The 141,638-nt window shown below is 38.4% G+C and overlaps 3 protein-coding genes and 1 long non-coding RNA gene across 9 annotated transcripts; 1 reads left to right on the plus strand and 3 right to left on the minus strand.

Annotated features, from left to right (window-relative positions):
- Positions 1-444: 444 nt before the first annotated feature.
- LOC134224442 (hexokinase type 2) lies at positions 445-106,229 on the minus strand. Of its 6 annotated transcripts, none has more exons than XM_062703792.1 (9): positions 73,068-73,559; positions 72,746-72,973; positions 19,252-19,414; positions 18,997-19,181; positions 16,101-16,274; positions 3,673-3,772; positions 3,077-3,272; positions 1,900-2,239; positions 445-1,836 (listed from the first exon to the last, which is right to left on the minus strand). In XM_062703792.1, exons 2-9 carry the CDS (start codon positions 72,797-72,799, stop codon positions 1,663-1,665), a joined length of 1,386 nt encoding a protein of 461 aa, XP_062559776.1. In that variant the 5' UTR covers positions 72,800-72,973; positions 73,068-73,559; the 3' UTR covers positions 445-1,662. The 6 variants fall into 6 exon arrangements, with proteins under 6 accessions (XP_062559776.1, XP_062559775.1, XP_062559778.1 ...); XM_062703791.1 differs by having other exon boundaries at positions 72,746-72,988; XM_062703794.1 differs by lacking the exons at positions 72,746-72,973; positions 73,068-73,559 and adding an exon at positions 105,524-106,229.
- A 5,489-nt stretch (positions 106,230-111,718) lies between these two features.
- On the minus strand, positions 111,719-139,811 carry LOC134224447 (BLOC-3 complex member HPS1). The gene is made up of 8 exons (XM_062703800.1): positions 139,376-139,811; positions 139,168-139,311; positions 136,690-136,802; positions 135,703-136,620; positions 135,277-135,391; positions 113,043-113,251; positions 112,828-112,974; positions 111,719-112,187 (listed from the first exon to the last, which is right to left on the minus strand). Exons 1-8 carry the CDS (start codon positions 139,496-139,498, stop codon positions 112,043-112,045), a joined length of 1,914 nt encoding a protein of 637 aa, XP_062559784.1. The 5' UTR covers positions 139,499-139,811; the 3' UTR covers positions 111,719-112,042.
- LOC134219856 (uncharacterized) lies at positions 119,404-120,422 on the minus strand. The gene is made up of 3 exons (XM_062698743.1): positions 119,957-120,422; positions 119,617-119,897; positions 119,404-119,557 (listed from the first exon to the last, which is right to left on the minus strand). The coding sequence occupies exons 1-3, from the start codon at positions 120,305-120,307 to the stop codon at positions 119,461-119,463; spliced, it is 729 nt and encodes a 242-aa protein (XP_062554727.1). The 5' UTR covers positions 120,308-120,422; the 3' UTR covers positions 119,404-119,460.
- LOC134220984 (uncharacterized) lies at positions 128,370-128,977 on the plus strand. Its single transcript, XR_009982153.1, has 3 exons — positions 128,370-128,404; positions 128,466-128,538; positions 128,617-128,977. It is a non-coding gene; the product is annotated as an uncharacterized LOC134220984 (long non-coding RNA).
- Positions 139,812-141,638: the final 1,827 nt, after the last annotated feature.

Genomic DNA, 141,638 nt, shown 5'->3' on the forward strand with positions numbered 1-141,638 from the left:
TTATGGACCTTTATAGTAGTATCCCGTTTTTCCCTCCACTATGATTTTCTTTGTCGAAATTCGGTAATGATTTCTGATCTCGACTCTTGGATTTTCGGCAGTCGTATAATTTTAAATTTGAAGGTTGAAAATTTCTCAAAAACTTTTCGTTAAAGACCCGGAAATCCAAAATGCCATGTACCAAGCGAATTAGCTCGTCGAATTAAGGCGATGTCTGTGTGTTTATGTATATTTTTTATTTATCGGTACTTTTCTTGCAACAAATTGCTTCCTTTTGAAACAGGGCCTGAACGCAATTGCGTGTGAAAGTTATGACCGCCAATAAAAATTTTAAGAAATGTAGAGGAAACATCACTTTTATGGCATTTATATTCCTCCTGATTTGCTCGCAACAAAATGCATCCGTCGAGTATTTTTATTATGAGAAAACGCAATAAAAACACGTTATAGTCTATCAATAGAATTTCTTTATTTTTATTTTTTCACTGTCAACAGTATTATAATTATTTTCATTTAAATTACTTTTTTTTCTAATGTAAATTACAATCAGCTTTTGTTATGTTCTTTTTTTACTTTTATAATGTACACTTTGCTATTGTTTCGTTTTTCTTGCTTTGTTTGTAGTTGATCTACATAGCTTAAATATTATTACATTCTTTTTTTTACCTTTCAGTGAAGATCATATGGTTTTCTCCTTCAAAAGCACATTAGCAGCTTTTGTTATTCGCTATGGCTGCTTACCTTTGATTGACGCGTTTGGCAAAACTGAATAAAACTAAACATAGATTTTCAACTATCAGGGTATTATTCCCGAAGCCGTACCCTGAAACAGAGCGTATAAAAATAGATGATACCTTTCATGCATACTTCAGTACAGTGGATAATATTTGAACTATACGAATTGTTAGCGGGGTTTAGGTATAAGGTGGACACGTATCCTCCTTTTGACTAAATAAGTCTGAGCACAATAGTTTTCCAGCATTAGAAATGAATGTATGTTGCGGATCTGTTTATCTCTTAATGAGATTAACATACTTTTTGTGTCTCATGTGTAATAAACCATTTCTATTCATATGTGCAACTAATACCAAAAAACTTTTCAATTTTGCTGCAGTTTTCTGTGCCGAATTAAAAAAAATAAGAAAATTCGCATTCTTTGTAATATTCCAAAATTCAAACGCCGCGTTGAATAAATATTGTCTTTGAAAGGTATAATTGTTTATTAATTTATAATAGTTTAAAAACTAATTAATGTACAGCTAAACTCAGTTGTCAAGGTAAACTTTTTTTGCATTCACATTTGTTGATTTTTTTTTCTTGAAGTTTCAGTTTATTTATTTTTGATTTGTAATAAATAAATAACAATATCCTCATTTCTCTTTCCACTAATCGTGTCTGCAACACACTCAACGTGAATTGGATTCATGTTTTTGCCTGTTTTATATTTTAAAACTTTTGTTTGTCTATTACGCATATTAATTTTATATTAGCATTCAATCTTTTAATTTCTTTTGCTCCATACTTTCTCTTCCTATATATCTTTTATTCTCAGTGTGGGGTGTGGGCTTTGCTCTACTAATTATTTTCTAAATCACTAGTTTAGTAGTTGTGTACCTGGTATTGTTGAGGGAGGGGCTGGGCATTAAGAAACTGCAGTACTGCTTATTGGGCTTCTCTACACGCCACGGCGGCCACCAGGGCCGCACCACGGCCGGAACCATCTTCTGACAGCATAAGGTCGAAGCTAATGTCCGGTTTCACAAACTGCCTGATCTTGGCCTTCATCAGATCGTGGAACTTCGGGTGGAAACGATACACCGAACCGTCAACGCCGACCTATCGGAAGATACAAAGTTTTAGTTATTTCCGTCACTGTATTGAACCGTGAAATGTGCTTACGGTTACGCTTTTCTCGTCCATCTTGTTGATGAGGCCGGCTATACCGGCGGACACCAGATGGGCCGCCCGACTCGATACACACTCACAGATGTAGCGCACATTCGCACAGTCTTCGTCGGTTGCGTGCTCCAGACCCAATTCGTCCAGCACGTCGCGGCAGTACATGTAGGTGCCGGGTTTGTCCGATTCAATTTCTGACACGTATTTGGTGAAGAACTGGCCCCGCTTGAACAGGATGTCGGAACCGACGCCTCCGAACAGGAGCCCGGCGCGGGTGAATTTGACGATGGCCAGGCGAGCCAGCTCGCCCATGTACATACCGGAGATCATCTTTTCTTGTCTGAAAATAGAGATAAGGATTCGTTAAAATTTAATTCAAATTTTTCTAGGTCTACCATTTTTTATTCCATCCTTGGAAAACAAAAACTATTGCCTAATTTTAAAAATAGCAAACAAAATGTATTGTAAAAATTTGTGGGTTTTGGGAATAATTTTCAGCCAATATTTTGAAATGAATAAAAAATCAATTTCTTATACATAGGTATAATCAGATTTTACAAATATTACTCTTATTTTAATTTCAGGATTCACCGAGGGTAAACAAATTTAATCCGTAAGTTACTTAACTTAGTTACTTTTTCTTCTTCTTCTTCTTCTTCTTCTTCTTCTTCTTCTTCTTCTTCTTCTTCTATGGCTCTACATTTCAACAGGAATTCGGCCTGCTTTTCAATTTCAACGGGACAGGCATTTCCCTCAAGAAAGGCACTTTAGGCCATTCTCACCTACACCAAAATATTTGCATGGTTATGGCCTTTGAAACCTTTAGCACCAAACTCCTTTCGGCCAAATGGTCCTTTCAGAAAGTCATTCGCCGAAAATCATCTAAACAAATTTCGTGTGGCCGAACTGAACGCTTGTTCAAAACGGTTTTTAGATCGAAAATGGTTTGACCGTATAAATGTCATTTGGTCGAAAGTGACATACAGCCGAAAATCGCATTAAGCCGAATAGATAGTTTGACCGAAAAAGTTGTTTGCCCTAACAGATCATTTGGCTAAAAATGCCGTTTAACCGAATAAGTCGTTCGACCGAATAGATCATTTGGTCAAAAATGCTGTTCAGTAGAAATGATCGTTTGGCAGAAAGAATTATCTGAATTATTTTTATAGCTACTTACGTCTGCCTTCCTGGGTTTATACTGAAGTGATCAATCTCCCGGTCGTATTCTGTCCGCACGAAATCCAGTGCTCCATTGTCGCCGAAAGCACCCCATTCGGTGTTGATTAGGACGTGCTTCTTTTTCGGATCATTCGGACCGTCAAACATCTCGCAGTTCTCGACCGTTTCCACGTAGCATGCATTGCTACCGGTACCTGTGTTGTTACCATTTTGTCGCGATGAGGGAAGCATAGCACAAAATAGATTTTTATTAATGATTTCACGATTTGAATGTTTCGGATTTAAGGACTGGAGGGTAAATGTGAGGTTATGAATGATGAAATGGGTTAGAACTCAAAGTAACCAATAGAAAACATACTATGGAAGCAAGCAAATTTTAGTTGTATTTTTTTAGTGATAAACCCACCACCAATTTAAACCAGTTCCAATTTTAAGTGTTATCGAAATATTCTAATCGCGTACAGGTACAGCACACAAGTTTTGTTAGCACATTTTTGGGGACGAACACACAAGACTAGTCGCCTCGCGAAGAGTTTATCACACCGCAAGATTCAGTTAAACTCTCGGAAGCGACTTTGCCCGAATCCTACATACCGACGATCAATCCGATTCTACAGTTGTGATTTTTCCAGGCACAGGACATCAGCGTGCCGGTGGTGTCGTTGAGAATGGCACAGATTTCGATTTGAACATCCTGCGGTCGTTTGGACGGTATTGGGGTTTGTTCATTCAAAGTGCGTGTAGAAAATGGCGAACGGGCATTCGCAGATTATATAGAGTTACAATGTCGTGCAAGATATATTCACAGATTGAAGATCATCATCAGGATAGGAAAGAGAATGGAAAAAAAGATAAGAAACAAGATTCGTAAATAAATCGTGCATTGCAGAATGGTGTGCATATTTGCCGTACTGAATTTGCTGATTGCTGATGTTCGAGCCACTAAGCAAGGTACTTTCAGAGGAAGCTTAAGACCAAATTCAATTTTTGAATGATTGTCATATAATATGGATACTGATCATGCGAGAATTTTATGTTTAACTTTCAAGTATTATCTTCTTCTTCTTATCGGCATTACATCTCCACACTGGGACAAAATGTTCATTAAGCACTTCCACAGTTATTAACTGCGAGGTTTCTAAGCCAAGTTACCATTTTTGCATTTGTATATCATGAGGCTAACACGATGATACTTTTATGCCCATGGAAGTCGAGACAATTTCCAAACCGAAAATTGTCTAGACCGGCACCGGGAATATAACCCAGCATGGTCTTGCTTTGTAGCCGCGCATCTTACCCCACGGCTAAGGAGGGCCCCAAGTATTATAATAATTATTTTTATTCGTACTATTGTTTTGACTCAAATCCGGAGCGTGACACAACAGAAACTATCTTGTGAATAGATGATTCCAACTTTATTAGCGTAATTCTGCTCACAAGATTCATTATTAATTTTAATCTGATCCTATGGAAAATTCAGTTTTAGAGCTCTAAAACGCCATTATTTGGATTATAAGCCTTGTTCAGAATTTAAGTCGAATAGGTATAAAGTAGGTAAACGTTGTTTCTCCTTAGGGGCCCTCCTTAGCCTAGCGGTAAGATGCGCGGCTATGAAGCAAGACCATGCTGAGGATGGCTGGGTTCGATTCTCGGTGCCGGTTACGGTCACACTCACCACGGTGGCGAAGAATACGACCGCAGTTTACATTGAGATCTACGTTTTTAACTGCATTGACTGTGAAATATTTCCACCCTGGTAGGTACCTTTATAGAAATCCTCACTATTTCGTTTGCTGCGCCGAGTACAAACAGCTGGCTAAATGTGTTCACATCTGATCCATTGAAGTCCCAGGATTACCCAATCGCTAATGCAAATCATGGTATGTATGCAACGCACCATAAATGGCACACTATACATCTTTATCACTCATTATATTTTAAAAGTTCTAGAAGTCTTCGGAACAAAGTTTTTGCGAGAAACGAATGTATAAAAAGTTATAAGAAAAAAACCGATTTTTAACGTATTATTTATATTTATACAATTGATCCGGTGATGAATTCCAAATTCACCACACGCTTACATGCTCTCAAATTCAATAGCCAAAATCTGCCGAACTAATTTTTGTACTACGCAGAAACTTATGTCAATTGTACAGCTATGTTTGTTATGTTTTTCCCAATTCGTGCTCATGGAAAAATGCTGGAAAAAGTACTTGGTTTCCAAGATGGCGGATTTGTGGCTTTTTTGTATAATCACGTTAACCATAAATGTTGAAAATATGTGTTTTTCAGCAAAGTTGCTCAAAATTAATTATTCTAAAACTTCAGCGTAAGGGATTACAACTATAACTGTCTACCTTAAGGCGCTTACACACAGATAAATGATTGATCGAAGTTACCCCGAATTGAAAAATAAAAGAACTCTACAAAAAAGATGTTTTACCCTTTCAGGACGGGTGGGTCATATATGCCCAGCGTTTTAGATTGGAAGAGAGATAGGTCACCAATTTCTTCAGTAAGACTGTTCACAAGAATGTATATAAATTATATAAAATAAGTTGTTTGATAGTTGTGAATACTCAGACAAGTTGAGCCGTTATGCCTGTGATTAATTTTCAGGAATACGAGATGCTCAAAGTACTCCAAAACGTTCTCGAGCTCAGCCCACGGTACCTACCGGAGCAATCAAGACTTTGGTAATGTCCCCATCGTCGGTATACACCCAATCTGGTTCAATAAGCATATACGCATCATGGAAAATAAATTCTTCTGAATACGAGATGCTCATGGTACTCCAAAACGTTCTGGAGTTCAGCCCACGGTATCTATCAGATCAATCAAGGCTTTTACAATGTCCTCATCGTCGGTATTCACCCAATTTGGTTTACTGGGCATATAAGCGTCAGGCAAATCCAATTTTCTTGAATACGAGATGCTCATGGTACTCCAAAACGTTCTGGAGTTCAGCCCACGGTATCTATCAGATCAATCAAGGCTTTTGCAATGTCCTCATCGTCGGTATTCACCCAATCTGGTTCAATAAGCATATACGCATCATGCAAACCCTATTTTCTTGAATACGAGATGCTCATGGTACTCCAAAACGTTCTGGAGTTCAGCCCACGGTATCTATCAGATCAATCAAGGCTTTTGCAGTGTCCTCATCATCGGTATTCATTCAATTTGGTTTAATAGGCATATACGCGTCATGCAAATCCAATTTTCTTGAATACAGGATGCTCATGGTACTTCAAAACGTTCTCGAGTTCAGCCTACGGTATCTATCAGATCAATCAAGGCTTTTGCAATGTCCTTATCGTCGGTATTCACCCAATCTGGTTCAATAAGCATATGCGCGTCATGGAAAACCAATTTTCTTGAATACGGGATGCTCAAGGTACTCCAAAACGTTCTGGAGTTCAGCCCAGGGTATCTATTAGATCAATCAAGGCTTTTTCAATGTCCTTACACTGAATCTGGTTCAATAGGCATATACGCATCATGCAAAGCCTATTTTCCAGGATACGAGAAGCTCATGGTACTCCAAAACGTTCTAAAGTTCAACTAACGGTATCTATCGGATTAATCATGGCTTTTGCAATGTCCTCATCGTCGGTATACCCCCAATCCTATTCAATAGGTATATACGCATAAATACGGGATCTTCAAGGTACTCCAAAATATTCTTGAGTTTAGTTCATAGTATCTTCCAGATCGATCATGACTTTCGCAATATCCTCATCATCGGTATGTACCCAATCCGGCATATGATCCTAATTTCCATGAACATGAGATCCAATGTCCAGGGAGGTCCAAATTAATCTTGAGTGCACAATGAATATGAGGTTAACCTGCGATTTGTACTGCGTACATAGACTTGGGTGATCAAGTAGTTCAATCGTTACGGTTTCCAGGAAGTTTTGGTGAACCTAAAAGGTCTGTAGTAGCTTGTATGAATCATGATTGAAGTCAACTCAATGAACTGGGATATCATATTATACACCATTCATAAGTTGGTTCATTGGATAGATCACATGATCCGAGCTCGAAAAAGGGTCTATAATACAGCCGATCCTCTCTGAGTTGCTAATAGAAGTAGGTGTTGAGCGGAAAGGATGCAAAAAAAATATCCGTCATTTTTTTTATAAATTTTTTGGCTCTCCACCTAAATTTAAACTTAAATATAAGTCGTGTTTGTGAAAAGTGAAATCTCGAAAGAAAACTGCAACGTCCACAATTCGATACATGAAGATGTGGTCCTCGAGCTCACCGCATCCGAAAGGCCAGCGTGTATATATTTGTTTGCCTTCTGCCTACTGTCGGATCTATACCACCGAAATCGGACATTGAGAAAGCTGCTGCCATCCCAATTCAGCACGGATCTGATGAAGCGTTGCTGACTGATGATCAAGGTGGAATGTGTTCAAAATTGAATTGTAGTCATCAAAACCGCTGCCTTCAAACCAAGCGATGGCGCTCGCTTAATCAGCCGTTTGTTTCGAAAGATGTCGGAAGTCGGTTTGCTTTTGGTGAGATTAATCCAATATTATTTTAAATTCTTTGTTGCTATCTTTTTAACTGTGCCTTTAACTGTCTAATCTTTGGTTCTCAATTGCTCCTTTTTCTCCAATTTTTTTTACTGAATGGCTACGATACCTCATACTCAAGCCGACTATCGCAGTCATTTTTTCTACTGATCTTTGTTATTAATTGCTTTCATATTCAATACGTCAGGCCTTTATGTTTAATAACATTTTAGTCCAAATCTATTTTTTAGATTTTATTTGTTTTTTTTAAATGCCCAATTCTATTATAGTTTTCTCCTTATTGATACTTTGTAATTAATGCTATTAACAGCTAAGCGTACTTGAGTTCTGTCCAAAACTAAAGCAATCTTGACTCAACTATTGAGCAATCTTCATGTTTTTCCTTCCTTTCTTTCGTTGCTATATAAAATTAAACATTTGAAATTAAACACTAAATACGTACAGGGCATCGTTTGCTGCTATTGCCGCGGATATTGTGGGAGTCCCAGGTATCCGGTTTACGCTCTAGTTAGCAACGGTGGCTCTTCTCGACCTTCTATTCCCTGAGTAATTAGTACGAATAAGGGCGTCCTTGTGAAGTTTTGCTGTGCCTGTTATGAACACCTAGTACATCCCATTCCCTACACATTCTGAAAATAATTTCTTTTTTCAGAAGTGAATCCTTTTTGTAGTACTAGTCTTCATAACAATAAGGGCACCATTACGGAGCATGAGATATGATCAAATTATTCGTAGTACTACTTGATCAACACCCCCGGCTGGGTGAGGGATAGAGGATGACACTCACACTCACACACAGATCCTCTCTGAGTTGCTAATGAAAGGACCATTGACTCAAGCATACATCGAGATGTGGATTAGAATGTCCTTAGAAAATTGTTCGAAAGAACAGTCAGAGTAACCGAGAAAATAATTTTAGTATGGCATCATTTGCTTCCACGAGTTGATATCGAGTCGAAGAACATCGAATCATGGAGGCCCTATTGTAGCTTGTGAAAATAATGAATGAAATCGGCTCAATGAACCTGCTGTGATGTTTAGCGCTAAACGGATACATCGTTCAGGATTTGGTTGATCGCATCTTTTGAACTCCCGGGCGTTTTGGAGAACCTAAAAGGTCTGTAGTAGCTAGTAAACATAATAAGTGAAACTCTTTTGGCTCAATGGACCTGCTGGAATGTTTATCGTTGCACGTATACATCGTTCAGGACTTGGTTGATCGGGTAGATCGCATGTTTTGAACTCCTGGATGTTTTGGAGGACCAGAAAGGCCTGTAGTAGCTTGTAAAAGTAATGAGTGAAATCCTATCAGCTCAATGGACCTGCTGGGATCTTCAGCAATGCTCGGATAGATTATTCGGGACTTGGTTGATCGGGAAGATCGCATGTATTGAACTCCAGGACGTTTTGGAGAACCAGGAAGGCCTGTAGTAGTTTGTGAAAGAAATGAGTGAAATTCTATCGGCTCATTGGACCTGCTGGGATGTTTAGCGATGCACAGATACATCGTTCAAGACTTGGTTGATCGGATAGATCGCATGTTTCGAACTCCATGACATTTTGGAGAACCAGAAAAACCTGTAGTATTTTGTAAAAGTAATGAGTGAAATCCTATCGGCCCCATGGACCTGCTGCGATGTTTAGCGATACACGAATATATCGTTCAGGGCTTGGTTGATCGGGCAGATCATGTTCTGAACTCCAGGCCGTTTTGGAGACCCTGAAATAGGTTACGTTTATTTAAAACTCGATAATTTCACGTCTTATGATCACATAGATTTGTTTGGACATATTTTTATCAACTTTGGACATTCTGTTTCTAGAAGTATTTTCTGATGCATTCGAGGATATGTACTCCAGAACAGTTTGGACGGCCACCCGAAAAATATATTTCAACATCTTTTTAGATCTTTCTATACTAGATTTGGCAGGATCGAGTGGAAAAACTCAAATCTGTACGTTAAATCATTGTAAAAATAAGTCGTCCTGAAAAAAGTAATGATTTCACTTACGAAGGAAATATTTACAAAATAATTAAAAAAATTATCAATGTTCCCCCGGATTAGGATTATTAAAATTGTATCTTGGCTATTATTTTATGTTATGCTGTCTTGTAACGTCGCGACGAGTCACGTCATTTAGCAATTGACCATGCGACGATATCATAATGTGACTAACAATTGTTCTGAAAACTGAATAGCAATTGACTGACCGGAATGTGTCAGCGAATGTTGCGAATAATGAGGTTACTCAATCTATCAATCATTACTGACATTCCGTTGGAACAGTTTTGGTCGGAAGTTTTTTTTACAGTTATAATCTTCTCCCTTCATTAAAATCAATTACACAGCCGACTATAAATATGAATGAAAGTGGTTTGCTCAACGAGACTGAATTGATTCGAACACCTCGTAATAGATGCTACGGTCATTCCACGTGCTCTCTTCGTTGATGAGTTTGAGTGGGTCATGCAAATGAGGAGATAGAATGCATTCCCATTCTCATTCGGTCGTATGCATTTGCGCGGAAACCTTAGATAAGTGCTATCAAGATAAGTGTTGGTGTTGGTGTTAGTTCATGGTGGTTGATGCTTGCTTTGCCTAAAAGTTTTTATAAAATTTATTGAGTGATAAATTCACAATAAATGTATTATTTGTGTTGTACTTCATTGTTCTACAATCATACAATCTGTGATATCAAATGTTTACATAAGTTGTAACCTAGAGTGTTAAAAAAATGCAAATATCCCAAAATATTTCTATAAATGTGACATAATAGGTGTCTATAGTATAGGTGGTGCCAAGTTGCTGCTGTTGTTGTTGTTGCTGTTGGTGGTGCGTCGTTCTACACACTTGCGTTTGGTTCCGTGTTGTAAAAGCGAAGGAAGTTTGATTGATGCTGGCCTTACCCCAGTACATCGCATGTACTAAATACAGTATCGTCAATAACGATAACTGTCTTTTGGAAGGTTCTGGCTCGAAAACAAGTAATACTGTTGTGTTATTTAGGGTAGATTTGATATTGTCACGGAAAAGATTCACTCCTAGTACGTCGCATATACATACGTTAAGTTGTGTTATAAATTAACATACTTCGCATGGTTCTGGCTCACATTAAACACTCAGATGCTGTGTCTGTAGAGTAGATTTGACAGTGTCATGGAAAAGGTAAGCCTAGCTATATATTAAAGCTTTTAGTAGTGAGTATCTTCGTGGGATCCGAGTGAGTACTACGAACCTGTCCACAGCAAATACACCATAGAGAAAGCTCTGATGAAATGCACTAATACATTCTTTAGTACTGTACTTGTAGTATAACATACTAGGTTTTGCAAACGTGTGTGCAATTGATACTACAGTTGTGTTGATATTTTTGTAAACGAATGTAATCTATATGTTCCTTATTTTTGTTTAGTATACGTTTCTGTCTTATAAAACGTCCACATAGTTAAATTTGTTTACACCTAATACTCTCTCTTCCGTAATAAGAATCTGGCTTTAAAAATGAAAAACAACAAAAAATGCAACATTTGTCATAAAACAGAATCAGATAATAATGATTTGCTAACTTGTAAATACTGCTTTGCAATGGCTCATTTTGAGTGTCGTAAAAGTGTTGACAAAAACAGGAAAATGCCAGGACACATAACAAATTTCTGTTCTCCCAAATGCTCTAGTCTGTATGATCGTATTACCACAACAGAAGTAAAAAATGATCCGACTAACAATAAATTTATTGATGATCTGAAAAATGTTATGCATGAAAATACGCGAACTATCAGAAGTCAGGTGCAATCAGTAACATCTGCAATTGAAGCATCTCAGCAATTTCTCTCATCTAAGTTCGAAACTATCTTGGCAGACTTTCGAAGCTTGAAAGATGAAAATAATCGTCTCAAGCGAGAAATCGAAGACTTAAAAGTGCTTCAAACTTCGTTATCTGCTGTGGTATACAAACAGGAATCCGAAATCGATAGACAGAAACAATCATCTGTTGCTAATAACGCTGTAATGTTTGGTGTTCCATTTGAGAAAAACGAAAACCTATCCCAGATAAGTGCTAAGATATTTGATAGTATTGATGCTAAGTCATGTTGCGATTCGATAGTTTCGGTTTCAAGAATGTTTTCCAGCGATAAACATCCAAATGCACCGATTAGGATAGTGTTCAAAGATAGAAAGACAAAAGATGTAGTAATCAAGAAGCAAAAAGAGTCAGGTAGAATAGCTTCATCAAAAGTGGGTTCTTATAAAACTGGGAAAAAAAGCTTCATTAACATTCGCGATGAACTAACTCCATTAACTGTCGAGCTATTGAATGCACTGCGCCAGTTTCAGCATAAACTAAATCTTAAGTATGTTTGGCCTGGGAGAGATGGTATAGTTTTAGTTAAAAGGGATGCCAATTCAAAGCCCCTTGAAATTCGAAACAGAATGGACGTGGACCGACTGCTGAAGGGTCAACATTAATTACTTAATGTGCTCCAGATTTGGGTTAATTTTGCAATTTGTAATCACTGATGGCTAATGTTTTGCAGAACTTCTTTCATTACTCTTTAGATGAGTTTAATGAAAAACTGGAACATAAGAGGAATTAATGACTTGAGCGAATTTGATTCGAATAAAGAATTTCTAGATCTCTGTGAAGTACCACTGGACATTCTAATAATTGGAGAAACATGGTTGAAAGTTGAAAACACATCGTTATATGCTATACCAGGATATCAGCATGTTTTCTCATGCAGGGGTTCATCAAGTGAGGGCTTGGCAATGTACATTTCGAATAAAATAAACTATCGCTTGATATCATCTGAAGTTTCGGATGGATTGCACCATATTCACATTGAACTCAAAATACTTCAACACCACTACGATATACACGGAGTTTATAGACCTCCTTCATTTGATGTTAATAGTTTTCTGGACATACTTGAAGATTGGATCAGTATTTCTTCCTTGAGTCACTCTTGTTTTATCCTAGGAGATGTTAATATCCCAATGAACTTGATTCATAACAATGTTGTTAATAAATATAGGTCACTCATAGAGTCATATGGAATGGTTTGTGGTAACACCTATGTGACAAGACCTGCTAGTAATAATTTGTTAGATCATATTGTTTGTCGATTGGAAGATTTAGATCGTCTTTGTAATGATACCATATTTTCGGATATAAGTGATCACACGCAAATTGTTTCAACTTTTAAATTGTTCATTAATAAGAAGCCAACGGTCATAACCAAAATAATAATAAATCATCAACTACTAGAAACTGAGTTTGAACATTTCTCAGACACTATTATAATTGAAGATGATGTATCGAAAGTTTTGACCGAAATACAGAACGCGTATAATAGCATATTATCCCGTTGTACAAAAATCGTATCAAAACAAATCGTAGTGAAAAATCAATGTTGTCCTCGGATGACCTTTGATCTTTGTGCATTGATGAAAATTAAAGATAACTATTAAAACGAGTTAAACGTTATCCAAATGATATTAATTTGAAAACTATGCTGAACCATATAAGTAGGAAAGTTCAATGTACCAAACAGCTATGCAAAAACGATACTACGAAATTTTATAGAGAAATTTACAGAGCCAGTGATAAATACCGAATTATGATTAATGGGGAAAGCAACCTCACAGCAAATAGCATTCAGGAATCTTGCGAAAATCTTTACAAATATTTCACAACAGTTGGACAAAAGTTAGCTGATGAAATTCTCAATCATCGCACTGGTACAAATCCGTGTGACAATATTCAAACTGTAGGTAACTCAATATTCCCAACGAATCTCAATGAAGTACTATCACTAATTAAAGACCTAGATGGTAGCAAAGTCCAGGACCAGATAATTTACCTTCCTCGGTTCTAAAAAAACACACTCGGTGAAATTTTCGAGACTACTATCCGAAATGTTTAATAACATTATTTCCAGCGGCGAATATCCTGATTGCTTACAAACGGCCAAAGTGATACCAATCTTTAAATCTGGCGATACACATATGGCGTGTAACTATCGTCCGATTTCCACGTTATCAGTATTCAACAAAATTTTCGAAAAACTGCTTGTGAACAGATTATATAACTTTTTTGAGCAACACAATATTTTGTATCCGTTGCAATATGGTTTTCGACGTGGATGTACGATGTAGCACCACCACAGCAGTTGTAGAACTCGTTGATTATGTTACCAGACAAATTGAAGCGAAAAATGTTGTCGGAGGACTGTTCATAGATTTAAAAAGGCTTTGATACGCTGAATCATAACATTCTTTTAGCGAAGCTTGAGCGTTATGGTGTCAGAGGAATTGCAAATCGGCTAGTTGGCAGCTATTTATTGAATCGAAAGCAATATGTAACAATTGATGGCGAAATAAGTAGGACACTTGGTATAAACGTAGGTGTCCCTCAGGGAAGCAATATTGGGCCACTTCTTTTCCTTATTTATGTTAACGATATTGGTACATTAAATCTAAAAGGTGTGCCTAGACTCTTTGCAGATGACTCAGCTATATTTTTTCCTGGATCGTGCTCTGATGTCATCGTCCTAAATATTGAGCATGACCTTGCCATCCTTCATGATTATTTTTGTACGAATCTCCTCTCACTTAATTTGTCCAAAACCAAATTTATGTTGTTTCATTCACCACGAAAAAAACCAACTCTTAGAAACTATCCAAAATTACATAATATAACTATCGAACAAGTCAATGCATTCAAATACCTTGGTATTATCCTAGACCCTACTTTTTCATGGAATAACCACATCGCGAATGTTGAGCAGAAAGTATCAGTATTATGTGGTGTCATCAGGAAAGTTAAGTCCTTTGTATCGCAGTCCGCTCTGTTGAATTATTATTATGCTTGCATTCACTCCATATTACAGTATCTGAACATAGTATGGGGAAATGCATGTAAATCCAAACTCAAACGGCTTCAGACATTGCAGAATCGTTGTTTGAAACATATTTTCAATCTTCCTCGTTTGTATCCCACAATCAGCTTATATAATAATGAAAGTCATAAAATTCTTCCTATTCGTGGTCTTTGTGAGCTTCAAACATGTACTTATGTGCATGATATAATATATAACACAGGCATCCATAATAACTTACCAATTACATTGAATAATCAACTCCAGAATACACGACAAGCACATCACTTAGTCCGAACCCAGGCTAAAACTAATCTTGGACAGAGAAGAATCACTTTTATAGGTCCCTCAAAAGTATAACACATTACCTAACGAGTTGAAACAAGTCTCGAATAGAAACATATTTAAAGCCAGATTGAAACTGTATCTAAAACATAAAATATGTGAATATCTTTGAACTGATCATTTAACCATGAACTATCCTTAAAGTACTTTTATTATAATTCTTCGTCATATTTCCAACCATATATGTTTACTTTTAGTGTTTATAGGGATCCCTTAAAAGGAATTTAGTTTCCACTGGGTACACCCTGCTTATCTTATTGTTGTAATTGTTCATCACACATACCTAAGCATTTAAATTTATTTTTGTATTTCCATGTTAGTCTTTCTTGTTTAAAAATTAGATGCGTCCATTGCCAGGAAGCTCTCTGTGCGAGTTTCTTGGTGTGGGGGAAGTGGTGGGCCATTTTAAAAAAAAAAAAAAAAAAAAAAAAAGATCATCGGTGGTGCTACAATGCTTTGCGATTAGATAAGGTTGACATACTAGCTGAAAATATATCGTATAATACAAGAGGAACGCAAAATAAAACCATAAAATAATCACCAGTACTTATTCCACTACTAAAAGAAGAGATAGTGTTCGCAAATGAAGAAGTGCTACAGTTGGGATGACGAATTTGGAATTTGTGTAGCGGTCGGCCGTTCACATTCAGTCGATTTTATTGGACGGCGGCTCTTCAATCGCAATTTCTAGAGGCCTTAATAAAAGCGCCTCCTTCAACAACGGGGGAAGAATCGACCAAAGGTGGTGCCGGCTACCATAAAATGTATCCTCAGCCGAGGAAAGGCTTACCAATTATCACTCCAATTCTACAATTGCGATTGCTATGCGCACACGACATTAGCGTTCCGGTCGAGTCGTTCAAGATGGCCATCACAAATAGCGTTACGTCCTGTACGTTTGCAAAGAGATATTGGTCGGTGTGTGTGTGTGCGCGTCGTGACATTCATCACAGATGGTAATGATCGTCAGTGCGAAATTGTTTGTTGTTTTATAGGAAGCACGCGAATCAATTTAGTTGGGTTGATGAGTTGTTTGAAATTTTTTATGATTTCAATTGCACCATATCCGATTGTCGCCAAATTGGTGATAGCACGAGGAAAAAGATGAAAAGACAAAATTTCGATTTATGATTTAATAAATGCCTTATTCGGAGGCGGCCTACTACTGGTATAGCTCTGTTTGTGGCATTAGATCAGCACAAATTTAGTTGTTGTTTGCAACGAAACGGTTTATGAACTTTTTAACTCACCCCTCGTCTGGCGATGGCATCTTTAAGCAACTGCACAACGTCCTCGCCGACGACTCCGGAACAGTTGAAACCTTTGGTCCACCGCGCTAGAATACCTTTGGTTAGTCCGAGCTGTGTCAGCGGGAATGAGAATGTGAAGCCTAGAGGTAGTTTTTCTTCGTAGACAGAATGTTCCTGAGGAGTAAAAAAACATAAATTAGTTCAAAATTCAGTTAATCAATTCTAAAATTTCATTGGAAGGCAAAAAATAATCATTAATAGAGGGAATGGTTTCCGCATCCCGATCTCCCGGTCCTTCTCATAGATAGTGCTGTAAGATTCTTTTGAGTGGGATGAGAACGTACAAGCTTGCTTCTAAATTGTATTTTTTGCCTTTTTGTAGTTTCGTAAAAGTATATTTTACGCAACATTTAACCAACAAAACAGTTTAGTACCCCACTGTAAAATATCATATATTACGGACTTTTCTGTCGTTTTGGGCGAAATTTATTCTGCGGAAAGCTAGTTGTTCAAATGCCACTTAGCCGAATAATACATTAAGCTGAAAGTCATCTAGCCGAAATCTATTTGGCAGGTTATGACCGGTAGGCCTACATAACCTGTTCGGTTAATGACATTTTTGGCCAAAAGCCCCTTTCTGCCAAACGACTTTTTCGCCCAAACTTTTTTGGCCAAAAAACTTGTTCGGCAAAAAGGCCATTTCTGCCATGTGTTATTTATCATGTATTACACTTTTCAACTCTTAGGCCCTGGAAACCACGAATAAAATTATGCCCAAATCCACCACTTTGCGAGATACAGGAATTTGATTTTATTTTTTCATTTTTCGGAAAAATACATCTTTTTTATCAAATTTCATATAAATTATTTTCTAATAATGAGATGTTCAGTACCACGTTACACACAAATGATATCACATCAATTGGATTTGTGTTTCCAAATCAGCCCTCCAAATGGCAGAACTCATAATGGTGCGAAAAATGATTTTTTGGCTATGTTTCGTGGTGTATTTTGTAGCTAAGACATATCTGTACATTTCCTTGCATGTGGCTGTGAAAAGTTAAAAGATACACAGGCCGAAAATAACGTTTGGCCGAACAAGTTATTTGCCCGTTAGATTATTCGGCCGAATAAACGTTCGTTTGGCAGAAAGGCCGGCGTCCATTTGGCTGAAAATGTCATGTAATCGATCGAGTCGACATTCTTGGTTCCATATGACCCGTTCAACAAATTTCATTTCAACAGAATGACTTTTTCTGTCAAGTGGTCCTTTCTGCCAAACGACCATGTCAGACAAAAGTAATTTTCGGCCGAATGACCTATTCGGCCAAATGACACATGGCTGAAATGGCCGTTTTGTCGAACAGGTCTTTTGGCCAAAAAAGTTTGGCTGAAATGTTCGTTTGGCGGAAAGGGGCTTTTGGTCGAAAATGTCATTAGCCGAACAGGTCATGTAGGCTAACCGGTCATAACCTGCCAAATAGATTGCGGCTAGATGACTTTCAGCATAATGTATCATTCGGCTAAGTGGCATTCGAACAACTAGCTTTCCGTCGAATAAATTTCGCCCAACGACAGAAAGGGCCGTTTTTCCGAGGATTACAATACGGCCGAAAATGTTGTTTATCCAAACTGGTTATTTGGTCGAAAAAGTCGTTTGGCAGAAGGATGATTTTACTGAAAATGTAATTTAGCCGAAATGACCGTATACGAAAATGTCGTTCGGACGAACCGGTCCTTTTGCCGTAAAAGTCGTTTGACCGAAATTATTGTTTAGAAGAAAGGTATACTTATAAGAAATGATATTTCAAACGACTGTATTCTCTATTTGGTCATTTCGGCCAAATGACCGAGTAGGGTTAAGGTTTTTTTTTTGGTAATTTTACCATTTCGGCCGAATGTCGCTTTTGGTCGATATACAAAGAACTTCTCTTAAAAATCCAATGAAATTTATTAAAATTTCCCGATGGAATTCCGACCAGTTTTCCGCGACTACTTGAAAATTTTACTTAGAAATTCTGAAGAATTTTCTGTGGAACTTCCGTAAAAATCAAAGGATTTCCCGTTAAAACTCCTACTAAATTTTCACGGGAATTCCCATGAATTTCCTGTGCAATTTTTCGAAGAATATATTATATAGTATACTCATTGGAAATACCGGCTTCCTAATGAAATTCTTAACTATTTTCTTTAGAAATTTGGAACAATTTCCCGGGAATATTCCGAAAAAATTTTAGTGAATATTTTGGGAAAACTTAGAAGAATTTCATGAGCACTACAATGCGTAGTTGCCACTCCGTGATTGACTAGAACTTGAGAAATTGCGCAGAACCAAATCAATGGAGTTTGGTGATGGCTTTCCATTCTCAATGTACACGTTTTGGATGCTCATATATTTCCAGTCAATAACGGCGCCGGCCACGTCCTTACGGTCATATAGGAAACAAAGGATTATTAGTCTAACTCTCGTTGCTAGTGACCGAGTATACCTCTGCATCTCCACAATTGTCTTGGGATTGGATACTGTGTTAGTTATAAAAGATATTTTATCTGGATTCACTTCGGTAAGTTATACGTTTGGGAAAACTAGGAAGTAATTCATTACATTTTCTCGGCGAAATGCAAAAGATTCTCCGGTTTATGTCTAGAAAATATCACTAAAGAGTCTAGACAAAAATCTATAACAAACGCCCGTAATAAGAAAATCGCTAGTTCCGGCAACGTTCCACTAACAATATGAGCATATTCGCCTACAGCACCATCTATGAGTAAAAGGGGGGGCTGGGGGGTGTTGGTATGGCACCAACGGTCGGTTTGAGAACCATTTCCCTCACTATACAATACTTCAAAAGCAGATTTTTTTCGTGTAGAAAAAATGAACTGCCCCTGAACTTACCTTCATAAAATTAGCTAAACATTCCGCAATGTGGTCAAACAGTTGTGTCCCACTGCCAAGCATAATACTCTGTGGAATGGCGTAGATTTTCGACAACATCTCGAAGTCGTTCTCATCTTTGAGGTGAATTAGCAGCACTCGGAAGTTGGTACCGCCCAGATCCAGTGCGAGAAATTTGCCCTTTTCTGCAATGAAGATTATTCAATTGTCAGGTACCAGTTATGGCTTTCCGTTACACAGTCAAGCGATACTCACCTTTTCCATTTGGCAGATCCTGTACGTAGGTGATGAAACATTTGATGTCTGCTTCGGGCTGTGTGGCTTTTCCTAGACCTCGGTTGATTTCCTTCAGCAACCGCCGCATGATCTCCTCGATCTGTTTGTCTGACAGTATCAGTTCCTGACATTGTTCACGGATCTGAAGCAAGAGGAGAAGAACAGATAAACTTTTTAGCGTGGTGTTTTTTTCTGGATTATGGTCTAGAAAATAAAGAAGTAATGCCTTAACTGTAGATACAAATTTATTTTAAGCTTTTCCATTTTAATACGTTTAATTATGGCTTTTTAAGTCGTAAAATGAGCTAACAAAGTGATGTGTTTTTGGGGTAAAATAAAACAAATGTAGATCTCGGATGGTGAAATTGAATAATTTGTCACCCGCACGTAATAGACAAACATCAAAATAAATCCCATTTCAGTTGTTTCAACCTAATCGAATTTGAATTGTGCTACAAGTGTCGTAATATTAAAACAACACGAAAACAGTCTTTACTGCTCAATCCAATATGTCAATTGTCAAGCATTTCAGTGGCTATAGCAGTCGTGTTTGAATAAAACTTTTAATCAACTGTAAAAACGGTAATGGAACACAAGTTGAAAAGAGCAGGCCAAGTTCCAGTTGGAATGGAAGGATTGATTTTTTTTTTCATTATTCATCGCTAATTCGAATTCATATTCATATTTTACCGCAAAATAGGGTTCCTGTTTTTCAACATAGAACAATTTTTAAAAAATTGAAATTTGATATTTTTAGTATAGTTTATCACGATTGTTACTTGAAGGCGAGTAATGAAAAAAGTGAAGCATCTGCGCCATGTGGTTCGTTTCCTGGATTAAGTTTCAGCTCAAGTTTACATAAGCATTGAGACAGCTGATAGTGGTGTACTTCTGGTTTAGCTGGGCGGCGCAGGTCAAGCACTATAACCGTACGGAAGGTCACGTCGTAATACCCACTTGACTTGACTGATTAGCTGAATTATTAGCACATTTATGTATTCAAAAGATCGATTTTGATAGCCTGATTGGCTGATAGGCACGTTCTTTTGTTTGGGTTGGCGTCTCGAACGGTTTCCGTTACTGTTTTGACAGGATGGCACCCGCCGACCGACGGCCAGACTAGGACCCAGTTCCAGTATGGATGTTTTGATTGGCATTTCTAAATTGACTTAGTAAGTTTGTTGAATGAAACTTGTTTTGGCTTCCTTATCACGCCATGCCTTCTTATTGAATATTTGTTTTTGGTTCGATCTTTGTAAATATTGACTGTGTGCTCAATAAAATATTCCAATGTGGAGTCAAAATAAATAGGAATGTTATTTCAAAATGTATACAAAAAGGTTATTATAATAGTGTCTTTCAATTAACTAAAGATTGTGGATTTCATCTCTTTTTGGTAGACAGAAAACTTGCAATCCTGACATGGCTAAGTCGATTCTCGGTCGACTGTCGGCACTTTTTGTGTTTCCACGGCTATGCCTATCATTCCACGGACGTTCCGAATATATTTTATTATGATTAACAATTGAAACTCAATGAATCATATAAATTTGATGAATTCCCAAAATATCCGAAGTTTACCTGAGTAGTTTTTGATTTTAATTCGAAAAGCTCATGAAGATATTCACATTTTGAATGCAGCCATAAGAGGAAGATTAAAATCACATTGCTTGCTTTTTTTTATATTAATATGTCGAACAGGGAAGAATGTATTATATAGGGGAACTGTCCCGTTTTCAATCTCACTGTACATATATTCATCTCATCGCGAAACAAAGAAATACGGCACCAATTTCGTCGCTTCTTTTTGCTAACATGCATGCTCACTGTTGAAAAAAATCACAAAAACAATAAACAAATCAAATACCTTTTCATTGCTTTGTTTTTCGTAGGACCAATATCGGAGCTATGAGATGAAGTCCAGGAGCAGTAACCCTATTATATTCCTGTTGAAACTGAATTAGTGCTTTTTGTTTTTATTTCCTTCTGTTATTAAAAGTATGCCATAAAAACTTGTTAAGTGTTTTCAAAACAGGAGGCTAAAATAAGGGTGTCTTGCTACTTCTCTTTCTACCATTTTTTTATGCCAAGGATTCCGCAGAAATCTATTTTTAAATGACTCCCTTGACGAGGATTTTGTCTCGCCTAATAGTACCGCTCTGGATGTCTCAACGTTTTAATTTATGCGGCATAATAGTATCGATGGAAAGCCGTATAATGTAGTCGACGGGATATTGTAAGGTTTCTACTGTTTTTCCTCCATAACTAATCTTTCTTAGCCTTCGTGATGATGACGATGTAAAAACCCAATGACAGGGAACGGTCTCATTATCAAATGGCAATCATAAATTGATTCTGTTTGGGAATAGACAATGCACGTTTTGACTTCCTTGTACTATAAGGTGCACTGAAAGGCTGTGGGATTATTTCCATCTAACTCTTGATAGGAATCCCAGGGATTATTAATAAAAATCAGGATTATAAAAACATCGTTAATTATTGAACATGGCAGAATAAGCCCTTGTAAAACTACGACGAATCGTCTGGCGGGATAGATTGAAATCAAAACCTGGTGCAACCTCATTAAATGCCCGTTGTATACCCACCAATGCTTCACGTTGTCCGTAATATTTATACCTTCGAAAAGGTATCCTCAGTTGTACGCTGTACTTCGAACGTACAAGTTTACTGATTTCAGAATCAGGGCAGTCAATTCCGCCTTAAAGCGTATCAACAAAGGCCATGGTCGGTCCTATGCGCTTCCGCGATTTTAGGCTTTCAAGATTAATTAATTGACAACGGTTGCTGTATTCGGGTAACCGGAATGGTTCCGTCATGGAAGCAACCGAAGAGCAAAACGTATGTGCCGGTCTTGAACAGATTCAATTCTTGCTGATCCGTTCTGGTAATCCGGATGCCAAACAGCGGAACAATATTCCAGCGTCGATGAAACCTGCGATCAATACCTACAGTAACTTCAAGCAATTAAGGCATAGCCATAAGCTACACGAAAGAGGGCTTCTCGATCACGTAAGAGACATCATGCTTGAATTTAAGCTGCGTATTCTCAATAACATCAAGTTGTGTATCACAGTACCGTTGAGTTCGTAGTTGTAAACTGTAGGCTGACGTGCACGAGTTGAAAAGATCACTTAACATTTGCTAGAATTGGCAGAAATTTTTATACGTACAGGTTAAATCACTTTGTCATTAAGCGCATTTTACACCTCCCGTGAACGTGAACGTGAACAAACTGTTTTTCGATAATAACTTCTTGATACATACTCAAATCGTGAGGGAATCATGTTCAAATGAAAGGCAGATGCTGCATTTAGTAGTGAGATGCATAAAAACATGAAAAACATCAATAATATCAGATTTATGAGCATTCCACGGTCATGCCTGTGAAATCATCGTGAAATCGTATCTGCGGTGAACTCATCGCAAGTGTAAACGCGACGGTGAACATGAACGTGAAGCTGTGGTGAATTCAAAAATACAAGGAGAATAGATTGATTTGGATTGGTAGTTCACACCGACACCGAGAGTGTTTACTGTTCTTGTTGAATCGGTTTCGGTGGGTTCCTGCTTTGTGTGTCGCTGTCGCTCATTTTAATACTCGTATCGGTTTGGTCGGAAGGAAACTAACTCAGTAGTTTCTCATAAATGAATTGTGTTTCTTTTTTATTATTTGGTAATATATTTTTTTTCTTTTTGATGATGATGAAGTTGATGATGATACTACCATCTATTGTAGCAAGGCACCTGCCGATAGCACTGGCCATATCTGACAAACGATTTGATCATGTTTATATTATTGTTTGCATTTCATCAAACTCCTGTATGAAGGGCCAAAAATGGGTGGGGTGGTTCCATAAGCAAAGACACTTATGCGAAATCCACGGGATGAATAGAGAATCTCCTTCCAGAAGAAAGTTCGTACAAATAATAATACAAACACGCCCTCGTTTCTCAGATTGACCCAATAGATGGGGAGAAGAGCCCGCCCTTTATCCACGAAATGTTAACGATTTGGCGATTCCACTCTTCCTATCCAAATCGCTTCAATCGGGTGCTCTGATGGTTGTTTCATATGCAGTTAATAAGATAGTTTTAATTCAATTATTTGTATATAAAATGGAATTCTCTCACCAAATTTTCATTTGTTTTTCCGAGATGCACGGGATCCATTCTTCAACACCAGTATGAATATAATTTTTTTTCTTTTTAAATATTTATTTTAATACTTCAATCATTCGTATATTCAATCGAAAAATTTATATTTTCATGGATAGATTACTTCATTCATAAAAAAATTAATTCATTCTTCTTCCTGTTCAATGGCTCTATATTACCACTGAATCTTGGCCTGCTTCTTTACTCAATATTCCATTAACATTTCCACAGTTATTATTTGATGTTTCTATTCTGTACCCGTCCATTGCATGGATATGTGTCTTTTGTTGCAAGTACAAAAATACGCTATGCCCAGTGAGTCGAGATTGCCGAAAACCCGAAAAAAATCTTTTAGACCGCAACGAAAATCGAGAATACTCCGCCTTTGCTGGCAAGGCTAACTAGAAACCATTGTATTTATTCATAATTTTATTTTTTTTATTTTATGATTTATATTTGATGTAATAGTTAATTTATGTACAAAAGAAATACGACTGGAAGATTTGGTTTTTTTTTGGTGTTGTATTTTTATTAAATTATATTAATTTATACGGGTCTCCAGTTAGCCTTTGCGAGCAAAAGGCGTAGGATTCTAACACAAATTCCAACGAGTTTTCACATTTTTTTTCTATATTTTATCTTTAGGAAATTTCTCTAAAATTGTGTTCATCTCTTCACTGTGGATCCATAGAGGTGCACTAAATATGACAATAGTTAGAAATTTAAGGGATTTAGGGGTCAAATAGGCATCAAAGTGCGTTTTATGTGAATTTTTCATGTCTTCTTCTTCTTCTTCTTTGATTCGAGGGGTTTTTGAGGTCAACAAGCTCAGAAGCTTATTTTATATTAAAAATAAATTCACAAAAATGCGCTTTGATGATTATTTTACCCCAAAAACACTTTAATTTTCAACTTTTGGCAACAAAATATGTATAGTGCTTTTTGAGGATCCACAATGAAGAGGAAACACAATTTTAGTACAATATAAAAGGACGAAAAATATGAAAAAAAAATGATTTATGGGACATTGGAGTAAAACGTGCTCAATAACTACATACAGTACACTGCCAAAAATATCTATATAAGATATATGTGTCGCCGTTATACATTTTTGCAATAGCACCACCCTAATATAATCGATATAGAACCACACATAAATTAAATAATTGTTAATTCGAGACCACACATAAAGTTTATTTGGATATATATTTTATTAGTACTTCGCGTGTAGAACGGTTATGTGTGCGCTGATATACATCATAAGTTAAATCTATGGATTTTTGCCAATAAATATGTGTGGATTTTTAGTAGTGTAGTATCCCGCGTCTATAAAAAATCACTCACTGAATTTCTTTGAAAATTTTCTTTTGAATAAGCTCTCATTCTCCTCTGTCGTCCGTGAAAAAAGTTATCCTATTTTGTAAAAAAAAATATATTTAATGAGCTTTTAGACTTGTATGACCCCAAAGTCCCCTATAATTCAATACATTCTATGAAATATATGATTATTTGTTATTTTCATTATATCATTGGCAAATATCATTTAAATTAATAGTATTTTCAGTTTCGCTGGTAACAAATCGCGTCGATCACTTTTTATGCACCTTTAAAATCGTCGCCAATATCTTTATTTTAAATCTGTACTCAACTTCTGGAAATAATCTGTTTATTGAAATCAAACAATTTTGTTCGTAGTTGATCTGACAGATCTTATGGCCATGTTTGCTGGCGACAATTTGCTTTGCGACGATTTCAAATTGACGCGGCCGGAAAATTCAAATAAAATGCATTTTGACGCTTATTAAACACCAAAATCCCTGAAATTTTCAACTTTTTCCAGCAAAATATATGTAGTGCCCTTCTGTCGATCCACAGTGAAGAGATAAACACAATTTTAGAGCAATGTCCTAAAGATAAAATGACAAAAAATATGTAAACTCGTGATGTATGGGACATTGGGGCAAAACGAGCCTCATAACTACATACAGAAGTGTTCCACGTCCTTGATTCTTACATTCTTTGGAAAATTTCTTTTTGAATAAGCCCTTAATCTCTTCTGTAAGTTTTCGGTAAAGAAAGTTATTATTTTTTCTTCTTTTGAAAGCGGATTACCTCATGTGCAATGAAGGAAAAAATATCATTTTTTTTGTGTATTTTTTACAACACCATCATTATTGTTCATTAATTATAATTAGTTCATTTGCTTATTTATTAAGTCACTGATTTACTTTACTAGGTTTCAAAATAAATTTATTGATTTATTATTTTTTGTTGTTGATATATTAGATTTTTGAGTGATTAGTTTATTAATTTCTTTTTAATTCATCAATTTACTGTTCATAAAAGCATAACTTTTCCATATTGATAGCAAATCATGTAAACATTGGACAGTTATGCTTGCAGCGGCAGTTTAGTAATTTATTTATTTTTAATTGATTAATTCATCAATTTTTTTATTCATCAATTTTTTAGTTTATTATTTCATTGATTTATAAATTTATAAATTTGTTCATTTATCAATTTGGTAATTTAATAATTTATTAACATACCTTTATAAACTTATTATGAAATATTTTTTATTATTTTACTATTTTATTTTTGATTATTTTATTATATATTTTTTTTTATTCGATAATTTATAAATTCATTCATTTCTGAATTTATTAATCTAAAAAATTATCCATTTATTAGGTTTTCAAATCAATAATTTTGTAATTTAATCGATTGTTCGTTTTTTAAATTTATCAACCCATTAATTTGAAGTCATTTATTTATTTATTAATTCTTTTGTTTATTCAAAGTCTTAGCTATATTAGTTATAAATGCTTGGCATACTTTTTCTGCTTTGCTACTACTGAATCATTTGATATGCTTCCGATATGTTTGTGCATCGTCTCTGTCGTTCACGGTGAACAGATTTTCAGAATGCTTTTGCCATTCGAACGTGAACGAGCTCCGTGGAATTTTTTACCTGATTTACCAGAGAAAGCTTCTCTCCTCTCTGATATATACACCATATACGCCATATATTCACCACAGCAATACAGGGAGAATGAAGAATCTAACAAGATGTGTAGATTGCCTCTCTGTCGTTTTCATCCTGCCTGTCTGTCTGCCCTCGTTTTTTTTTGGTACACACATGCTCGTATGCTCTTTGCGTTATGACCATCCACGAGGTACAGATATTAATATTAATTATCATTCAGAATGTTTGTGATTAGGTATACCTATATTAGTTTATTCAATAAAGTTGTTTATTTGAAACAGTTTATGTGAGTAATTTACATAATTTGGATAATGACTATCAAAAAAATCTTAGCACAGCAAAAATTATTGAATACATATTAAGACTTTCAAAAGTAAACACAACAATTAAATACGGTACGGATATACGATACGCGATCAATTGAATTTAATACACGAAAAATTGAGCAAAAATTGTTTTGTTTTATTGGCGAACTGGTCAAATATTCAAACAGTAATTCACACTATTCGAACAAATAAATAATAAATTAAAAAAAAAAATGAGATGAAGAAAAGTATTAAACAAATGTAAGCCAAAATAGAAAGTCAAAAATGATATCTAGCAAAAGTAATGTCAAAATCAATCGTTCAAATGGGATAGAAGTCACTAGATAGAAAATTAGAAGAAATTACTTCTCTTTTCGTAAATTCGTATTTTCTTAACTATAATTGCATAATTGAACATTATTGTATTAATGTGTGGAACAGAATGTATCATGTTAATTACATGCTTCGTTGGTAGTTTTGCCAGAACTCCTTTGATGCGAACCAATCGAAAGATAATATTTGGATTCAGGTCAATTGATCACCGGAACTTGTTAATTCAGCTTTGAACGGTGCAAAATGTATACATTTGGTAGCACAGTTGAAAATTTGCCATTCAGAAATCATTAAGTACATGTACCTACTGGCTTTTCATAACAAAATTCCCGAACATTTAAACGAAAAGATGATTAAAATTAAACAACTTGATCAACATCGTTCCGTAGATTACCCACTCAAATAATTCATATACATATATGCGACAATATGTTTCATTTTTATTTCCTTTTTCATTTACTACTGCACACTTACTTGCTGCCTGCATTCGTGGGCAATAATTCAACACTTCCAACTAGACTCGATTGTCCACGACGATGTTCACTGTGAAATTATCGCTCTTTCTCACCTCTTGTTCATGTTCATGTTCACGGGAGGTGTACAGAGGGCTTTTTAGATGGGAGAGACCAGGACGAGATCAGGTTAAAAGGCTATTTTCAGTTCAAAATTGTGCAAATTTAAATCTTGTTGTAAGTTTTGATTGCGTCAGCAAACTTCTGGAATCACTGTGGAAAATTTCCACGGGAAATTGCATTTTTTTCGGAAAATTCAGAAATCCACAAGAAGTTCTTTTGATTTTCCACAGAAAAATCTTCGGAATATCCGCGGGACGAATATTTATGAGAAACTCTCTGAAATTTTCACAAGAAATTCTTCAGAATTTTCACGGAATGGAATTTTGGAAGAATTTGGATTTCTACAGAAAAAAATTGTATTGTCTATATCAATTCGGAAATTCCATGAGAAATCTTCTAAAAAGGGGAAAGGGTCGGCGAAAAGCTATTTGTCCGAATAACAGCCATTTAGCTGAATTCCATTTGCCTGAAATGGCCGAAATGGATATTAGTTCGAAAATGCTATAGCGAATAATGTCAATCCGTTTGCCCTAATGGGTCGTTTGATCGAAAAGGGCATCTGACCGAAAATGCAGAAATCCCAGAAAGAACCATTTGGTCGAAATGTCTTTTGGCTGAACAGCCAAAACTGTCGATGAACCCTTGACCCGTTCGGTGAAAAGGCCCTTTCACCCAAACGACCAGTTCGGCTAATTGGCCAAACGGCTTTTGACCAAAGCACCAGTTTGGCCGAACGACATTTTCGACTCAAAGAAGGGATCATATCTCCTCTTAAACCGAGCAAATGACTAAATCGAAAGAAGGAGTCATATCCTCTTCTTTCTTTTGCCGAGCAAATGCATCCTACAAAAAAGGATCGCATTTTCCCTTGCCTTACATCGAATAAATGCCTGAATTGAAAGAAGGAGTTATATCCTCCCTTGGCTTCTGCCGGGCAAATAGATCCGTTGAAAGAAGGGATCATGTCTTCAGTTTCCTAAACCTAAACCTTTCTGCTAGACAAATCCCTCAAAAGAAGGAATCATTGACAAGCATTGCATTGGAGCAGTTATGGATTAGAATTTCTACGACAGATCGATTGGTTAGCATAGGAATATTATATCTACCTCCAGACCGGCGTAGCGACATAAATTGCATTCGGGATCACATAAACTTTTTTAGCTCTATTAGTCCCAACCTGGACTTCAATGGCTTCGTTTTATTACTAGGAGACTATAATCAAACGAACCTGGAATAGGTTGCATCGGAAAACGGGTTTATGCATGTGAACCCTCAATCTGTTTTGTCCACCAGTAGCTCCGCATTGGTCGATGGTTTTTCGTTTAATGGCTTGACTCAGCTCAACGGAGTCCCTAACAAAAATAATCGGTTTCTGGATCTCATCCTCGCCAATGATGCAGCAGATGCAGTAATCTGGGGCCTCTCTTGTTCACGCTGTTTATCAAGGAACTTTCGCGACTCCTACCTCCTGGATGTCGTTTGTTTTATGCGAATGATGTTAAAACGTTTATGATTATCAACAGCATCGAGGACTGTGAAGAACTGTAATCGCGTGTGGATAGAATGGCGAACTGGTGCTCTGCTAATCTCCTGACGCTCAGTATTCGAAAATGTAATGCTATTTCCTTTTATCGGAAACACAAGCCTATAGTTTTTGACTATTGTGTCTCTGGTACTACCCTTGAAGAGTGAATAGGATTAAGGATTTAGGAGTCATACTGGATCAAGATAACGACATCATCGCAAAAGATAATCGACAATTCGGATTCATTTTCAAACTATCTGAAGACTTTCGGGACCCTTATTGCCCAAAATCTTTGTACTGCTCTCTAGTTTGTTCTATTATTGAATGTTGTCCTATAGTTTGGAGCCCTTATCATAGCGTCTGGATCTCAAGGCTAGAAACCGTGTAGCGTAGATTCGTGCGTTATGCACTTCGGCACCTACCATAAAGGGATCCCGCTCATCTTCCCGCATATTTGGATCGATGTAGACTACTATGGTATTGACACTCTTCAAATGAGAAGGAATAGATCGCAAGTTGCCTTCGTGGTCAAAATTGTGACTGGTGAAATTGACTCTCCGGAACTTCTCATGAGGTTAAATATTTATGCTTCGGAACGAGCAATGCGTCAACGGGATTTCCTGCACCTTCCTCCACGTAATCGAATGTATGGCATGAATGAACCTTTCCGTGCTACAGCGGCTGCTTTTAACAGCACAGCCATTTGATTTTAACTTACCATTGGCAACTTTTTTAAGAAGATTGTAATAGTTTAATGTATACTTGTTTACATATTTGCTATATTCATTGAGACCACTAAATGTCAGATAAATCCATACAATAAACATTAACATACCTTTCCGTGCCTTAAAACGAGCAAACAACCGAATTGAAAGCAAAAATCATATTTTACTTTAGTTCCGAAATTGATGATTTCATAATTTGTATGCCAAATGACAATTATGCCAAATGACCTAGCCGACTTCTATTTTGCCGGAACGGCTATTAGGTCGAAATTGTCATTTGGCTGAAAGTTACATACAGCCGAACTGGTAATCTGGCCAAAAATGTCGTTTTGTACCATAGGCAGTTTAGTCTAAAATGCGGTTTAACCGAAATGCTCTTTGGGCAAAAATGGGTACTGTAGGTATTACGGCCGAAAATGCCATCTGCTGAACAGTTAATATGGCCAAAAATGGTCATTTAGTCAAACGACTATTTCGGCCAAACAACCTATTCGGCTAAACCTATTCGGCAAAATAAGCAGTTAGGCCAAACGACATTTTCGGCCATATGTTCATTTTGGCCAAATGGGTTTCGGTGTAATGGTTTGTTCGGCCAAACAATTTTCGACCTTGCGACCTTTGGCCAAACAAATTTCGGCCATTCGGCCCTTTTTGAAATTTTCCACGAGGAATTCTTCGGAATTCTACAAATTTGAATGAACAGATTAACGGCGGTAGCGGCGTAGTATCTAACCTGGACCATGAAACATGGATGATTTTAGGTGCGAGTTAGCTCTACGGATCATTTATGTATTTTGAAAAACGTGACCCAAGGAACGTTGTTAGCTACCTCAGCGATGCTCGCAAACTTATTTATGGAGCTGTGATGCAAATACACATAATATCGATTGCAATGTATACAATATACACACAGTGGCAGTGAATCCAATAATATTATTCTTTTTAAAAAACGTGTTTCCGAAAGCTTAGTTTTTACTACTTTTTCAGTTGACGATACTGGAATCTGACGAACTATATACAATCATATTTATCGTATGAGCTGGATCCGATCTCAATTTACGATCGCCAAAGTTGGCAATCGCCAGTAAACTCATTTTACGATTCGTTCCCGTGGAAAACGTTTGTCGAACCAGGAAAAAATGATTTACCTCACGCATTGCCGCTGGACGTCGACTATTTTTGATCGATTGTGCGGGTTGAAGCCGTTGAACCTCTGACCTTCAGCAACATACCGGTCGGTAGTCGTTTCTTGTTTTCTGACTAACCGAATAGCCAAGTTGGTAAAGTGAATAAAAAAACCCAGATTAATCCACCTAGCGGTGATGGTGCCTTTCTCGAGTAAAAAGGTAATAAATGTAGCCTTTACGCTAACACCTCGATGATGTACAAGAAAGGCAAAACAGTTACACCGTCTAATGTTATGATAGATAATTTACACTAGTAGACGACAGATGGCGCTGCCAAAAGTTTCTCGAATTTCCTATGTTCGAATTTTGACTTTCAGACAATTTCATAGTACTATGAAACTGAACGAAGAGCATACTTACGCCTAAATGCGTGCAACAGGAGCATCTTTATAGTACGATGAAACTCTTAATGGGAGCAAGCCAAGGATAAACTTTAAAAATATTCATAGATGCAAGGCATTTTTCATAACACATTATTGTTCTATGTGACTATGTCTCATCACTATTTTAATATTATCTATTTTTTGCAATTAGCAATTATTATGAAATTTAATAGTGATCAACAGCGTTATAGTCTCTGTCGAATGCAACTTGTTGCAAGAAAATCAATTAAGAGTTACTATGTGAAAAATTGGCTAATGTTTTTTATGGCATTTTGTGCACACACATACACACACACATACACACACACATACACACACACGGACAGACAGACATTTGTTCAGCTCGTCGAGCTGAATCGATTGGTATATAACACTATGGGTCTCCGGAACTCTTATCAAAAGTTCGTTTTCGGAGTGAAATGATAGCCTTTCGGTACAACTTTGTTGTACGAGAAAGGCAAAAAGGAAAAAGGAAGGCGTGCCTGCACTCACGTGCTACTTGTGAAGGTGAGCGTATTTACTTCGAGACGGTTTTTTGGCAACCGAATTGAATGGTCGCGGTGCAACGAACGTCTTGCAATCAATCACAAGCGGTGAGGGAACCTATTAGCTAGCTATGGGTACGCTAATATGAGGTAGTGGGAGTGAGTGGTTGCGTTGTGACTATTTAGATTAATTATAGCGACACCGATGGTGTTTTTAGTGGATGTGGTGATGTCTACCGTACGATCGTTAAATCATTTGCGGCAACAACTGTCGTGGATGACGTTAGGGCGCCGCAAAGTGCATAGTGGCGACCACGATCGAGCCAAGTTCAATGCTAGCAAAGGCGGTTGAACCTATATAATTGAATTGGAGATGGCATACCACATATATCGCGATTTGATGCTCAAGAATAGTTACTAGATGAAAATCCTATACTTTTATACTAGTGCTAGTCTAGTATGATAAATCAAATCTCTTTTCCAATATTTTCATAAGAAGAAGGATTTACAGCTCTTTTATATTATTGCACAGACAGAAAGTGTTCAAATTTGCAACATGTAATCGAATTTTTCTTGTTTTTTTACATTCCATTTAATGTAAAAAACAAGAAATATTCGATTACAAGTGGCCCGCAAATCGTTTGTTTTCAAGTTGCTCAAGTTAAAATAAAATATATAGATCTGTGCCTGTGGTACTGAAACAGGCTTTAATTATTGCTTTGGGACTGTTAATTACTATTAGCTAGACTAGAGTAAGGCATTCTCTAACAATAATTTATTTGATTCTTTTGTAGAGATTTGCACTACGCTCTTAAAAAGTAATTTGTCTACTGCGCGACACTCAAAGGAGCCACCATAACACGTCCATTCAGTCAATATTTCAGCAAACGAGCTCAAACCATGGTTTTTACAGCCGAGATTGGTGGAAATATTAAGTGGTACGTCCTTGTCACGTGCTTGCGAATGCTGAGGAGGTGGATCTTATAAAAGATATTACAAAATCACAGATAGAACTCAGATTTTGATTGAAATAAGGGAAACGTCATGAATTATACCAAACTATCACAATTTTAGCGTTTCTCATGAAATAACCGATTTCCTCACAACAAATTGCATTCGTCGTGAGAATTTCGTCTCATTGAACATAGACCAGATGGGAATATAGGCCTGGACCCTATGTATGGTACCCTACTGCTTTACTTTCTAAAACAAAATCTTTAAACTACTTGAAATGTCAACCGCGGCTCCATGGGAAACAGACAGGAGACTTACCATTCAACCAACTTGTAATCTTGTTTCTTGATCATCTCTGCTCTACGAAACAATAAAACAATATTGGGTTCAATTTTACAATTAAATTTGTATAATTATAAAGAGCTATACAATAGAATATGCTCAATTAACTAAGGAACTTTATTTGCTTTCAAATTCAACCAGCTCTACACGTGTACCTAATCATCTTTCTGTTGCTTAATTACACGAAGAAAGCTATCATTTACTTAGTCGTAACGATGATTGTTTAGTTTGACATCCGGTCACATGTAATCTTAATTGCCGACCACCAGTAGCCGGCAATTCGTTCGTCCATAGGCGTCCTATAGCGATAGTGATAACGTGATGTTGAAAACAATTCTTCCCAGCGACTGGACGCGACTAATCCAATCCCAACTAATCACGCATACTTCTCTCATCGATCGCGTCGGGCACGATCGCAATGTGACCGCAACTTTTCAACAGATAAACAGCAAACTTTGGTCCCGTCTACGCAACGCACTGACTCAAACCGCCGCAAACTGGTGAGGCGTTGTACTATCTTCACGCATGTCAGTCGTTCGGTAAACACATCTAGGGAGAAGGACAACTGCGACTGTAGGTTACTCACCTTTCATGTTTGCAAAACAAACATTTTAGTGACATTCACTGTTTGACCAGATATCAGAAATGGTCAATGGTGGTAGGGTCTGTAACGAAAATCGACCCACAGCCGGTAATTGAAGCCATTGCCCCAATACACTTTGCTAAACAAAACAGAACAGTGAACACATTACTTATATTTTAGATGACTGAGCAAACTTCGACGCGATCTTCGAGTGCTTCTCTGTTGGCAAACACAGTTTCTGATCGCTTTCGTCGCTACACAGGTCCAAGGAGGACTGAAGGTCATAATGACAGAAAATTCCTTCTCGCGGGAAAATAAACTTCCACTGGTATTTTCGAGTCCATTGTCGTAATACACTTTTCTCCTGCATTATCGAGGTCAGTCAGTAATGAGTGTCTACCATTATCAAATTCATTTATAATCGGGCACTTAATTTTTTTTCTGAAACTGGTTCAACATCTTCTCTTACCTTACTGGTGTTATCTTTAATGATTCCCATTGCTGCTGATTTTTGTGACCTAGTCTGCTTTATTAAATTATATGATATACGTTTGCACTCTGCTAATAAAATATGACACTATCACTCTGAAGGCTACGAACTTTGTTTACTTTAAATGCGCAATATTTGAGTTACTCGTGTGTTGAACAGTCTGCACCGAATTAGTTTCCAATTGGTTCACTGTATTCAACTGAGTCGATGATATTATCTTGCCGCCACTAGGGAATCGATCTGGAAATGCACTTTCTGCCCACAAACTGCAACGGATGTTGCATACAACAGGCCCAACACTGTCCCCAAAGTCCCACACAGCACTGCCGGTCAACACGAGAAGCCTTTCCTGTACTTTACCACTCGAATGGTCGACATCGAGTGCGAGTTGGCATATTTAGATTCCGCTTGCCTGGGAAGTGTTTTTCTTTTTTTTTTGCTGTCGTTGCTATAAAGTAAAATCGCGAATCGCGACGACGACTCCGCGTGGTCAATGTTTGTCAAAGCGATCCAATTCTCGTATTGGTTACATTTATTTAGAGTTGGGTGGCACTGTATGTCACTCACAGATACTCTGATTCTTTCTTCTCGGGAATGTCAGCTTTGAATATTGTGTTTAGTTTGAGACGAATTATCTCCCACTGCGACTGATTTTACGCGTTGACTGATGTCCAATGGAAGATCGGAAGCGTACTTATAGATTTTTTACGAGTTTATGCCAGCCGCCCGGTCGAACCGGTCGGTCGATGCATTGCATATGTGTGTTGTTGCAGCGCGCAAGAAATAGGAAAGAACGAAATTCCATTCCCTGCTCGATCATTCGAGAGTGAGAGATGTACCCTTGGCGGCGCAAGCCCGCGACGGTAGGTTCCTCTCGAAGAGTAGAACTAGATTAGATGTTCTTAACCGAGCGGGTGTTGCGATAATAAGTTCTTAATCTTTCTATTTTTCAATATTCTTGCGAACTTCAAGGCGTTGTTCGTCATTCGAGGTTCTTGGCTACAGTTTTCTAGTGTTAATGGCGGTTTAGGAATTCTTGATTTATGTATCGTATCATAGCAAGCTTTTGGAAAGAACTGGCCAAATTGCAGATGTATTTTGCTCGATTTCTAAGTAAAAGAGGAAGTTTTCATCGGCCCTGAAGAATCCTTATACGAATACGAAATGCTCAATAGAAGCAGCTTTCAATGTTAATAAAACAATGTAATGATATTTATGTGACCCGGCCTCTAACATGTGTACCTCAAACATAAAAGGAAAAACTGAAAAAGAAACTTGATCTGATTGTTTGTCAAACATCTTGGGGTAAGCCATAATCAGCAACAGTGACCATATTCCAAATTTCATATCAACCATTTGTGGGATTGTTCGTTTAAATCGTATTGGAGGTCCGCAAACAAAATAGTATTTGATAAATAGAAAAGAATATGTAGTAGTGTTGAACGGTGAATAGATGTGGAACGTGGTCTCGTATATCACTCAAAGGTTCACAACAGTCCCACAAGTAGTGAGTCAATAAATTTGATCTGCAATCATATTTTGCTCCACTTTAAGAAGAAGAATTTTTATTGGAAAATTGTGTATTATAACAAGGTCACTATAATGCGGACTTTGGAATTTACGCAAATTTAACATGTTTTTTTGTATGTGGATTTTTGGACTTACAAGGATTTACGCGGTATGTATCATATGCGTAGAACCCGACTACGGTGTACAATGTACATACATCTATTTTCATAATTACAAGCATGCCAATTCTTAGATGAGGATTCAAAATATGTAAAAATCTAATTTTTAATTTCACCATAAATGTCACATATGCACTTTTTTAAACGAACGGTTCATTTCCAAAATCTTTCAATTCCCTTCAATCGATTCGGCTTCGCGAAATGATGTTTGTAAACAGCAGCTCGATTGTGCTGACCAGGTAAATAAAAAGCTTGATAGCAAACCATCGGCGAATCCGGCTCGTCGGCTGCCGATGGGCGGTTCAAAAATAGCGCTAATTTTTACGACTCGTGATCAACATTCTTTCGAATTCAAACCGACGGTGCTGGTCGCCCACCGTTTGCCGTGATATTGAGCATTTTTTTTATTCGACCCGCCATAGTCGTGTGAAAGGTTGGAAAAGAAGTCCGGTGTGGCTGACCGCATTTTCTATAACACCGTGAGTAGGTTTTTGTTGTTTGCTGCCGAATGAATTTTGATAACGTTTCTTGTATTGTTGGAGATAGTGTCGATTAATTGGTACACTCAACCGGCGATTGTTAGATTTTCTAACAATTCTGTAAAATAACCTACCAAAATTTCTATAAGAACTGTGCATATGCGAAATTGTTAGATTCTTATACAAGACATGTGAGCTCTCATACAAATATTATTAGAAAAGCTTGCAACATTGAAGGGTCTCATACAATATTTGTATAAGAATCTAGCAATTTCGCATATGCCCAGTTCTTATACAGATTTTAATATGTTCTTATGCGGAATTGTAAGAAAATTTAACAATCGCCGGTTGGGCGATCACTTGAATCTAATGAATTTGTAGGATAGATTCAACAGCTTAATATGCATTTTTTAGCACATTTATTTATATTATTACTGGCATAGTATATTTTAGTACTGACTTCTAAAACACATCATCATATATCGTTCAAAATGATTGATCTATTGTTCAGGGAGGAGTTCGAAGATAAAATTAGCGCAAAAAATACTGAAAGCGATTTTTTTTTTCAATCAATTGTCCATAAAATGTTCATTAAAGTAAAAAGTGATATGAAGGAATGTCCCAATCTTAATGTGTAAGCTAAAATCGGAAAATGAAACAAAAATGATTTCTGAAATTTTTCTACGGGTTCTTTTCATAATATTATTGAGCCATGTTATCATCGCCAAAATAATGTATGATAATGTATGGTTTGCAAAGTACGCCCACGTCATTGCCCATGCGATTGAGTTAAATATCATAAATCTAAAAACAAACACTGACCTAATTTTGCTCTGCTTTTGTTTTCATGTAGTCATTACATTCCCAACTGGGAGCTTGCCGCCTCCTTGCCGTGTTTACTAGAGATTTCAACAGTTATTCACTGCGAGATTTCGTGGTCAAGTTGTATTTTTTGCATGCGAATATCATGTTGACTTTTATGCGAAAATACCCTATCCCCAGGGATGTCGAGTATATTTCCAACCCGAAACTCCCTACACCGGTCTCAATGACGACCTCTAGTAACATATATTCATTTGAAAAGATGTGTGTTATGATACACATCACACATGCAATGTAAATGTCTACTGATTTCAACCAATCAGTTCAAACTTTCAGAAGCATGCCTCTAAATATCAAAATGTCAAATGAACTACCAAATTGGTTCCAACCGACAGGCACATCCTTACCCACATAATCAAGTGCTTAGTATATACATATTAAATCAAGCTCTATTTTTAAAGCTTCATCCTTCAATACGAGTCGTCGTCTTCCAACCTCAAAGACGGCTACCCGCGACTCGAATGGTTGTGGATAACGACAAGCTCACGAAACAAAAATGATTAAACTCATTAATAAAAGATCGGTTCTTTCTTGCAGTTTTGAGTAGGTTTTATGATAATCAGTGGTAGAAATTTGTGAACCTACGAACCTAAGCAAAAAACATACAAACATCTTTTTAACAATATTTCTCTACACATCCTGTAGTACTCATCAAGAAATTTTCAAAATGGTATTTATCGAAAACAAACATGTTTTTCACAATTTTCCAGCAAGAACACATTTACTTATAATGGGGTCGTTTTTTACGCGGTTTGTTATTGGCTAGTTTTGACCTTCGGGTTGATCAAAAAATTTAGTTAACACCACGGAAATTCCCACAAAAATCGAAGAAGAATCAAGTGATATTATTTAAGATGTGCAAATTTTGGCAGACCGGGAAATTGATAAAATCTATCTGCGTAAAAAGCGACCCCAGTGTGTTGTTATTGTGCATATTTGAAAAATAATAACAATATATTTAGTTCGAAAAAACCTCTGAAACTCGCAACCGAAATTGATGTTCGCGTTCAAAATTCTGCCATAGTTTTTGTTTTTGCTCTTCCCCATACGCCCCAACAAATAAAATACGGGAAAACGAATGCAGTAAGTTTGTGAACATGTGGCCTTTTTGGTAGTCCCAAGAGTGTATTTTTTGTACTGGTGATGCGAGTTTTTCCATCCAAGACGAGCTCGGTGGTCTAGTGGCTACCGCTTCTGCCTTATAAGCAGGAGGTCGTGGGTTCAATTCCAGGCTCGTCCCTTTCCTAATTTGTATTTCTATCCTACACGGTTAGAAAAGAGTACCTAATATTAGGTACTTTTAACTCAAATCGGGGGTTCAGTGTGGGAACCCAAAATTAAGTTTTTTTTTCATGAAATTAAGTAAAATTCACTTAATATTAAGTAAAATATATTTAATTTTAAATAGAAACTAACCAAAAGTTAGGTAAATTTCACTCAACTTTTGAAAACATGAGATTACCCAACGTTGGGCTCCCACACTTTTATGCCCTTGTTGAGTGGTTTTGCTCTTCATTTTATGACAACAAAGGGAAGAGGGAGGGAGATGCAAGAGAAAAAAAGTATCTAAAATTAGGTACTTTTTTCTAACCGTGTAGATCTTTCTGTTTTCACGTTCTACCAACGGTTCCTACTGTTATAACCTTCCACACTAACAATTCCATAACCTCCCGTGGCACCTATGAGAGGTCGTAGAGTTCTCTGCATCTTTCTTAAGTAGGTGTTCAACTAATCATCCTTCCCCTTCCTCAGCATTCGCAAGGGCGTGGCCAGGACAGATCTCGACTATTGGAGAGTGCATTGCTTCCATCTAAGAGATAGTGATTAGTCCCAAATCAATATCTGTGGTAACGAATGAAAGTGATGTTACTCTCATACAATAGTCGTGGCTCGTACCACCTACGAATTTGTGCGAATTGCTCAATGCTAATGCTAATGGTGTGCGAGTTTTTCCATCCGTGCTTGTAATGCTAAACGAAGTACTTTAATGAAAATTGAAACATTGGTGAAACTCACAACTACAGTAAACTATTGCATAGTGATATGTCATCTGGCATGAAGTCGTTTGGCATAAATGTCATTTGGCATAATAGTTGTGTAATCACCGATTTCGGAACATATTCATAATATGTTCAATTATTTATAATTATTATCGCATACACATTATAAGAGAGATGCTTTGAATTGTTTTGTTTTGAATTAAAGATTGTATCAAATTACTGCTCGAAGAAACATTGGTAGACTTCATGAAATTTTTATTAACTGCCTTTTCTACTTAACATCTTTCTACGTCTTAGTCAGTAGCAAGATCGTCGTTGACTAAGACAAACTACAAAAGACGAAAACTCGAATAGCAAAATTGTAAGTGCTCAAGACGGTAAGACGCGTGGCTCAATACAAGCCCATGCTGAGGGTGGCTGGGTTTGATTCTCGGTGCCGGTTTAGGCAATTTTCGGATTGGAAATTACCTCGACTTCCCTTGGCATAAAAGTATTATCATGTCAGCCTCTTGATATACGAATGCAAAAATGGTAACTTGGCTTAGAAACCTCGCAGTTAATAACTGTGGAAGTGCTTAATGAACACTAAGCTGCGAGGCGGCTCTGTTCCAGTGTGGGGATGTAATGCCAATAAGAAGAAGAAGAAGAAGAAGTGTTCAAGAGCAAACAATATATTATTCCTCTTTTCAAAGGATGCATTTGCCCGACATAAGGCCAGAGAGAATATGATTAATTTGTTCAATTAAGGCAATTCCTTCGTTTAAGGCAATGGTAGATATTATCGCTTGTTTCCAAGGATGCATATGACCGTCATAGGGAAAAATACGATATGGTCCCCTTATTCAATTCAGACATTTGCTCTATTCAAGGCAAGGAAAGCTATGATCCATTTGTCGGTCAGAAGGCAAAAGATGATATGGTTTCTGCTCTCAATTCAGGCATTTACTCGGTTAAAGGCAAGGTAGAATATGATCCCATCTTTCAAAGGATACATATTCTCGACAGACGGCTAGTGATGATATGGTTCCTTCTTTCAAAGGATGCATTTGCCTGGTAGATGGCAAGAGAGGATATGGTTCCTTCTTTTATTTTGGGCATTTGTTCCGTTTAAGGAAAGGGAAATATCATTCGAAGGATGCATTTGCCCAGCTAAAGCCAAAGAAACTATTACTTCTTCTTTCAATTCAAACATTTGCTCGGTTCAATACAAGGGGAGATATGACCCCATCCTTGAAAGGATGCATTTGCTATGTTTAAGGTTAGCGAAAATATAATCAATTTTTTAAAATGAATCCTTTTCAAAAATCATGCATTTTTCCTCTCTTTGATTGTTTATTTTAAAGCATGCATCCCAAGCAGCACAATTAAAGTATGTACAGGGGCTAGACAAAAAGGTTCAGATAGGCAAAATTTTGTCGAAGTTAAAATAAGCATAACTTTGCGTAGAATGATCTTATTTTGATGAAACCGGGACCTTTGGACGCGGAGACTCTTCTAGTATACTGTTCCCATGCAGAACCTTGGCCCTTGGCCACCGGTTTTCCGAGGATATATTGAAAATGCATTTTTTCTTCTGCTTGTCGTTTTATCTGACGTTTACTGCCATCATGTTTGATACTCTCTCTGGATACTAGAACTAATATGCTGACCAATGCTAGCTGCAGATCGAAAATTCGTTCGGTATACACAAAGATATGGCCATTTTCGTAAAATCGGTACGGGATTGGCCATACACTCTGAACAACAGAACACCCGGCACCTGTTACAAATTGGCCAGAGAGTCTTACAGTCACCATAATGTATCTTTAATAAAAATCCTATTGTACGCAATTAATTAATTTTACCTATCTCAACCTTTTTGTCTAACCCCTGTATGTAGTTAGCCACCATCCTGGCTGGAGTCTTGCTCTACATGCGGTTCCACTTAACAGTATGGTCAAATTTTGAAACAGTCGTCTCCACATCTCGATATTGAAGGATCATCGAGATAAGGAGAGATCGAGGAATGGAAGGAAAATTGAAATGGGTACTAGATCTAAAAAAGCTCGTTGCTATGAAAAACGACAACAAAACAAATATCGTTATTAAACGAGAGAATCGCACTCCATGCCCCCCAACAACGGGCTGGGCGGACTGGTATAGAGACTGGAATAATAAACAATGTGCACTCGCTTGACTGTGGATATACAACAGTAAAGCACATGTGGAGATTAGACAAATCAAGCATCCGAAAGATATTCAATTTGCAAAAAAGAGAGCTAACCGCGGTGGAGGTTGGTACTCGGATTCTGATGGCTTTTCCGCAAACGTGACCTTTAAGTGGTATTGTTGTGTAGGGGTTATCACGCCTATCTAGAGGGTAGGAGGTTGAGGGTTCGAGTCCCTCCAAGACACGTGGATTCTTTTTCGCAAATTTCATATCAATTTGTCCATTTCGAAACATGTGCTGTGCATATGCACAGGGCCAATTTAAATAATCATTAGTTGGCCAATCGATCACTCGTGGCGCGCGCATCGAATTTGCTCGAGTTTGACGTTTGCTCACTACCGCCATCTGGTCCGCGGTTTGCCCAATTTAGTGGAAACAACAGATGTCGTTAGTGTTTGTAGGACGATGAATTTGATGAGTAAGTATTCAATGTGTTATGTCTGTTTGTCTGTGTGTGTATGCAGCATCTCTCTGATGCGCGTTTGTGATTTTGCTGCCGACAGCAACTTTCTGTCGTCATCAAGTGATAGTGATTGCGCTTTGAAGAAAATTTGTCTTGGTCTCGGCTCAACCTGTTGAGTTCGCGATTGTCCGTGTTTCATATCGGACGCGAATCCTGGTGCTTAGTTCTGGTTTATGTAGTCGGAAAGTAAATCAATTAGTTCGCGATTGAACGTGTTTCGAGTTCTGCTTTGTGCTGGTGAGTAAATTGATTAGAAAGTGAAAACTTCAGTACGCGTTTGTTCGTGTTTTCTATCGGATGCAGAGCGATCATGCGATAATCGAAATGTTTAGCTTTATGCGGATGAGTGAATTAATTTGACATAATTTCGAACAAAATTAGCTTAGCTTAGCTTGATTGGCTGTACCCATCGTAGTTGCTAGTCGTGATTGACCGAGAAACAACAAATAATCCATAGCTCACCAATTGAATAGTTTTCTCGGGACTAGAAAGCTATTCTCACTGTAAAAGGTTCGGAGTTTCTTTAATTCAAGACCAATAGCGATGCCGGCCACGTCATCACAGTCAATTGGGATAAGGGAGGGGGGGGGGAATTAGTTCTACACTCATTGCTACAAGAGACTGAGGAATCTTCGGCATCTTACGTATTTTCCCGAAGCCTGATTCGATGTCTTAACTGCTTCGCGACGACTAAAACACGCACTGCACAACACTTGCTCGATTGTTACTCCGAAAAAACACGCACTGAACTGATTAACTTTATTACCGGTCGCGCAATGCAGAACATATTATTTCGGCAGATCGCGCGATCGTTCTGCTGTCCGAAACACGCACTCGCGCGTACATCGAAATGCTAAGCTTTATGTGGATGAGTTTGGATTAGTGCCGCTTTTGACTCGATGGATTATAAAATATAATTAATTTATCGACTACTCATTGTTCTTTCCAAATTTCTATTAAAAAAAATTTAGAAATGTTAATTTTAAAACAAAGCCGAACAGCCCTTCATGACGGCTTTTCATGCGAAACTGATAAAAAACCTCACGATACTGTCATTTGGTCGCCTGATATAGAAAAAGGCGCTTTGCTCTCCGTCTTTTGACGATCACGACCTTTTGCACTACTGAATTCAGAATCATGCGAGAAAATTTCACTGGAGTGCTGGAGTAACGTCAACGATAGCCATTCGATAGTAGGTAGAAAAATAAATAAATAACTTGGTGCAACCTTTCGTTGTATGCAGGACCGGATTTAGCCGGAAGGGGGCCCCGGGGCCAACGGTATGTGGGGGCCCCAAAATGTACAAAAAAGGTTGGTTTTGGTACATAAGATTTGTGGGGGCCCGGGGCCACGGCCCCCCCGGCCCCCCCATAAATCCGGCCCTGGTTGTATGAGTAAGGAAGCCATATCCACTACCATTCGACCCGTAATGCTGGGTAGACACCTTTACGTGGTGTGTTACGGGATAAGATCTACCACGACGGTTACATTGCCAGCTACAGGCAAACCCTGACCCAACGATTACCTTCCTCACTATCCAACTCCGTGGTACTTATGAGGGTGTCGCTAAGTCGGTGGCCCCTCGTTAAGTAAGTACTACATCAACATTTCCTTCCTCTCCCTAGTTACGGTGAAGATGGGCGTGGCCAGGAGTAGTCATCCTCATACTGTTATTTTTGTTTAAGACTGAAATCAAGGACCACTACCCTTCTTGATTTCTGATAGCATTCTAGATAAGGATCTTAAAAGTAAAACATGAGTATCACTAGTGTCCAATCTACGAATTACACCGTAACAATGCTAATGCTAATGTTAATGGAAGCCATATCCACAAGCATTCGTAGACTCGGTTCTAGGTAAGTGTCCTTAATAAAGACAATTGCAAACCCAAGCTTCAACGTTACTTTTTAAAATTATTTTTCCATATACTTCGAAAAGCCTTCGAAAAGAGAATACGCCAAAGGCGATTTATTGACATTTATGAAATTATGACTTTGTGTTGATCATCGCTTGGTTCTTAAAAATGTGAGAAGCGACGATGACACTACTACTTTTTCAAAACAAGGAGTGCTCAAGTACAAGCCTGAAAACACAATGAAAGCATATAGAAAACATACTTTGATTTTGACTTCAAATTTAAATCATAATTTGTTTTCAAATATGAATCATCATAATTGATTGCATATTTTGATCTCATTTTGCTGGAGATTTCGAAATTGTATGATCTGACATCAACCTGTGTACTTATTTTGTTATCGGAACCAATAAAAAATTTAGCTTTAGATTTACTCTCATCGATAGCAGGAATTGTTTTCGATTTGATGTCACAGTATGATTTTTCTGCTATACAATTTGTTATTTTAACCGATTTCTCAACTTCAAAACAAGTTATCGATTTGCTCTCAAGCATTGCTCGGGTAATAACTTAACGACATTATTATCTCCGTAACTGATTATTGAAAGGTTTCATACACAATTTCAAAGAACTTATTTCAGATGGTCAATCGAATATTTCAATAATAATTATTATATACGCAGATATTTATTAGAATGGAATCGAGAACAAACAGATTTATTGAATACCAATTGGATCAACGACTATTTTAATTCGTTTCCTCTTTGTCGCTACAAGATAAATATGCAAATCGAAAATTTCCACTACGCTTTTCCTGATCTGCTTTGTTTTTCACATTAACTTCGGTGAGGCTTCTTCTACGAGATATACATATATGTAGTGAGTACGAAAATAAACGAAATAAGGAATAAAATCGTGGGCGTCATGTCTGAGAAAAAATAGCTAGTAGGGTGAAACGCCCATTTCGCTTGTTTCTTGGTCATCATGGCATTACTGATATCATAGTAAGCAGGAAGATAGAAAATGTCTGTTTTTTATGAAATCAGCTAACAAATGTTTTTTTAATGTCGAGACTTCGTTACTGAGCTATGTTAGTAAAAAGAACCGACGAAAATTTATGCTTTATTCTTTCAGTTCGAGATGAGATGAATTTGTGATCTGGATAATGCAACAGCCAGCCAATTTAGCATATGGTATAAATACGACTGAGCTATAAATGCCGGGGACGGGAATGGGATATGCTACCCGAGTAAATCATCTTCCAAAGTGATTAGCCTATTGACGGTTTTGAATAAATGAGTACATGCTACGAGGTGGGCCAACCACGGACTGAAAATCCAAAAAAAAAAAGATTACATTTTTCTCATCTTCTTTCATGTGTGACACAGTTTTTTTTTTAACAAAATCTATCATTGTGATGTATGAAGAAAAATAAGTTGCGGTGTGACAATGTACCAGCAGAGATGATAATAAAGCTGATGAAAAAGAAGACGCTTGATGATCTATTTATTTGTTTTTTTTTTGTAATTTAACTCAATCTATTTCATAAAGAATATAGAAGTAGTGTTGAAGGACACTGCATTTGCAGCATAATTATTTCATTATTATTTTCCTATTTAATAACAACAATAAGACTACGATTGAATCCCATTTTCAGAAAGAAAATTCATCAGAACACCGTTTGTAGGAAATTATTTATATCACATACAAACTCTCGGGATGGTAGCACATGCACTGAGCTTGACTTGACACGATTGAAGAAAAAAAAGCAGTTGTGCTCTGTAGCGAACATCGACGCACGTTTACTACTCATTTACGTCGCTATTGAGTGACGTCAATTCTACTCAAGCAAAGTTCGTTGGCGAATCAAGTTGCTTTGTGACTAATTACGTCAATCGAGAAGAAGGAATAATATCTCTGATTTTTAATACATTACTAAACCTTCGGCTGTTCAGATTTGACAGCATGATCATTTTCCCATAATAAAGCAGAAATATTTCATCTCCACGTAGGGGAATTAAAGAGGACTTAGCACCAATAATGATTTCAGAAATTCTTTAAAATATTGTATTTACATTCCTCTAAAAAATTTCTACTTCCACAAATAAAACGAAATTATGCATTTTTATTTATTTATGGAAATTTTGTATTATCGAAATTTTTTTTTTTAATTTTTTGATGGAAAATTTTTGCGTATGAAATTGTTAGTACCGTCTTAGCTGCGCGAAAATTTTCTTAAGTCTATGGAAAATTTGCATTATTTAGGAAAATTTTATATTAGTTTATTACTTCTGCTCTGATTTCTTTATTTTCAAGATGATTAACTGATTAATTTGAAAAGTTTCAACGGATACATAATTGTTTGGATGTCGTCATACAAGGAATGGACAATTTCAGCACTATCGCAATAATAGGACACACCACAAGTACTTTTCCCCCTATGCTTAAAGGCTACAAAATTGACTTGAGATAAATTTAAGGTAAATAAATTTAATACTTGAGATAAATTTAAGGTACTTTGAGATATTTTTTTTTCTGTCCAGAAACTATTGTTTTTTTTTACAATAGTTAATCACATGCATTTAAAAGTCATTTATTTGAACACATTTTTTCAATATTTCAATTTTTGAGTTGATACTTAAAGTGACTCAGTTGTCACTAATTACTTTGTTTGTTCATCTATAAACTACAGACTGTAGTAAAAAACAACTCTTAGTGCATTCTTCCACGATTATTTGAATTTAACAAACTGTTCAAAACATTTGCATCGGAATTGTTTATATCTGGTAGCTTATAATAGTACGTGGCTTATGCTTGCCATACGGTTCAGAGAACAAAAGTATTAATTATCGTAAACAAAAACAACGCTAGTTCCCTTTGACGCCGGTCAGTACAGTGGTGCTTTAGCTTTCTGCGTTGTTTGTTTCTGCTGGTTGCTGACGATGCTTCAGCAAACGTATCTTGTTTACAAACTTTGGCATGTGTTGGCTTAGTATCACTTTCTTACTGTCTTTAATACCTGTAAACTTGTTTTGTGTTTGTCCGGCTTTTTGGGCTTTCTTGAGATAAGACGTTTCTCTCATATTACGCATTGTGTGGCCTACAGTGCGTTTGGTCATCCTCGATTGGGCGGATTGTGTCTAAACGCGAGCGCCAACTAAACGTAAGCATAGTCACTTTACTAAAGTCTGACGGATTGTGTGTATCTCCGGTTTTTTAAACTATGACGTTCATGGAATCATAAATCTTGTTTTTTGTTTCTTTTTGCATAAAGGTTTTAATAGGTACCTTGAATGTCATGTTTTTTGTTTTGGTCTACATTATAGATAGTAGAATCTATAGATGAGCGAAAGCATGGCTGAGTCGATTTTTTTGCCCGTGCACACGCGCATATGACGTCACAGCCCTTAACGTTTCCATTGAAATCGTGACGTCATGCTCGTTTGGAGACACGTTTAACAGTTCGTTTGGAGACAGAGGATTTATCTTCGCTCATCTATATATTCCACTATCTATAGTCTACATGGTCTCAAATGTGTAAATTGGGCTACTGTGATGAAAAATCTGTACATCGGACACATAAAGTACCGTCTTGAACAAAACATGTCGATCACAAGATTTCAAGAGCCTTTAGCAATACGTACGCATCTACTAGGGTAAGTGTACCGGTTTGGCAACTTTAGTGCCTAATTTGGCCAACCCAGAAAAATGCATATTTTTCAAGAAAATATCGATCAGTTTCAACAGTAAAGAAACATGAGGGATATATCTCCTATAAGAGCTAATGAAACCCTCAAAAATTGCTTTATTTTTGGAGTTATGCGTGAAATTGCCATCATCTATACTGCCGTCATACGCATATTTGTCTCATGTTTGCTGGGATTCCTATCTACGTGGGACAATTATGCGTATAACGACAGTATAGCGATAAGCGGAATAACGAAAGTTAAAGATTACGCTACCGACGCCAAATATAAGTGAACATCATCGTCGTAAAAATTAACAATAGCGTCAAGCGCTATTAGAACTTGGAATTTGGAATCAACACGGCGATAACAAGGGAATTTGAACAATTTTATTGACACACCTTGTGAACGGTTGCATTTAATTCATCACATATTATAGTAGATGATGTAATTCGTGTGCAATACCCTTGTATGCATGACGACAAGCACCCCGTGTTGTTGTTGGCAGTCATTTACGCACTCCAATCGTAATGAATGTTCCACTGATTTAATCCCTCCAATCCAATTGCTTCAAGAAGTGCAAATCATCGGGCGATAGATAGCAATCTAAATATAGATAATAATATACCTAAATGAAATGTCTATGACAAAATGATGCATTACGAAAAATGTCGCAGAGCATTAAGAAATGAGATATGACACATTTCACAGGCTATTATTGAAAATCATATAAAAAACATTCTAGCTTTACTAAAATCGAAGATTTTTTATGGTTTCGGAAGCCTTATTGAGCCAAACGACCATTGGCATTAAAGGATTTTGGTATAGTTTGCATTTTGTTCTAAATGCAACATCTGTGATATAACTCAGGTGAAAGAAAGATGCCTGTCAGGAATGGATACAAAGTATAATTTACTGTGTCGCTTTTTCCATGTGGAGAATATAAAAAAAATAATGTAAAATTGAAGAAAAAACGAACTAAGTAAGAATTAAATGTAAAGAAAAAAATAAAGTTAAGCTCCAAATAAATACGAGAAAAAAATCAACAAATCTCGTTCGACTTTTCGAATTTCGAGCATTTTTCCTTACACATAAGCCAGTTATTTAACACTGTGCGTTTCATTGAAAGCAACGTGAACCAGGTCGTCCGAGCAAGGGCAAAACACCATACATCTATAATACGAGGAGAACGCTGACGTTGTATAAACCCGTGAGTGATATACAACCCAGTTCCGTGAATTTCCCCCTCGTTTCCCTCATAATCAGACAATGATGACACGGAGGAAAATCTACTGCAGAAGTAAACTAATGCTCACTCCCACGTGTTTATCCATTGGCCGCCGCCCGGTCAGTCAAGCGCAATTGAGCAGTTTCTAGCTGCGATGGAATCTAGATGATGAAATCCTCCTGCACGACGACTTGCACGTTTACAAGCAACTCTAAACACTTCAAGACGATTTTCCTTCCATCGTCTAAATGGAAGGAGCAACAAAACTGGTCGCGACGCGTCGCGTGGTGTCAGTTGGAAAAAATCCTCTACGAACTTCAACGGCAGCCGAGCCGGTGCGCATCCACCTCTACGTACCACCATACTTTCTGACTCTGACTGAATCTGAATGGGAGACGGACGAGCCTCCTGCCAGTCGTCACGATTGGTCGGACGGGAAAGAGGCACGTCATCCATTCGACGACGACGATGATGATGATGACGGCGGCGAGGTCGGGCCAACGTGCGCGAGCTCACGATTTTTGGTTGAGCTCATTGAACGTACTTCCACCTGGGGTGATCACAGAAAATTGCAATTTTGACTCGACCTTTGCTCAGAGAATGCTTTACGCCATATCACCGTGAGATGCAGAATTGCATAATTTGAAGTTTAGTTGCACGATGGTAAGCCAGGATTCTGCAAACGAATTGCTCATGACAATTATCTTATAGACGGCTCTAAATTAAGTGTTCTTGATGCATTTCCACAGTTATTAATTGGGTACTTTCGTTGGCAACCAAATGCACGGATTTGTCCTGAAAATTCAAGAAAATTTCCAACAGAAAAGATAACCTCGACTGCACAAGGGATTGAATTCGCCAACTTACGCATGATGATGGTAGGTATTACAAAATATGACCGACCTCACTTTATTGATCGGCTCATTCAATTGAAACAGTGTCGATTGAAATTTCTACACATTTTTCTTATTTGTAAAGATTGTTTGGAATTAAACAACAATTAAAAACAATTTTTGTTTTACATTTAACCAGAGCCAAGTAAAATTTGCATCTTTTCTCCGTGGAACTACCCAAGTGGGATGAAGAAAAACAGATATAATTAATGCATCGTGCGAAGAGCAAGCATGCTCTAACATTGAATTTTTCACTTTCAGTCCTGTTAACCTCATCGATGGGCGTTTGGACCGTTGGAGGTTGGAATTTCCTTTCAGTTGTTTTAAAGTGCTTTCCGAGGAGGAGAAGGTTCAAAAATAGACTCTTGACGAAATATCGTTAGCCGCCTAGAGGAGTGCAGTTATACACTGACCGTTGTCTGAACGATTTTTCTTCATTTCGTTAGCAAGCTGGTTCTTGAGAACTGGTTTTGTGATATTCTGCTTGATGTTCGCTGATTTACTGCATTTATCGCGGTTCTTTGCCTATATGTATGTAGTTGTTTGATCGAATTCAACGGCAATTTTTTTAAGTACATTCGTTGTATTTTTTTAAAAATTAAACATTAAGTTCTAAACTTTAGATTATATTGTTTAATCTGTTAGATATCAACTAAGTTTGGTGAAGAATACTGAGATTCGCAAACTTTGAGTGGAATACGAAGTGCCATCTGAGTTTCATAAAAGTAATATGGAGAAATATAAATAAATAAACTCGATTGTGTTTACATCAATATTCGAAACGAAAAAAAATAACCCTCATATCATCATGCAGCAAGCATTTAGACAGCTTGCACGATCAAAATCCCCGGAGGGTAGGGACATTCGTCCATCGTGTTTGGCAAAAAAGTCTCTTTTATTGGTTTTCGAGACTATGACGAAAAGGCGAAAATGTCTGCCTTAACCCTAATTCTATTTTATCAGAAAATTTATAAAAAAATAGATTAGAAGTTATAAAAAGTTATATTTTTTACTATACATTTTTCAAAATTGTTCTTACGGATTAAATTTTGAACCCACACACTTAATTTTTGTTACTGGTTTATCAGCAAAATGTTAAACTTTTACCGAGATTCGCACAGCCGTGCCCCAGCAAACATGTTTTTTGTCGAGATCATTTTTATCGTTTTTGCCAGAATATCTGTTTGTATTTTGCCGGGGCGCGGCTGTACGGATTTTTGCCGAGCTGGGGTAATAAAAACTAAGTGTGCATAGCCCGGTCAGGAAAATTTTCTATATGTTTTTTTTAAAATTATTGAATAACATGATTTTTTTTAACTAAATTTACACGTTACACGTCGATTAAGCGTAGGTGCTTTAAAAATGGGTGAAACTTTTTGCGGACACACATGCCTACATACAAACAGACATCATTTCAACCTGGGTGTATTACATTGTTGGTCTCAGGACCTCCTATAAAACAAAAAAGTTGTTAGAGTAAACATGTAGCCTTTACGTACACTTTTTAATGTACAAGAAAGGCAAATACTTGATCAACTAATTGAAATGAATGAAAAATTAAACTGATTCTACATTCAAAATCGTTTCCTCTATTAACTAGTAGGTACATGGTCCAGAAGTAGCGGTTATAAACAATGTAGAGCAAATGCTTCCATTCTCTAACTCACAGCTTCCACATTCCGCACCCAATGAAATACTAATAAATTAGAGACAGTTCGAATTAAATCTCATTTTTTGTGATTTTTACAGCGCTGAACACGCATGTTAGTAAAAAGAGCTGACTAAATTGACGAATAATCTCTTTCGAAGTGGGATACATTTACTACAATGAGATTTACGGATAGACTATTTATGCCTACTTTTCATTTCGATAGAACTAACAGTGCAGTTTTAAACTAATAATCCCAATCTGGGAGCTGCGGACTCGATCGAATCCAATTTTCAAGATATTTTGCTTGAAACTCGCAAATTTCCTCTCGGTGTTCAATGTACACGTTACGATTTTCTCACATTGAATTTTCATTGTGTTTATCTTTATAGAATTAATTACAAAGATTTCGCCAATTTACTGCATCGCATAAATTAACGTGTCGAATATAACATTAATTCATACCCTCCACTTATTTTGAATACGTCGATATATTTAAAATGGCGCCACAAAATTGAAATTTGTTCAAAATGAGCTGTATTTAGTATGAGTTGATTTATACGTGTACTCTCTCAGCTGCGCTCAAAATGCAACAAAACCTCTCTCGATGCGATGGATACTTTTTGACAGCTTACCTTGGAGATTTTTTGGCACTCGTTTTGACTCTATCCGCAGCTACCAGATCCCAATAATCCACATCAGTATTGGTCATTTTTATGATCGTCATGAGGAATGAAAACAATGAAATTTTCATTTTGAAAATGTAGAGGGCCCCTGTCACTTGTCACAATCTCAAGCGTTCAGGAAAGGAATGTTTGCTTTGTTTTGAAATCTAAATTTCTAAATAGTTTTGATAGATTTGATCAAATCTAGACCAACATTTGAAAAGGACGTAAAATTTATTCCTTCTGATTCTTCGTCTACATATATAGCTATATATGTGGGCAAAGAATCAGAAGGAATAAATTGGGGCCGTTAAGCCCTTTACAAATGTTAGTCCAGAAATAATGATGACTGGATAAAATTATAATGTTGCTGATGTTTTAATTAAAAGCTCATAATAATAACGAGAACGTTAATAAAGTTTGTTTACAATACTTTGATGCTCTTTCAAGAAATAAAAATCTCTGAAAATATGGTGAAATTCCTTTCATTGTCCAAGAGAATAAGAGAGAATAAGCTTTATCTAAATATCGCGTGAGTTCGCGGAATGAAAATCTCAGCACTGATTCAGATAATATTCTACGCAAAAATATTTCATCTCACATATTTTGACTATACCTATAGGCATATATCTCATTTTGAACCATCAACTCTATGTGGTGAAATCAGAACTAACTAAGTTGGTAATGCAACATCCACCACCACCACATTGCGTCAGTTTCATTGATGGCGCGAGCCTCCACGTGTTTTCTCCCACTCCTTACAATCGCGCTTCGATGTAATTTCGGCGAAAACATTGTACTATCGATCAGCACCAACACCACTGAACGAGTAAGGTTCATTCAAACACATACACATGATTCAGATAATTCGCATACATTGATGGTCATATTACAATTTACTGGTGTTTGTGTGCTGAAATGAGCTTTTCGATATCGAACCAATACCACTGACGAAGGTGACTTTAGCCGAACGTTTTATAATTCTGAGAATCGCGGTAACCCCTTTCCAACCGACCGTCTGTGACGTCATTGAGTTTGAAGTGCTAGACGTGTTGGTTGTTGAGCTTTTTAGCGCAAACGCTCCAATCAAGCTATAGACCACCACACAGTCGGCAATAAGTTGTGAATGGGTCGGCTAAGGTGGGTAAAGGGCGGCGAACGACGTAACAGCGGAAATGCCTCACGCCAACGCTACACTTTAGTTTTTCATTCGATTTCATGTGTGGGAGTTTGAAGAACGCATTGGGTGGTATCAAAATATAAACCGTCCTACAGCGTTATTTATATTGGTTTGGTACTTGGAATATGAAATGTTTTGAGATCGGGCCGAGCAATGTCTTATCGTTGTTGACTGTGATACGGCATGGGTCGTAAACAGTTGTGAAATTTGCAACCACTGCAAAATGATGACTATGCATTAACCGGTAGTTCCCCGAACTCAGAGAATGATGTAAGCTGGTAGTAATGCTGGAAAGTATTTAGGATATGAGTACCGGATATGGCCAAGTATGTTAAGATTGAATCTATATTCACCGTTTTGTTTTTCCGTAAACCTTGTGTCTAATGTCACGAAAATTAAACTGGGAAGCGAAAGCTTACATTTATTTACAGATTAAGCTCATTTCATAGAAACGTGATAATGAGTGGCATCGGTCGAATTAGTAACCATTCTGTTAGCATTAGCTCTAGCAGTAATACATCAATATTGAATAACTCTCTCCGGCAGTCACTATTAGATCATAGAAGCATCAGCTTAAAGATTTCTAGGGACTCTTCTTAGCCTAGCGGTAAGATGCGCGGCTATAAAGCAAGACCATGCTGAGGGTGGCTGGGTTCGATTCCCGGTGCCGGTCCAGGCATTTTTCGGTTTGGAAATTGTCTCGACTACCCTGGGCATAAAATTATCATAGTTAATAACTGTGGGAGTGCTGAATGAACACTAAGCATCGAGGCGGCAAGGTCCCAGTGGGGGATGTAATGCAAATAAGAAGAAGATTTCAAGGGAAAAAAATAAATGCCAGTTCAACCACCCTATTGAACACTGTTTGAGTGTTTAAAATTTAGTAGATCAGAAAGCACGTACTGTGGTGACGGGATAAATGGTTGTTTAATTTTGTGATTTTTCGCTTCGCTGTCGTATCCTACTGATACGGACCATGTTTCATTAGTGTATGGCAACATAGATTTCACGTTGGAATTGAATGGATTCTTTTGCGTTTATTAGTTGGTAAGTCGTTTACTTAAATTACAAAAGAACTACTTGATAATGTGATCCATACACTTATGTCAATTTTAGTACCGCCGTCTGATGCCATTTGGTTAATAAGATATTGTGAGCTTCAAACGTGCCCCACTATTCGATCGAATAATGCTAAAGTGGATAGGGTTGCTGCTATTTGTTGACGTTGATGATTAAACCTGTCGATAAGGAGCGCTCGGCGAGGTCGTTGAGCTTACTCTGCATATCAGAGCGCCGCACTAAGGAGTATTTCACCCCAAATCATGGCCAAAAATCAAAAACAATATTTTTAGATATCTCCATATTATTTTTCGTTTTTGTACTCTCAAATAGTAATACTAACTTGCCCTGGGATTTTTGGATCAATATTGATTACTTGTGAGCAATGCTGGCAGCCAAAACTTCACCATAATTTACATGCTAGTTTTATCGCAATTGTCCATGAAAAAATGTTCATGTTTTATCGTGTTTTTCTGGGTTTTTATTGATTTTTAAGATGAAAATCAATATAGGTATCAATAATGAGGGTATGTAAAATCATTTCCAAGCATGATTCGATCTGAAATTGTTTTTAGGTGGTCCATAATGATGATATTAATTGCTAGCTTTTTTTTACCTTTTTTACAATAATATGTTTTACAAAATTAAACTTTTGATTAGGTTCCAAACACGATCAAGCAACGAAATTGTCAGCGTTGGAAAGATTGAAGTTTCCTCAATAAGCTCCACAAAAAACATTTCACGCATCCTCACGCAATCGTGAGTTGTTTTTAATTGAATATAGTGAAGTTTTCTAAGAAAAGCTAGACGAAAAAAATAAATATTTATGATTTTAAGCGACAAAGCTCATAAAATGGTTCGCTTTCAAAGAAGAGCTGGACTTTGATGAAAAGCATACGAATTTTTCGGATGTAAAAGGTTGTTAAGAAATAAAGCGGTTGAAGTGCAACGAATTTATCTGATCTGCTCCATTGATTGTAATATCAATACATTATCCAGGGACTTTAACATTATCCGATGACAAATTGATATAGTTGAAGTGAACAAACGAAGCACATTTTCAGCAATCTTAGTAAGTAATAATTAAAGAATGAAAATTAACATAAAAACCATACTCATTGACAGAGTCAGAGGAGGACACCACTCGTCGCAAGCACGCTGTAGTTCCCAAAGGCAGCGTTCTTACGCCAAGTGGTGCTCTACCTAATAATAACAACTGACGCCGCCGGTGGTCATACTTCACTACTAGTGTAATACAAAGAGCCCAAAAATAATAAAATAAGCTTTACTGTTAATTGAATGCATTTACAGCCGACAAAATGATTGGCATAGTTTTGGCCACGCTTTTATACTGCGTACTCCTATGTGCGCCGTTAGACTAGAACTGCCACGTCATCAACCAATTTGAAATAGTTCAAGTGCTCCCTAATTATTGGCTGCCATGGCAACCGCACTACGATCATTTATACAGCAGCAAAATAATATTTCCATAAATAATTATTAGAAATTTTTCATAAAAATTGGTGATTGCCGATACAGCAAGCAATAAATAAATATAAAGTATTCATAAATAATGATTGTAGCAACTACCGCGCAATCACATTGCTGAACGCCGCCTACAAGGTACTCTCCCAAATTTTATGCCGTCGACTAGCACCAACTGCAAGGGAGTTCGTGGGGCAGTACCAGGCGGGTTTTATGGGCGAACGCTCCACCACGGACCAGGTGTTTGCCATTCGCCAAGTACTGCAGAAATGCCGCGAATACAACGTGCCCACACATCATCTATTCATCGACTTCAAAGCCGCATATGATACAATCGATCGGGACCAGCTATGGCAGCTAATGCACGAACACGGTTTTCCGGATAAACTGACACGGTTGATCAAAGCGACGATGGATCGGGTGATGTGCGTAGTTCGAGTTTCAGGGCATTCTCGAGTCCCTTCGAAACCCGCAGAGGGTTACGGCAAGGTGATGGTCTTTCGTGTTTGCTATTCAACATCGCTTTGGAAGGTGTAATACGAAGAGCAGGGATTAACACGAGTGGTACAATTTTCAATAAGTCCGTCCAGCTATTTGGTTTCGCCGACGACATAGATATTATGGCACGTAACTTTGAGAAGATGGAGGAAGCCTACATCAGACTAAAGAGGGAAGCTAAGCGGATCGGACTAGTCATCAACACGTCGAAGACGAAGTACATGATAGGAAGAGGTTCAAGAGAAGACAATGTGAGCCACCCACCGCGAGTTTGCATCGGTGGTGACGAAATCGAGGTGGTAGAAGAATTTGTGTACTTGGGCTCACTGGTGACTGCCGAAAATGACACCAGCAGAGAAATTCGGAGACGCATAGTGGCTGGAAATCGTACGTACTTTGACTCCGCAAGACGCTCCGATCGAATAGAGTTCGCCGCCGTACCAAACTGACAATCTACAAAACGCTAATTAGACCGGTAGTCCTCTACGGACACGAGACCTGGACGATGCTCGTGGAGGACCAACGCGCACTTGGAGTTTTCGAAAGGAAAGTGCTGCGTACCATCTATGGTGGGGTGCAGATGGCGGACGGTACGTGGAGGAGGCGAATGAACCACGAATTGCATCAGCTGTTGGGAGAACCATCCATCGTTCACACCGCGAAAATCGGACGACTGCGATGGGCCGGGCACGTAGCCAGAAAATAGTTCTCAACAACGATCCGACGGGCACAAGAAGGCGAGGTGCGCAGCAGGCAAGGTGGATCGATCAGGTGGAAGATGACTTGCGGACCCTCCGTAGACTGCGTGGTTGGCGACGTGTAGCCATGGACCGAGCCGAATGGAGAAGACTCTTATATACCGCACAGGCCACTTCGGCCTTAGTCTGAATAAATAATAATCATAAATAATGCAATATTTCATGAATATAAGAGAATTCTCTAAAAAAAAAGAGAATATATTAGCTATTTTAAAAGTGACAATTGAAATTAAAAAGGGGAATTTTGAATAAAGAAAACAAAATTTTTCATAGAAAATTCTTCTTTTATCTTTATTTTGCATATTGCATTTGCATTATTTAAGAAAATTTAAAAAAAATGGTATTGCTTCTCCCATAATTTCTTCCTATATTGTGAATTACTTATTTTTCTTTAGAAAAAAAAATTGGGGTTGTATACAAGACACTGAACCAATTATTCCGCTCTATACAGAAGAGAAGGATTTATCCCACCGACACTACTACCTAGCTTTAGCAGCATCTCCCACTCTGTGATGGAGTCCACTGTCTAGCAGCTGTTCTAGTTCAACAATTGATAATATCCTAAAAGTAGGCAATTACCATAGATTGGAACGCGCTGCATAGGAGATGCATGACGCATGAAAGAACTAAAATTTTCAATAATTTAGCGTTGATACTCAAAAGTTTCAATACTACTGGCAAATTAATTGAGAGTTTCCAAATCGATTGATACATAAGATTTATTTAAAATCCATTGGAAGATAAAGGACCTATTAATGTTACAAATCTTACATGATTTCGTGACGGTCCCCAATTTTGAAATTTTCGTTTTACACCCTGTATCCGAATCTTCCCCTTAGACGTAGTTTACGTCAAAATCTATTTTTCAGGGGCAGTTTTTAGTTCATTTGTACCTTCTGAAAACTAGTCTATTATGTTTACTGTTTAGGAACAGTAGTGGCGATGGAATACAACGACCCGGATGAGGTTGGCTAAGGCCCCATTTTGCAGCATTCTGCACGAGAAAACCATTTTCCGTCTATGAGTGTCCCACAACAGTTGAGCGGATGTTACGAAGTCGATATATTTTTTTCGGTGATAAAGTTTTGGTATTAGCGCGTTCGTTACAACCTATGCAAATAATGCCGAGGTATTTTCTTCTCATTTATCCAAGATCATAGCGTCCCCTCTAGTTTTGCTCAATTGCGGGCCACCGGAGGGGGAGCGGATGGGGTTTAAACCTCAAAATGATATGTATTTGAAAATAATTTGGAGCACCGGATTAGGGTTAGACATTATATTATTTATTCAGACTAAGGCCGAAGTAGCCTGTGCGGTATATAAGAGTCTCCTCCATTCGGCTCGGTCCATGGGTACACGTCGCCAACCACGCAGTCTACGGAGGGTCCGCAAGTCATCTTCCACCTGATCGATCCACATTGCTCGCTGCGCACCTCGCTTTCTTGTGCCCGTTGGATCGTTGTCGAGAACCATTTTAACCGGGTTACTGTCCGACATTCTGGCTACGTGCCCTGTCCACTGCGGTGGCCCTCCGATTTTCACGGTGTGCACGATGGATGGTTCTCCCAGCAGCTTATGCAACTCGTGGTTCATTCGCCTCCTCCACGTACCGTCCGCCATCTGCACCCCAACATAGATGGTACACAGCACTTTCCTTTCGAAAACTCCAAATGCGCGTTGGTCCTCAACGAGCATCGTCCAGGTCTCGTGTCCGTAGAGGACTACCGGTCTAAGGAGCGTTTTGTAGATTGTCAGTTTGGTACGGCGGCGCACTCTATTTGATCGGAGCGTCTTGCGGAGTCCAAAGTACGTACAATTTCCAGCCACTATGCGTCTCCGAATTTCTCTGCTGGCCCAAGTACACAAATACTTCTACCACCTCGATTTCGTACTACGCACATCACCCGATCCATCGTCGCTTTGATCAACCGTGTCAGTTTATCCGGAAATCCGTTTTCGTGCATTAGCTGCCATAGCAGGTCCCGATCGATTGTATCATATGCGGCTTTTAAGTCGATGAATAGATGATGTGTGGGCACGTTGTATTGACGGCATTTCTGCAGTACTTGGCGAATGGCGAACACCTGGTCTGTGGTGGAGCGTTCGCCCATAAAACCCGACTGGTACTGCCCCACGAACTCCCTTACAATTGGTGCTAGTCGACGGCATAAAATTTGGGAGAGTACCTTGAAGGCGGCGTTCAGCAATGTGATTGCGCGGTTGTTGCCAGCTTATCGCCCTTTTTGTAGATGGGACACAGGACACCTTCCATCCACTCCTGCGGTAAAACTTCCTCCTCCCAAATCTTGGTAATGACACAGTGCAGCGCTCTAGCCAGTGCCTCACCACCGCGTTTAAATAGCTCTCCTGGTAGTTGGTCAACCCCAGGGGCTTTGTTGTTCTTTAGCCGGCCAATCTCCTCCTGGATTTCCTGGAGATCCGGAGCCGGTAAAATTATGTCCTGCGCGCGATCTCCCAGGTCCATCACCACACCACCATCTTCGTCTGCCACATCGCCATTCAGGTGTTCTTCGTAGTGCTGCCGCCACCTTTGGATCACCTCACGCTCATTCTTAAGAAGGTTCCCGTTTATGTCCTTACACATATCAGGCTGTGGCACGTGGCCCTTACGTGAACGGTTCAACTTCTTATAGAACTTTCTTGTGTTATTATCGTGGTACAGTTGCTCCGTCTCTCACGGTCTCGATCTTCCTGCTGGCGCTTTTCCCTCCGGAAAATCGAGCATTGACTGTCCCTCGTGAGGTGTTGCAGCAATCTCGCCCATGCTGCATTTTTCTCTTCCACTAACTGCTCACATTCGCCGTCATACCAGTCGTTTCTCTGATCCGGGGGCACCGTGCCAAGGTCAGCGGTTGCGGTGCTACCAATGGCGGATCGAATATCTCTTCAGCCATCTTCAAGAGACGCTGCGCCTAGCTGCTCTTCCGTTGGGAGTGCCACTTCCAGCTGCTGCGCGTATCTTTGGGCTAGTCTACCGTCTTGTAGCCGCCCAATGTTAAGCCGCGGCGTTCGACTTCGACGCGTGTTGTACACCGTCGAGAGTTTTGAGTGTTGAGCGCATGCATACTGCAACGAGGTGGTCGGATTCTATATTCGCACTGCGGTAAGTGTGGACGCTCGTGATGTCGGAGAAGAATTTACCGTCGAGTAGAACGTGGTCGATTTGATTTTTCGTTACTTGATTGTTTCCATGTGGCCTTGTGGATATTCTTGCGGGGGAAGAAGGTACTTCGGACTACCATTCCGCGGAAGGCTGGAGGGTTACACATTGTACATATATTTATTTGATTGTTGATGATAATAAATGTTTTCCTCGAAGGTACTATTTTTGATATTTATTAAATTTCTAATCTCGTGCAATAAACCATTTTCAAAAAAAATCAGCTCATAATTTTAAAAATTATTTTAAATTCCGTTGGCTATACCTTGCCGTGGTATTTTTTGTGATTCTACTGTTTCTCTAATGACAGCATTCATCCGGTTCTCCTAGCCTATTGTCTTGCATTCTGACGTGGCAGGCGCAAGTGTGACCTAACAAATAAGATCACCTTACTTGTACATTGCAGATGAGTGCTAGTCCCAAGCAAACATCTGTTGGTTCTCGGTGCAAGAACAGCTGATCTGGTCGTAATGGAGTAGCAACACGGGCAGTCAATCAAGCTTAAGCTAAGTTAAGCTTAAAGCTTTAATATTGTGGAGAGGACTCGCACCGCACTGTTGTAAAGTACAATACTAGCGAAAAAAGCACGCTTGTCGTAAACAACGGAGACGAAAAGTATCCCGGAGAAAGTGTCCCGGAAGGCTAAAGCCGAAGAACAATCAACTTTGTTTTCAGTGTCGAAGGCACAGATCTAAAAGTTCCAGAGCATTCACAACATAAGAATAAGGCGAATCTGAATTTGATGGAGCTGTTTAAAACCTTGGTTGAAGTTTTTGTTTCCTGATATTTTTTAACAAAAATACTCACCAGATTTAATCCGAAAAACATCAATCATGTTAAAAATTGGGCCCTGTATGACGATGTCATGATTTAAAGTGAAAGTAGTCAAGATTTGTAAGAAGAAGCCCTGTCCAAACGTAAAATATTTTTTTACGTTTTTCATACATATTTATTCGTTGAAGAGATGGAATGAAATATAAAACCTTTTAAATAAATACAAAAAAATAGTTAATATAGAAATATCGATAACGAAAATTAAACCCGAGATCCACATTTCTGTTATATATATTTCTCCAATAATTTCTCAAAATTTAATTCTATTATTGCGCCATAAATGCTGTTTACGCACGGCAAACAAACCAATTCTCGGCTTAACTTAAAATAATGAGCAAATACCACAGTTAATGCTGTGTAATTGTGAACATTGCCCGATCCATCGAAAAATGCTGAATCATGCTTCGTCACGAGAATCGCAACTCCATTCCCCATGTTTACAAACTTCATTAAAACGCTGCTGCTAATTGTGATTTTTTTGGTTAGCATCTGCCCAACGATTCGGCAACGGCCAATTGCGATCAATCATTCTTCAATTAGATGTGCTCGCGAGAAGAAAAAAGTAGGACAATGTGTTTTCCTCCGCACATGACCTATTTATTTGGCAAGGAAGATGTTAAAAATATGCTCCTTCCCCCTACATAATGATATTGGATTACCATTCGTTCGTTCAGTGAGTTGTGGCCAACGAAAGTAAAACTGATCGATTTGGGAGTGTCTTTTTCGCAACATTTTTCTCTGTCGCTCCAAACCGGTAGTGCGGTACCAAATACCTCCAAGACACTACTGGTTGACCTTTGTTCGACATCAAGACCGATTGTTGCTAAAATCAGTTTGAATGGACGAATCACTAAGCAGCAGAGCGGTGTTGTCTTTTGAGGTGGATCGCATTTTTTTTGTTTACAGTTGTTCAAGGGCAACAAGCCGCGCAACATTGGGTGGCACTGTGGCAATAGCTATTCGATGGTTATTGGTTCTTCGAATCGATACATACTTTTATATAGCACTACATGCTGAGACACAATGGGAATTTTACTCGGTCAAAAATTTTCAAACGACTTTTCAAATTAGAGTGCATCCACTAATTACGTAATGCTTAAAGGGGTAGGGAGGGTAACAGGGATAGGGGGAAGTTGAAAAATGCCAATTTGAGCGTTACGTAATTAATGGATCTTCCCTTATAATTTTCACTAAACATCCAAGCAGCATAGAGTGATTTCCCTCAGTCTAGGGGTATGATGGTAAACAGGATCATATTAAAAGTGAGGGTGCAATTTAGAAATTTTCGGTCGGAAATTTTCCATTAGAATATCATTATGTGGTACCATCACACTAGACTATTGTGTAGAGAGTATTGTGTTCTGTCTGTGAAAAGTTTGTGTAACCGCTATTCCTGAGCAAATCGCTCAAGATGTCTGCGAATTATTCGCAAATACATCAAACAGAATGGTGTTGGAACCAAACACCGTTTTGACCATATACTAGATGTAAATTTCCCATGGTGACCGGCTCTCTTTGTGTGTCGGTAAATTTACAACTAAAGTAAATATAGCCAAAGGCGGGCGATTATATTTGCCACCCAGTTCGAGCCCCCCTGAGGCTAGTCTCGTTTCTGCGAACCACATTTGCGCCTCAGTTGAGGTGAGGAAGACCGGTTGATTCTTGATCGCTGCCAAAGCGAACTGAATCAACAAGCGGTATTAGAACACAAAATAATTGCTTGACAAATAGCATTGTGAATTAGTACCACGCTTGTCATCACAACTGTATCTCAAAGGCTTCCTGTTAATGTTACTTTTTCTTATAAACGCATTCTTAATCCTATCAAGCTGCGACAGTTCATCCGGTATCGACCTCACCTGACACGGTAATTAATTCGTTCAGTTCAGCTAACCCATCTGACAACTACAAAACCGGAAGACAGCGAAGTAAGGTACTGCGCACTGATCGAATCGGTTCGAGAATTGAGTAGTCTACGGAGCGCAACGACTGTCTATTAGTTCGCCATCGGTAACCGGCACCCATCGGAAAGCATATTCCACGATTTCTCGATTTCAAAGCGTCATCGCCGCACAGACAGCTACTTAGGTTTAGGTATGGATGTGAAAGTAAATACTCTAGTTGCGCTGTATCACGGCGGGACCGGAGTATCGTTTACCCAGCCTGTTGACCTTGGCGATGTAACTTTTACGCGTCATTCGCGTGTGCAACGTTCAGTATTTTCCACACCATAGAAACAAAGTGCGGTGTTTGCGACGGCCACGCCCCTTTCAGTAGAATCCATAATTAAAACTGATAATTTTGCACTAGTTGACAGAGAACATTGTTTGGTAATTGGTAATTTTAAGTTTAAATTTGTAATGATTTAACCTGCAATCCTATTGTTCCTACTTTAAAAGTTTATAGAAACACTCAGTAAACTAAAAAAAAGAGAAAACTGCAATTACATAAATGTTCGCGAACCTGTTAGAACCTGGCAGGTTTACTGACTCGCAAGATCTTGGACAAGAAGTAGAGTCGAAAGATGTTTGTCCCCTCTGAAACTTGTTAGAAACCGGTGCAATTTGCGCTGGAATTTCCACTGTATCGCATTAGCATTTTAGTGGTTTAGCAAACCACATTGGAGCTGGATGGGAATTAGGCGAATTTAAATTGTGCAAACAGGTACTTCACTCATTTATCGAGCCATCACGTTTTGTGGAATCCCGGGAAACATGCGCTGTTCGGTAATCTACAGCTTGTGAGTAATTTTTATTTTGTCAATGGTGTCACGTGACCCTGTGGTTATGAATACGCAAACGATGTACACAGTTTTGGGTTTATTCCACGAGTAGGGGCGTAAAATTTCTCAAATGAGGTAAGAATGTTCGAAGCTACGAAAAATGTTTTTGAAGGGCAGTGAAACAAAACGAATGTCGAATGATTTTTTTTTAATTCAAAGTTATCTACTTGTTTCAGACAAAACGTCGAATAATAATATTCTTCTGAACTAAAGTCTAGAATTTTAAGGTTCAGAAGCCTCTATTTGAGAGACATGAAAGCCCTTTTCTGAAAAGTTCAGAAGCTTCGTTGCAATAAGTTTGGAAGCATCCTTTTAAAAGGCCTAGTTTCAAGAGGCTCGAAAACTTCCTTTGAGAGACTTGGAATTGTTCTTTCGAGAAGCTTGAAAACACTTTTTAAAAGGCTCGGAAGCTTTTTTTTAGAAGCTTGGAGTCCTCCTTTAAAAAGGCTTGGGACCCGCCTTTCAAGAGGCTCAGAAGCCTTTTTTCAAGAGGTTCGGAAGTCTCGTTTCAAGAGGCCCCAAAGGTTCGTTTCAAAAGGCTCGGAGACTTTCTTTCAAGAGGTTCGGAGGCGTACCTTAGAGAGGCTTGGAAGTATCCCTTGAAAGTCTCATTTTGAGTGGCTTTTAAAATTTAATTCAAGAGGCTCGCAAGCCGACCTTCAAGAAGCACGCCTTTTGAGAGCCTCGGAAGCCTATTTCAAGAGGATCGGAAGCCTCCTTTTGAAAGCCTCAGAAGTCTCATTTTGAGTGGCTTGGAAAACTCAATTCAAGAAGCTCGAAAGCCTCCTTTCAAGAAGCTCGGAAGCCTCCCTTAAAGAGGCTCGGAAGCTTCCTTTCAAGAGGCTCGGAAGCATCCTTTCAAGAGGATCGGAAGCCTCCTTTCAAGAGGCTTGGAAGCCTCCTTTCAAGAGGCTCGGAAGCCTCCTTTCAAGAGGCTCGGAAGGCTCCTTTCAAGAGGCTCGGAAGGCTCCTTTCAAGAGGCTCGGAAGGCTCCTTTCAAGAGACTCGGAAGGCTCCTTTCAAGAGGCTTGAGAGCCTCCTTTCAAGAGGCTCGGAAGTCTCCTTTCAAGAGGCTCGGAAGCCTCCTTTTAAAAGGCTCGGAAGCCTCCTTTCAAGAGGCTCGGAAGCCTCCTTTCAAGAGGCTCGAAAGCCTACTTTCAAGAGGCTCGGAAGCCTCTTTTCAAGAGGCTCGGAAGCCTCCTTTCAAGAGGCTCGGAAGCCTCCTTTCAAGAGGCTCGAAAGCCTCATTTTGAGAGGCTTGGAAAACTTAATTCAAGAAGCTCGGAAGCCGCCTTTTGGGAGGCTCGGAAACTTACTTTCAAGAGGCTCGGCACCCTTCTGTCAAGAGGCTCAGAAGGCTCGGAGGCCTTCTTTCAAGAGGTTTGGAAGCCCCCCTTCAAGAGGCTCGAAATTATTTTTTCAATAGTATTTTAAAGATGCTCAGAAGTCTCCTTTCAAAAGGCCCGGATGCCTTATTTTGAGAGGCTTGGAAAACTTAATTCAAGAAGCTCGGAAGCCGCCTTTTGAGAGGCTTGGAAGCCTCCTTTCAAGAGGCTCGGAAGCCTCCTTTCAAGAGTCTGTCATAAGGCTCAGAAAGCTCGGAGGCCTTCTTTCAAGAGGTTTAGAAGCCCCCCTTCAAAAGGCTTGGAAGCATCCCTTCAAAAGGATCGAAACTCTTCTTTTAAGAGGCATGGAAGCCTTCTTTCAAGAGGCTGAGAAGTGTATTTTAAAGATGCTCAGAAATCAGAAGTTTTAAAAGGCTCTGAAGCCGCCTTTTGAGAGGCTCGGAAGCCTCCTTCCAAGAGGCTCGGGAGCTTACTTCAAGAGGCTCGGAAGTCTTCTTTCAAGAGGCTCGGAAACCCCCTTTCAAGGACCCGAAAGTTTGAAAGCTCAACTGACACCGCGATGGATTGAATTACCGCTGGGTCCGCTGTTTTAAGAAAAACGCGAAGTAAAAAAGAAATCTGCAGAGAAAAAAATAGCGAACGCCGGACAGAGTTTCCGTTTTCGAGAAAAATAGAGCACAACAGATTGTGTTACCGGTTGGCCTGTCAGTGCGTTGAAAAATCTTGAAATGAAACACGTTTTTGTCCTTGTTTTTGAACATTTCAATGAAATAAATAATTTAGTCGCTAACTCACTAGTCCTTTATAGTGGCGCTCACGGAGATGCAGAGGATTCCTCGATCTCTTCTAACAGTGAGTGTCGAATAAATTTTCATCTCCTAATCCTAAATTGCCTGAAAGGACGCAATCGGCATCGTTATTGGTGTTGTACATGTACAGTGAGTAAAGCTTTTTAGTCCCAAGAGCTCTATTCAATTGGTGCCTTTGTCGTACAAAAAGTAGTCATTGTAGGGAAAAGTACAGTAAGTAAAACACTGTGATTCTCCTAATATTTACATTTATCATATTTTAGGCATTGAATCAACCGAGATAACGAGATAACAAGATGAACTTTCTTGTTTCAGCTCGTGCGCTGCGAACGATTGGTCCTTCTCTGACGAGGTGAGCCCCTGTCGGTTCAAAGCCAAGCCGAAACTGATCATTTTGTAAACGCAATAATTTCACGGCAACATATCAAGAGTCGAAGAAGTTGACAAAAGAGAGAAACGCAAATCGAATAGACACACAGTTTTATTATTTGCATTATTAGAGTGATTTTTAAACAATAACCTTAAGTTCATCATTTAGAGACTCACAGTGTTAGAGATGTAGAGTGGAGTTTCATACTTTCCGAAGCGCCACTTTTCGGAGAATATTGGGAACGGCCAGTTCGCTCAGTTTAAACAGGACTGCATGCAATGTTGAAGGAAAGACATCCTACGAATACAGTTCCCAGAACAACCTTAGTGTCGACCATTAATACAAGTCCCAGATGATTCCGAACTGATGACTGATTGTGGCGCAAATGGGTCTCAGCTTACCGACCAGAAGTAATCAAACTGAAAAAATGACTTCTAAATGAAGGGCCCCATTGAGCCCCACGGAAACCTGTTTGAGAATGACCGATCCGTTGTCAAACCATCGAATGGCCTAATTCCGCAAAAGATAATACTTCCGAAACAATTTCATGAATTTTGATACCCTTATTTCAAGGTTTTATTCTGAATGCTTTGTGGCCACTTTAGGCCCCACGGGAACCTGTTCCAGGATTACCAGTCCGTTGTCAAACCATCATATGGTCCAATTACTCATCAGATCATGCTTCCGAAACAATTTCATGAATTTTGATACCCATATTGCCAGGGTTTCTTCAGAATGAGTATGTGGCCACTTTAGGACCCACGGGAACCTGTTCCTAGATGACCGGTTCGTTGTCGAACCATCCTATGGCCTAATAACTTAAAAGATCATGCTTCCGAAACAAATTCATAAATGTGGATGCCGATATTGCCAGGGTTTCTTCAGAATGAGCTTGCGGCCACTTTAGGGCCTCACGGGAACCTGTTCCAGGATGACCAGTCTGTTGTCAATCCATTCTACGGCCTATTAACTCAAAAGATAATGCTTCCGAAACTTATTCCATGAATTTTGATACCCATATTGCCAGGGTTTTTCCAGAATGTGTTTGTAGCCACTTTAGGTCCCACGGGAACCTGTTTCAGGAATAACCGTTCCGGGTCAAATAATAAGATGGTCCTGTAACGTAGTTAAGTTATATATTTTTAACTTTCAACGAAGTTTATCAGCCATGACGCAAGAAATCTTTATTTGGTTGACTATATATCTTCAATTTATCATACTTTGGGACTTGGCCCAGTAAATCCAGAATTGTGTTTTCACAAAAATTGTAGCAATACTTCTTCTGCAAAACTTTGTCGAAGACTCCAAGTTTGTAATTTCATTACTTTTGGAGATTTACTACTATTTATGCTTTCAAGTTTTGAACATGTTCAACATATAAACATATGAAGGCATATGGAGACGCATGGTGCATTGTTACATAAACACCTTGGAACTAAACTTTTTGTGCAACAATTAAAGGTTTATAATATTCTGCATACCATATTTGCATGAGATTATGATCAAAACAACCTGGCATGATGTTAAGGCCTACTTGAAGTTCTACAAAAGTAATGGCAAAATACCCAAGATAGATTTTTGCTTTGAACAGTAGGAAATGGGTTTGATTAAACATCCGCTTGCAACTCGACAGTTCAAGTATATGATTTACTTGTACTTTGAAATACGTATGAGATTGTCTGCCACAATTTGCCCCTTGTCAATTTGCAGTTATATCAAATATGCCTAAAAAAATCCTTTTTGTTATTTACGTTTTTACGTTGCAACAGTCACCAAATGGCGTATTTTAAAATTATCTAAAACTTCATAGAACATGCAAAAAATGTAGAATTGATAATAAAAAAAAAAGATTTAATGAAAAAACTTTTTTTAAGGGGTTGTTGGCATAAAATGTGAAATACAAACAAAGTTTTTCAGGGGAAGTTTTGCTACAACTTTTGTGAGGACACGAACCTTGTATGCTAAAAATGAAAAAAAAAATCATCTCACTAATAGGAAGATTGATCATTAAGCTGAATACCTCCAAAGAAGCGCAGCACTTACTAATAAAGTGCCTAAAAGACATTATCACGCTATATCCCATAATAAAGGTAATATTAATTAAACACGTGCAGCGTTTTCACGTAATCGGAAGAAGAAAAGATCTATTTCAGTTTGATGATCACATTAATTTTTGAAGGAACTTCATCAGAAAGGACGATTCGCAAGCAAGCCACCTGAAAATTTGGTTCTTCTCTTTCCAAGTGAGCCCCTGTCGGTCTGAATTTAGGCAGAATCTGAACATTTGGTCCTTCTATGTACAGGTCTAAACAAAAAAAAAGGAAAAAAATAAGTGGTAAATCCGAAAAATGTGCATTGAAATTTAGAAAAATCGCATATTAGTATTCTATGGAAGAACTTTCGATGAATATTCCAAATTCTTTAAATTCCGTATGTAAATTTTTCGTCAAGAATATTCAGATGAATTACCCAACCAAATTTTGAAGAATTTACGGAGTCTATTCCGAAGAATTTCCCGAGGAAATTTGCAAAGTAATCCCGAAGAATTTCTGGACGTAGTTTCGAAAAATTTCCCGAGCAAATTCCGAATAATGTTGAAGACGAGTCCCGAAGAATTTGCCAAGGAAACCCCGACGAATTTGTCTAGGAAATTTCGAAAACATTTCTTGGGAAATCTTGACGATTTTCCCGAAGAATTTGTCGTGGAAATTCCGAAGAAATTTCCGAGGATATTTTGACGAAAAATTTGCCGATGAAATTTCAAAGAATTTGCCGAGTGAATCTCAAAAAAATTATCGAATGATTTCCACTGAATTTGCCGAGAAAATTACGACGAATTTGACGAGGAACTTTGAAAGAATTTTCCGAGGAAAATTTCCTCAAGAAATTGCGAAGAGTTTGCTGAAGAAATTTCTAAGAATTTGTGGAGGTAATTCCTGAGATTTTTCCTGAGAGAGCTCCGATGAAGTTTTGGGGAACTTGCTTCAACAAATTAGGGATACATTTTTGTTTTTAAATTCTTAAATTCTCAATTCTTAGAAACTTGGAAAAACTTAGAAAAACTCCCGGCACTGAATGCAATAAAATATTGAATTCGATTATTGCCGTAACTCAATCTGAATTTTTCGCTAATTGTTTTGTATTGTTTCATAAATCTGTTTTATCATCTTAAGAAATCAATTTAAGATAATTTTGCAAGGTTGTTCGTCAGAAATGGGAGTGCTTCTTTACCAATAGTGATCGTCAATTATTTAGTGCATGGTGGAAAATTAGTTATTTCGTCTAACAATTGTGATTGTTCTAACAATAGTTTAGCACTGTCCTAAAGTCGGAGGCGTTAATTGCAACTGCTTGATTTGATTGTTGTCTCGTATCTTTCCTTATAAATTTGTAAACAAGCATGGAAGAGTAAACCAACTCGTCGATAACTCGTCGGGAGAGAAAGATTTAAATATATAAGATACCTTTTAGAACTATTTCGCTCTACGACATTTGGGCTGCCGGCGAGAGCGATAACCCATCCTCACCCCCAGACACATTGTCACCCCGATGACGGTAGTTTAATTTCTTTTGTCAGAATGCATCGATCCAACTGGGGTTGCTCAGAACAATAACTCAAATTTGAGTAACATTTAATATTTTCAATTTTGAGTTGAATAAATTCAATTGAACTTAATTTAGGATATGTTCTTTGCACGTGGCTTAAAGCTACCGTACATATCGTGATGATCAAGGATTATGTTCCCGTGTATTTTTAAAGAGCGGGATTGAAGGGATTTCGACATGGAAAATCAAAATCCCGGTCCAGTGATTGAATTCTAAAGAAAATTCTGATTCGGGAGGCTATACCCCATGATAAATTTCTTTTAGAAAGCTCCAAATGCGGGGAGCACTGGCTCTGATGATGCATTTCAACTTGTTCTATACAGCTGTGCAGTAACCAACACGAAATGAGCGAAAACAAAGCGAGAATCACCATTTTTCTGTGGGGGCTGCCTATTCGATTCTGTTTTTAAGGACTTGTATACAAGTTTGATAAATTTGTTATCATGGCTTGTTATGATTCAGAACAGTTTTTGCCTTTTTTATCGTTGTTCGTTATCTATTGAGAGCGAATTCTGCAAACCCTGTACCGGTCCTATTTGAAATAGACGGAGATTGATATCCGGCAAAAATTTTCCCGAGGTGTGCTACCTTGAGAGCTAGCTAGTGATAAAAATGTCATTATAATCAAATTTGGGTATTGGTCCAAAGTACGGTTTTAGGAGAAAACTACTCAATTTAGGGTAAAATTTTATTTCCGTGTACACGAGGTTTTTCGATGAAATCAACTTTCAACATTTGAAAGTCCAACTAGGGTATCCAATCATGGTTTGAACTAGTGAAAAGCGTATCATGGTTTGAACCATTTTGAAATCCGTAGAAATTACCATCTCATTGGCAGGAAATGAACCTAAAACAGTATGAATGGCATATTTAGGTATACTGGAAGTGATAGAGTTTATTTAAACATTCGTACATATTGTTTAAGTAATAAAATGGAGCGATTTAAAAACGTCCTGAATTTGCGCTAAATCCCCCCCACCAGTGGCATAATTTCAAAAAGCTCGTAAAGGACGCATTTTATGACACAGGAGTGAGATCAATATATCAAAAGAACGCTATTTTTATCTGTAATCGATTGACACTCGTACAATTGTGAAACAGTTTTTCAATAGTTAAAATAGTAATATTTATACAAGGTAAAAACTGATCATGGTTTGAACTAAACTCGTATCATGGTTTGAACTTGTAAATGCAGTCATGTTCTGCTGCTGTCCGCTAGGAGCGCTGCATGCGCATAGCTGGAGCATTTTGTTTACATTTCCAATATGAAAAAATCGCAATTTTTATATCGATAATTTAGTCGATTTTCACAAGTTTCAAGTTACTAATCTGATGCGAGAAGATGAATAGTAAAGCAAATTTGCTTTTCTATACATTTCCTTAGCGTTTCATGCATGTGATTGGTATTATATTTAGGAGCTGCTGGCTGCTGCAGTAGATCAAACCATGGTACGAATTTAGTTCAAACCATGAACTGTGTAGTTCAAACCATGGTACTAATCAAAGTTATGTAATTATTAAGTTTTTTCAATGAAACTGACCATAAATATGTGCACCCAGGATGTTTTTAGAAAGATAATGAACTAAGCTTCCATATAAACTAGAAATCGTAGTTCTAACATGTCCCTTTAATGAAATAAATCAACTTTGTTTTGACGGCTCATCTGAAACCCGCCATTTGGTTCAAACCATGATTGGATACCCTACATTTGTCAATAGTAGACCCCCTGGAGATCCATAAATTCCTACAGTTGGCCCTCCATTTAATTCTGTATGTCCTTCTCATCATGGTCACACTAAAATATTTCTGTAATGGGCACTCTCATGTATATTGTTCACAAAATTGTAAAAAACCATCCATTCAGAAAGCATAATCATCATGTGGAATTATAGTGCCAAAAGATCAATTTAAAAAGTATGAAATGTTAAAAAAAGGCAATTTAAGTTAATCCACCTTTATTAGTTATACTATCAAAATGCATAAACCGATCCGGCTTAGTGAAAAATATCCTATACGAGCGTACCCGTTAAAGATAGATTCCAAATAAGGAAGAATCGCCAGAAGGTGGATAAATTACGTTTTTATTCAATGGTTTTTCGTAGAATCACCCACATCAACATTTTCGGCTCTGCTTTCCATTCACTTTTGGGCTGATCAGACACGGACGCCAAACGTGGAAAACAGCAGCTCATTGATTTTCGAGTGCGCCGTTTTCCGTCGCCTTAAGCTCGCCCCTATTGTTGCTTCATCTGACCTAGTCGAACCAAATTGCCTGGTTTGAAAATATGACGCAATCCACGAATTCTTTTTTTTAAGTATGTTTGAAAATCTAAATGTTGCAGAATTTCAGGCTATGGCACCGTTATAGATGTAACATGCTATTACAGATTTCGTCTTTCATTGAATGAAAGTTATGTCATTAGTCGTCTGACACTAGACGTGCCTCCATAAATCCAGAAATGGTGCATAACAATGTTTGCGAAATTCTTTATCAGCTTTCAACACACCAACTATATATTCACAGCATATACTCAACAACCAACTGCTGTACTTCTGGAACTCCGCTGAGTCTTAGTCATTACGAACTGAAAATCGAATTCATCCAATCGTCCTTCAAAACTTTCCATCAAGGTCAGTAACGTCTTGACGCGCGGGGAAAAACCTCTATAGTGGTTCTTTTCCCTAGTTTTACTTCGCATGCTACTGGCGTTACCTAACCTTCCATGTGAACTGGACATACCCGGAGTATTCGTGGAACAGCTTATTCCATTTTCACTTTCCAGTTGCTAGTAGCTACAACTAGTTTCCGTGGTACTTACTTCCTTGCTGACTCTATCCACGTGCATATCCATGAATGGCTTGACCAAATCCATCTCGCTGAAGTTGTTGTTTTTGTTGGGATGCTGAACTGATTTAGCACTATCAAATCTTTCACTTACTGCAATCTAAGAATGCAAACAATCCCTTGACTGTTATGAACACTTCACTAAAATTCCTTTCTGGCCAAGATTCTGTCCTACACTTTTGTACACAGTGTTCTCCCCCCACTTGCGTATGGAAAACTGAGAAATTAATTGATTCACTTGCACGCCCGTTCAGTTGGGTTATCAGTTTCTTTGAGGCCTTTTTTGCTGCGTTTACCTTTCTCAACTGAACAGGAACTCGCTGACGACTGATAAACCCGCTACTCGAATACCCACTTGGAGGTACTACTCGACTGGCGATTTACTTGGACAAAGAAAATATTTATATTTTGATTCCGCACTGGCTTAAACTTTTCTTCATGCCTTACTTTTTTACTAGAGTATTGATAATATTCCTGAGGCGCACAATATTATCACACTTTACTCTCACACAAGGCAAAGCTAAGAGGACGAGCTGGGATGGCCACGATGGATCACTAACAATAAGGAAAACCCTTATTTTCCACGTTCCACTTAATCGCTCTTAGAGAACGAAAAGAACACAATTTTAGATCGACCTCGGTTCTGTGATATTTGGGTCCCTGAGGCTGTTGAACTATAATAAATGGGTCTCCGGTACAGTATCTCGGTATCCGTCCAGGGAATCGACTAGGAGTAACTACTTTCGGTGCCGGCGTGTCAAAAACAACTGTGAGAAAGTGAATTAGGATGGAAAAATTGTCCAGGAAGGTCACCTTGATGGGAACTAATGGTAGCGAATGTGCTGTGCTAGTAGCTAGTGGCAGTGTGTTGGTTCATGTTCTGCCCGTCTGTTTTCTGCCATCGGTTTGACTCTCTGCTTCTCCCTGCTTGAGCAATCCGTCAGGGGAGTATAGGTGCACGACGCACATGTGTTTACTGAACACTGACTGCTGTCATGCTATAAATAAATTTGCGCCTGCCCACGGTTGCACGCTGTATTAGTTCGTTGTGGTAGCAGCGTGCTCGGTTGCCTGTCTCAGTGATATGCCGCTATGGAAAGCAACATTCGTGATAGTACAGTATTCAGGGCAACTAGTTGAATTTATTTTCTAAAATTTGAATTTTCAGTTATCACTTCATGGGACGTTTAGTTAGATTTTGAACGCACTTGCAATTACATACAGAATTGTTAGATTAACTAGTTGGGATTGGAGAGTCCAATTAAAGTGACTTGCTCAACTGCGTTGATTCGTTAAAACATGGTTTTATACTACTACTGGGCAAGCGAATTGATCAACTCAGTGGAATTCAATAATAATTTAGCTACATGCCAAAAATTAAACGTTTTCAACTTTCTTTTCGCTCAAATTAGTTAACCGCCGTTATTTTGATGTTCGATTCGCATTCAATTATAGCGTCTTAATATTCAATTCACTTGCGCAAAAAAACTTAACAATATGCTATAGCATATATGTTTTGATTGATCAAGTGAATTGAGCAAGCCACTTGACATGAACGCAAATTGATAGTCCATAAAATTATAATAATTTCAAGTTATTTGTTGAATGAAAAGAATGAAACTTGTTAATGAATATCTACAAAGTTTCAAATAAAGTGACATGCGGTGAATAAGCTTCCGGCTTTTTGGTAAAGGGCGGAATTCTTCATTGGCCTTTCCTGAAACATCACGGAGTGTTCCGTGTTTGCGATAGCTATTGTTGAATCTCTAAAGGACAACTGACCACACATGCCGAAAGAACCAGTAGAAGGGGACATTTCCGTTTTAAGACCCAAACGTGTCATGCTTCAAATAATTTTGAATGATAACGCACAAATAAACTTCCGATTAGTTTATAAAGGGCAAAAAAAAGAATTATTTATAAATTACTATTTCCTGGAATTAAGAATTCACATAAATTTAATTTTTTTTTCGGTCGCCGGGATTTCTAAGAAAGCGCTTCGCAATTCCCAAGAAAATTTCAGAATTTACAAATGAAAATATTTGGAATTACTAAGAAAAATCATTTGGAATTTCCATGGGGAATTCATCGAGATATTCACTAAAATTCTTCAAAATTTCTACGATATTTTTTTAAATTTATCGACCATGCCATTTGGCTGAAAGCGACATCATCCCGAACCGGTATTTTAGCCGAAAAAGCCGTTTGCTCTAGCAGGTCGTTTGGCTGAATAAAGCCCCAAACGCAATACAACGGAACGGCGACGGAAACGGAAAATTTGACAGAAAATATATGGGCTAACTGTCAAATTTTCCGTTTCCGTCGCCGTTCCGTTGTATTGCGTTTGGGGCTTAAGTCATTGGGTCAAAATATTGTTTGGCCAAATGGGTCGTTTTGCAGAAAGGTCCAATTGGCCCAACGGTTCATACGGCCGAAAATATCGTTTGCTGAACGGGTATATGGCCAAAAAATGTTGCCAAATGAAACTTTATGCCAAACGACCATTCCAGAAAAAACTGACCTATTCTGCCAAACGACTTTTTCTGCCGAACGACATTTTCGGGCAAATGAAATTTGCAATCAGATATGTATCGGCTTAATGGCTTGTTCGGCAAATCAACTTCCGGCCGAACGACCCTTCTCGTCATTTTGGCCGAAAGTCATTCGCCGGAAGCCATTTGTTCGAAAGCCACATTACCGAATAACACGTTAATCCAAAAGTCATCCAGCCGAATTCAATTTGCCCGAAATGAACCTTTAGCCGAAAATGTTATTTGCCCGAAACTAACATACAGTCGAGAGGGACATACGGCCGACGGGTACATACGGCCTAACCAACCCAAAGTCGTTTGCCCTAATAGGTATGAATAACTTTCGGAATTGAGATTCATTGTATTTTACAGCATCATTAGATGTTTATTCGTAAGAAATCATAGACAATGAGCTGTCGCATGATTTGTTTGAGCCTGCAAACATAAATTTCCTACAGGTTCCCCCAGGGAACTCTAAGATGTTCCGGGAGTGGTCAATGAGGTTTCGCTTTTCCCAAATGAGGTCCTTCGTACTTTACCTAATTATTTGAAGTGTATTCGTGAGCAATCATGAAGAATGGGCTGTCGCATGACACGTTTTGATCTGGAAACAGAAATGTTCTATCCTACAGGCTCCCCCGGGGAACCCCGTGTTGTTTCGGGAGTGGCCAAAGAGGTATTTGGCCCCTTACGAAGACGTCACAGGTTAATACGCCAACAACCGTAAAGAATGCGTTATCGCATGACCTGTTTTGGTCAAAAACGGAAATGTTGCCTCCTACACGCTCCCTCGCAGCACTACGTAGAGTTCCAGCAATGGCCAATGAGGACATTTGTACTTTACAGACTGTTCAGTTGATTTTTCGTGAGAAATCATGAAGAATGAGCTGTCGCATAACATGTTTTTGGCTGAAAATGAAAATGTCCTCTCCAACTATTTCCCCGGGAAAATCGGGGAACACGCTAGAGACGTTCACAAGCATTTCAGAAATACTGAAAAATCACTAATACAACCGTATTAAGTCTCGCTTAACTTTTCAAAAGGTCCTAAGTAACATTTTTTTCATGAATTAATTTGAATAGCGTAATCAACAGACCAATATGAAAGCTTTTGATTACACTACTCAAATTAATTCATGAAAAAAATGTTACTTAGGTCCTTTTGAAAAGTTAAGCGAGAAGTGTAGTTTTGTTATAATGTAAAGTTTAAGAAGAGTTCCACATAAAAACAAAGTTTTCGTTGAAATACTCCAAACGCCAAATCGTAGGTACCCCAACGGAATCTGTAATAATTCCGGAATCATCCGGTATCTGAACACCACTCTTAATGAAATCTAAACTACGATAATACTACGATGTATCTGGGCAAGCAAGACAAGCCGGGGGTGTCGTGTAACCAAACCATATATGCAAGTAGCATCTAAAGCAATCGGGGCTTGATACAAACTGCGGGATAGAAGAAAAAACACTTCCCCAAATCTCTCGGTATGAGATGAAGAATAACTAGCTCTTTATTGAGCTATCCCACGCCCACCCTTATTGTCATCCGGACAAGATGCAGCCTTCGAGGTCCAACTGGTGTTCCTGGCTCTTCACATGTCGTCGCGTTCTGCATCCTTTTCAACTTCCTGCCTTCCAGGTCGATGGGCATCATACCCGCCATTGCGCATGCTGCGCAATCAAAAAAGTCAAAATAGCACTTTAGGGGGATATATTTTACTATTTCCATCAATTTATATCTATTTGCGGCCATTTGAATGCATTGCAGCACATCTCGTTTTTTTTTTAATTTTGTAAAAAAAATCACAGACCCTTGACAAAAACAATGTTTATCCAATAACTCTAGAACGCAATAGCCATCAATGGATAGGAATGAGAGGAGAATGCGTTGGAGCGATGTACATTGTACATATTCCTGAAGAGCATGACCTAAGTTTCTAATATCTATCGTGGAAGATGATAGTGGCTTTATGATCCGCTGGTTCTACTTTTCAACCTATTGGATTGAGCATTTAGAGGTATATCCTTTTTTATCTAACGACGTTTAACTTTCCAGGTTCATTGAGGACTGACACCTTGCACAAGGCGATATGTGTGTTCTTGGCATCAGAAGACTTCATTTCGGTGTATATAAAACTTTTCAAGAGAAAATTAACCAAGGATTAGTGGATGAAATTAATCGGAGCGATGAACGGGTGAAACGAGAATAATTATTAGTAAATTTAAGGAACATTAAAATGGTAAGAAAAATCTATTCAACAATACAAATATAATGAACTATATGCACGCTAGATTCAAAATCAATTATTTTAAATCCGGAAGTGGAATGGGGAATACATTTTCCTTGGAAGTTCTTGAAATTTCCTCGGATTTTCCTGTTTTTTTTTTAAGTTAGTCGGAAAATTCTTCGGAAGCTCTAGGATTCATTCATTTATTTAGCCTACATCTAAACAGATAAGACTGAATCAACAATTTGACGCCACAATACACGGTTCGAGGCCGCATCTCTCCATCCTCGAATACGCCCCAACCTCGCCAAGTCGTTTTGCACCTGGTCTGCCCATCTCGCTCACTGCGCTCCACGTCGTCTCGTCCCTGCCGGATCGGAAGCGAACACCATTTTTGCAGGGTTGCTGCCCGGCATTCTTGCAACATTCCCTGCCCATCGTACCTTCCAGCTTAAGCTACCTTCTGGATACTGGGTTCGCCGTAGAGCTGGGCGAGCTCATGGTTCATTCTTCGCCGCCACACACCGTCTTCTTGCACACCGCCAAAGATGGTCCTAAGCACCCGTCTCTCGAATACTCCGAGTGCTTGCAAGTCCTCCTCGAGCATTGTCCATGTTTCATGTCCGTAGAGGACTACCGGTCTTATTAACGTCTTGTACATGACACATTTGGTGCGGTGGCGAATCTTTTTTGACCGCAGTTTCTTCTGGAGCCCGTAGTAGGCCCGACTTCCACAGATGATGCGCCTTCGTATTTTACGACTGACATTGTTATCAGCCGTTAGCAAGGATCCGAGGTAGACGAATTCCTCGACCACCTCGAAGGTATCCCCGTCTATCGTAACACTGCTTCCCAGGCGGGCCCTGTCGCGCTCGGTTCCGCCCACAAGCATGTACTTTGTCTTTGACGCATTCACCACCAGTAACACTTTTGTTGCTTTACGTTTCAGGCGGGTGTACAGTTCTGCCACCTTTGTAAATGTTCGGCCGACAATGTCCATGTCATCCGCGAAACAAATAAATTGACTGGATCTGTTGAAAATCGTACCCCGGCTGTTACACCCGGCTCTCCGCATGACACCTTCTAGCGCAATGATGAACAACAGGCACGAAAGTCCATCACCTTGTCTTAGTCCCCGGCGCGATTCGAACGAACTGGTGGTGCTGGCCCGAAATCTTCACACAGTTTTGCACACCATCCACCGTTGCTTTGATAAGTCTTGTAAGCTTCCCAGGGAAGCTGTTCTCATCCATTATTTTCCATAGCTCTACGCGATCTATACTGTCGTATGCCGCCTTGAAATCAACGAACAGATGATGCGTTGGGACCTGGTATTCACGGCACTTTTGAAGGATTTGCACACAGTAAACATCTGGTCCGTTGTCGAGCGGCCGTCAACGAAGCCGGCTTGATAACTTCCCACGAACTCATTCACTAATGGTGACAGACGACGGAAGATGATCTGGGATATCACTTTGAAGGCGGCATTAAGGATGGTGATCGCTCGAAAGTTCTCACACTCCAGCTTGTCGCCTTTCTTGTAGATGGGGCATATAAACCTTCCTTCCACTCCGCCGGTAGCTGTTCATTTTCCCAGATTCTGACTATCAATTTGTGCAGGCAAGTGGCAAGCTTTTCCGGGCCCATCTTGATGAGCTCAGCTCCGATACCATCCTTACCAGCTGATTTATTGGTCTTTAGCTGTTGGATGGCATCCTTAACTTCCCTTAAGGTGGGGGCTGGTTGGCTTCCATCGTCCGCTGAACTGACGTAGTCATCTCCTCCGCTGCCTTGACTTTCACTGCCTGTACTCTCATCGCCATTCAAATGTTCCTCGTAGTGCTGCTTCCACCTTTCGATCACCACACCGTCAAGATGCTCCCATCGTTATCCCGGCACATTTCGGCTCGCGGCACGAAGCCTTTGCGGGATGCGTTGAGCTTCTGGTAGAACTTGCGTGTTTCTTGAGAACGGCACAGCTGTTCCATCTCCTCGCACTCCGCTTCTTCCAGGTGGCGTTTCTTCTCCTGAAAAAGGCTAGTGAGCTGTTTCCGCTTCCGTCTATAACGTTCCACGTTCTGCCGGATACCTTGCTGCAACGCGACCGCCCACGTTGCATCCTTCTTCTCCAGAATCTGTCTGCACTCTTCGTCGAACCAATCGTTCCGTCGACTTCGTCCCACATACCCGATGTTGTTCTCCGCTGCGTCGTTGATGGCTGCTTTAACTGTATTCCAGCAGTCCTCAAGAGGGGCCCCATCGAGCTCACCCTCTTCCGGTAGCGCTGCCTCGAGATGCTGCGCGTATGCAGTGGCGACATCAGGTTGCTTCAGTCGCTCTAGGTCGTACCGCGGCGGTCGTCGGTACCGAACATTGTTGATGACGGATAATTTTGGGCGCAGTTTAACCATCACCAGATAGTGGTCAGAGTCGATGTTAGCGCCACGATATGTCCTGACGTCAAAGTGCCGTCCATCAAGGTCGATTTGTGGACGTGGTCGATTTGTGATTCTGTCTGCAGTGGTGATCTCCAGGTGTACCGATACGGGAGGCTGTGTTGGAAGTAGGTGCTGCGAATGGCCATATTCTTGGAGGCGGCGAAATCAATTAGTCGTAGGCCGTTTTCGTTCGTCAGCCGGTGAGCGCTGAACTTTCCAATAGTCGGTCTAAACTCCTCCTCTTGGCCAACCTGAGCGTTCAAATCTCCTATGATGATTTTGACGTCGTGGCTTGGGCAGCTGTCGTACTCACGTTCCAGTTGCGCGTAGAATGCGTCCTTATTATCATCAGTGCTTCCGGAGTGTGGGCTATGGACGTTGATTATGCTGAAGTTGAAGAACCGGCCTTTGATCCTCAACCTGCACATTCTCTCGTTGATCGGCCACCACTCGATCACGCGCCTTTGCATATCGCCCATCACTATGAAAGCTGTTCCCAGCTCATGTGTGTTGCCGCAGCTCTGGTAGATGGTATGATTACCTCTAAACGTTCGCACCATTGATCCCTTCCAACAAGCAGCTCTAGGATAGCCCGCGGAAATAATTCGCAGATGGAAATCTCCGCATAGAACAAATCATGCATAGTATGCGTTGAGCAGTCAAACAGTTTTAAATTTAAACATTTAAACAGTCAACTGTCATAAAGCCCAATAATTTGGAAACATGGAGAATTTTAATTATCATTGAAATCAATTTTACCACAATTGTGACAAATACAGCAGTGCTGCTCTACTGTGGCTTATTGGGCCTATGCAAACATCATACCTTGTAGGAGTGGGGGCATTATGTCAGATGTAGGGCCTGCTTGTGGATACATGCAGCTTTTTGTAGAAGTTTAACGAAGCCCACTATCAAACCATAGATATAATTATCAAGATGTTGGGGTCAGAGCAAATTAGTACTCATTTTATGGTTCCAGTGTACTAAGCTCTCTGGTACCCAACGGTACCCAGGAAATCAAAGCAATCCTTAATATCGAATTTGAATTTGTTCTAATTTCATACCGTCGTCATGGGTATCATTATTTTTATTTGTTTATTGTTTTCTGCTCGTTGTCGGTGATGTATTTGAAGAAAGATTAGAGATAAAATTTATATTCTCGTAATAATTTTTCATTAATTCTGTTTTCTTTCAGGTTTTTTTTTTTTTTTAATTTGGAATTTGGTTTTAAGCAGACGACCAGAAGGTTTGCATGTGAACCAGGAACAATTGTATGCCCAGTGAGAGCAAATGATGCAAATCAAAACCATCCTCATTCAACGCCAAGCAACTTGTACCTTGAAGAATTTCCCAAATTAAAATGATTTTATTCGTCCTGCGCGACTAGGCAAACGTTCGAATTTACAATCTTGAATTTGTTCTATTGCCAATGGAATTATTGCACAGCTGTGCTTTTGCTCTGGTCCTTGTATTTGCAGTTTACAAATAGAATGACAATGAAGACATCTGACATGATTCTGCCCGCTGCGCTCATGCGTTGTCCAAAAATGTCCAGTACCAGCTGAGTACGCCGCTAATGCAACAAAGATTCTCTTGTGCGCGCTGATTACGTCACCGATGCGACGAAGGTTGTCATGATGATTCGGCGGTCGAGATGCCGGAACGTCTGTATCGGCAATCGAACGACGGATGCTGCAGTAGTTGTAGTGGATGTCAGTCGTCTTGGCGATCCATCTAGCGATGCAGTGATCAGACTTATAACCTACAAATCGCCAAAGGACTCGGAAAAGCCGAATCCCTCTGCAATCTACATCCGGGTTTAGAACCCCACAGGAACACCTTCACGTAAAGGATCTTTTCAAATAATATAGTTGTAATGTTAAATTTTAACTATTCAAACCGAATCTGTCTCACTTCAATTCTTTGGTAATTTATTTTCAAAATCCGTGATATTTTGGGACCACGCTCGCGCCAAATCACTACCCAACGCGGAAAGTGTTTGTTAGAGTCAAATTTACAGAAAGTTGAAAAAGTTTTTTTCTCTCTTTATTATCCACAGTTTCAGCCCAAGCTATCTAAATAGTCGTCAACATAGTGCTTATGAATAATGGCTGCTGATGCTCGAGGATATTTATCTGCGAACTCTGCTGCGTTGAGGTTCTTCACGTATTGTGCCGACGCCGGGGAGCAAGTTGAACCGAACGTGGCCACGTCCATTACATAGATACTGGGAGGATCCATCAAGTTCTCTCGGAAAAGAAAGCGTTGAGACTGTCGGTCTGGCGATCGGATATAGATCTGATGGAACATTTCCATTAGGTCGCCAGTAACGGCTATCGGATATTGCCGGAACTGATAGAGGACCTTCGGAAGAGGGGTTAGAAGGTCTGGTCCTTTGAGAAGTTGTGAGTTGAATGAGGTTCCGTCTACATTCGCCGCTGCGACCCATATAAGCCGCACTTTACCAGGTTTCCTAGGGTTGACGACTACACCAAGAGGTAAATACCATACGCGACTAGTCTCAACAGACGTTAGTTCCGTTAGACTCGCTCTATGCGAATAGCCCTTCCGCCCGTATTCGGATATATGATTACGAACACATTCTAGCAGTACTGGATCACGTAGCAACCGACGCTCTAACGATTCAAGACGACGATAAGCCATTGTATAGCTATCTGGAAAGTTTGGATTGTCAGTCTTCCATAGGAGGCCAGTTTCGAAGTTACGCCTCGATGTTAGGCGCCGTGGTGTATCCTTCAACAACTGGTTTGCACGCTTCTCATCCGTTGACTCTGTGATTTTACCTTGATCGTCTACTCCGGCATCTTCCAAAGTAAAGTAGTCTCGCAACTGGTCATTCATTTCCCGATCTGAATCGGAAACTGCTCCGGCATGGAAACCGACGATTGCCGAATAGGGTGCTGGGTTTGATAAAAGATATTTTAGTTACTAGATAAAGATTGTCGCTGTCGTCGCTGTCCGGAACATCTTTTGCTGGCGAGGATAGGGGAGCTAAATGTCAAAGAAGGAAAATCCATACGATTTGACAGGTATGTACCACACATGTTTCGGACAGCAGAACAAAGGGAACAGAAGCGACAATCTTTATCTAGTAACTAAAATATCTTTTGGTTTGATACACACCCGTAAATATACCACCCAAGTCTGCACTTTGCTCCGATAGGGTCCTGTAATCTTCCTTCTCGCAGTTTTAGTGGAGCACTCAATCTAAGTTTTACAAGATTTTAATTAATCGTTACTTACGTTTTTATTGATGCGGATATTAGTTTTAATTTGTTCAATTTTTTTGATCTTTTTGGGCAGGTATTTAAAAATGAAAAACGTGGCAACCTCACGAGAACAATCAAGTAAATTGAAAAAAGAAAAGTTTTGCTGAAGAAAGAATGCTAACACAAATATTTTCCCGTTATTCCATTCAAGTATAATATATAATTTCAGATAGTATACTTTTTATACTATGTAAAGTATATCTGTCAAAAATGATTAAAAAGATTAGATTCAAACCCTATACAGATTTATTTTATTTCTGAGTGTACAGGGTCGTCAAACGTTGAGGGAATCCTCTGGCGTTATGATTATTTCGAATGTCCGAATAGCAGTTTGAGGGCAGAGCGGCTATTGAAATTAATGAAGCGGGGATTTCAGATAGCTACAAAACTCTAGCAAAAAGTATAACAGCTAAACAGCAAAGTTTGACCCTTGAAGCGTCTAGTCACAGTGTAGTGAATTGCGGAGCAGGTAAATCATTGTTTCTGAAAAATAGAGTATGGTTAATCAGAGATAATTGCTTTAGATAATATTTAATTTTAGCCTGAAATATTTTCACGCCATGCGATTTTCATTTTCGTTTTGTTGGACTGAAAAACAAAAACAAATTAAGAAAAGGTTACCTTGACAGCAGTTCTAAATCTTGTTCTAAAGGCCGATCATAAATTACGAACTGATTTCTTAGATGACATTTCAGGGTACCGAGGATTGTCCATAGTTTGCGCAACTGGAACCACAAAAAAATTGCCAGTTTCATATTGATTGTTGATCAAACCCCACCACTACCTTTGCCCCACATTCGCAGTGGCCAGGGGAGACGTCGCTAATTCCGTTTGCCCCCTGAACTCCCAAAGTATAATTTTTATTGAAATTTCTGGTAAATAAAGCATCTTTTCTTTTGTGTTTGAAACAGTTTAATTTTATGGTTGATCATTAACCGTCGAGAAATCGAATACATATAAGTTTGTTTGTTTGTTTATTTTCAGCCAGTTTGATTATTAGCAAATGGAGTCGATTTTTTTATTAGCAGAGAATTACCAAATGATGAATATTGATTCTCAATTTATTTATTTATGTTTTATTTCCCACCTCCTTCATTACGAAAAGTTCAGGCTTAAATTTCATCAAATGTCCCAACTAATCGTATTATTCTTCAGGTGGGTTTGAATACAAAAATGCCATAATTATTATAGATATTCTTAAACAAGACATAACATCACATTAGATGTTCATTAGAGACGCTTTGAATTTTCCAGGATTTCAATTTTTTCTTGCAATACGACTCATACAGATTTTAACCGGCATGATAGATTTTAAACAGTTTGTTAAAATGTTTGCGCTGATACACACCTCTAACAATATGGGTATTGGGTATTGCCGGAATGGTTCGATGAGCAGTCAAAAAAACGATGTTTGATCCCACTTTGAAATTCGAGATGGCCGACTTCCTCCCGGTTTGTGAAAAGGATCGAATTCAAGATTGCGGAATTCTGGTTTATTAAAATGACCGGAAATCTATACAATATGGTTATTTCCGGAATGGGCCCGATGAGTAGAAGCCGTGAATTGATGGCAATTTTGATTTAAACAAAATTTGATTTATGAATCAAGGCGTTTTTTTACGCGTTTCGATTCAAACATAAATTTCCGGTCTCTACTTATTGAGTCCGTTCCGTTAATATCCACATTGCATGAGTTTGCTGTGTAGCAAACTGGAAGTCGGCCATCTTGAATTACAAAATGGCGCCAAACACCGGTTTTCGGATTCCACTCATCGATCCCGTTCGGTCAATTCCCATGTTGCATGGATTTGCACTTGTCTTAAGACAAGTTAATACTATCCCATTTTAATACACCACTTGATTGTAATTTACAGATACGTATTAAAACCTAAACAGTAAGGTCATCTTCATTGGTATTGGCTCAACAGTAAGGTCATCCTCGTACTTGACTCGACTGGATATGCAGTCATTTTAACAAACTACAAATCGGTCATCCTGAATTCCGACATGGCGCCAAACATCGATTTTCGGTTCATATTTTACTTAAATTTGTTCCTAACCGAACCATTTGGTTCCCTTTTGGTTCACATTGAGTTCCAAGCACCTTAACGGAACTTAAAAGTTCACTTCTGCGCTCCCACCATACAAAAAAATATTTAAAATGCGAGCTGATTAAGCCAAAACATCCCCTCTTATCCGAACTTTTGGTTGCTTGGGTACTCATCAAGTCAGTTCCGGTAATTCTCTTACGGCAAGTATTTGCTGCCATTTTGACAATCAGAGGTTCGCCATCTTGAATTCTAAAATATCGCCAAACATCAATTTCCGGCTGCAACCCATCGAGCACGTCTTTTCCGTTCAAAAGGATATCTAAATAAACCCGTTTACACGTTTTGCCTTTCTCGTATAAAAAGTATACGTAAAGACTATATGATCACTCTAAAACCGAACTTTTGATAGAAGGCTCGGAGACCCATAGTGTTATATACCAATCGACTCAGCTCAACGAACTGTGATGTCTGTATGTGTGTATGTATGTGTGTGTGTACAAAAATGTGAGACACACTTGTTGGTACTTAGCATTATCCGATCGGTCAGTGCGTTTCAAAGTTATTTAAAAAACATTGTTTTTTTCCCAAGAAAAGTTTTTTTTTCTTAGATTGCAGCAATGTATTCAAATGACCGCAAATTGATATGAATTGATGGAAAAAGTAAAATCTATCCCCCTAATAATTTTCCAACGCTAAGTTTCTACTGTTAACTGGCATCACTGATGAACGCCCGTTCTTGTTTGATATCTAACTCGTAAAACCAAAACAGCACCGAGAAGATTTGGAAGGTCTGATCAGAGTCCATAATATGAACTACGCAAATAGTACACAACAAAAACTATTTTTTTTGATATTGTTTTTTACAAATTACAATTATGAACTCGCAACAAAATAAAATAAAAAAAAAAATTTTTTTTCAATTTTGGATCAACCTCATATTTTGTGTTTCGGCGTTAAACAGTCAAGTCATTATTATCTGAACAAAAATGAAGATAATGACAATTACAGCACTAAAATGAATTGTGTTATTACAGTGGAACACCATTTATGTGCATGATCACTCTTTGATTCTAGATCGGTGGTCAAATAGTGTTATACAATCTAGTTACATTGCAATACATTTTTCAATCTATGGGTTTAATATACGCTATCAATTCTTTGTTCATTTGAACTCTTTTTTAATCATGAAAACAGTTAAAATCATGTTCCTCTGTGAGAATAATCAATAGTCGTATAACCAATTTATATGAAAATCTCTTCTGTTTGCTACGTGTTACGTAAACAACAATTTTTTATGGCTGCTCGCATTTTTACGATCTAGAATATGTCACATTTTAGTGGTCCTTGGTCGATGGCTAGACAAAGAACAATCAATGAAAATGTATTAAAGAGCAATTATTTAATCTTTGTTTAAAGCAATTCACCACCAATTTTGTCTTTCGACAATATACTGTAAGCTTTGTTGAAGCATAGTATGAGCTTGGCATAAGTAACCGGCTAACTTGAACAGCGTGTACCTACATAAGCCCTAACCAATTTTGTCTCGGCTAGAAACCATAGGCACTGATGCCACGACATTCCCGAAGCTATGACTTGCATCAAGCACTGCACACGGTTGACTTGAATCGGACGAGGGCACGGGTACAAACCCGTGCCATTCGTCGTGAAATAATCAACCATATAAATTGCGCTAATTTTAACACTAACAAAGATAAGGCTCCGAATGATACGGTTAGGAAAACAAGGTAAAACAACATTCACGCTGGTATAAGCTGTGGAACTGTGAAATGAACAAACACTTCCTCCTGTCACTCCTAGATGAAGTGATTAATTAATCAGTTTCTTACAGATTGCAGAATATGATGTTGTTAAAGGGCTGAAGTCTAGTTTTCAAATACGGAAATCAAGAGCTGAAAGCTTTCCTAATATAAGTTTAAGGATGTATTGATGACTACTACGTATAAGAGCTAATATGATTAAGACGATTCATTGCTACTAGCGCTAACCGGTATATTATTATAGGTAGTATTGTACCTCATTGTGTTAGTAAGAATGTAATCGACATGAACTGTTACTGTGTCTATGCACTAACACTGCTAACTAGCTATCTTGCGCAATGACACGAGTCTGACACACCTCCAAACAGGCCGAAGGCGATTACATATGACGTCATGAAAAATTCCCTTTCCTTGCCCTGTCTGGGGTCAAGCTGATCGATTCATGTCTTGTGTCCTGAAAAAGGATTCAGATTCAAACCCCTTTCAAGCTTGGTGAAGAAGTGAATAAGGAGAGGTGAGAAACTCATTAGCATTTTTCGTACCAAGAGAGCAAGCAAGCGTGTGCTTTCAAAGAATACTAACATTTCATCATTCTCGTGAAAGTTAACTTTTTAGTTAATTTGTCGCTTTTATCACTAAATGAATAACTAGATGCTAGAAGGGATGCAATGCAATTGACATGTTTTGCCCTACGTGGTATCCATGTGTCTGAAAGATGAAAATTCAAACGTCCCCTTCAAGCTCATAACGTTCTCAGGGTTGACTTTTGTCTGCTTGGCCAATTGAAAAATTCAAGCGGACGTGGGTACGTATACTCCGAATTTCCAAACGTTGAACGAGGCAATGATGTAATTTGCTTGGAGTTTACCTTTATTTTCATCTTTCAAATTTATAGGCTTAGGGTATTGCGATCGATTGGGACTCGTTTGCAAACATGCAAGAAACAAATTGAGCACAACATACCTTTAGTTCTGAAGCGAGACCAGTTGCCACATGGGGGCGTACGAGGAAATGGAGACATGAAGGAACCCGTTAGTCGACGGCTTCAGTCTGAAACACTGATGTACCGTAAAAATGCCCATAAGCATTACCTGATCTTTGCAACGTGTGTTCGAATTACCTAACGTTTATGTAACTTAGAATACTTCGACTCAAATGACTTAGTATCAGCGTGGCAAGTGAATATCATGATGGAAAGTAAATTTCTAGAGATTTGTTTTAGCTTTACTTTAGCAAACTCGTTGATTCCTATACTGCTCACAATCCTATATTTGTCCCATATGAATAGGAAATCCAGCAAAGAAGGGACTGATATGCGATCATAAGCAGTATACTAGGATTGAAAAAAGAAGTTGGGAGAGGTTCGCCGAATTTCAATTCTGCTATGGACGAAGAAATGCATGATAAACCGATACAAGACTTTGGACTGTTGAACTAAATGTAACCTGGGTGCTGCGGAAAGAGACGCTTTTTTGTTGTCAAGCGAGTAGAGGGAAATTTTGAAATAAATCCCATAAGCAGGATTAATTTGCAGTTACTTGGCTGTCAAACATTTCCCGCTCTTCAAATTTTCCTTCCCATAGTGCATGATGGAGCTCAATCGCGCGAGACTCTACATGACTTTACTACGGTTTGCTTGCATTCCTTAGCTGTTGAACTTTGTACACTTTCGTAACAAGTGCTTTTTATTTGCTTCTCTACTAATTCACCGCTCGAAATATAATGGGAAAATAGTTGTTACGAAACATACAAAACTTAAATATAATTTATTTTTGTTTTGTTCCCAAATAATCACAATACTTCTCAATATTAGATTTGAAACGAACATAACCACAATCTTCAGTTTGACAAGCAAAGGGATTCTATCCGCATCCTTCATAGCTTAGAAGGGAAAGCACCTGTCTAGTGTACTGGTTTCGTGAGATCAAACCCCACCGAAGAAAGCGGTTACCAGGGTGTCCATCCAGTCGGGAAAAGCGGGAAAAAACCGGGAATTGGACTCGACCGGGAAAAATGCGGGAAATCTTGCCGCCAGTCGGGAAATTGAACCAACGATCAAGTTATAAACATTCATTATCAAAGTTATGAACTATTTTTTTGTAATGCCATAAGAAAAAATATATGTCTGATAATAATGTGAGTCACTCAGATATGATTTTTTTCAACTTTCGGTAATCATGATGGTAACAACAAAGCTCGTTACTGACAAATGCACCTCGCAACAAGTCTTTATCAGAACCCGAACATAATATGATAAGAATCTTTTGCCTTGCATGCTCTGATATTTCCGAGAATACGATGCTATTTTTTAATCAGAGTCAGATTCTAGAATATTTCCACAAAATCAGTTACTATGATATCAAAAAACCGAAGATTGCTGTAGAGATAAGGCAAAATAACGAAAAGAAAATTTAGCAATAAATATTGTCTTCTTTTTTGTAGTTGTCATTTTTTTCGGATCTTTGTCATTATTTTCTCCGACAAAAACAAAGCTTTGTCGTTTGTTCTTTTTTGTCGCTTGTTTTGCATGCGCATCCAAGAAATATCGATTTCCTGATAATGATACAGAGCGTTTCCAAGCAACAGCATCAAAATTTAAGAAAAATTTTAATTCATGATTTTCTATTGAGTTGAAACTTTGCACAGTTTTTCAATTTCATCTAAATCGTCATTTTTCGATATCAAATCTTCATATTGAGTCACGACTAACTTTTCAAAAGGGTGTATGTGAAAATGGTTCAAAAATATTTAAAAGCTGCACAGCAAAAACGGAATGTTCGATTGTTATGATTTTTTCAGCAAAGTTAGACAACTAAATGGTGATTCTTAAGAAAATGTGCACAGTAAAAAAAATTTTTTTTCCTTTAAAAATATCATTTTTGTCACAAAACTCAAATATCTCAAAACCCTATCTTTTTCGAACGTAATTTTTTAGGGAAAACGGTCCATTATATTAGCTATCTACCATAAAAATTTGGTGATGGTAAACTAATAAACAAAAAAGTTATGACATTTCAAACATTTCACAATTTTTCACATATAGTAAACAAAAAAATTTCCGTGTATTTTTTTTTCAAGAATCGCAGTTTGATGCTGATTTTATTGTTAAGGGCCTTGCGTGAGTTAAACAAGTTGTTTGTATGATATTCCATATTTATGTATTCATCGATATTATGTATATTATATGTATAAATATTATATGTATAAATAAATAAAAATGAATTAATATTATCCTAAGTATTAAATTAAATGTGGCAGTTACACAATGTTGTTATAGAAACTCTAAGAGTTTTGGGTTTGAATTTTGGTATGGGTTATGATATCATGAAAACAGTTTATTAATACTTATTTTTATTTATTTTTATTCAATTTTTTAAAATATCGAACGCTTTTGAATTATTATCAGCACAGTTTGAGTATAGTTTTGCTTTAATTTTATTTTCCGACAATGGAATGAAACAGTGAAATTTTTGGGTTCCTTGGATCGTTTTCGCGTTATTAAATTGCTCGCTGAGCTCTGAAGCCTTTATTTCGTACTCTTCAGTAGTAGTAAAACAAAATGATAATTTGGTTAAATCTTTTTCTTTTCTACGATTTGCCCAATCAAATAGTTCTCTCGCAGTTTTAATTGGATGCTCACGTTCTTTGGCTAAATTTGCTCTTGTGGCCATGCGCTTTATTGTTCCTCCAATAGCATCACAAGGACCTTTGCCATGTGATGTAGCAAAAAAATGCCATTCTGCATCAATTCCGTACATTGATTTAAATTGACATAGGCTCGAAAAATTCTTACGATTTTTGTACTGCGACGCTGCTCCATGACATGAAATATATCTTTTGACTTCTTTATGCTTATCAACGCGTAAAAGTTAATCATTTTTCAATGAACAAGTTTACGGATACTGAATCGTGTCTTAAATCTTCGGAAATTATAATAAAACTTAAGTGTTCAATTTGCGTACTTCCATTAAAATAAATAACGAATGGATGAATTGTAGCTTGTTGTACGTTCCAGTGATGGGACTGCACTTCATCTTGCAATACAAAGCTGTAATTTTCAGAAAATCACAAATGACTAAAAATTCACCATTTTGTAATGTATTTTTCGTATTTTTTAAAAAGCTGGATTGTTCTGTTTTAATGAAATCGTGATTAAACTTTCTAATTTCAAGCAAAAATATGACACAAACTCATCTACAGGTTTTACAATAGTTTCTATGTCACACCTATCCGTGGTCACCCATTGCTCAAATGATAACTGATCAATATATTTTTCTTCAAACTCAGCGAATAAAGTATTTTCCAATGATGAAGAATCTGGACAATCCGAACAAGATCGTAGATAGCAATTTGATGTTGTATTTTCACACAAAAGACTACCAGTTAACATTTTAATATCCTTTGTTAAATTGATTCTTTTCAAACTATGTAAAATAAAATTAATATTCTCATGGGTTGTGCACACACACATTATGTGTTCCTGAATTGGAAAGAAGCTTACATTGCCTTGGCCGAAGGCTTGCAAATGAGGAAAAACCTATTTTAATATTATCGTGAATTTCCTTGAAGCGTGTGTACGCTTCTTTCAAAGTCGTCATCATTAATCGTTTTTGGATTGCTTGACGCTTTCCATCTTTTTTTTTACTGATACATAATCTTTTTGACCAGGCATAGCTCGACTTACTTCATCATCTTCAAAATATTGAACTACTATTTCTTTTGTCTCATCTGTTAATGCAGTACTAGACCTAGTATTTTTGGTTGAAAGACAGTTATTCTTCAATTGTTTTGCCTCTTTACTGTATTTCTATTGGTTTTGAACTCATCAATGGCATCCTGAATAGACCACGAACTTGGCAGCATCGACAAAATCAATAATTTTTCTTTCCTTGTCGTGGCTGCATTCGAGAACCTTTCCTTCATATTTATAATTGCCTCATCGTAGTCTGTATTTTCCACATCATCAGGTCCTAATTTGAAGAGGTTTCTTCGTACAGCTTCGTTTATTTCACGGTATTTTTCTCCGGGTAATAAACGTAGTCCATCTTACTCCATTTAATCGGAGTCACTTTTATCCCAGCTATGCCCTCGTTAAAGCGTTCGATGTTGACCTTTTGGATACACTCATCTTCCGATTGATTTGTTGAAACAGATTTCGCTGATGGTACGGTGGCAAGGCTCTCAGCACTTAATACTTCTGGTAATTCCTCAGTTGTTGTCGATACATCTGGCAATTCCTCAGTTGCTGTCGTTTTCGAACTTCCTGCGCTCTGCTCAACCGATGATATACAGATTGCTCTTTTGTCAACGTTTAGACGGCAGGACGTGCAAATGCGTAAATTTGTATTCAATGTGGACATTGGAGCATAACCAGTCGCTTTCAGTTTATCTATGGTGCTTTCGGTGAGATTTCGTAACTCTTTTGAACACTTTTTCCATCAAACGGCCTACAACAGTTGAGAAAGCGGCTACTCATGTTGTTCGTAATATTTCAATAAACAAAATCACTTTTAAGTTTTTACTGACTAGTTTGGTGTCATTTGCTTGACTGAAGAAAAAATTACTATAAGATCTTTAACAACCTTAGTAGTAGTAATTTTTTGCTTTTTCGTGAGCATTGTCATGGTATGTACCTATCATGCATCTGTTGTTGTTGAAGATACCCGTTTCCTCCCGATCATAAAGTCTATTCTCTAAGAGGTATATTTTTGCAGGTAAACTATAGACGTACACGTGTATATAAATCTTTGATTTTGCAGCTTTTGTCTTAAAAATAACATTTCTGATATGTTTCTATCAACGTTATTATCAACAGGTTTCAACACTATTAAAAGAATTTTTCGCCAGTCACGTGCAATGAAAATTATGACACTATCAATACTTTTGATCACAACACTGGATCGTGTCTAAGTTTCTTATAGATGCTATGAATAATTAAATCAAAATATCATGAAAACAACTTGTTTAAATCACGTCCCTTAACAATAAAATCTGCATCAAACTGCAATTCTCGAAATAACTTACACAGAAAAAAAAAATTTTTTACTAAATGTGAAAATTGTGAAATGTTTGAAATGTCATAACTTTTTTGTTTATTAGTTTACCATCACCAAATTTTTATGGTAGATAGCTAATATAATGGACCGTTTTCCCTAAAAAAATTACGTTCGAAAAAAGATAGGGTTTTGAGATATTTGAGTTTTTGTGACAAAAATGATATTTTTAAAGGCAAAAAAAAATTTTTTTTTACTGTGCACATTTTCTTAAGAATCACCATTTAGTTGTCTAACTTTGCTGAAAAATCATAACAATCGAACATTCCGTTTTTGCTGTGCAGCTTTTTAAATATTTTTGAACCATTTTCACATACACCCTTTTGAAAAGTTAGTCGTGACTCAATATGAAGATTTGATATCGAAAATGACGATTTAGATGAAATTGAAAAACTGTGCAGAGTTTCAAATATTTTCGAAATGGTCGCTCAGGATCGACTGACATGCCCCCGTGGACTACAATAGGATTACCTGAAACATCAGGAATTTTAAATATTGTATTCAAAAGTATACAATTATTTGAGGCGTCTGAAGTTGTTACAGACTGATTACGATTCACTACTATGTTAGTTATATTTGAAATCTAATCTTCTTAAATGCGATAAAAACTTATTATAAAAGTAAAAAATAACAAAAATAAAGCCAAAAATATTTTCTTTTTGCGAATTAAACTTAAGCTAATAGTGATAGCTAACGAACAGTAGGGTACGAACAGTTCTCCTGTAGGGTCAAACATATTTTGACGGACATTTATTTGTGTTGGTGGATTAAGTTAAAATAAAAACTACCAGCTGCTGAAATTTTTCAAGGATCTCGAAGCGAATCAATGAATATCTTCAAAAGTTTCTGATAATAATGATACATAATTTCTAATGACTTTTTTTAAGGATACCAATTATTTTAAAAGGAACTGCTAGGACTTATGAGAAAACTGCGATGGAACTTGAACAGCATTCAAACTTAGGTAAATAAATTTTATTCACAAAAATATGGAGCTCCGAAAACAAACAAGGATCCCAGAAATTATTTAATTGAATAAAAAATCTCGAAAAACAAAATTCTTAAAACTCAAAATTCTAATTTGATGATATCGCAATTAAAAAGTTTTTATAACCCAAAAGGTACTAAATTGATTTATTTAAGAAAGTGTTTTTGAGCAAGTGAAAAGAAGAATTAAAGTCTTAGATGGTTTAAAAACATCATGAATAAATTTCTGAATTTCAAGAGGTTCTAGAGTTATTTGTAGAACCTTATTTGAGATTAATCCTGTTTTGAAAAATTGAGACAAAATTGAGCTTCAAGTCAAGTCACTTCAAGGAGAAATTGGGATTCCACTTTTTCTATTCTAATAAAAAATGTTTAGGAATTTTCTTGAATATGGCCTTCAACTATTGACATAATTTCTGGCGAATTCCAATTCCCTTGGGTTCAAATCAAATGTGACAAAAATAGGATTAATTCTTTTTAAAGGGTTCTAAGAGCCTTATAGTCCTCCCTTCAATGTAATAATCATAAAAATTAGAGGATTTTTTTAAACCGCTAAGGCGCTAATAGGATATTTTTAGTATCAGTTCCCCCAACCGAAAAAAAACGGGAATCGGAAAACCGATTTTGAATGGACACCCTGGGTTACCCTCCAATACCTTTTCCGAACTAAATCTATCACATGTTCTGCATATGCATTAATCGAGTTTCAGACATAGTAACACATAATAACATTATCCAAAGCTCTACAAAATTGAACATGCAGAAGTAATTAAACAAACACGGAGAAAAAGAAGCAGATTCCTAAAAATATGTCTTGAAATACATAAACTATATTACATTTACATCAAACAAATTATTACTTTAGGCTAATTTTATCATGAAACATTTGTACCCTAATTGACTTTTCTGGCGTATTTGAAACTGATTCCCAAATGAAAAAGTCAGCTACGCCATCACTCGTTGAGCCAGTATAGTGCATGGTGATTTGATTGCTTGAAAATGTGCTGCGAAGGTTTTGCGTAAAGCATAAGACATCAATGCTGATTGCTGGTGCAAACTAGTTGGTACCGGAATTAATATTGGTTGAAAACTGTTATGCTGTGCTGTAGACATTAATGTCTAGCTGGAGGTAGTGAATTCCGGATCCGGTCAAGAGGGTAAAAAAATTGAAAGGGGTTTGATCTTTAGTCGACAATTTCGAGTATGGAGTGTCAATGGTGTTGGCTTCGGAAGCTTTCATTCAATAACTGTGAAGATGCATAATTTTGTGAATTTGCGAGTCTTGATTTGGGCGTCCAATTTAAGTAAATAACCGTAATCAATTGTATGTGTAGACGGTTATAAAAGTAGGAATCGTTTTTGGCAGAACGTGACACAGAAAGAACTAAGATACAAATACAAGGTAGAAAAGGGACGAGCCTGGAATTGAACCCATGAGCTCCTGCTTATAAGGAAGAAGCGGTAGCCACTAGACCACCAAGCTCGTACTTAGGTTAAGAAGTATGCGCTTATAGAATAAACTTTATTTTTTCTGTATATAAAAATGAATTGGCCTTCATTCATTTCTATAGATATTGAAAGGCAACATCACGTGACATCTCTCATTGAAAATGAGAAATAACAGTACTGGTTGCAACAGACTTTATTCGCGAGTATTTCATTTTTTCCCTTTCTTACTGGCTGTTCAAAAAAGGAACATTTTAACGTTTTGTTATAATTTCGGTTGTGTGTTATGTTTTTCAGCTAGACAGTAGTGTAGTGGGGATCTTCCATGTAGACGTGGAAGTCGGTATAGGCCTTCCTTTTTACTTGCTTTTATATGAAGTTTATATGAATTTTTGCGAATTCTCGAACAATTGATTCATATATTTACATTAATTTAAAATTATTCATCTTGGATTCACAGAACGTGGTAGAACGTGTAACATAATCAATTAAAAAATAATCAGGATTTGAGAAAATCTCACATAATTTCTTCAATTTGCTGGACAAATAATGTTTTCCCAAGATTCAGGTTTATGGTTTTCCAAGAAACATTACATACATCTTGGAATTCTTATAGTTATCGAATATCTTTACATGGTTTCAGCAGACATCATAGATCACAGAAATTTGTGTACATTTTCAATGGTTTCAATAAATTATTACTAAGTGTTGAGATTTTTGAGATGAGATGAGATTCTGGTAGATGCGATTGACCGTGAACCAAACCGCGGGCTGTTATGGCAGCCTATAACCATGGAGCACCTAAGCGACTTCGAATTGGCGGATGACGTTGCACTCCTCGCGCAACGGCGCTTTGATATGCAGAGTAAGCTCAACGACCTTGCCGAGCGCTCCTCCTCGGCAAAACCAAATCGTTGGATGTAAACACGGTGACTCCTTCCAGTTTCACAGTAGCCGGGCAACCAGTGGAGAATGTTGAAAGCTTCCAATTTCTTGGTAGCCAAATGGCGTCAGACGGCGGTACCAAGATCGACATAGGCGCACGGATCAAGAAAGCAAGAGTTGCCTTTGCAAGTTTAAGAAATATCTGGAAAAACAGGCAGATAAGTGAACGCACCAAAATACGAATTTTCAACTCTAACGTGAAATCTGCGCTGTTATACGCTAGCGAAACATGGTGTGTATCAGTGGAGAACACTCAACGGCTGCAGGTGTTCATTAACAGATGCCTGCGGTATATAATTAGGGCCTGGTGGCCTCACAACTGGATCTCAATCAACGAGCTCCATCGTCGTTGTCACTAGAGGCTGATAGCAACAGAAATTCGGGATCGGAAGTGGGGCTGGGTCGGCCACACTCTACGTAGGGGCGGAAACGAAATCTGTAAACAAGCATTAGACTGGAACCCAGAAGTTGACCGAAATCTAAACTGGCAACAGGTTAAAGCGATAGCCGGGGAACGCTTAGGATGAAGATCTTTAAAGTCGGCCCTTTGCACCACCGGAGGTGTACAGGATCCATAAGTGAGTTAGGATTTTTCATTAACACTTCCAGAAATGGTTATGGAACTGGTGATTCATATCGAACTGCCACGATTGCGGCTCAGATTTCAAGCGGGCTTTGGGATATTTGGGGAATCACATTAAACCGCATTTGTGGAAACAATCTATATAAAAAAATAATGTGAACCAAATGGGCTTACAATAATTTAGGTACTTGGTAAGTGTATTATCTATATCTTATTCTTGTCTCAAATAGGACTATAAATCCAAAACGGTATCTATTGAAGAGCGTTTGAAGCGAAGCTTAAAATTCACTGGTTAAATCACACAATGCGAATATATATAAGTTACCATTTAAGGAAAGCCAATTATGTAGGCTCAAGTACATTAAACCAGTTAGGGCCAAACAAGGGTGTCACAAAAACACTAGAGGCGAAACTATGAGTTCAATGTACAATTATTCATTTTGAAGTATATGCAGTATCATCGTGTTAGCCTCATGATATACGAATGCAAAAATGGTGTGAGGCGGCAATGTCCCAGTGGGGGATCAAATGCCAATAAGTGGAAGAAGAAGAAGCATGTAACTTTATTATTTAGCTTTGATTCAAGACTAAAGAATCCAAAGTGGTATCAATTGAAAACGTCGAAAGCGAAGCTAGGAATGTAATTTACTTTAGTGACCTCATGGAGGTGACCATTTAAAGGGGAAGCAAATGAAGCATATACATCAATTGTAACGGTGCATACATCTCTGTTTGTTAATTCAGAGATAAGTGTAGCAATGATATCGTTGTTAGCAAGAACACATGCACGTAGCATTGATCGAAAGTTGCCATTCCATTACTGGAAGCAGCAATAACCGGGATCACTAGGTTATCAGGGTAGAAGTCACCTTTGCGAAATTAAGGATAATATACTTCACAATTTTAGCATTATTATAAACAGCAACGATGAAACCAAATTGGTATCGTAGGAAGAACGTCAAAGACGAAACACAGAGTACACTGTTTTTTTTTTCTTCCTAAACAATGGAGGAGGAATCTGCTCAACAGACATCCTGGGTTGACCAGGAAGTGCGGGGTTAGGGATCACCGAGGGAGGCAGGACTACATTCCCGACCCGCTAAACCGTTTCCATTGCCGCCAAGCCCATAGTCCCTTCGGTACAACCAGAAAGTAATGCTTCAAAGGGGGGCCAGAGTACACTGTGTAAAACACATAATGCGTAGGTGATAATTTGTAAAAAAAATTATTGAAAACATACTAATAATCCCACCATTATATATCCTCATGCTGAAATTGAATAAGAGTAGTCAATTATTTCGGAGATCTAAAAAGTCCACTACGCCATAGCTCCGGTTAGTTTATCAATGGCTCAATACTGTGAAGAGCGCCCTGGTGCTCCACAGGCTCCGTTAGCGGTTAGGTCTTTCTAGACTCCCCTATAACCATTCATTCGTAGGCACGGTAAGCGTAAATCCGCGTCACACCAAGAAATAGGGGCCAGCTGAATGGTGTACTTTTTCCACTAGAACAGGCAATCCGTAGTGTTATTCTCAGGCAAATAATCGGCTGTCAATACCACACGGCTATCTGGACTGTTCGTGGAAAGAAGTTGACAAAGACTTCGTGTCAACTCTCAATGTGCCCGAACAGCCGACTCAGTTAATTGCAGCGCCGCAATCTAGATATTTTTTTGTGCGATCGCATTGTGTGTTCTCCCAACACGCCCTAATATTGAATTTTGACAATCTTTCAACATTTCACGTCAGTTTTATATATAGAAAAGATGAATTATTTTCTATATGAATCAGCAGATTTGTAATAATTTGAGTATCAGCTCCTTCAACCGAAAAAAACGGGGATCTGAAAATTGATTGTGTATTGATTCAGGAATGTTGTCCTTAAATAATTCAATGAATCGAATGAGGCAATAGGGCACTGCACAGACTACTTTGTCTCTTTCTCGCTGCAAAGAAATTAGAAAACAACAAGGCCTGTAAACGTCAAAATTTATGAGGAACAAAAGAGAAAGAGATGTTTCCGTGCAGTGCCCTATATAACGAGCTATCATTTTTTAAGGGAAAAGTCAACACTGACTTTCACGGATTGCTAATTGGAGATCACGTAGGTTTTGATTTTAGTCGGCATGCTGAGATGATTTTGATCGAATTTCGCGAAGAATTCCAATGTGTCCAAGCAACAGCAAACAATACAGTTCGAATCGAACAAAATATGGGGCATTCTGGCAAGGGTGGAGCAAGAGTGATGCATCTATGACACACGTCAACCGATTGGAGTGATTGGTATAGAAGGAAATATCATGAGGTTTTAAATCAGATGTTGAGGTGAATGTTCATACTTCTTGTCATTTTTATCTATAATGCATTTTTAGATTAAAGCACAGACAAACATACAAAACACTCGTAAAAAGTTGATTTTACGGACTAATGTAATATACATACATACATACATTATACTTGATCAAGAGGCCGCTAGTTTTGTTCAAGTTTGGCGTTTGCTCTCTGTCACCATCTTGTTCAATCTTTGCCCATGTCAATGTAAACAGTCTGTGTTATCGTGACGATTAATTCAAATAATAAAAGTTCTAGGTGTTATGTCTGTTTGTTTGTTATTAAAGGTTTGCTTTTATGGGGCGGTTCTGTCAGTTCATATCAGTTTCAGTTTAGGGTTGATAAAACGCAAAATTGGTTAGATCCGGGTCATTATCAACGAGATAGTCAGTATAATTGCTTTATTTTTGCAAAACAATTGTGCCCGATAAGGACATTAAAAGATTTTATGAAGTAGTACATATATCAATACAAGTATTAGTTAGATTAAATATTAAAGCTCGTACTCGTGCTGCGTAGGGTAAAACCGTAATTGGACCGCTGATATCTATTTGATGAAAAAATGTAAATCAGTGAAAATCGCTCCACAGCTTCGCTAAAAATCTTCTATGTGCATCATATATTGAGCGTTATATGTTAACAAGTCGCTCAAAAAAGCAAGTATCCGAGGCCCAGATTTTTACCATTTTGTATGACATATTTTAGACCCCTAATTCCATCCAAAATATAAAGAGGTCCGAATATCCGAATTAAGCTTGTTACAGTAAAATTTGAAGTCTGTTGAAGTTAAAGATTACGTCAGTTAAATTTATTCGTTCTGCAAAAAAAAAAACAGTTGCAAAACGGTGGATTGATTCAGCATACCTATACATCCAATAAAAGCGTGACATAATTTATAGATAGCCTATTATAACGCAGAAATACCTATCGTCATAAGACAGTGCATTAACGATCAAATTTTAAAGTTTAAATTTCATTCGAAGCATAAATTCATCAAATGTGCATCAATCCAATGATGACATGACATTTCCATATATACACCAAAATATGCCATGCGGCAACTCTTTTTCCGGATAGTCAAATAGATGATTACGCACTTGTAGTTGATTGACCTCATTCCCAAGTAACAAGTAACCATACAAGATTGTTTAAAACTAGCATAAAACCAAAATGTTACTAGGGTTCATCTCCTTTGGAACCTATGAGTTGCATTCAAGATCAGGGAATCAATATTCGAGCAACAATAATATACCCCTGGGAGGGAGCTCTCGATACTACACATCAAATAAACAAATACTGTCGTCAGGCAACAAGCAAATTTTCTACAAGAATAAACAATCAACGTAGGCGCCACCTAAAAAGACCAAATTTTGTTTTGTGTGTTATTGTTGTTATATTGCCTTAGAAAATTTTCTTGACGAGAGTTTTGTTTTCGGCTCACACTGACATGTCATGACAGCTAGATTTCGGCTCGGCTTGACACACACATTTTTTGAATCTGTTTCTCCCTCCCAGATATACCCTAACAACGCCTAACAATATACCCTTTGTCATCAGCCGAGTTTGTTACTGACAAACGCACCTCACAACAAGGAAGCCGAACACAATATGACAAAAATCATTCGCTTGGCATGCTTTGATAATTCCGAAAATACAAAGCTATTTTTGTTACTTCAGTTAGATTCTGTAACATTTCATCAACATTTCCATAAAAGCAGAAGCTATGATATCATAAAACCGAAATATGCTGTAGAGATAATGCAAAATAACGGAATGAAAAGTTAACAACAAAATTGTCTTCTTTTTTGTTCCTGACAAAAATTTTGGGATCTTTGTCATTATTATCTCCGTCAAAAACAAAGCTTTGTCGTTGTTTCTCTTTTGTCGCTTGTTTCGCATGCGCATCCAAGAAAAATTGATTCCCTGTCCAGGATACACCGCATTTTATTTCGTATATACTGCCGCTAACCGCAAGTCGAGCACATCTGTATATGTGAACCAAACCGCGGGCTGTTATGGCAGCCTATAACCATGGAGCACCTAAACGACTTCGAATTGGCGGATGACGTTGCACTCCTCGCGCAACGGCGCTCTGATATGCAGAGTAAGCTTAACGACCTTGCCGAGCGCTCCTCCTCGGCAGGTTTAGTCATCAACGGCAACAAAACCAAATTGTTGGATGTAAACACGGTGACTCCTTCCAGTTTCACAGTAGCCGGGCAACCAGTGGAGAATGTTGAATGCTTCCAATATCTTGGTAGCCAAATGGCGTCAGACGGCGGTACCAAAATCAACATAGGCGCACGGATCAAGAAAGCAAGGGCTGCCATTGCGAGTTTTAGAAATATCTGGAAAAACAAGCAGATAAGTGAACGCACCAAAATACGAATTTTCAACTCCAACGTGAAATCTGTGCTGTTATACGCTAGCGAAACATGGTGTGTATCAGTGGAGAACACTCAACGGCTGCAGGTGTTGATTATCAGATGCCTGCGGTATATAATTCGGGCCTGGTGGCCTCACAACTGGATCTCAATCAACGAGCTCCATCGTCGTTGTCACCAGAGGCCGATAGCAACAGAAATTCGGGATCGGAAGTGGGGCTGGGTCGGCCACGCCCTACGTAGGGGCGGAAACGAAATCTGTAAACAAGCATTAGACTGGAACCCAGCGGGACATCGCAGCAGAGGCAGTCCCAGAGGCTCATGGCGGCAAAGCCTCAATAAAGAAATAAAAGAAGTCGACCGAAATCTAACCTGGCAACAGGTTAAAGCGATAGCCGGGCAACGCTCAGGATGGAGATCTTTCAAGTCGGCCCTTTGCACCACCGGACATGTATAGGATCCATAATTTAAAAAAACAATAATCGCTCTTAGAATCCCAAGTGACATTTTAAGTTTTATAACGCTCTTGATGACCATAATTTGCTCTTCAAGAGTTTTATAAAACCTGCACAAAACCAAAATGTTACTAGGGATGTCTCTTAGAATCCTTAGAATTCTTTTTTCGTAATTTAGAGGCGTAATTTGGAGTGCGATCCTCTCGTTTAATAAACAATGTGCACTCGCTTGACTGTGGATATACAACAGTAAAGCACATGTGGAGATTGGACAAATCAAGCATCCGAAAGATATTCAATTTGCAAAAAGAAAGCTAACCGCGGTGGAGGTTGGCACTCGGATTCTGATGGCTTTTCCGCAAACGTGACCTTTAAGTGGTCTTGTTGTGTAGGGGTTATCACGCCTATCTAGAGAGTAGGAGGTTGAGGGTTCGAGTCCCTCCAAGACACGTGGATTCTTTTTCGCAAATTTCATATCAATTTGTCCATTTCGAAACATGTATTTAACAAAAAAAAATGGTTTTCGTACGGCCGAGTTGCCGAATAATATGCAATTAATTGAATGCTGTGTTGACAGGTATGCAGTAGAAAGAGCAATACGTACCTGTTTGTGTATTACATCTTTTTTTTGTGTTTTAAATCAAAATCAAATGGCTTTTGTTTTTTTTACGATACCCCACATTACTTACTACTTTTACGCGTATTTTGAAATCTGAACGTTTCTCTTAGGATTTTTCAAACCAGTTTTCTTCGGGTTAGAAATAATTTAAAATAATTGTTATTTGGTTGTCAAAATCGAATAGTGTCGTTGCCAAAATCGAATGAGGTTTGTACTGTATATTTTATGTGGTTCGTTAGGTATCAACATGTTGATTCCGCTAATCTATTATTTCAGTTGTAATTTGTAATTTTATTTATTAGTGATGCTGTAGGTGATTCCTTATTTTCAAAGCCAGGAAATACAAAGGAATACAAAATAATTGGAATTTAGTTTTTCTTCTATGTACCTATCTATTCTTGCAGAATATTGCTTTCTCGATATCACCGTACTAGCGTTTGGCAAATTTTCTTGAAATTTTGTATATAAGAACTATAGATTAGAGTGGGCAAGAGTACGCACTTAGTTACCCAGTGAAAAAAATAATGGATATAATTAAATTCGTTTTAGCAGAACCCTTATTGCAAGACACCTCAAAAACGATATTATCCACCTTCCTTATATCTCCACTGGCAAAAGGAAGGTGGTTTGACTTGCTCATATGCCATCGCGTGCCACGAAACAAAAATAAATTACAAATACATGTTTGGAAGAATACACGGTTGAACTTCCCGGGAATTTTATGGTGCGATGACCACAGGAATGTCTGTAAAAAAAATCCGCTGGAATTGTGCCTCTAAATTACGAAAAAAGAATTAAGGTTTTCCAAGGAGGTTTACAGGAATTATCTATGCGATTTCCACTGGAATTCACGGAGATTTTTTTGCATGTATTCCCGGAAGTTCTTTATCAAGGATTCTAGGAGACATCCCTAGTAACATTTTGGTTTTATGCAGGTTTTATAACACTCTTGAAGAGCAAATTATGGTCATCAAAAGCGTTATAAAACTTAAAATGTCACTGGGGATTCTAAGAGCGATGACCGCAAGAATTTCTTTAAAAATAATCGCCGAAATTCCGCCTTGTATTTACGAAAGTATATTTGGGAGATTTTTCACAGGAATTCACCAAAAAATATCTGCAGGAATTCATGTAATTCTCACAAGAATGATGATATCTTGTTCGCAGTATGAAAACGGAAATTATTTTGTGTTAATTCATGCGTACATTTGTTGTAGGATGCGATTAATTGAATCTGCCACACTAAAACATGGGCAAAAACAATTTTTATTGGAATTTGGTGCGTTTTGGTAGAACCATGACCAATGATAGGGGCCCTCCTGTAAGACGGTAAGACGCGCGGCTACAAAGCAAGACCAGGTTTTACCAGGCTGAGGGTGGCTGGGTTCGATTACCGGTGACGGTCTAGGCAATTTTCGAATTGGAAATTGTCTTGACTGCCCTGGGCATAAAAGTATCATCGTGTTAGCCTCATGATATACGAATGCAAAAATGGTAACTTGGCTTAGAAACCTCGCAGTAAATAACTGTGGAAGTGCTTAATGAACACTAAGCTGCGAGGCGGCTCTGTCCCAGTGTGGGGATGTAATGCCAATAATAAGAAGAAGAATGATAACCGAAAAAAGCCAATAAAAATTAATTTCGAATATGCAAGTTTGTCTTGTGATTAATAATTGTTGCATAATGTTGCGTGATTTATTGCTTCAAGTAAAATGACGGCTACGGCAGTTATTTCTTATTAATGTCAAATTTATATTTCATCAAGCCATTGTATATCAATGCATTTTGTACGGAATTTTGTATAGTTTGAACATCAAAAACCCCACAGAAAATAACAAAACAAAACATGTAAAAAGTTTTTTATGAAACTGTGCTTATAGAAATAGTCCTGATGGCTTAGTTCTTGTTTCTTCTTTTTCTTATTGGCTAAGTTACCATTTTTGATACTTTAATGCCCAGGGAAGTCGAGAATTTTTTAAACCGAAAATTGCATAGACCGGCACCGGGAATCGAACCCAGCCACTCCCTCAGCAGGGTCTTGCTTTATGGCCGCGCATCTTACCGCTAGGTTAGGAGGGCCCCTTACTGCCGCTAACCGCAAGTCAGACTTATCTGTATATGGCGCCCATATACAGATAAGTCTGACTTGCGGTTAGCGGCAGCTTAATTCTTGTTTACTTAGCCTAGAAATTACTAGTGGTGAACAAGGTCATCTAGAATGTTTGTTATATTTACTGTGTTTTTCTTAGCTTAATTTTAGTATAAACATGTGTAAAGTTGAGGTTTAGAATCATATTAAAACCATATTTTAAAACAACAGTTGAAGGGATAACGTTAATAAAATTATGATAACAAGAATTGATATCTCACGCGAATTTGAAGCAGCCGCGGATTTGATTGCATACAGTGCGGAAATGGCTCGGATTTGATTTTAGTCCGCGCAGATTTGGCGCGGATAATATTTCAGGAACTCTGTAACAACACTACTAATGATACTTCAATCATGGTGTTTGATGACACTTTGTTAGCAAATCAATCAGTGTGTTTCTAAAATTTCTCCCAATATACATCCTGACGAACCTGTCATAGTTATGCTCAATAAGGTGATATCATCATAAACCAAATTAAACTCACCTTTTCAAATAAATCACTCATGCTGAAGATAAATGATGACAATTGTAGATATCAGCACACTGTTTAGGAAGTTGTTTATCCGATGCTAACTGCTTATGTAAGTACTTTATTTAATACGAGGAATCCCGATGTAGTTATCTTTCGTCTATTCAAAGTCTAATCGAGAGGCGCTTTTGAATTCGGCAATGAATCAATTGATCGCTTCTGCGCCAATTAAAAATGGCGAACCACGATAGCTGTACACTAATACACAATGTAGAACTATGTTTATTTTCGAAACCTGATCCAAATAAAAATACAACAACTGTGATCTTTAAAACTGTGGTTCAGCGTGATTATGTAAATCTGATGGTTCTGCTACGAAGATGCAAAAAATATTTATTCTGTGTAGATCTTAATGTTTCACTAAACTAATCACTGCTGAAATATTGATGGGCCCAAGCTTGATTGACGCAGATAAACATTAATAAACCATAAGTTTGTTGAAGTTCTAGCTGCGCTTGATCACGTAATCACTCCCATTAGGATTTAACAATCCTGATCAAATTCATCAATTCACTGAAATTCAAATGCTTTTAACTGACGGTATTATGCACATAACAGCAACATTCACTGGCGGAAACGTTATCTTCAAGATCAAGAACGACACGCGTGAGCAATGATCAGATCTACGCTATACACAGTCGTAAGTATTTTGACTTTGCCTTGCAACGCAAACCGAATCGTACAGGATACAAATTGCAACTAGTGGGAACGATTCAACAGAGAATGTTTATAATTTAGTCACCCACGGAACGATCAATGAAAAAAACTTTGGTGAAGCTAAAGTTTTTCACTACCACGATTGAATCGGCCTGACAGTGATAGTTGTACTTTTTTTACCGAGTTGCCAACTAATGAATGGTAATTAGGGTTTATTGAGATAAGTGGGCATGTAGCACCATTGAGTACAATTAAGCATTATAAGACTGTGGCACCTATGGGAGATGCAGCTCAATGGTTTCGAGTAGAAAATGTTAATTCGATTGAAGTCAATGCGCTGCCAATCAATTATGGGAAGACTACATTCTATTTCACATTCTATAGGGGTCTCCAGTAGCATTGCGAACAAAGACGTAGAATTGCCATTCCGCAGATGGCGAGTTCGATTTTCGGTCCGGTGTAGGATGTTTTCGGGTTGGAAACATTCTCAACTCGTCCCTGGGCATAGTGTAACCATTGTACTTGCCACACAAGATACATACTCATGCAATGGCGGGCAAAAGCTTTCAACTAACTGAGGAAATGCTAATAGAATACTAAGTTGGAAAGCAGGCCATGTTCTAGTTGGAATGTGGAGCCATTGAAGAAGGAGACATTCTATCTCTTTTTTCACCGAAGTTTTGAAGTTTTGATTTTTCCGGCGTATTAAATAACGTAAGGGTATGTGGAAAGAGTTTGCTTTAGCATATTTTTTCGTATATGTAGGGGCCCTCCTTAGCCATGCGGTAAGACGCGCGGCTACAAAGCAAGACCATGCTGAGGGTGGCTGGGTTCGATTCCCGGTGGGTTCGGATTGGAAATTGTCTCGACTTCCCTGGGCATAAAAATATCATCGTGCTAGCCTCATGATATACGAATGCAAAAATGGTAACCTGGCTTAGAAACCTCGCAGTTAATAACTGTGGAAGTGCTTAATGAACACTAAGCTGCGAGGCAGCTCTCTCCGTGTGGGGATGTAATGCCAATAAGAAGAAGAAGAAGAAGAAGAGATCCTTTAGACGAATGAACATTCTGTAAGGACTCATTTTCAAAAAAAAAATCAAAAGTTCATCTATGTGGTTTGTCTTTCAAAATCATGATGTTTGATATGTCGAAAAATGGGTTTCGGTGCTAATGAAATTTGTCCACTTCCCTGAGGGAGCCATAGGTTCCCGGTTACACTTCCGGATGTGGCCAATGTGTTCAAAATCTCTAAATGATATGTCACAAGATGGGTTTCGGAGTTAATCAATTTTTGTCTACTTCCCTGAGAGAACCAGGGGTAGCATTGCGCACCTCGACTCGAAACGAGCAAACCATGCAACAAGTCATACGAAAGAGCTGTCGAAAGGAGATGCGCAATGATGCCCCAGATTCCCGGGAATACTTCCGAACGTGACCATAATTTCTCCAAATCTCATGTGACATGTTGCAAAATGGGTTTAGAAGCGAATCGAAATTTGTCCACTTTCCTGAGGGAATCACTTACTTACTTACTTATGGATCCTGTCCCTAGCAGCACACATATTCCACATAGGTTACAGCAACTCATAGGTGACCAGATTTAGTCACAATCAAGTTGATGCAACCAGTTTTGTCTGACTTGTGCTGCTCGGGTGTACACCTCCGGTGGTGCAAAGGGCCGATTTGAAAGATCTCCATCCTGGGCGTTGCCCGGCTATAGCTTTAACCTGTTGCTAGGTTAGGTTTCGGTCGACTTATTTTATTTCTATATTGGTGGCTTTGCCGCCATGAGTCTCTGGGTCTGCCTCTGCTGTGATGTCCAGCTGGGTTCCAATCTAATGCTTGTTTACAGATTTCGTTTCCGCCCCTACGTAGAGACAACGACGATGGAGCTCGTTGTTAGAGATCCAGTTGTGAGGCCACCAGGCCCGAATTATATACCGCAGGCATCTGTTGATGAACACCTGCAGCCGTTGAGTGTTCTCCACTGATACACACCATGCTTCGCTAGCGTATAACAGCACAGATTTCACGTTAGAGTTGAAAATTCGTATTTTGGTGTGTTCACTTATCTGCCTGTTTTTCCAGATATTTCTTAAACTCGCAATGGCAGCCCTTGCTTTTCTTGATCCGTGCGCCTTTGTCGATCTTGGAACCGCCGTCTGACGCCATTTGGCTACCAATATATTGGAAGCTTTCAACATTCTCCACTGGTTGCCCGGCCTGAGGGAATCAGGTTCTCTGTAACACTTCCGGACGTGGCCAATGTATCCAAAACCTCTCAAAACTTATCTATAGAGCTTGTCTTTCAAAATCATGAAGTTTGACATGTCGCAAGATGAGTTTCGAAGCTAAACGAAATTTGTCCACCCATGGTCCCGGGAACTCTTCCGGACGTGGCCAATGTATCCAAAACCTCTCAAAAACTCATGTGTTGAGCTTGTCTTTCAAAATCTTTAAGTTTGATATATCGTAAGATGGGTTTCGGAGCTAAACGAAATTTGTCCAATTCCCTGAGGGAAACAGGTTCCCTGGAATTCTTCCGGACGTGGCCAATGTATCCAAAACCTCTCAAGAACTTCTCTATTCATCTTATCGTTCAAAATCATGAAATGTATCCAAAACCTCTCAAAACTTATCTATTGAGCTTGTCTTTCAAAATCATGAAATTTGATATGTCGCAAGATGGGTTTCGAAGCTAAATGAAATTTGTCCACTTCCCTGAGGGAACCAGGTTCCCGGGAAGTCTTCCGGACGTGGCCAATGTATCCAAAACCTCTCGAAAACTCATCTGTTGAGCCTGTCTTTCAAATCTTGAAGTTTGATATGTCGCAGAATGGGTTTCGAAGCTTAGCGAAATTTGTCCACTTCCCTGAGGGAACCAGGTTCCCTGGGAACACATCCGGACAAAGCCAATGTCTTGGCTTGTCTTTCAAAATCATGAAGTTTGATATGTCGCAGGATGGGTTTCGGAGTTAATCGAAATTTGTCCACTTCCCTGAGGGAAACAGGTTCCCGGAACAACCGGAACCATGTCCTGGTGATCCAATCGTATCAAAACTAACTTCTGATACTGGTCAATAATGATTGACCATGTTTACTTCGCCATTCTGAGCATTTTCGCTCATTTATCAATGGTTTTAAGAAAAATGACCCGTTTTTGATAGCACCTGACCCAGGACTCCCCCCTTAATAAATCCTCCCGGATTGGCACCATGGTCAAATCAAGTCATGTAGAGATAATGACGCTTCTTCCCTGAAAGCTTCATGACAATCGAACATAAAATGAGCCCACACGGGTCATTTTAATTTTTATTTCTAGGTCAGATCGAAACGGGTTAAAGAAGGTATCATCTTCTTTGTCTGCTTTATACCTGGCAAACGCGTTCATTTGAAGAATGCATTATTTCCTCTGTGTGCCTTATACCGAAAAAACGCGTTCTATTGAAAGAAGGTTCTCTTACTATTCTTATTTCAAAGAATCGAACTTTTCCATGTTATAATTGGGTGGAATAACAGTTTAAATTAATTAGACGAAAAATCAAATCTGTTGGTTAAACAGAATCTTAAATGCGCTTCTCTAAGTAACTCTATTTTTTTTAATTCTTTGCAAAGATTGTCATTATATAATAATGGAATACTACAGATTCGATATGTTTTCGAGGTAATGGATTTCAGGGTAGTGTCCTATTCGGGGTTCGGAGTACTGTCCCATTCGGGGTAGTGGGGTGGAGCCGAGAAATATATGGAAATATACAAAGTAGGTATTATGGAAGGGCCTGGTAGTGAACCCACGACCTCCGGCGTATGAGGCAAATGGTGGTAGTCATATGACTACCACCCGTGAATCTTTTAGCTGATTTATACAAAAAAAAACATTTTAATTCACCGAGTAGTGATGCTGCCTTTCTCGCATTTAGTCACGACACCAACCTGGCTTACCGTGTGGCTTATATGGTTTGATTTACCATTTCCTTCATAACTTTCGAACGCAGTGGTCGATCGTTGTGAAATTCAATAGTGGCTTTGGCTTGGCCAACAAGGCTTTGTCCCCTATCGAATAAAGCTTGTTGCGAGGAAATCGGTTAAAGATTACTATATGAAAAGTTGTCTAATGTTTTTCTTAGCTTTTGTGCACACACATACACACACACATACATACACACGGACAGACAGACATGTGCGCAGTTCGTCGATCTGAGTGGATTGGTATATAACACTATGGATCACCGATGCTTCTATAAAAAGTTCGTTTTCGGAGTGAAATGATAGCCTTTCGGTGCAACTTCGTTGTACGAGAAAGGCGAAAAGTAGAGGGTTGTATCAAAGATACGACCGCGAATTGAACGTAGAATTACGTATAGTGGATGCGTAATTTGATCATCAACATTTATTCACTAATTCTACGTCAAAATGAAATATGGGGAGGGATGCCCAGGGATAATTACTCCTAATTCATTAATCACTCCCATTTAATTAAAATTCCACCACTAAATTGTACCTTGACAGATACGTATTTTGACCTCGAAGTCAAGATACAATTTAGTGGTGGAATTAAATGGGATTGTACAAACTCGTCTTATGACAAGTGAAGACATTCCACTAAAAAGCTCAAAATAATTTTCATAACAATAATACTCCTAATTGTCAAAAAAAAAACAGCTTCTTCTGACGAGCAAAGGCGTAGGATTGTCAATCCGAAGATAGCGAGTTCGATTCTTGTTATTGTCGAGAATGTTTTCGAATTGGAAACGATTTCTACTTCCACGGCATAAAGTATTATGCTTTCCATACAAAATACTTATTCATGCAATGGAGGGCAAAGAACAGATTTCAATTGATAACTGTGGGAGTCAAAAGTAAACCAAGTTTCAGTAGGAATGTAGAGCCATTGCAGAAGAAGGTTTTGTAGTTGAAAAGACTGATTTAATTACAAATAGATAAACCAGCTCAGGGCTGGAAGTCTTTGTAATAAAGATACAAAAACATTCAAGAATCTTAAAACTATCGTGAATTAAAGTGGTTGAATCTAAACTCTCCTTTCTAAAGTGCTAGCTTGATTAGGTATGTTTTGTTTTCTAAACATCATATTATAATATTACCGTGTCAAATTAATCTCCATCCACAATTCATTCATTCATAATCATTAAAATGCTTCGGAATACAGAAAGTCACATTTTCTTACACTTGACTGTTCTTGCAAAAAAAAACTCGGCTTGAATCGTCATTTTACTCACTATCTCACAGTTCAAAAGATTAACGGCCCCATACAGTTGCAAACAATTGATATACGGGTAGCATTTAGCTTCCCAACATTTGTAGTGCACTCGTCAGCAGAATTGCAGCTCACTTCTCGGCGTGTTCACACAAATCATTTTGAAATACAACTCTAATTAGTCTTGATAAGGGGAATCACTTTCCGGCACTCAGGAAAAGGGGAGGAGTCGTTTATGTACGGAATTTATTGTCATCACAATCATCTAAACGTGGTTAAAATTATTACTTTTATTATCAGGTTTTTTTGTCACTTAAACGAAAAATGATTAAAAAATATCACATTCACAATTTCAATATTTTACACTTTAAAATGCGTATATATCTTTTATTATGGGATTTAAGTACTTTTCCAATAGAACTTAACTAAACTGATGTGGAACATATTTATCTAATTTTTGTATGCATAAGAATATCCAATAGGTCATTGACAAATACCAAATTGAATGTAGGTACGTACAAACAGTATAATAAGATGACGGATTCAACGTTGTCTATTAATCCGTTTTGAATCAAACGTTTACGAACCCTAGTTAGTTATCATGGGAATAATTCTACTATTGAAAATTGTTTGTTGATTTCTTCGAGGAGAGCTTCTTCTTGCTTTGACGTGTTTGAGTTCTGCTCACAATAGGCAACAGGAGAATGCGGTGCAGTACAGCAGCATATTATGTCGAACGGTTTCCTGTTGGGATAATATTGTAACTATTTAACATTGATGAGCCTAGCAATTATCCTGAAATATATTGGTAAATATCAGAAACCCTATGCTGAACTATCTAGAATTTTGTGCAAAGTTTAATAAGGAATTTTTCTCATATTCAGCCAACCAATTTGTGTGTTTTGTGTGTGATTATGTGTAGTTTAAGTGTAGTTTGTGTGTGCTTGTATGTGGTTTGTGTTTGGTTTGTGTGGTTTATGTTTGACTTGAGTGTGGTTTATGTGAAGTTTATGTATGGTTGGTGTGTAGTTTGTGTGGGTGTAAGTGTGTGGGTATGTGTGTTTTGTGTGCTCCGACCGAAGAAATAAACTTAAATAAACTTAACCAAATCAATGGATTATACTTTCTAGTTTACAAAATAAAATAGAAAACAGTAATTAGTGAATAAATAAAACAATATTGTTAACAACATGAAACGTTATAAAAAATTGAAAATAGCTAGGTTTGATAAAAAAAGATCAAACCCAATGGAAGCTGCTCTATGTCAAGAAGATGGAAGGAATGTTCCAATAAATTTAGCACCCTACGTTGTTGCCTATTGTTCGCTAGCTATGGCCCTAAAGTAACACAACCTTACAACAAATCTATAGGATTCCCAACACACCCTGTAAGATCGGTAATCGTCACTGCTAGCCGTCTGCAGTGCTCCAGCACATTCGTGGACGTAACCAATCCCAGGTGTACGCAGTATAGCTCGTAGCAGCGAATCTTGCTCGGCGCAGTTCTTGGGAAACATGTCTCTATCAGGCGCCTGAATTGAAAAAAAAAAAACTCAATCAACGAATTTGATGAAAGGCCCCCAAAAGAATGTGAACTTACTGATAGTAGTCTCCGGACAGTATTCCCGCTATCAGCTGCGGTTTCGTTGAGATTGTGGAGAAGTCAGGAAACTCCTTCGGCTTCAGCGCAGTCCCGTTAGCGTCCTCGAACCAAAGAAAATAACCGTAGCTGAACGTAACGTCCTTCCAGATCATCGACATGTGACCTTTGTGCAGATAAGTTCGCGAAAGCTCCACCATGGACCAAATCTGGAAAGGCACGAACGTAAAACCGTGATTGTAGTTTCGTTGACTGTAAAAGATGACTTTGCATAATGTCCAAAACCGAATTCTTGATAGGAAACTCTGCGAGCAGGGTGTCGTATACCATCCATCTCAGTTTGACGAATTGAGCCAATGTCTGTATGTTTGTGACTTTGCGGTATAAATCTACAGCAATTTAATGTGTAACCGATATTCGATCTCTCCGATTTTTGCAATATTAGGTAAATTAGTTCCTTCGCGAAAGTAATATGACCCGTTTTTTTTATTTCGACATTATGGAGACCTATTTTAAGATTTTAAGAAGGAGTAAACAGCAAAATCACCTTTTAAAAAATCATTGTTTTTGGACTACTGGACCGATTTTTAATTTATTGCCAGGAGAAGCTTATTTTAAGGAAAGACGGAACCCTTCGATCCAAACGAATTTATATAATAGAATCATGGAACAATTTATTTTATCTTGCTTTTCCCTGAGAGGATCTTCATCATCTTCTTGTTTTTATAATTTGAATTGAAAGATTTTTCAATTTTCCATAATGTTGCATAATATGTCGGATATAATGAAGATACATATTTTTAAATAAGTCTTCAGAAATTCATTTATTGAGCGATCCTATAGCCTTCTCGTACGCTAACTGCACGAGAAAGGCAATAAATCATCATAATTATTTGAGGTTTGGCGTTGATTGCGGGGTCACAGTGATGCGATGACCTTTTGCATGCTTGCCCGTCCGAGAGTGGTGTGTAGCACAACATCCAGCTGTTGATAATTTCCCTCTTATTAGCTACTCAAGCTGATCGATGCACGTGTTACGAGCGTATGTTGTCACAACGGATGCATTTCAATAATCTTATTGCCTAGATTAGTGATGATCATGCTAGGGCTAGTGTTGACAACTAATCGATAACAATTGTTGATGATGCTCCGCACTCTTCCTGGCTTGCATAATTACAATTGAACACATGTAAGTCAGAGCAAAAGTTTATAATTGAACAATGATTCGATGCTGTGCTTTGAAAGTTTTCAGATAAGCGTAGTCAACATTGGTTATAGTAGAAAAGAGTGATTGAAGCTTAACAATTGCCAACTTAAGCGATGGTTGTTGCTGTTCAATTGACTAGAATCAGTGAACTCTTCACTATATGTATTTTATTATTTTTGGGCGATAAGCAAACACATTTGCTTGTTTAAAATGAATGACAAATTCACCAACTACAGCCTGATCAGCATATGTGCCCCAACGAATGATAAACCTAATATCGTGAAGCATACGTTCTATGAGAGCCTTGATAAGGTCTACAGAGAGCGCCTAACATACGATGTAAAGATTGTCATCAGGGATGCATATGCGCAGATCGGGAGAGAAAGCTTCTTTCGTCCTGTCATTGGTACGAAATGCCATTATTCCGTTACCAACGATAATGGTCTGCGACTTGTGACCTTTGCTGCTGCTAGAGGGATGTCAATCGGCAGTACCTATTTCGTACGTAAACACACCTGGCAACAACCGATAGACCACGTGCTGATCGACGGAAGGCATTTCTCGGATGTTACAGATGTAAGGCCCTTCAGAAGTCCGAACATTGACTCGAATAACTACCTTTTAGTTGCAAAAATTCGGGCGCAACTATCCAGCACAACTATCCAGTTCACGAATTAACAGAACGATACGTTTCAATATCCTTCGCTTGAGAGTTGAAGGTATTGATGAATAGTTCCTCCCGAAACTGGACGAGCGGATAGGAGAATCCAACGGATCTAGCGAAATCAACAAATTGTGGGAGAATATCCACGAAGCTGTGACTACAACAACGCAGGAAGTTTTCCGGCGAAAGTGATTGGACTGATACGTGCAACGCTTGATGGCTCGTAATCCAGAATTCGGATTGCAGACGAAGTGTCAACCTCGTTTGTAACCTTAGATCATTTGAAGCAGGGTGATGCACTTTCGAATTTATTGTTTAACATTGCACTTTTGATCGATAACAGATATGGACATTTTGACATACGTACGTTATTTTTGTGCCGACTACCGATCCATAGAGATGCCTATGTTTCGTTTAACATAGAAACCATTTTTTATCAAGTAAAAACGTACTTAGGGTCTGTCTCATTTGGAGAATTAAACTTAAAAGTGACAGTTCGAAAATTAAAAAATCACCCCGTCATAAGAATGGCTGGTGCTACCCAGCAATTCCAATAGGACATCGATGGAAAATGATTCGATATCTGTCAAAAGTAATCTTGCTCTACGAGCAGGGTTATTTGATAGTTATTGAAATGTCACTTTTAAGTTTAATTTCAGTTTAATTATCCAATTGAGACAGACCCTTAGGAGTTTTTTTACAAAATAAATTTACTGTATTTTGTGATTCAATTTTGAATGCTACCGGATCGTTTGCATTTTTTTTTTTACTTTTCAAAATGGTTGCTAAATTGTCGACACCCAAACATGGTTTACCACGTTGTGAGTGAAAATAACAAATTTTTGAAAGCTTAGTTAAATATGTATAATGAACTTAAATATAGTTAATTTCATTGCCATTTACATAATAAATCTTGATATTTTCAGCCATATCGCCCTTAGTCGGGTCCGCGACGTTGGGCATAAGTACGTTAGGCATAATTTACGATAGGCATAATGGACGTTAGGCATAATTTGAGAAAGAGCTAAATTGATATTGGTTGAAAGAGCAACACCTCTCCGTTAGTGTCGATCAATCGGGTAGGTGGTGTACATGTGTTGGTTGAGTTGAGATATTCCACTCTCAATAATTTAGCTATCATAAATGATGACTTAACAGTATCAAGCTGACTATGTTCAGTGACGCATTAATAATAATAATTGATTCCAATATGAACAATCCTTTGAACTTTCTGTTGGTGACGTTCACAGAAAGTTCTGACTTAAACGACATTTTTTCAGCGTTCAAGATGTCATTGGCCCCGTATACAAATGGCCCTTATTTATTCGAAAAATTATTACCTCTACATCGTTCAGGTACGTAGAAAGGCTTCAATTAACTAATATTATTTTTTAAATCAGCAGACCGTTCCGCTAGTTTTTATTTTAATGACTTCCAAGACCGAATCGTTATATCGTAAAGTATGGGATGAAATCATTGGAGCAGCAGGTATGTTCTGATAGAAACTCGTAAGAAATTAATTCTTCAAAATGTTACATAAGAATTAATATGCAAAAAAAAGAATTTTTAACTAAAAGTTGATAAAAAATATTAAAGGTCCCATTCTTAACACCATAAAAGAGAACAATCAATTTTTTTTGGCTTTATTAGCGAGACTTTCAGCCCTGGGCTGGCTTGTCTCGTAGCAACACTCAATTTAGAGAACCATTCTTTATATCATACAAAGTTCTTTTACGTGACTCATTTTTACACACAAGTTTTACACATTTTTCCATTTTGTACACATTGAAGGAACACACGGAGAACATTTAAGTTTTACATTACTCACTAAAAAATATTGTAGTTTCCGTTATTTTACTATAGATTGTTCATCGATAATAAATTGAAACTATTTACTAAATTTCCAGATGCGATTGAAATTAAGTTGGAACCAAGATACATCATCACGGGCTTCGAGAAGGCTCTGAAAAACTCCGTCCAAGCTGAGTTCCCATATGCCAAGCATTCTGAATGCTTCTTCCACTTGAGTCAAAATCTCTTCAAATTTGTTCAACAACATAAATTGTTGAATGATTTTTGCCAAGATCCAGCAGTACTCAGCACCTTCAACAAGATCCAAGCTTTGGCTTTCGTTCCACCTGATGACATTATTGAAGCCTTTGAGAGTGTGAAACAGGAAGCACCGGAGAAAATTATGTCATTCCTGGCTTATGTTGAAGAAACATACGTTTGTGGTCGAAACAAACGGTCCGGGAAAGCGAAGAAGGCAACTAAAATTTCACCTCTTTTCCACCCTCCTTATGGTCAGTTCATACTAACGTTTTGGATAATGTTTCACGGACTAGCAACCAAGCTGAGAGTTGGCATAGTCGTTGGACTAAGATTGTTGGTGCGAAACATGTTGGCGTCATACAATTTTCTTTGAAAGATTACCTAAATGTTATTAGTGCTAATCTTGGTTCTAAACGTTGAAGTAACCTCCTAATGTTGTTAATAAAGTCAAAAAAGATTTGTTCTAGAGATCATTTTTGAGTTGTGTCTTGTAAGATAGCAGTATTTCCAAAGTCATTGATCGTCCACTTTGAGTGTATAAATTAATTACAAGAAGCATTCTCTACATGAAAAATGGCAAACTTAAGAACGACAAATGGTAGAATCACTCTTGAAAAAACCCAACATAAAAAAGCCGAAACGCCGGGAAAAACAAAACAAAACAAATACACACGACTGAGAAAACCAAAAAAAAATCCAGAACTATTATGTAAAAAAATCTAATAATAAAATAAATCAAATATCTTTAACAGTTTATTAGCTTATGCCTATAGACTTCCATTGGTATGCAAATATCAACACTTTGTTCAATCAACCAAAAGTTTGATTCCCCTACGTACTTGCGGGTGTTACCAACACAATTGGAAAGAAATGCTTAATGCATAACAATAATACAGTAAGCATATAGATGTTGCTTTAACTTTCATGTAACATTGATTATTGTATGAAAAAATACTATTGCAGAATATTTGAATTTGATTTACTTAAATTATTACAACTTGTGTTCCCCCTGAATTTAATTTGACGCAACGAAGTACATCTCTTCGTGCTCCGTTTTTTGTATTACTCAATGTAGGTCACTCTCATCACGTTTGGAATCGGCAAAGGAAAAATGGACTAGAGAAGAAGGAGAATGATGAACGAAAAGGACGAGGAGAGCAAGAAAAATTGAGTAATTAGAGAGAAATATGACGTGGATAGACGGTTGAAGATCTCGGAAAGGCATAAAGTTAAAAGGGAAAACGTTTCAACAGGTGAATCGGTACACCTAACATAGTGCTTAGACCAACAATGCATCGTGTTTTCGGTGTTTTGGCAGAAGCTGCTTTACCTTGGAAGTGAAGTGAAATAGGGCATTCTACAGATAACGTAGCTAGTCTAAGTCCCGAAACATACAGACGAAAATGTTATTCGCTCTGTATAATACTCTGATTCTTCATTCAGCACTTCCACAGTTATTAACCGCGAGGTTCCTAAGCAAAGTTGCATTCGTACATCATGAGACTAATACGATGATACTTTTATGCCCAGGGAAGTCGAGACAATTTGCATACCGAAAATTGCCTAGGCCGGCACCGCGAATCGAACCCAGCCACCCTCAGTATGGTCTTGCTTTATAGCCGCTCATCTTACCGGTAGGCTAAGGAGGGGCCCTGGAACTACGCAGCGAGGCGGCAATGTCCCAGTGGGGGATGTAATGCCAATAATAAGAAGAAGAAGCATACTCTGATTCTACCAGCGGACCTTTGTGAATCCTTTGAAATACGGCAAACTACAACTGGCTGGTCACTTAGTGCGCATGTCGGGAAATATAATAGCGAAAACAATAGTCAACCGAGAACCGCTGGCTGCACGCGGTGGAATCGAATCTAGGAATCTTAAACGTTCGGGAAAATTGGAGGAACATCGCCCACGACTGACGATCATGGAGATCTACAATACGCTAGGCATTGGTGCATGACGCTTTAGCCATCCAGATATTGAAACTTCTGCATTTGAAAAGTAGTTTTCTCGTGAATGTTGTTTTCAGGAAAATGTCATTTTTGAGGAAATGTTATATTCGGAAACACGTCATTTTAAAGGGATTGTCATATTCAGGGAAATCACATTATCGGGGAAATGTCAAATTCAGGGAAATTTCATTTTCGGTGAAAAGCCATTTTTGGCAAAATGTTATTTCCAAGAAAACAGAGAATATGTGTAATAAATTGGGTGGAAATCGACCGATGGGTGCAGAAGATAAACTGAATTATTCGTTTTCTAAAAAATACCCATCCTCCTATAGCTCTACTTTTTTTTCAAAAGATCATACCAACCCATACCTCTATCGACGTCTCCATACGATAGAGAATGTGTGTTTGAAATTTGGTTGAAATTGGTCAATACGCCACTTCCGGCTTGATAATGCCGTGTATTTACCAATTAGGCTATGTGAGGTCTCCGATTCTTGTCTGTTTATTGTTCTTCATTTATAACATAACATAATTATAAATTGATTATTTTTTCGGAACTTGTAGGCTCATCAATTTCAAACTTTTCGATTTGATTTCCGAAAACGTATAGTTTGGACCCATATTGGCGAAATCATCGTAGCTAAAACATAATATAAACAAGTTTATTGGTATACCCATTATTAGGAATAAAAAACTAACGTCGTTTCAAAGTCGCTTTGAAATCCAGCTTTTTCTGCTGCTTTCTGCGATGCAATGGCAGTGAAGTTGGTCGCAGATAGTTCAACACCAAACGCTTGACAAATCGGTATCCTAGCCTTAAGCATTTCCACTGCAATTCCTCGACCTCGATAACGATGACTGATGGCCAACCCATACGCTGTTAAATACCTTTCCACATTGTAGTGCTCGAAAACATTGAACTCCTTCGTCATGTACAGGTGCGTTTTAACAGCGTCCCGAATTATACTACTTTGGAATATCTAAAACAAATATTGAGTTACCAATGCCATGTGCTATGACGGGACTCACTTTCACGCACATCCCAATTCCCCTTATCATCACGCTGCTCCATGTGCAGAAGGTTTGCTGCAACAATCTCATTTGAACCATCCTTGTAGCACACGATAGTCAAACGTTGTTCCATGCACCATCGCCAAAAGCCCTCGAGTTCCGCCATGGCCGTCTCATCTTGAATGGTGTTTCTGCTGGCGTAGATTGGTTCGTCGATCACGAAATATTTCTTAAAGTGGTGGATCGTATCGTCGAAACGATCCTCAGTAAGATCTACAACCTTATACGTGACCAGGCGTTCCCCATTGTCCGGATCAGGTGCTTCAAATGTGTACCACACAGTAGGAAATACAGGCTCCGTAGGTCTCTGCCAACCCATATTATAAGTGTTTACTGAATGACTGACTAATTGACGATCAGAGATGTTTCTTGCACATGTACACACTGACTGATAAGCTTGAGGGAATAATAACTATGTGAACGAGCACACAAAACTGAGACAATGCACATTGGGCCACGTCGTAAAATTAGGAGGAAAAAAATATTTTCACCATAATGATAATATTTTAGGATTAAAATGTCTTCAGCAAAGTCAAAGCTTATTATTTAAGCTTTATTTAGAAGTTTGTTGCAATAGGGTGGTCCCACTACATTTTGAGATAAAATTTTTACTTCTATATTTCTAATTTTAGCATTGTACGATGTTCTAGAAAGTTGTTCCTTATTTAATTTTGAGGCATTTTGCTGAAGAAACCATTGTTGTACGTCGTTTGTATCATTTGTTATGATAATTTCAAATAATAATGTTAGGGTGACCCTAAAAAATCAATATTTTGATTGTAACTTTTTAGTTTTAATTTTTATCGAAGTTTTAGAGTATAAAAGTTTTAGAGCATAAAAAAATGCACGTTTTGGTTACATAACCAAGTAAATTTATTGGTGGATTGCAGAGATATCACTGTTTTTTTTGGAAAAATCCGTTGTTTCCAAATGCCTGTATTTTTGAATGGGGGAAAAAGGGGGATTCATTTTTCCCTGGGTTAGACAGAGGAAGGGCTAAGGATTGCTCTGCATATTTTGGTTTTGGGGAATTTGAGGTTTTTCCATCATTTAAAAAATGGCTTTATGTACAAGGAAATCAAAATCATCAGTTCTAGAAGTGTTATTAAAATTACGCCCAATTCGTCAAAAACAAAACGTTTATAGTTCATAACTTCCTTATATATTTCCAGCGCATCTTCAGTCCATATACCGATTGGTAGAATAACATGTTCAATAATATCAACGCTTATCAACGTGACAACTTCACTGAACAGACCGTAATCGTAAGTTGTTTACATCACTTGTTCAATCGATTTTACTTTAAAATCGTTAGGGTGGTATGGAAAATTAGGTTTTTCGAGCGTAGTTTTTTATTTAACTTTTATCTAGATATATATTAGGGTGGTTCAAAAATTCGATTTTTCTCCACACCGATCACTCAATTCTGTCCCATGTTCTGAGTGTCCTCCGCGAATTTGAGCGAAATTGGATAACAACTGATTTAGCACGAGCCGTTTCAAGTTTGCATGGGAATTAGTATGGGGAAGTGGATTTTTCATCCTACTGATTATGGCGATAATTCTTTAGGGCTCCTTTTGGCTATGTGGGCTCTGTTTTCGCCAGCGCTTAATTGGAAAGCGCCATAATCAGTATGATGAAAAGTTCACTTTGCCCATACTAATTCCCATGCAAATTTGAAACGGCTCGTGCTAAATCAATTCGCGGAGGACACTCAGAACATGGGACAGAATTGAGTGATCGGTGTGGAGAAAAATCGAATTTTTGAACCACCCTAATATATATCTAGATAAAAACTAAATAAAAAAATACGCTCGAAAAACCTAATTTTCCGTACCACCCTAGCGATTTAAAAGTAAAATCGATTGAACGAGTGATGTAAACAAACTACGATTACGGTCTGTTCAGTGAAGTTGTCACGTTGATAAGCGTTGATATTATTAAACATGTTATTCTACCAATCGGTATATTGAGTGAAGATGCGCTGGAAATATATAAGGAAGTTATGATTACTATAAACGTTTTGATTTTGACGAATTAGCGTTAGCGTTAGCGTTGTTACGGTATATTTCGTAGATTGGACACTAGTGATACTCATGTTTCTTATGGAATCCTTATCCAGATTGCTATCGGAAATCAAGGTGGGGAGTTACCCTTGATTACAATCTCCGATAAAACTGGCATAAGCATGAGGATTACTACTCCGGCCACGCCCATCTTTACCGTAACTAGGGATAGGAAAGGAAATGTTGATGTAGAACTTACTTAACGAGAGGCCCCCGACTTGGCGACGCCCTCATAAGTTCTACGGAGTTGGTGGTTTGGTAGGGTAAGGTAGGTCATGGAGGTTTGCCTCAAGCTGGCAATTCGACTTACAGACTATGTTGTTAACCTGTTTTTATTTAAACTCTTGCCAGTCGGCTGTCGAAAGAGTATGCTAATATCGATTTTATTTACAGTTTATTCTTTAAATAATTTACAGACGATTTCTCAACCTCAATCTATCCGTTGAACAAATCTAAATTTACCAAATTTGTACTTTCTGCTCAGTGAGCAAAACGATTCTTCTAGGTTCATCGAATACAAAAATCAAACCATGCCTTTTAAAGATAATTATACTAAACATTTTACAAAGTTTTATTTCAAGTATTTTCGCGATTTCTGATATAAAATTCAATAGCTCTGTGACGTAAACGGCCTAAATGCACCACCACCAGAAAATATTCATCACGCGCTGATCTACCTAAACACATATCACACATAGTAATAGAAATAGTACTTCCTTTTGCGTTGTACAAATATGTTGCATTTCACAAAGAACATGACTCTTCTCTTTTCTTATAAACGTTTTGTTTTTGATGAATTGGGCGGAATTTTCGGTTTTATAACACTTCTAGAACTGATGATTTGATTTCCTCGTACATAAAGCCATTTTTTTAAATGATGGAAAAACCTCAAATTCCCCAATACCAAAATATGCAGAGCAATCCTTAGCCCTTCCTCTGTCTAACCCAGGAAAAAATAGATCCCCATTTTTCCCCCATTCAAAAATACAGGCATTTGAAAACAACGGATTTTTCCAAGAAAAACAGTGATATCTCTGCAATCCACCAATGAATTTACTTGGTTATGTAACCAAAACGTGCATTTTTTTATGCTCTAAAACTTTGTAGAAGACGTCAATTCGATAAAAATTAAAACTAAAAAGTTACAATCAAAATATTGATTTTTTAGGGTCACCCTAACATAATTATTTGAAATTATCATAACAAATGATACAAACGACGTACAAAAATTGTTTCTTCAGCAAAGTACCTCAAAATTAAATAAGGAACAACTTTCTAGAACATTGTACAATGCTAAAATTAGAAATATAGAAGTTAAAAATTTTATCTCAAAATGTAGTGGGGCCACCCTATTGCAACAAACTTCAAAATAAAGCTTAAATAATAAGCTTTGACTTTGCTGAAGACATTTTGATCCTAAAATATTACCATTATGGTGAAAATAATTTTTTCCTCCTAATTTTACGGCGTGGCCCACTGTGCAATGGTAGAAAATTAATGAGATGCTCTAAACTGCTCAGTTCAATGACTCAATGCAGATTGGTGCTTGAACTAACCAGCAACTAACTGTCTCAGCTTTTTCTAAGCTTCTAAAATTTCCATTGCAATTAGCTTATGGACGACAATCAACGTAAAGGGCCGGTTTTCCACCTTCGCTTAGATACGTCCCTAAATCAGGTTTGAGCGTATGGGTAAGCACTAAGCAGAGTGCGGCGTAGGGGCAGATACCGGCCCTTAGTATTATTGGTGTACTTCTACAGTTACAGTGAATACTTTCGATGGCAACACAAATGCATGAATTTTTAAATTGTGCGTTAAAGCTTTAAAAGTTGCTGTTCTTGTCAAAAAGGGTAGCTGTTCTTGTTTTTTTAATACTTTATTAACGTGATTTTTTATCTTAAAAGTAAGTTCATCACGGAGCTCTTCTTGTTGTTCATTTCATATGCTCCTATAAAAACGACGTTTAATGATGATCAAATGAAAATGAAATTCATCAATTTTTCAAGCAAACCATTATACTAAACATTGTCATTCTCTATACAACAAGAAAAGCAACTTCAATCGAAATGCTTCACATCTGTTCGATTCATTAATTCTTAATTCATTAAGGGCCAATTTTTTCACCTCCGCTTAACTCGTAAACGGTGCTTACCCATACGCTTAAACATGGTTTAAGGCCTAAGCGGTGGTGAAGAAATCAACCCTAAGGGCTTAATATACTCTGTAAGTTTAAAAAAGTGGATTTATTTTTATTTTGACCAAGCAATTCTTTGAAGTGTATTTTATTTTATTTCGTAAAACACTCCGTTTCAAAGGTAGAGGCAAGGGTAAGCGTCCGGAAAGCTCAACAGTTATAAACAGAACGAACGATATTTTTTGTTCCAATCACTGCTGTGATTATCTCGAAACTATGTTTTCAAAGTTGCGGACATAATAACTCAAAAACGGTTCGTCCGATTTGAACGCGGTTTGAATTTTTTATTTCTACACATTTTTTCTGTCGTTTCTTTATCTTAAAATATACCTTTTATGATAGTTTTTGCGTCCTTAAATCTGTTTTTTTAACAAAACTTTGTCTTTTTGTCATTTTTCAATATAACTATTTAAAAAAAAACTACGCACGATGACACGAAATTTATCGGAGGAAATTTTTTTGTTCTAGCTCCAATGTTACGGTCTCTATAATGTCCGCCGATCAGCAGGTTTTTGTCGGAGGTACCGCGCTGCACCTGGTGTCGAAGGCGAAGAAGTTGTCCAATACAGACAAAAAAATCGTTTTGTTGCGAAAAAACTGCAGAACATTATTAAAATCTTTTTTAAAAATCCCGAAAATAACCTTCTTTCAGGCCGGTATGCATAGTGTACTAACCCTCAATAACTGATAAGTGGTTGAATCTCCATAGCGAAAACCAAACTCATCGGGCATAATTGAGTTTTTATTAGTATGAAACATCATTCGTTTGAAAATAATCTTTTCAAACTAACTGTCACAGATAAAAAATCAACAAAATAAATAATTAAATATTTCGCCGATAAAATCGTTGTTTTCTCTAGGAGTCCGCAGATAAATTCGAAAAAATTGTAGGAATCTATATCATTTGAAAAGGGCGTAACACCCACAATTTATTCCTTGCAATTCTTGGTCTATAGCAAGCACCCATAACGCTGGGTAGACACCTTTACGAACGAATACCTTCCTCGTCCAACTCCGTTGTGCTTATGAGGGTGTCGCTCAGTCGGTGGCCTCTCGTTAAGTAAGTACCACATCAACACTTCCTTCCTTTCCCTAGTTACGGTGAAGATGGGCGTGGCCAGGAATAGTAATCCTCATGCTTTTGTTATTTTTGTCTAAGACTGGAATCAAGGACCACTCCCCTTCTTGATTTCTGATAGCATTCTAGATAAGGATCTCAAAAGTAAAACATGAGTATCACTAGTGTCCAATCTACGAATTACACCGTAACAATGCTAATGCTAGGGCCCTCCTTAGCCGTGCGGTAAGACGCGCGGCTTCAAAGCAAGACCATGCTGAGGGTGGCTGGGTTCGATTCCCGGTTCCGGTCTAGGCAATTTTTGGATTGGAAATTGTCTCGACTTCCGTGGGCATAAAAGTATCATCGTGCTAGCCTAATGATATACAAATGCAAAAATGGTAACCAAGCTTAGAAACCTCGCAGTTAATAACTGTGGAAGTGCTTAATGAACACTAATCTGCGAGGCGGCTCTGTCCCAGTGTGGGGATGTAATGCCAATAAGAAGAAGAATGCTAATGCTATGTATATTGTATATAGCAAGGATACGCCCTTTTCTAATGTTGGTCTAGAAATCCACAAAGTTGTTATATATTTCTGAGAGCCAGACTGCTTGAAAGATCATAAGTATCTTCGAAAACAAATGTCCACGGATTTTTGGAAGTTCGTAAGTCATCCTGGAAGTCTAAATATTAGGACATCTTCGTATAAATTCTTGGGAGTTCGTGACAATTTTTGAAAAATCATAATTGTGATCTTCCAAGAGCCCCTCTGGACTTACGTAAGAGATAAAACCATAAAACTAATTGGATTTTTTTTACGTACAACTACGTCTGTCTTTTCTATATTGATTACGATTGCTAAAAATCGAAAAACGTCACTAAAATATGATAGACTTTGATCGTTAATATCTCAGCCGTTTCTTTGACGGATTTTCAACTTTCTAAGACCATTCAATAAAGGAATAGTCAATGCTTTATACCAGATGTACACTGAAGTTGTTTTTACGTGTTTTTTTACACGAATCACTTTTTATGGGATTTTTTTTCACACGAGTTTTGGGATTTCCGCGGCTCATCAAACATATTTTGGGTTTTACGCGGTTTTTACGTTGTTTTAATTACGCGGCCCATATCCTCCGCATAAAAACCGACTCCAGTGTGTTATAATATTTATGTATGATAATATTTACTTATGAAAACTTGCTAACAGTTGAGCAATTGGTTTCAGTGAATCAGTCAATCTCGTAAGTGCTTCCCATCTTCTTATATATAAAAATGAAATGGTCTGTGTTCGTATTCGCATAACTCGAAAACGGCTGGATGGATTTTCTTCATTCCTTCGGCAAATATGTTCGTTATCGTTTCCGACGGGTTTATATGATATTTCCTAATAAGAAAATCACGAGTTAGGTTGAGTAAATCGTGAAAAACCAAAATTAAGATTCGTATGGAAATTTCATATGGGCAGTTCACAACGCGCATTTACGCCTACTATGCAGGACAACGTCTGCCGGGTCGACTAGTAGAACTATATTTCAACTGGAACTTGGCCTGCTTTTCAACTTTTTTTTTGTTGGGGCGTAGAACCACTGCGTCCATTGAGTTGAACTTTTGTGGTATACCCCTGATTACTATTAACTATTCGCATCTTCTAGGTTGATCACCATTTGTCAAGTAAACAACCTAAGACGCGTATTTTCCCAGTCTGGTATAATTAAGTTAATAAAACCCACTACCTTTCCAGGATTTGCAGTCCAAATATCTCCTGGTTGCATAAAGCCACTATTTAGAAATTTAGATCTACCCTTGTACAATGCATCACAACTGCAAAGCAGATGTTCCGAGGTTTCACGTTCCATGTTACAGAAACGACAGATATCATTCTGAATCTGGCCAATATTTTTCAAGTGATATCTGCTCGGGCAGTGTCCGGTTATTAGGCCAGTGAAGGTGCAAAGAGCTCTCTTGCTGAGCTCTAAGAGCTTTTCGGTTACTTTAACATTGGGAATTATAAATCTCTTTGATTGAGCACACTTTTCGGCAACCAACTAATTGGTCATCAACCTTTGTGCTTCCCAGGATTTTAATTCCATTTTTATGGTACAGTATGATATACTGTGTATTTGAACCTCGTTTCGCAAGCTCGTCTACCTTTTCATTACCTCCAATGCCACAGTGCCCTGGAAGTACAGATTTACGGAGTTCTATAGGCACACCTTTCGCAATGAAAGAATGCAGTCCCAGACAAGTTTTGACGTACATTTAAAGCTACTCAACGCTTTGAGTGCCGCTTGACCATCTGTGAAAATACAAATATTTCTACACAGATATTAGCACATTTCATTATAGCAACAATCTCCGCTTGGAACACCGTTGGATAGTTTCCCATTGCCACTGAGATCGCTATCCCAGGGCCGAAGATTCCTGCACCCGTTTTTGTTCCTATTTTTGAGCCATCTGTGTAGAATTTTATGGAATCGTCTCGAACAGTGGGACCTCCGACATCCCAAACCATGTAACGAGCATGTCCGTTCTTTAAATGTTATCGTATTTCCTTCAGCATTAAATATCCGTAATATTGTAATTAGTTTGAACCAGCCTAACACTGGAAAGTACACCCGTTGCATGAATATATCTTCGAATTCACGAGTAGCGTCCCACAGACATTCATTTAAATGAGTTCCTACCCTAGCCAACTCGCACATGCTGTAACCGCCCAAAAAGGGAAAAGTGATAGCAGCAGATATGAAATTTGCGCGCTTGCTGCTGTGCATTGACCCCCGGAGGAATGCATTCAGGGGATATTGAACTTATCCCGAATGGGTCCGCTCTCTCAGATTTAGCGAGCTGGGTGATGTAAGCCTTTCGGCGTAGACTAAGCCCCCGCCCTTTAACCTTGATCGTTTCGCGAGCGTGGGAATTATCCAACCTTCGGATTTCCTCTCAGGATTTCCCGAAGGTTATGATTGCGCAGGGAATTAATAAGGCGCACCTTGAGCTGTGGAACATGCGACTGTGAGCGATCACTTCGTGCTGGCTAGTGGCAGAGGCAGGCGAGACCAAATTTTACGGGTCGCGTCGTGATGTGTGTTTAAAGGTGAACAAAATATTAGCATGCTTTAATTTAATTAATTTTACTAAAGTCTTTCCCTTATTAGTTGAGTCAGCTAAGGAAAAGTGCCAAGTTCCGTATAGCTACTAGTTTCGTGCGTGCGTTTTAGTATTGTGCAGGTAATTTGTCGGTCAATATTGTGTACATTATGTGTGTGTGCTAATCATGTCGTCGAACGACACCACGTGTTTAATTAGGTTTGTGGCATACTGCGAAACCCCACACATCGCACCCCAAAGCCAACGATCGCTTCTGACCCCACCGTCAGCTACGAGAGTTTCCCGGAAGTACGTCGACCGGAGAGGGCTTGCGTACGTTTCATCGCGCCCTAGGCAGAGGTTGCAGTCATCCGAGTTCATCGTCAAATTGCGCCAACTGTCGGTAGTTCATCGACGCCGCCGCGTGAAGCCCACAGACCGGAGGGAATCATCTGCATCCACGTCATCGACGCGAACATCAATCAACGCGTCCGTTCGAATGAACGACCGTTTGTTTCCCGTAAAATCCCCTTCAAGCGTACGTAAACCGTGAGTAAATCATGCATGATTAATAAGTAAGTCCATGCGCATGGCTCAGTTCCCGCCGCTACCGAAGAACTAAAAGTAAGTAGCGTGCCAATACATCTTTCACGTGGCTGTCCTTAGCCCAAGCGCTTGCGCTGGCAGCCACTCTGAGCACACACACCAACCGACCCGTAATGAACACACTGCACGCATAGCACTCAACACACGCCCGAATGAAGACAGAGGTAGATAGAGAAAGAGAGTAGCAAGGGAAAGCACACAGTAGGCCTAGGCAGAAGTAGTATGTATAGAAGCATAAATACGAAATACATGTATGAATTGGATGAACATTTGTAGTGGGATGTTATTAATGTAATGCTGGTAGAGTATTGTCGGCGTAGCACCAACTTAGAATTCGGAAGTCCGGACTTCCGAACCGAATTTTCTTCCGAAGTTTTATCTGTCAAACTAATGGATGCGTTGTTTAGCGCATCTTTAGGGGAATCCAGCGCACTACTTCCGAAGTAGGGAAAGTTGCCTGTAGCTGGAGAAAAATCCAACTTCGGTATAAAAAGCGGTATAAATTTATTCCGGATACACAATAAATGCAGGCGAACCGCCGTTTAAGGAAAACCTATCCCGAATAGCATGTGACAATAAAGTTGATTAAAGTTTAGCATGTTAATCGGTCGTTAAATTATTTTATTATTTATTATATTTTGCTGGGGCGGTTCCCCGAAACAACCACGATTTCTCCCTATTTTTTCCTAGCAGGATTCGCAGGATTGGTCAGGTCATCCAGTGATGATAAAACCGGCGTAAGTATTGTTTCGTAATCGCCTAATTTCTACGCTTGTAAAATCGATTTCCCTTCCCCTTTCCCCTACATTGTCTTCACCCCCAGTCTTACGTCACCCGATTCGTTCCCTCTCTGAAAACGGGAGTAATTAGACCCATTCCCTGGGGGTCTCAGCGGCCGGGCAGCCCTATATCTGGGAGGTGGTCTCCGAAAGGAGTGGCGCTTAAACCACCTACCTCATTTCCCCGGGAAACGTGCGGGTTGGCGGGTTATAACCATACGTGATGGTTCATATATGTTGTAAGGAATGTCATAGTTCTCCATAGTTTCATCCAGTCTCCATTCATATTCATCACTGGCCCATATTGAAAATTTTGTGAAATACTCAAGTGGCCCACTAAATCGCCTGACTTGAATAACTTCAATCGTTTAAGTTTTTGCATATTCTTTTCCGCTTCCGCTTTCCGAATTCATACAATGGTAGCAGATTAAGAATTGCATCTAAAGATTTTGAAGGGGTGCTGCGCATCGCTCCCGTTATAGCAATGGACACTAACCTTTGTAGTTTTGTCAGCTTCTACTGTGCGGTAGCCTCTTTTGTTTTTGGCCACCATACAAGAGCAGCATATGTCAGTTTTGGACGAATAATGGAAGTATAGATCCACATTATCATTTTTGGTCTTAAGCCCCATTTTCTTCCAAATGTTTTAGAGCATATCCAGAAGGCACTAGTTGCCTTTCCGGTTGCACACTCAATATGAGCATTCCATTTCAGTTTAGAATCCAGAATGACTCCCAGGTATTTGACCTGTTCATTAGTTCACTAAGCTGAATTTCTAGTCCTCCAAGCTTTAGAGCTTTAAGATCAAGTTTCCTTTTCCTAGTGAATGGTACAATTACAATTTTTGACGGATTAATGTTAAGGCCTTCCTGAATACATCACGATTGGGTAAAATTTAGAGCCCATTGCATTCTTTCAGAAATGATTGTCGAATTTCCCCCTCACTATGATGACAATATCGTCAGCAAAGCCTACAACCTCGAAACCTTTTTCTTTCAAGCTTCCTAGAAGATCGTCTACAACTAAGGACCACATTAGTGGTGAGAGAACTTAGTAATCTATTAGCATTTTTTTTAGTTATTATCTTAGCTTTCTATGCCAGCCATCGCATTAGTATGTATCTTGTATAGGATACACTATGCCCAGGGTGTCGATAATGTTTCCCACCCGAAAATATCCTAGATCGGATCAAGAATTGATCTCGTTATCTCCGGATTCTGTGCCTTTGTTCGTAAGGCTAACTGGAGGTCTCAAGCCAGCATAGACGTCAAATTAAAGCGACTTACAGGGCTTTTGGCTGGTGCAGTTCTAACATACTCGCGCGTTTTCTCTCGAAACCTGACGGCAGCTTCTCGCTCACGTCTATTGATGCCAGTAGGGGCTCGGAATCTTCTTCGCTGCTGCAGTGGATGCGTTCTGGGAAACTTTCTTCGATTCGTTTTTACTGCTTCCTAACTGAACAGACTTCGTGAAAATCGTACTCGTGTCAATATCTACCCTTTAGTAATACTCTCCCAAAACCGATGTAGAATAGCAGGCGTAACGTAACTCTCTGCACGTCTGAAGGGACTCAAAGATTTCCCTGAAACATGAACTACGCACATCAACTTGATCACCCGTGTCCGGAAATCCATGCTCGATCGATTGTATCATATGCGGCTTTGAAGTTCGCCCATGCATCCCGCCTGGTGCTGATCCACGACCTCTATTACAATTGGCATAACATTTGGTAGATTGTTTGGTAGGTGGCGTTCTGCAATGTGATTGCACGGTAGTTGATACAATCCAGTTTTTTGTAGATGGGATACACAACACTTTCCGTCCACTCCTCGGTCAGAACCTACTCCATCAAAATCAAAATGTTGGTGAATTATCCAGTGCTTAACCACAGTGTTAAAGTAGATCTCTTAGTAGTTGATCAGCCGGCCAATCTCCTCCTGCAATCTTGCTCATGCTGCTTTACAAAGCTATCCCCCGAAATTGGAGCCTATTTAAAGGGCACAACAGCTTGATAAAAACGTCTTTCATGATATGCTACATAGGTTGTTTTCGCGTGGGAAACATTCCCGACTTCTTGGACATAGTGTATCCATTGTACTTGCCACAAAAGATACATAATAACTGGTAGAAAAGGCAATGGCAATAGAACACTAAGTTGAAGAGTAGTTCCAGTTAGATTGTAAAACCATGGAAGAAGTAGAACGATGTGTTACATGTCGTAAAAGTATACAGAGATGATAAGTGAGAGATATTTTCATGGCTCTCTGGATTCAATCCATGCCTACCCGCATAAGCTCTCACGTAATTAGTGTAGGGAATGTTTATGGACGAACAGAATTACTTCCGGGTACCTAAATAAAAACCCTTACTGACGTCACCTTTTCGAATTGTTTTACCGACTTACAGTACCCCACGAGGTTGATAAATCGTCAATAAATTGTCTTCAGACGTCAATTAGTATTCATACTCAAAATAAGTACATCCTAAAAGTGTCAGCTTATAAATTTTTATTACTTATGCCTTGTTTTCAATTTTTTTACGTATTTGAGCAAAATTACTCTAGTTTTTCTTCATAATTTTTTCTCACGATAGCTTCGTTGGACACTTTTTCCAGTCTATATTTTTATTTCAGAATAATTGTTTACGCTTTATGGAATATTATTTCCACAAATTAGTGAAGCAAGATTTTGCTTTAGAAGACTCAAGCGCAATGCTTTAGTTCAGAATCAAAAGAAGTTTTTTGCAATTCCTGATCATAATATGTACCTGGTTTACAGTTGGCGTTTGAGTGATACAACGGTCTACTTTTTCATACCAATGACATGGGTGCTTTAATGAACATTATGCAACTCAAATGGGTTGCATAATAGTAGTTTGTGCAACTAGTTGCAAAAAGATGATTTTTTCAGCACGAGTTGTACGTTTATCCAACGAGGCTTGCCGAGTTGGATAAAGACTACGAGTGCTAAAAAAATCGAGTTTTGCAACGAATTGCACACGATATTTTTTGCAATGACGAAAAATGGACTTTAATTTGATAAATCTGTTCCAAGATTGTAGTCTAATTTTCTCCTTCTTGCCAATAAATTATGTTGCTGCGGAAAAGAATCAGATTCCATGTTACCGTGCCGCATTGCAAAGTTCAATGAGTCGTGAAGCGATAGATATACTTGCTTTTGGAAATTTTGGATGTCATGACCGCCAAACTATTTAATTTATTACGGGGCGCATAGAATACACTATTTGAGCACTTACCCAAGCTAATTTAGCAAAATTTAGTCACGTAACGACTGTTCTGGTGTTGGTTTTTCATTATAGCACCTAAATGAGTGTTATAATGAATATTATGCAACCCATTTGAGTTGCATAATGTTCATTTAAGCATCCATTTCGTTGGTATGGAAAAGTAGGCCGTTTTATCACTCAAAGACGAACTGTAAACCAGATATTATGATCAGGAATTGCAAAAAATCCATTACAGCACTCATTTGGGTGCTATAATGAAAAACCAGCATTAGAACAATAGTTACATGACCATATTTAGCTGAATTGGCTTGGGTGAGTGTTCAAATAGTGTATTCTCTGTGTCACGTAATAAATTAAATAATTTGATGGACATGACATCAAATTCTTCAAAGGCAGGTTTATCTATCGCCTTATGGTCTGTCGAGCACACAATGGGGCACGATAACATGGAATCTGTTTGATGATTTTTTGGCAAGATTGGTCATGGTTAGTAAATAAAATTGTACCGTTTTGGTGCAGATTTATCAAATTAAACCCATCTTTCGGCATTGCAAAAAATAGCGTGTGCAACTCTTTGCAAAACTACAGATTTTTCCAGCACTCGAAGTATTTTTTCCAAATTGGCTAGGCTTGTTGGTTAAACGTACAACTCGTGCTAAAAAAATCATCTTTTTGCAACTAGTTGCACAAACTACTATTTTCGCGCGTGAGAGATCAATGATTGTTATTTTAGAATTATTTAACCAACACTTGGTACGCCAGTAAGATCGAGAGATTCGCGAAATACAGAAAAAATGTCTACTTCAATCAGCTGAAGTTTGTAATTTATTTTTCGAACCAAGCCTAATCAATCGTAAGGTTAAGGAGTCGATCCATTTGGTTCTAAAATGAAGATTCGATATTAAATTTTCTTTAAGGCCACTCCTGACGGAATCCAAGAATAGAAGTGCTCGCGTTTTCGGGGGCACACCACTCGATTCAGAGGCGGCGCACAAATGACATTTTTGTTGATTTAGCTTTGCTGCGTCGCAGCATGCATGAAGTAATAAAAATGACAGTTGTGCGTTGCTTCCGTATCGAGTGCTGTGCCCCCGAAAACGCGAGCACTTTTATTCTTGGATTCCGTCAGGAGTGACCTTAAGGGAACGATGAAGTTAATCATCCTAAACGCGTCAGTTTTTCCTCCGATTAAAAAAACCATAAGGAACATTGTATAATTTAAAATTTAAGAATAGATGGAAAATGTTTCCTCGACATTTTCGGTCTTGTTTGACGGACGGAATAATATGATTCAAACGCACTAGCAAAATACCGCAGGACAAGTCTCAATCTTTGATAGTTAATATATGGGCTAAAGAGGCTGCACTCATAACAAAGAGATGAAGTGTCAGAATTGGAACAGCGCATTTGCTGCCAAATCGGTTGTTCCAATCGAGCACAAGGTTGTTAAAGGTATGAGTATCTCTTGGTTTTTAATCCAGGCTCGTTAATCTGGGCCTGACGCTTTGGGTTGATGGTTCATTCGTTCTGAAATGTTGCTTTTTCAGCAATAGAAGTTGCACAGACCAAAATTTGCCTTAAAATGTCTTAAACACAAAAATATATTTTTACTGATTTAGACTTTTACCAGAATTTTTATAACATCGGTTCAAGTATCCTTGACCGATGCAGTATCTTTTGCAACCATAAGCGAGGTAGGGCATTAGGACCTAATTGCTGCTCCAAATACCTAATAGATATTTTATGTAGTGTGCGTTAGATTGTTTTATCGCACAGTACGTCAGTTCAATCGGGAGGTTGTTGAATAAAAAGAGAAATTATTGGAAGACACTGTTATTGTGAAGGGGCCCTCCTTAGCCGTGCGGTAAGATGCACGGCTACAAAGCAAGACCATGCTGAGGGTGGCTGGGTTCGATTCCCGGTGCCGGTCTAGACAACTTTCGGATTGGAAATTGTCTCGACTTCCCTGGGCATAAAAGTATCATCGTGTTAGCCTCATGATATACGAATGCAGAAATGGTAACTTGGCTTAGAAACCTCGCAGTTAATAACTGTGGAAGTGCTCAATGAACACTAAGCTGCGAGGCGGCAATGTCCCAGTGGGGGATGTAATGCCAACGAAGAAGAAGAAGACTGTTATTGTGAAAGGGTTGTTTCGTTTTTTTCGTCAATTGAATACCGGTAATGAGAATTAAGATTACACGACTCAAAAAAAAGGATATGTTTTCCTACATTCTAGTATACTTACCCTTTCCTTCAAAACATTTGTGGGATCTTCTAAATCTAACCCAGGTGCTACTATTCGGCCATTGTTCCTATCGATGTGTATAAAATGCACTAACCCTGGAAAATCTTCCAAATACGTATATAAATATTGATTAAGGAAAAATGACTTTGCGTATTATATATTAGAATGTATGGTTGTGATAGCTGTAAGTAGATATGTACTGAATAATAAAAAAATCGACCCTAAGAAACCCACTCGCACTCCACTAGATGTGACACAGCTTTCCACGTTTTCATAGAAGATATATTGAAACGTGGACACTCGCCCAGACGCCCAGACAGGAGAGTTCTTGAAAGTCGACTCTTCACATCACTTGTAGTGCGCAGAAACCGCTAAGTAAGTAAATATTACAGAAAACCACACAAAAGGTTAATTTGAAAAGGATATGATCCCATGCAGAAGTTCTTCTGTGATTTGACCTGCAGAAAGTTGAACACCTCTGTCAGCTTCTCCTCCACCATATCGGCAATGTCGGAAACCCTTTGCAGTCCATGCTCCAATGTGCTGCACTCAGCGCACAACATTTTGAACATATCCTTCACTGCGTCCACGAACATGGGCATATTGCTTTCGATTTTCACCAGAAGTGCACTGTCGGAAGCCTTGAAGTACTCAAAGTAACGCTTGCGGATATTGTCCCATTTCAAACTGAAAACACGAACGACTTCGTCCGCTTCGGGACTGTTGTGTTTGATCTTGCGAAGGGAATCCGCGGTGTGTTTCACATACATCTCCAAGTTGTCGAACGCGGACCGTATGTTCTCGACATCCATCTGCATATGAATGCTTTGTAGCTTATGCAACGAAAAGAATACATCGTACAAATTTCCCGACAAGACGATATTGCCGTGCTCAATCAGTAGCACTAAGAAGACATCATCGAACAGTTTGGATACGTGGACAATGTGAGGGATGCATCCCGAAGTCGTTTGATTTGCGCATCCCTGGAGGAAAACCACGTGGGACTCTATCCGCTTGGAATGCTCTCCTCGATCCATCGTCTGACAAAAGATGTTCAGGAACAACATATCGGCAGGGGATAACTCTTGCGCTTGTCGGCTGCTGTACAAAGAAAGGAACTTGTTGCCCACAAACATGATGGAATGGCTTCGTTGAGAGTGGGGGTCCTGTTTTAGTTTTTCCGTAGCGGCTTGTAGCGATGTCACCACTGTATTCTTCATGTCCGCATTGACCAATAGTTGCTCGATGGCTTCCACTAATATTCCTTGGTTTGCTTGATACATTTTCCGATAAGTGCTAATCAAACTAGTAAGAGTTTTTGTCTTCTCAATACTGTTTTTGATTCTGAAAGAACGGAACGAAAATCTTGTTATTCGATATGTTTGCAATGTGAACATCTTGTTCGTTTCGTACATGTATATGCTAGGTCCACAAATGTGCTTTAACAGGCAAATGCAAACTCCCAATTCCCGCCTGACTTGGTCCACCTCTTTAGTGCTTATTTGCAGAAATAGATAACCCAAAAACTGCGAATGAAACAATATATCAACATCAATTAAATCTTGTTATTTTATTTAAACTGTTTTTAGTAATTAAGAAACGGAGAAATTGTGAATTTTCTTCGAAAACCTTTTGAACCCCTTTTTTCTGAACTACATAATTGTTTTTTTTCTATTACCTATGGAGCTTAAAGACCAGAGAAAATATTTGATTAACGACTCCATCGAGTCAACTATTTTCATTTTCCTGTGAAACTAGAATCACAGACTTGTATGTACATCAACCCTAACGACAAAACAATTTAAAGTACCATAAAACAGTGGAAAATCGGCAGCAGCCGATATATTGTCGGCGTAGCACCAAGTTAGAATTCGGAAGTCGTTAGAATTAGTCAGAATTCCGAACCGAACTTTCTTCCGAAGTTTTATTTGTCAAACTAATTGATGCGTTGTTTAGCGCATCTTTAGGCGAATCCAGCGCACTACTTCCGAAGTTGGGAAAGTTGCCTGTATCTAGAGAAAAATCGGTATAAAAAGCGGTATAAATTTATTCCGGATACACAATAGCACGAGAATCAAAGAGTGTCAGGATAAAATCACTAGGGACACCTAGTTAGAATTTGATCATAGGACACGGGCAATTGCGGGGTAGCTTCCGCTGACGTTGAAGTGAAAATCCTTGTTGGGGTGCGATAGGTTCACCATGGGGACTATCTCAAGTAAACTGTGATCAAGGCAGAAGCTGAATGGCTCGACGATGCAGAAGAGCGATATAGGGGAATTTCTGGACCGACTTCAGCACTCAAATAGTCACTCGTTAAAAAATGCTTTGGATCTTAGTTCTAGCCCACATCGTCCACATATATTGCTGAATATGTGAACGAAGAAACAGAAGGAATAAATTTTGGCTGTTACGTCCTTTCCAAATGTTGGTCTAGAGTTAATCTATATGAAAATGCTAAACAGGTATAAGAGTAAAATCAGCAGTGATTCAAATCGTTCGGGGCTGTCAGTTTGAATATGAATCTGAAATATTGAATTTCCCAGCAGCTGTTCCAGATTCAGTTTTTATACCAGTCAACTGTCAAAAAAATAAAACTGGTATAACGCTCCGTTCTATTTTCTGCAGATTTGAACCACGATTGAATCACGAGATTCAAATATTTTTCAATTGTTTTGGTGTATGGATGCGTCATTTTATCTACGGATCAATCCACTTTGCAATTCCGGCGCCTTTCTTGGCAGTAACATAATGATTTCAATTAATTGAAAATTTGAAAAACATGAATGGAACACTGCTGGGGAGACCAGCGAGTTTGTTCTATTTTGCTCCAGATTCAAGAATAGTGGTCGAAAATTTAGAATCAAACTGAATCACTCCTGATTTCACCCTTAGGGTGCTGACTAGGTAGTGCTGACTACACAGTCCGAGTAGGGTGCATCCACTAGCGAGGATCATCCTCATAGTTCGCGATGAAGTGATATTGAACAGCACAGGAAGGGAACTAAAAGGCGATAGAGTTTGGTGCGCTAGCAAAAAGAAACATGGGAGCCATTTGTTTATTTATTTTTTGAATTTGGTACAAGCATGCGTAGAACGACAGAAAGGGCTCAAAAATTAAGTAACAGGAACATATATCTTCCCATTTTAGAAATGGTATTGAGCTGATTAGCAAGGGAAATGAGAAAGGAGCCAAAGCGTCTAAGGTACTGAGGGAACTACATTTTACAAATCAATATCAAATTAAAATAATAAATTAATGCCCAAGTCGGGTGGTTTAATCCCCGGAATATAGGCAATTAACTTTGATTGAACTATTAAAATCTATATATGCCAAAATCTTACGCTGGATGGGGGTCGTAATTGCCGAAAGCGACGCATCGTGGAGGCAGGGAATCGTACTTACTTGGAATCCAAAGCAAACCCCTTTGATCGAAAAGAGTTCGTCGTCGTACAAAATCAACCATCTACAAAGTGCAAATTAGATTCCATTACGGACACGAAGCCTCAACGATACTTGTAAAGGACCAACACTCATATGGAGTCTTAAGGAAATCAAAAAATCTGTAAAATATATCTAATAATTTTTAATCTTACAGTCTTACCACACCGAAGGAAGTGGTTACCTCTAAAACATTTTTCGAACTAAATCTTTCACATTTTGCGCATATACACAAATCGAGTTTTCAAACATAGTACTTAATTTCCAATCCTGGTGGTCAATACTCGGAAAATAGGCAATGAACTTTGATTGAACTAATTGATATAGCATGAGAAGGGCTATTGAAATGAAATCATATATAGACAATTCTCTAGCTAGACAGTTAATCACATACAAGACGGAGCTCCATACTTTACCGCACTTGTAAGGATTCAAAACCTTGCCCTTACCTCATCGAAGACTAAGTTCAAGTTGTTTTCCATCTGCACCGAAGTGTATGCGTTATCAAATTGGCACATCATAATTCGCTGGGAGGCCACCAGCGGACTGAAGATTTGAATCAGCACATTATTGTCGATGTCCTTCCGCGGATCCTAAAACAAACATACATATAAGGCGAATATACCTCGCTGGGACTTATATGGATTGTTTACTTACATTTTTACCGTCCTCCATCAAACCGAGATCCATTGCATGTCTGGACATCTTGGCACGCATTCCATCGTTGAAATTTTGATAAATCAAATCGTTATTGTGGTCAAAAATCAGTATCCCTTCCATCTTTGGCACTCCAGATGTAACACTTCAAACAATAAACCTGTATTGACTGGAGCCAATTTATAAGATTTTCAAAACCGCAAACTCTCCCTCAGACGTCTGATTCCTGTATGTTCAGTTTCACGTTTGCGCGCAACCGCGACAACCTATTCTGTGCCCTACACCCACCGCACGTCAAGAAAACAACAAGGACAAAACTGATCTTGACAACTGCTATATATACGAAGGGACATAAACCCCAACCCAACCCTCGTTGGCTGATGCTGAGCAGTTTATTTGCTTCCTCTGTGATGGCCTTCTCGCTTCCACGCGCATTTTCGTAAACATTCAATCAGAAGGGACACTGGAACGCACACCAACGAGGCGTCCCGCTAGAACAACAAAATTGCTTGTACTGATAAGAGATATTTTCCAGTTAGACTTTACTTTCATTTGATAAGTTTTACAGAGACATCTGTCATGCAAGCTTCCGTACAAGAACGGTATATAATTTTGGACTCTGCCTTTCCCGTACATAAAATGTTACCGGTAGAATATTTTCATTTTGATTTTTGATACCAAGTTCAAGCCGCAGAGAGTCTTTGAAATAACTTCCACACCCAATTCGCTACGCTGAAAACCCAAGAATTTCATGAAGTATGAATGAAAACGTAAATACATTGCCTGTAGCGACCTATCGATAGAATCGCAGCGCCTAGTTGTCGCCGTCGCGGCACTGAAATCGTTTAGGTCTGGGGGAGCCTCAAGGGAGAAATGGCAGTTACATTCCTCACATGTTCGGTGGTGACTTCCGACCCAGGTTATGAGTAGCTTTAGTGTGCCCCGTTGGATAGGTCTTTTCCAGGTAGCGCGGTGTCTTTAACCATTAGACAGAACGTCTTCTACAGGATCCATTCGGAGGTTCAAGGTACGGAGATCTCGTTTTTAGCCGAAGTTTTGCATCCGCCGCTGAGACCACCTGTCTGAAGAGAAGTCTTAATCTACCAATATTCGCGTTTCCACAGATCGGTTCCATGACTGCTCGGAAAATTGCCGCAGCTTCGGTCGAGAAAACAGGACACATGTCTGGTAGGCGGAAGAACAGGGTGAAATTCTCAATAGAAATTATTCCTATTCCGACTTTGCCTCCGGCCTTGGATGATTGAGGAGGGATGTTTTTCGGTGATTATTTGGTTGAAGAGGACCTGAGCCTGGACCTTGTTTGGATCCTTTTTAAGGTGGAGGGCGGCGGTTTTTGGGAGGCGTTTTTTGCAATGATTTTGAAGCACAACACGATAATTGCCTTGCGCCTAAACGGCAGGACTCCTGCTTCGGCACACGTAATATCCGCGGGGATATATTAAAGGTACCCAGGAACGATCCTGACTGCACAGTTATACGTGGGTGCTAATGTTTTGACTAGGTTCTCAAAGTTGAACCAAGTCAGTTCAAGGTCATAATTTAGACTCAAGCTATTTTTCGTCGGAACTTCGTTCTTGTTCAACATGACAGCCTGGCGAGGAAGTCGGTGGTTGGAGTCGCAAACGTTTGCGCGAATGCATTTCTCAGCTACCATCTTGTCGCCGGCGGAATCGGCCCATTTGGCACCCAGTTTACAGCTGCTTGATGCTTGCAAAGCTTTGGATGCTTGCTGACCACCATCAGGAGGACGTCGTCGGCGTACACTTGTATAAAAATTCTCATGGGGAGGTTGGCAAAAACCCTCTCCATGGCCACCAGCAAGAGGGTGACGGCTATTATTGAACCCTGGGAACCTCCGGTGTCCCCTTTCGTAGTTTTTGATGTGTGTGCTCCGAGCTGCACTCGGAAGAAGTGGTCGGACAAAAAGTTTTTTATAAATTGGAGAAGGTTCTCGGAATTCCCCCTGAGTTTCAGTTTCTCCAGAATTCCTGGGGTCCAGGTTCTGTTGTATAGGCCTGGTAGAGAGTCACTTTACAGTGACTTGGTCACTATTTTGAGGCTAGTCACTAAAAAGTCACTATTTGCATCCAAAAGTCACTAGTCACTATTTTTCGAAAAATGGTCACTAAAGTCACTATTTTTGCATTGCCTATTGTAAAAAATATCAAAATGAAAATCATTTGTACCTATACTATTATTGTCAGCCAAATCAAATGTGAATAGCAATATATTTAATTTGGGA

Source organism: Armigeres subalbatus, chromosome 3, assembly GCF_024139115.2.
Source record: "Armigeres subalbatus isolate Guangzhou_Male chromosome 3, GZ_Asu_2, whole genome shotgun sequence".
Classification (NCBI taxonomy): Eukaryota; Metazoa; Arthropoda; class Insecta; order Diptera; family Culicidae; genus Armigeres; species Armigeres subalbatus.

What these genes read in the sequence shown, in the direction of transcription:
- LOC134224447 (XM_062703800.1), bottom strand. Translation starts at nt 139,498, where the DNA reads ATGGAAGGGATACTGATTTTTGACCACAATAACGATTTGATTTATCAA. An exon ending in CAAATGTTTTGAAGGAAAGG is followed by an intron (nt 113,252 to 135,276) that starts GTAAGTATACTA and finishes GTGCCTTTCCAG; the next exon opens with ATTTGGTCCATGGTGGAGCT. An exon ending in CTGTCCGGAGACTACTATCA is followed by an intron (nt 112,975 to 113,042) that starts GTAAGTTCACAT and finishes TTTTCAATTCAG; the next exon opens with GCGCCTGATAGAGACATGTT.
- LOC134219856 (XM_062698743.1), bottom strand. Translation starts at nt 120,307, where the DNA reads ATGGGTTGGCAGAGACCTACGGAGCCTGTATTTCCTACTGTGTGGTAC. An exon ending in ATGATAAGGGGAATTGGGAT is followed by an intron (nt 119,898 to 119,956) that starts GTGCGTGAAAGT and finishes TATTTGTTTTAG; the next exon opens with ATATTCCAAAGTAGTATAAT. An exon ending in CAAAGCGACTTTGAAACGAC is followed by an intron (nt 119,558 to 119,616) that starts GTTAGTTTTTTA and finishes ATTATGTTTTAG; the next exon opens with CTACGATGATTTCGCCAATA.
- LOC134224442 (XM_062703790.1), bottom strand. Translation starts at nt 72,799, where the DNA reads ATGGATTTGGTCAAGCCATTCATGGATATGCACGTGGATAGAGTCAGC. An exon ending in TGGATAGAGTCAGCAAGGAA is followed by an intron (nt 19,415 to 72,745) that starts GTAAGTACCACG and finishes CTCTTGCTTCAG; the next exon opens with ATCCGTGAACAATGTCAGGA. An exon ending in ATGCCATCGCCAGACGAGGG is followed by an intron (nt 15,741 to 16,100) that starts GTGAGTTAAAAA and finishes GCAAACGTACAG; the next exon opens with GACGTAACGCTATTTGTGAT.